The 102,500-nt window shown below is 46.5% G+C and overlaps 5 protein-coding genes, 1 long non-coding RNA gene and 1 pseudogene across 12 annotated transcripts in view; 5 read left to right on the top strand and 2 right to left on the bottom strand.

Annotated features, from left to right (window-relative positions):
- Positions 1-12,954: 12,954 nt before the first annotated feature.
- Positions 12,955-17,945, top strand: LOC121844639 (annotated as a pseudogene).
- Positions 15,993-16,388, bottom strand: LOC121844640. Its single transcript, XR_006082089.1, has 3 exons — positions 16,194-16,388; positions 16,123-16,152; positions 15,993-16,037 (listed from the first exon to the last, which is right to left on the bottom strand). It is a non-coding gene; the product is annotated as an uncharacterized LOC121844640 (long non-coding RNA).
- A 2,941-nt stretch (positions 17,946-20,886) lies between the features above and the next one.
- Positions 20,887-44,939, bottom strand: LOC112255855 (general transcription factor IIE, polypeptide 2, beta). Its single transcript, XM_042314947.1, has 9 exons — positions 44,589-44,939; positions 43,883-44,040; positions 27,278-27,369; positions 25,230-25,279; positions 25,093-25,150; positions 24,317-24,499; positions 24,149-24,242; positions 22,901-23,016; positions 20,887-22,163 (listed from the first exon to the last, which is right to left on the bottom strand). The coding sequence occupies exons 2-9, from the start codon at positions 44,037-44,039 to the stop codon at positions 22,047-22,049; spliced, it is 867 nt and encodes a 288-aa protein (XP_042170881.1). The 5' UTR covers position 44,040; positions 44,589-44,939; the 3' UTR covers positions 20,887-22,046.
- On the top strand, positions 31,322-41,315 carry LOC121844637 (small integral membrane protein 18-like). Its single transcript, XM_042314946.1, has 3 exons — positions 31,322-31,554; positions 39,470-39,689; positions 41,217-41,315. Exons 2-3 carry the CDS (start codon positions 39,480-39,482, stop codon positions 41,313-41,315), a joined length of 309 nt encoding a protein of 102 aa, XP_042170880.1. The 5' UTR covers positions 31,322-31,554; positions 39,470-39,479.
- A 1,175-nt stretch (positions 44,940-46,114) lies between the features above and the next one.
- Positions 46,115-58,958, top strand: LOC112256992 (heparan-alpha-glucosaminide N-acetyltransferase-like). Of its 6 annotated transcripts, none has more exons than XM_042314943.1 (17): positions 46,115-46,263; positions 48,232-48,347; positions 48,420-48,547; positions 49,198-49,316; positions 49,497-49,566; positions 49,671-49,740; positions 50,843-51,023; positions 51,167-51,197; positions 51,484-51,644; positions 51,839-51,954; positions 52,799-52,920; positions 53,819-53,945; positions 54,046-54,132; positions 54,740-54,817; positions 55,491-55,561; positions 57,298-57,410; positions 57,696-58,958. In XM_042314943.1, the coding sequence occupies exons 2-17, from the start codon at positions 48,267-48,269 to the stop codon at positions 57,875-57,877; spliced, it is 1,737 nt and encodes a 578-aa protein (XP_042170877.1). In that variant the 5' UTR covers positions 46,115-46,263; positions 48,232-48,266; the 3' UTR covers positions 57,878-58,958. The 6 variants fall into 6 exon arrangements, 5 of the variants coding, with proteins under 5 accessions (XP_042170877.1, XP_042170876.1, XP_042170875.1 ...); XR_006082088.1 differs by lacking the exon at positions 46,115-46,263 and adding an exon at positions 46,912-47,186 and having other exon boundaries at positions 57,224-57,410; positions 57,696-57,834; XM_042314941.1 differs by lacking the exon at positions 46,115-46,263 and adding an exon at positions 46,922-47,186.
- Positions 58,959-63,694: 4,736 nt separating this feature from the next.
- Positions 63,695-87,560, top strand: LOC121844638 (recombining binding protein suppressor of hairless-like). 2 transcript variants are annotated; one of them, XM_042314949.1, is made up of 12 exons: positions 63,695-63,807; positions 64,492-64,530; positions 66,376-66,471; positions 70,660-70,825; positions 71,910-72,084; positions 75,442-75,579; positions 78,244-78,356; positions 80,067-80,207; positions 81,928-82,083; positions 82,742-82,754; positions 82,859-82,949; positions 83,370-87,560. In XM_042314949.1, exons 1-12 carry the CDS (start codon positions 63,788-63,790, stop codon positions 83,746-83,748), a joined length of 1,527 nt encoding a protein of 508 aa, XP_042170883.1. In that variant the 5' UTR covers positions 63,695-63,787; the 3' UTR covers positions 83,749-87,560. The 2 variants fall into 2 exon arrangements, with proteins under 2 accessions (XP_042170883.1, XP_042170882.1); XM_042314948.1 differs by lacking the exon at positions 82,742-82,754 and having other exon boundaries at positions 82,846-82,949.
- A 2,117-nt stretch (positions 87,561-89,677) lies between these two features.
- LOC112240521 overlaps positions 89,678-102,500 on the top strand; it is a 22,905-nt gene continuing 10,082 nt past the window's right edge. The window contains 8 exon segments of the mRNA XM_042314950.1: positions 89,678-91,283; positions 94,778-94,908; positions 95,834-95,945; positions 97,490-97,601; positions 98,010-98,125; positions 98,815-98,992; positions 100,846-100,903; positions 100,906-101,062. Of these exon segments, the coding sequence (XP_042170884.1) occupies positions 91,127-91,283; positions 94,778-94,908; positions 95,834-95,945; positions 97,490-97,601; positions 98,010-98,125; positions 98,815-98,992; positions 100,846-100,903; positions 100,906-101,062 (1,021 nt within the window). The 5' untranslated portion in view covers positions 89,678-91,126.

Raw genomic sequence — 102,500 nt, 5'->3', positions numbered from 1 at the left:
GGATAAAGAATATGTACATAAAGATATATGAATGAGTGATGGTACAGAACGGCATAGGCAAGATGCAGTAGATGGTATAGAGTAGAGTATATACATATGAGATGAGTAATGTAGGGTATGTAAACATATATAAGTGGCTAGTGATACATTTATTACATACATTGTTCCATTATTAAAGTGAGCTGGAGTTGAATCAGTGTGTTGGCAGCAGCCACTCAATGTTAGTGGTGGCTGTTTAACAGTCTGATGGCCTTGAGATAGAAGCTGTTTTTCAGTCTCTCGGTCCCTGCTTTGATGCACCTGTACTGACCTCGCCTTCTGGATGATAGCGGGGTGAACAGGCAGTGGCTCGGGTGGTTGATGTCCTTGATGATCTTTATGGCCTTCCTGTGACATCGGGTGGTGTAGGTGTCCTGGAGGGCAGGTAGTTTTCCCTCGGTGATGCGTTGTGAAGACCTCACTACCCTCTGGAGAGCCTTACGGTTGTGGGAGGAGCAATTGCCATACCAGGCGGTGATACACCCCGACAGGATGCTCTCGATTGTGCATCTGTAGAAGTTTGTGAGTGCTTTTGGTGACAAGTCCAAATTTCTTCAGCCTCCTGAGGTTCCCTGCTGAGCCTTCTTCACGACGTTGTCTGTGTGGGTGGACCAATTCAGTTTGTCCGTGATGTGTACACCGAGGAACTTGAAACTTACTACCCTCTCCACTACTGCCAGCTGGTCTGCGCATGCTCTGAGTACGCGGCTGGGGATGCCGTCTGGGCCTGCAGCCTTGCGAGGGTTAACACGTTTAAATGTTTTACTCACGTCGGCTGCAGTGAAGGAGAGTTCGCAGGTTCGCTGGTTTTGGTAGCGGGTCGTGTCAGTGGCACTGTATTGTCCTCAAAGCGGGCAAAAAAAGTTATTTAGTCTGTCTGGGAGCAAGACATCCTGGTCCGTGACGGGGCTGGTTTTCTTTTTGTAATCCGTGATTGACTGTAGACCCTGCCACGTACCTCTTGTGTCTGAGCCGTTGAATTGCGATTCTACTTTGTCTCTTTACTGACACTTAGCTTGTTTGATTGCCTTGCGGAGGGAATAGCTACACTGTTTGTATTCAGTCATGTTTCCGGTCACCTTGCCCTGGTTAAAAGCAGTGGTTCGCACTTTCAGTTTCGCGCCAATGCTGCCATCAATCCACGGTTTCTGGTTTGGGAATGTTTTAATAGTTGCTGTGGGTACGACATCGCCGATGCACTTGCTAATGAACTCGCTCACCGAATCAGCGTATTCGGCAATGTTGTTGTTGGACGCAATGCGGAACATATCCCAATCCACGTGATCGAAGCAGTTTTGAAGCGTGGAATCAGATTGGTCGGACCAGCGTTGAACAGACCTGAGCGCGGGAGCTTCCTGTTTTAGTCTCTGTCTATAGGCTAGAAGCAACTAAATGGAGTCGTGGTCAGCTTTTCTGAAAGGAGGGCGGGGCAGGGCCTCATATGCGTGGCGGAAGTTAGAGTAACAATGATCCAGGGTTTTACCAGCCCTGGTAGCACAATCAATATGCTGATAGAATTTAGGGAGTCTTGTTTTCAGATTAGCCTTGTTAAAATCCCCAGCTACAATGAATGCAGCCTCAGGATATGTGGTTTCCAGTTTACATAGAGTCAAATGAAGTTCGTTCAGGGCCATCGATGTGTCTGCTTGAGGGGGATATATGCGGCTGTGATTATAATTGAAGAGAATTCTCTAGGTAGATAATGAGGTCGACATTTGGTTGTGAGGAATTCTAAGTCAGGTGAACAGAAGGACTTGAGTTCTTGTATGTTGTTATGATCACACCACGTCTCGTTAATCATAAGGCATACACCCCCGCCCCTCTTCTTACCAGAAAGATGCTTGTTTCTGTCGGCGTGATGCGTGAAGAAACCAGCTGGCTGTACCAACTCCGATAGCGTGTCTCGAGTGAGCCATGTTTCCGTGAAGCAAAGAACGTTACAGTCTGTGATGTCTCTCTGGAATGCTACCCTCTCTGTCTTTTACTGTCTGTCTGTAAACCTGTCTGTTACTGTCTGTCTGTAAACCTGTCTTTTACTGTCTGTCTGTAAACCTGTCTTTTACTGTCTGTCTGTAAACCTGTCTTTTACTGTCTGTCTGTAAACCTGACTTTTACTGTCTGTAAACCTGTCTTTTACTGTCTGTCTGTAAACCTGTCTTTTACTGTCTGTCTGTAAACCTGTCTGTCTGTAAACCTGTCTTTTACTGTCTGTAAACCTGTCTTTTTACTGTCTATCTGTAAACCTGTCTATTTACTGTCTGTCTGTAAACCTGTCTATTTACTGTCTGTCTGTAAACCTGTCTTTTACTGTCTGTCTGTAAACCTGTCTTTTACTGTCTGTAAACCTGTCTGTCTGTAAACCTGTCTTTTTACTGTCTGTCTGTAAACCTGTCTGTTACTGTCTGTCTGTAAACCTGTCTTTTACTGCCTGTCTGTAAACCTGTCTTTTACTGTCTGTCTGTAAACCTGTCTGTCTGTAAACCTGTCTTTTACTGTCTGTCTGTAAACCTGTCTTTTTACTGTCTGTAAACCTGTATTTTACTGTCTGTCTGTAAACCTGACTTTTACTGTCTGTAAACCTGTCTTTTACTGTCTGTCTGTAAACCTGTCTTTTACTGTCTGTCTCTAAACCTGTCTTTTACTGTCTGTCTGTAAACCTGTCTTTTACTGTCTCTAAACCTGTCTTTTACTGTCTGTCTGTAAACCTGTCTTTTTACTGTCTGTAAACCTGTATTTTACTGTCTGTCTGTAAACCTGACTTTTACTGTCTGTAAACCTGTCTTTTACTGTCTGTCTGTAAACCTGTCTTTTACTGTCTGTCTGTAAACCTGTCTTTTACTGTCTGTCTGTAAACCTGTCTTTTTACTGTCTGTCTGTAAACCTGTCTTTTACTGTCTGTTTGTAAACCTGTCTTTCACTGTCTCTAAGCGTTTCTCCCTGACCTAATCCCTGTCTGTTGTCTGTCTGTTTTCTCCCTGACCTAATCCCTGTCTGTTGTCTGTCTGTTTTCTCCCTGACCTAATCCCTGTCTGTTGTCTGTCTGTTTTCTCCCTGACCTAATCCCTGTCTGTTGTCTGTCTGTTTTCTCCCTGACCTAATCCTGTCTGTTGTCTGTCTGTTTTCTCCCTGACCTAATCCCTGTCTGTTGTCTGTCTGTTTTCTCCCTGACCTAATCCCTGTCTGTTGTCTGTCTGTTTTCTCCCTGACCTAATCCCTGTCTGTTGTCTGTCTGTTTTCTCCCTGACCTAATCCCTGTCTGTTGTCTGTCTGTTTTCTCCCTGACCTAATCCCTGTTTGTTGTCTGTCTGTTTTCTCCCTGACCTAATCCCTGTTTGTTGTCTGTCTGTTTTCTCCCTGACCTAATCCCTGTCTGTTGTCTGTCTGTTTTCTCCCTGACCTAATCCCTGTCTGTTGTCTGTCTGTTTTCTCCCTGACCTAATCCCTGTCTGTTGTCTGTCTGTTTTCTCCCTGACCTAATCCCTGTTTGTTGTCTGTCTGTTTTCTCCCTGACCTAATCCCTGTCTGTTGTCTGTCTGTTTTCTCCCTGACCTAATCCCTGTCTGTTGTCTGTCTGTTTTCTCCCTGACCTAATCCCTGTCTGTTGTCTGTCTGTTTTCTCCCTGACCTAATCTGTCTGTTGTCTGTCTGTTTTCCCTGACCTAATCCCTGTCTGTTGTCTGTCTGTTTTCTCCCTGACCTAATCCCTGTCTGTTGTCTGTCTGTTTTTTCTCCCTGACCTAATCCCTGTCTGTTGTCTGTCTGTTTTGTCCCTGACCTAATCCCTGTTTGTTGTCTGTCTGTTTTCTCCCTGACCTAATCCCTGTCTGTTGTCTGTCTGTTTTCCAGAGGAAAAGTAATCCCATGTTTGAGTTCTCTGTCTGATTTTCTCCTGACCTAAACCTGTCTGTTGTCTGTCTGTTTTCTCCTGACCTAATGAGTTAAGTCTGTTTGTCTGGTTAAGATAAGAGTCTGACCTAATTAGCTGTCTGTAATGTGGATGGATCTGTTACTTCTTATGATAATTACTGGATTGTTGTCTGTCTGTTTTCAACCTAAGCCCTGTTTGGTGTCTGCTGTTTTAATGCACCGACAATCCCTGTCTGTTGTCTGAACATAACCCTTTTCTCCCTGTCCAACCCTGACCTAATCCATGTCTGTTGTCTGTCTGTTTTCTCCTGACCTAATCCATGTCTTTGAAAACCCTCAAAATGTGTCTTCCAGTTTTTCCAGAGGAAAAGTACACTAAACAGATGGTACTTAATGAGTTCTTCTTATGATACTTAATGTCTGTAAAGCCTGTCTAATTGCCTGTCCAGAGGAAAATAAGTAACTTTACGTGTACTAATGAGTTAGCAGCTAGTTTGGCTGGTTAAGATAAGAGTCTGAAGGATTAGGGAGTACGTAATGGGGTGGATGGATGGTGTTAAATTCTTTCTGATAATTACTGTCTTTTAGTAGATCTGAGTGTAGTGGGTGAGGAGTCAAGCGCAGGAAGCAGAGAGTTCAGGTGAGTGCTATTTTAATGCACCGACAAACGGCGAACATAAGCCACACGACACAAATGCACACACACAACACACACACAATGAACAAACAAATGCCCCCAAACAGGGGACTTAAAACGGTCAGGGAAAACCCTCAAAATGGGAAAACCACAAAACCCATAGACGTGCACACAAGTACACTAAACAGATGGTCACACAATTAATCCCACACAAGGAACTCTGCGGGCCGACTGACTAATAAAGCCTACTACCTAATTCAAGACAGGTGCACTCAATCAACACATAAGGAGGGGGAGGAAATAATCAGTAGCAGCTAGTAGGCCGGCCACCAGGTGTCCGCCGAGCGCCACCCGAACGGGAAGGGGAGTGTCCAGTTTATCGGAGTCGTGACATGGATTTAAATTCTTTCTGTTTCTCTCATGTCTTTTTAGTAGAATTATTACACGCACAGGCTCACACACACACACACACACACACACACACACACACACACACACACACACACACACACACACACACACACACACACACACACACACACACACTCTTTCCTTTGAGGGTGTTAATATAGTGGACAACAGGGGAGAGACTCAGCGTGAGAAATGAACTGGGGCCAATGAGAGAGGTTGCAGAGTACTGTGCCAGAATCAATGGGGAGAGGAAGTATGTGTGTGTGTGTGTGTGTGTGTGTGTGTGTGTGTGTATGCCCGTATCTGTGTGTGAAATTATAGAAATAATGAATGTAAATTGCATGTATATTTCAGTTTTATATTCCATAGCATTCTGCATTTCCGATGATAAAATTATTTGTTGACACGCTGCCACAATCTTATGTAACACACACACACACACACACACACACACACACACACACACACACACACACACACACACACACACACACACATTTCTTGTTATTATCTCTCTCATCATCATCTCATCTCTACCATTTAACTGTTATGAGTTAAAGGGGAGGTTGTATCATCTCATCTCTACCATTTAACTGCTTTGAGTTAAAGGGGAGGTTGTATCATCTCATCTCTACCATTTAACTGCTTTGAGTTAAAGGGGAGGTTGTATCATCGCATCTCTACCATTTAACTGTTATGAGTTAAAGGGGAGGTTGAATCATTTCATCTCTACCATTTAACTGTTATGAGTTAAAGGGGAGGTTGTATCATTTCATCTCTACCATTTAACTGTTATGAGTTAAAGGGGAGGTTGTATCATTTCATCTCTACCATTTAACTGTTATGAGTTAAAGGGGAGGTTGTATCATTTCATCTCTACCATTTAACTGTTATGAGTTAAAGGGGAGGTTGTATCATCTCATCTCTACCATTTAACTGTTATGAGTTAAAGGGGAGGTTGTATCATCGCATCTCTACCATTTAACTGTTATGAGTTAAAGGGGAGGTTGTATCATTTCATCTCTACCATTTAACTGTTATGAGTTAAAGGGGAGGTTGTATCATTTCATCTCTACCATTTAACTGTTATGAGTTAAAGGGGAGGTTGTATCATTTTCCTAAAGGTTAATACTCGATAACTGATTAGGGTCATTATTAGGAAAATAGGCTAGTTGTTTTCTAGTTGCTACCAAATGGCACCATTTTCCCTATATAGTGCACTACTTTAGATCAGAGCCCTATTCCCTATGTAGTGCACTACCTTAGACCAGAGCCCTATTCCCTATGTAGTGCACTACTTTAGACCAGGGCCCTATTCCCTATATAGTGCACTACTTTAGACCAGGGCCCTATTCCCTATATAGTGCACTACTTTAGACCAGAGCCCTATTCCCTATATAGTGAACTACTAGTGACCAGGGCCCTATTCCCTATATAGTGAACTACTATAGACTATAGCCCTATTCCCTATATAGTGAACTGCTTTAGACCAGAGCCCTATTCCCTATATAGTGAACTGCTTTAGACCAGAGCCCTATCCCCTATATAGTGCACTACTTTAGACCAGAACCTAATGGACCCTAGTCAAAAGTAGTTGCCTAGCTACCAAAACCACCCAGCCCATGGACATTAGCTCCTTCTTCTCTCAATGAGTCAGGATCTGAGTACCTCCATGATGAGTTCCAGAACAGGAAAAACATTTTAACCTTTCTGATTGGTCCCTGAAACAGATGGGTGGGACCAGAGCCTCTGCGGGTCATGCAGAGGTTTGTACATTTTCATTGTCTTTACTTCTCTGATTGGATAGAAATGATCCAATCGCTGAATAGTCTACTTAGTTTAGTACAACATCCCTCATGAGGTCACCAGAAACCATTTGTTATTGTACCTTTATTTAACTAGGCAAGTCAGTTAAGATCAAATTCTTATTTGACTATGACGGCCTAACCCGGCCAAACCCTACCCTAACCCGGCCAAACCCTACCCTAACCAGGCCAAACCCTACCCTAACCTGGCCAAACCCTCCCTAACCCGGCCAAACCCTACCCTAACCAGGCCAAACCCTACCCTAACCCGGCCAAACCCTACCCTAACCCGGCCAAACCCTACCCTAACCCGGCCAAATCCTACCCTAACCCGGCCAAACCCTCCCTAACCCGGCCAAACCCTACCCTAACCCGGCCAAACCCTACCCTAACCAGGCCAAACCCTAACCTAACCCGGCCAAACCCTACCCTAACCAGGCCAAACCCTACCCTAACCCGGCCAAACCCTCCCTAACCCGGCCAAATCCTACCCTAACCCGGCCAAACCCTACCCTAACCCGGCCAAACCCTACCCTAACCCGGCCAAACCCTACCCTAACCCGGCCAAACCCTACCCTAACCCGGCCAAACCCTCCCCTAACCCGGCCAAACCCTACCCTAACCCGGCCAAACCCTACCCTAACCCGGCCAAACCCGGACGACGCTGGGCCAACTGTGTGCCGCACTATGGGACTCCCGATCACGGCCGGTTATGACACAGTGGTTATGACACAGTGGTTATGACACAGTGGTTGGAACACAGTGATTGGAACACAGTGATTGGAACACAGTGGTTGGAACACAGTGGTTGGAACACAGTGATTGGAACACAGTGATTGGAACACAGTGGTTATGACACAGTGGTTATGACACAGTGATTGGAACACAGTGATTAGAACACAGTGATTGGAACACAGTGGTTGGAACACAGTGATTGTGACACAGTGATTGGAACACAGTGATTGGAACACAGTGGTTATGACACAGTGGTTGGAACACAGTGATTGTGACACAGTGATTGTGACACAGTGATTGGAACACAGTGGTTATGACACAGTGGTTGGAACACAGTGGTTATGACACAGTGGTTGGAACACAGTGATTGTGACACAGTGATTGTGACACAGTGATTGGAACACAGTGGTTATGACACAGTGGTTGGAACACAGTGGTTATGACACAGTGGTTGGAACACAGTGATTGTGACACAGTGATTGTGACACAGTGATTGGAACACAGTGGTTATGACACAGTGATTGGAACACAGTGGTTATGACACAGTGGTTGGAACACAGTGATTGTGACACAGTGATTGTGACACAGTGATTGGAACACAGTGGTTATGACACAGTGATTGGAACACAGTGGTTATGACACAGTGGTTGGAACACAGTGATTGTGACACAGTGATTGGAACACAGTGGTTATGACACAGTGGTTGGAACACAGTGATTGACAGTCTCAGACTGAAGTATGTAACTGACCGATTGAGCAGCGGAAGAATTCAGTTTGAGTCGCTAAGGCAACAAAACTCCTTCCTAGGGAGTGTTTCCTAGCCACCGTGCTTCTACACCTGCATTGCTTGCTGTTTGGGGGTTTCAGGCTGGGTTTCTGTACAGCACTTTGAGATATTAGCTGATGTAAGAAGGGCTTTATAAATACATTTGATTTGATTTGAAAAGTAGTGCAATAAATAGCGAATAGGGTTTAATGTGAGACTGAGCCCCTGCAGTTATAATTTATGAATGACTGGTTGAATGCGAGTAGAGATAGTGGGGTTTTACTACCACCTAGTGGACTAAGTGAATACTGCAGCTAATTATTTTCCACTGAGGTTGGAGGCATTCGACATCACAGAAATGTTTTGACTCTTGGAGACAACTGGCAACAGTTCAAATAGATTCCCTGAGTTCGAAATAAAATGGTATGAGGTCAAATCCCCAAAACTTTTATTCAGTTTTGGTTTTGCAGAGTGTTGTCAACTTACTTTGACATTAAAATAGTTAATGAATCGGGAAACTCTCCAGTGAAGTCTTTTGAGAGAGAGACACACAGAGAGAGAGGATCAGTGTGTGTGTGTGTGTGTGTGTGTGTGTGTGTGTGTGTGTGTGTGTGTGTGTGTGTGTGTGTGTGTGTGTGTGTGTGTGTGTGTGTGTGTGTGAGTACTAATTTCAGATACAGTGACATTGAGCTGTTAGCTGTGTGTGTGTGAGAATGAATAGGTGATCCGTATTCATCATTACAGTCATTATTGAGTCAGAGGAAACAATGGAGATGACTGATGAACTCTGGGTAGTTGGGAGCTTCCTGTCTGACATCCAACAGGAGGCCATAACAGCAACACACACACACACACACACACACACACACACACACACTGATCCTCTCTCTCTGTGTGTCTCTCTCGATCTTAACAGGAAGTGGTGTAAGAGGGGATTGTTGTTCTGACATGATAGACTTCCTGTTTGGTTCTCAGAGTTCAGCAGCAGCCAGAGGAAAGGACACACCTGCTGTGTGTGTGTGTGTGTGTGTGTGTGTGTGTGTGTGTGTGTGTGTGTGTGTGTGTGTGTGTGTGTGTGTGTGTGTGTGTGTGTGTGTGTGTGTGTGTGTGTGTGTGTACGTGTGTGTGTGTGTACTTATTTCAGATACAGTGACATTGAGCTGTTAGCTGTGTGTGTGTGTGTGTGTGTGTGTGTGTGTGTGTGTGTGTGTGTGTGTGTGTGTGTGTGTGTGTGTGTGTGTGTGTCGTGTGTGTGTGTGTGTGTGTGTGTGTGTGTGTGTGTGTAATTTCAGATACAGTGACATTGAGCTGTCAGCAGTGACGGGTTGATGATTGACAGGTAACTTGTCCTCTGCGTGTGTGTGGTGGCATTTTGAGATACAGTGACATTGAGCTGTTAGCTGTAAACACTGGAGGTCGTGTGTGTGGTGGAGTGTGTGTGTTCAACTATCAGTCAAGTGCATGTGGTGGAGTGAGTTCAACTTATTTCAGATTCACAGTGACATTGAGCTGTTAGCTGTGTGTCAAGGACATGTGCGGTGCGTGTTCGTGGTCATGTTGGTCTGTTCGTTTTTGTGGAGTTTGGGGTGTGTGTGTTTCTGTCCATCTGTCTGTAATTTCATCATCTTGTTCTGGTTGAGCTGTCAGCAGTGACGTTCTGGTTGATGATTGACATATGAAATCTGTTCTGGTTTAACTCATATGAAATCTGTTCTGGTTTAACTCATATGAAATGGTTCTGGTTTAACTCATGATATGAAATCTGTTCTGGTAAACACTGGAGGTCTGTTCAACTCATCATGAAATCTGGACAAGGTGGAGGTCAGAGTTCAACTATCAGTCATCTGACAAGGTGGAGGTCAGTCTGTTCAACTATCATGCATACGGAAAGTTCTGTTTATCAGTCAAGGACAAGGTGAGGTCAGAGTTCAACTATCAGTCAAGGACAAGGTGAGGTCAGAGTTCAAAGGTAAAGGGAATGGTCATGTTGGTCTGTTCGTTTTTATGGAGTTTGGGGTGAGTGTCTTTCTGTCCATCTGTCTGTAACTTCTCATCATCTTGTTGTGTGTGTGTGGTTTAATGCCCCTGTGCCAGTCTGTTTAACTCATATGAAATCTGTTCTGGTTTAACTGTGTTCTGTGGTTAGTCTGTTTAACTCAAATGAAATCTGTTCTGGTTTAACTCATATGAAATCTGTTCTGGTTTAACTCATATGAAATCTGTTCTGGTTTAACTCATATGAAATCTGTTCTGGTTTAGCCAGTCTGTTTAACTCATATGAAATCTGTTCTGGTTTAACTCATATGAAATCTGTTCTGGTTTAACTCATATGAAATCTGTTCTGGTTTAGCCAGTCTGTTTAACTCATATGAAATCTGTTCTGGTTTAGCCAGTCTGTTTAACTCATATGTCATCTGTTCTGGTTTAACCAGTCTGTTTAACTCATATGAAATCTGTTCTGTTCACACCTCGTTATCACGTCACTTCCTCCAACATCTAAAAAGGGGAGAGTCTGGTTATGCTCTGTGTGTGTGTGCCCCTGTGTGTGTGTGTGTCCATGCCCCTGTGTGTGTGTGTGTGTGTGTCCATGCCCCTGTGTGTGTGTCCATGCCCCTGTGTGTGTGTGTGTGTGTGTGTCCATGCCCCTGTGTGTGTGTGTGTGTGTGTGTGTGTGTGTGCCCCTGTGTGTGTGTGTGTGTGTGTGTGTCCATGCCCCTGTGTGTGTGTGTGTCCATGCCCCTGTGTGTGTGTGTGTGTGTGTGTGTGTGTGTCATGCCCCTGTGTGTGTGTGTGTGTGTGTGTCCATGCCCCTGTGTGTGTGTGTGTGTGTGTGTCCATGCCCCTGTGTGTGTGTGTGTGTGTGTGTGTGTGTGTGTGTGTGTGTGCCCCTGTGTGTGTGTGTGTGTGTGTCCATGCCCCTGTGTGTGTGTGTGTGTGTGTGTGTGTGCATAATTCATATATTATGTACTACTTTCTAAATTAGGTTAGTGCATATTTAATCATTTATGTACTCTCTTCTTCTACAACCCATAATTAATAATTTATAGAGTTTTGAAAATGCTAATTTCCTTTCTGATCCATCTGAACGTTTGAGGGATTTGAAGCTCCGTGTTTTGAAGTTCGGACTCACTATCTAGAAAATGTTGGGTCATTTGTTGTTGATGATGCTTTTTTTAAATGATCAGGGAGTGGGATAGGTGGGAGAGGGTAATTGAAAAGTGTAAATGTAAGTGTGTGTGTGTGTGTGTGTGTGTGTATGTGTGTGTGTGTGTGTGTATGTGTGTGTGTGTGTACTAATTTCAGATACAGTGACATTGAGCTGGGTTGATGATTGACAGGTAACTCTGTCCTCTGTGTACACACCGGTCGGCATGACGATGAACGAATACAGTCAAAGACCTGGCTACAGTAAACACTGATCTGGGACCAGGATAAATGGTGATTGGAGACTAGTCAAGGACAAGGTGAAGGTTATCTATCAGATGACTTGTTGTTGACACTTCTTAAACTTTCAGATCTACACAGGCACATAGGGTCTATGGGCTAAGGTTAGGAGATAGGGGCTAGGGGATAAGGTTAGGAGATAGGGGCTAAGGTTAGGAGATAGGGGCTAGGGGATCAGGTTAGGAGATAGGGGCTAGGGGTTACGGTTAGGAGATAGGGGCTAGGGGATAAGGTTAGGAGATAGGGGCTAGGGGATAAGGGTATGAGATATGGGCTAGGGGATGAGGTTAGGAGATAGGGGCTAGGGGATAAGGTTAGGAGATATGGGCTAGGGGATAAGGTTAGGAGTTAGGGGCTAGGGGATGAGGTTAGGAGGTATGGGCTAGGGGATAAAGTTAGGAGATAGGGGCTAGGGGATAAGGTTAGGAGATAGGGGCTAAGGTTAGGAGATAGGGGCTAGGGGATAAGGTTAGGAGATATGGGCTAGGGGATACGGTTAGGAGATAGGGGCTAGGTTTGATTTGGGATTCAAATCAAATCAAGTTCATTTGTCATGTGCGCTGAATACAACAGGTAGACCTTACAGTGAAATGCTGAATACAACAGGTGTAGTAGACCTTACAGTGAAATGCTGAATACAATAGGTGTAGTAGACCTTACAGTGAAATGCTGAATACAACAGGTGTAGTAGACCTTACAGTGAAATGTTTACTTACAGGCTCTAACCAATAGTGCAAAAATAGTGCAAAAAAGGTATTAGGTGAACATAAGGTAGGCAAAGAAATAAAACAACAGTAAAAAGACAGGCTATAAACAGTAGCGAGGCTATAAAAGTAGCAAGGCTACATACAAACACCTGTTAGTCAGGCTGATTGAGGTAGTATGTACGTAGTATGTAGATATGGTTAAAGTGACTATGTATATATGATGAACAGAGTGTAGCAGTAGCGTAAAGAGGGGTTGGCGGGTGGTGGGACACAATGCAGATAGCCCGGTTAGCCAATGTGCGGGAGCACTGGTTGGTCGGGCCAATTGAGGTAGTATGTACATGAATGTATAGTTAAAGTGACTATTTATATATGATAAACAGAGAGTAGCATAAAAAGGAGGACAATTAATAATACTTTAACCATTTTCTCTGACTAAAAATATTATTAGGAGATTAGTTCAGCTGCAGTTTTGTAAACATTCGCTAGGTGACACTGAATCCCCATGAATGTCCCCACCCCCCTCCTCATCTTGTCTGCGTTCTACGCAAGCGCACAATGACGTCGTTTATGCTGCGAAGGATTCGAAATCGATTGTCGAAAAAAACTCAAGTCGCTCAACAAAATGTCGGATAAACAAAATGCTCAAAAAAGGTATTACGACTCCAACTTGAATTCGTTTTTAGTTCAGTATTGTGTCTCAAATAACACATTGTTACTGTTTCATACTGTTTTGTGATAGTTTGAATGTGTTGAATGTTTTAGGAAACCGCTAGCTAACGTGACTAGCTAAGTTAGCTAATTGCTACAGCTAAAATCGTAGCTAACTAACTTGTAGACATACAGATGATTCATAAATTGTACACTTTTTGTATTGCTGATTATTACCAACACTTGGTTTTCTGTTTTGTAGTGCTAAAATAGCAGCTGGCGCCGTGGTGTGCGTCGAAAGCGAGATCAGAGGGGAAGTCACTATTGGTAAGAAGACGTAAAATGTAGCATTTAGCTTAGCTAGTCAGGTAACGTCCGCTAACTATTTATTTAACAATGAGCAACAACAACATTCGTTTGTCTGTAGTAGCTCTAGTCTCTATATAGCTTGACATTATTACACGGTTCAGGTTACTGAGTACATATCCACTTTGGAGCCAGCTAAAAAAATGGTTGATGTGGTAGGCTAGCGTTACACATTTGACTGTTCATGTATGGTCTTTCCAGGTGCCAGAACGGTGGTCCATCCCAAAGCCCGCATCATTGCCGAGGCAGGACCCATAGTCATCGGAGAAGGCAACCTCATCGAGGAACAAGCTCTTATAATTAACAGGTGAACATAACAACAGTGAATCTTCTAGAAGTGGAAAAGGGTACAGTGGTGAGGTCTCTCCTGTGTTCTATTGCCGCTTCTCTTTCTGCCCCTCCCCCCGTTACATCCATCCATTCTCCCTACACTTTATTCCTTCCATGCTTTTATTCTGTCTTTTTTCCCCCCCACCTCTCGTTTGCACTTGTAACGGATGTGGAAACGGCTGGCTTAGTTAGCGGTGCGCGCTAAATAGCGTTTCAATCGGTGACGTCACTTGCTCTGAGACCTTGAAGTAGTAGTTCCCCCTTTGCTCTGCAAGGGCCGCGGCTTTTGTGGAGCGATGGGTTTACGATGCTTCGAGGGTGACTGTTGTTGATGTGTGCAGAGGGTCCCTGGTTCACGCCCGGGTATGGGCGAGGGGGACAGTCTAAAGTTATACTGTTACACACTCGTCTACCTCTTTTTCCTCTGTCATGGTCTCCTTTTCCTCTGTCATGTTATGGTCTCCTTTTCCTCTGTCATGTTATGGTCTACATTGTAGTGATTGAAGCTGGTTGTCCGATATGAAGCTGGTTGTCTGATTGAAGCTGGTTGTCTGATTGAAGCTGGTTGTCTGATTGAAGCTGTCTGTCTGATTGAAGCTGGTTGTCTGATATGAAGCTGGTTGTCTGATTGAAGCTGGTTGTCTGATATGAAGCTGGTTGTCTGATTAAAGCTGTCTGTCTGATTGAAGCCTGTTGTCTGATATGAAGCTGTTTTTCTGATTGAAGCTGGTTGTCTGATATGAAGCTGGTTGTCTGATATGAAGCTGGTTGTCTGATTGAAGCTGGTTGTCTGATTAAAGCTGTCTGTCTGATTGAAGCCTGTTGTCTGATATGAAGCTGTCTGTCTGATTGAAGCTGGCTGTCTGTCTTTGATCAGTTATCCAGAGAACATAGCGCCTGACTCTGAGGGGGTGGAGCCAAAGACGATGACCATCGGCATCAACAACGTGTTTGAAGTTGGGTGTAGTATCCTTTATATTGAAGTGGTACACTGACCTATAGGGTACACTGACCTGTAGGGTACACTGACCTGTAGGGTACAGCCACTGACCTATAGGGTACAGCCACTGACCTATAGGGTACAGCCACTGACCTATAGGGTACAGCCACTGACCTGTAGGGTACAGCCACTGACCTGTAGGGTACAGCCACTGACCTATAGGGTACAGCCACTGACCTGTAGGGTACAGCCACTGACCTATAGGGTAACAACGTGTTTGACCTTAGGGTGTAGTATCACTGACCTTATATTGACCTGTAGGGTACACTGACCTATAGGGTACACTGACCTACAGGGTACACTGACCTGACACTGACCTACAGGGTACACTGACCTACAGGGTACACTGACCTGTAGGGTACACTGACCTATAGGGTACACTGACCTATAGGGTACACTGACCTATAGGGTACACTGACCTGTACTGACCTATAGGGTACAGCCACTGACCTATAGGGTACAGCCACTGACCTATAGGGTACAGCCACTGACCTATAGGGTACACCACTGACCTATAGGGTACACTGACCTATAGGGTACACTGACCTATAGGGTACACTGACCTATAGGGTACACTGACCTACAGGGTACACTGACCTACAGGGTACACTGACCTACAGGGTACACTGACCTACAGGGTACACTGACCTACAGGGTACACTGACCTACAGGGTACACTGACCTACAGGGTACACTGACCTGTAGGGTACAACCACTGACCTACAGGGTACACTGACCTGTAGGGTACAACCACTGACCTATAGGGTACACTGACCTACGGGGTACACTGACCTGTAGGATAAACTGACCTATTGGGTACACTGACCTGTAGGGTACACTGACCTATAGGGTACAGCCACTGACCTATAGGGTACACTGACCTGTAGGGTACACTGACCTGTAGGGTACACTGACCTGTAGGGTACACTGACCTATAGGGTACACTGACCTATAGGGTACACTGACCTGTACACTGACCTGTAGGGTACACTGACCTGTAGGGTACACTGACCTATAGGGTACACTGACCTATAGGGTACACTGACCTGTAGGGTACACTGACCTGTAGGGTACACTGACCTACAGGGTACACTGACCTGTAGGGTACACTGACCTGTAGGGTACACTGACCAAGGGTACACTGACCTATAGGGTACAGCCACTGACCTATAGGGTACAGCCACTGACCTGTAGGGTACACCTGTACTGACCTATAGGGTACACTGACCTGTAGGGTACACTGACCTATAGGGTACACTGACCTGTAGGGTACACTGACCTATAGGGTACACTGACCTATAGGGTACACTGACCTATAGGGTACACTGACCTGTAGGGTACACTGACCTGTAGGGTACACTGACTTATAGGGTACAGCTATTTGGACATTTGACCTCTATCTGATATTCCATGTCTGTATGTGTTATTGTTTGACCTCTATCTGATATTCCATGTCTGTATGTGTTATTGTTTGACCTCTATCTGATATTCCATGTCTGTATGTGTTATTGTTTGACCTCTATCTGATATTCCATATCTGTATCTGTATATTGCTGCTCTGAAAGTCATTTTGTTGGTAAAGTATGAAACTCTCCTTAACCAATGATACTTGCAGTGTCTCAAGCTATGAAAATTGGGGACAACAATGTCATAGAATCCAAAGGTAAGAAAGGTTAAAATGCCACAAATTCAGAAATGACGGTCTTCGTCCCAATGATCTGTATGACTGTGTGTGTCTGTGTTGATTGGTTATTACATCACTATGGAGAGAACCCTTCCATCATCTAAACTGTTGATTGGTTATTACATCACTATGGAGAGAACCCTTCCATCATCTCAAACTGTTGATTGGTTATTACATCACAATGGAGAGAACCCTTCCATCTAAACTGTTGATTGGTTATTACATCACTATGGAGAGAACCCTTCCATCTAAACTGTTGATTGGTTATTACATCACTATGGAGAGAACCCTTCCATCATCTAAACTGTTGATTGGTTATTACATCACTATGGAGAGAACCCTTCCATCATCTAAACTGTTGATTGGTTATTACATCACTATGGAGAGAACCCTTCCATCATCTAAACTGTTGATTGGTTATTACATCACTATGGAGAGAACCCTTCCATCATCTAAACTGTTGATTGGTTATTACATCACTATGGAGAGAACCCTTCCATCATCTAAACTGTTGATTGGTTATTAAATCACTATGGAGAGAACCCTTCCATCATCTAAACTGTTGATTGGTTATTACATCACTATGGAGAGAACCCTTCCATCATCTAAACTGTTGATTGGTTATTACATCACTATGGAGAGAACCCTTCCATCTAAACTGTTGATTGGTTATTACATCACTATGGAGAGAACCCTTCCATCATCTAAACTGTTGATTGGTTATTACATCACTATGGAGAGAACCCTTCCATCTAAACTGTGTTCTCCCCTCTCCCCCTCCAGCTGACCTGGGCAGGAACATGATTCTAACTTCTGGTTGTATCATCGGCGCCTGTTGCCAGGTCAACACCTGTGAGGTCATACCTGAAAACACTGTCATCTTCGGCTCGGGGTGTCAGAGACGTGTGCAGACAGAGCGACCACAGGTACACACACACACACACACACACACTGAGATTAGTGATCTACGGGTCTATGTAGCTTTGTCTTTCTGCACTTGTTTTTAACCAAAGAACCAGTCCATCCACTGTTTCCCTGTTAGCAGTGAAGAACAACATGTGTTTGTGTTCTGCAGCCTCAGACTCTTCAGCTCGACTTCCTGATGAAGATCCTCCCCAACTACCACCACATGAAGAAGACTGTCAAAACCACCTCCGCTGTCACGCCGGCCAAAAACTAAACCCCACCAGCTCTCAGCCCCGGGCCCAAAAAAATGTACCTCTCAGGCAGACAGCGAACGAAGGAATCTCTTACCACTCAAAATGTACTGCCACTACTTTAACAAGAATCTGAAGAATGTCACTGAACTGTTCTCCTTGTCTCACCACACCGAGGTCCAGTTTCCCAGACCCAGCTGGATTTAAACAGTTTAGTCCATGATGAGGTGTGACCTGTGACTGGGAAACTGCCCCTTGGTAGTGGAAGTGCTATATGTTTCGTGTCTGACGGTTTACCACCAAATGCTTTATATCCAATTGTAATTAAAAAATGACTTATTTAAAAGTATTTAGTTTGCTGTTTGGAGACTGTAGGACAGTGTTGCTGTACTCTGACTAGAAAAACTCACTGGGTGTGTCCCAATCATCTCCCCTTTCTCCTAAAGTGTGCACTTGTTCCCTTCCCTACATGGATTTTAGGATCCCTCCCTGTTCCGACCTTCTCGTCCAATGGGTTTCGAGGAGGCGATGAGAGGAGATCCAATCCAATCTGTTTTGGTTTACTTTAGCCAGTCTGTTTAACTACATGGAAACTTGCTCCAAGTCATGCCTACACCACTCCGATGGTTTAAAATGTGTGTAGAGTAGTGAACGAATGCAAAGCTCAGGAGGATGGAGAGATTATTGGGATTCAGACACAATACCAAGTGTAGATGCGGCAAACTTTGAAACAGGTTTGGATTGGATCACTTCGATCAGATCAGGAGAAACCACATGTTAACGTGAGGTGTAACCAGGGCTATAAATATACCCTCTTTAATTTTTTATTTTTTTGTAACCTTTATTTAACTAGGCAAGTCAGTTAAGAACAAATTCTCATTTTCAATGACGGCCTAGGAACAGTGGGTTAACTGCCTGTTCAGGGGCAGAACGACAGATTTGTACCTTGTCAGCTCAGGGGTTTGAACTTGCAACCTTTCCAGTTATTAGTCCAACGCTCTAACCACTAGGCTACCCTGCCGCCTCTACACTCTAACCACTAGGCTACCCTGCCTCCTCTACACTCTAACCACTAGGCTACCCTGCCCCCTCTACACTCTAACCACTAGGCTACCCTGCCCCCTCTACACTCTAACCACTAGGCTACCCTGCCCCCTCTACACTCTAACCACTAGGCTACCCTGCCAGCCTCTTTACACTCTAACCACTAGGCTACCCTGCCGCCTCTACACTCTAACCACTAGGGTTACCCTGCCGCCTCTACACTCTAACCACTAGGCTACCCTGCCGCCTCTACACTCTAACCACTAGGCTACCCTGCCCCCTCTACCTCTAACCCTCCCTGTTCCGACGACTAGGCTACTAGGCTACCCTGCCGCCTCTACACTCTAACCACTAGGCTACCCTGCCGCCTCTACACTCTAACCACTAGGCTACCCTGCCGCCTCTACACTCTAACCACTAGGCTACCCTGCCGCCTCTACACTCTAACCACTAGGCTACCCTGCCGCCTCTACACTCTAACCACTAGGCTACCCTGCCGCCTCTACACTCTAACCACTAGGCTACCCTGCCACCTCTACACTCTAACCACTAGGCTACCCTGCCAGTCTACACTCTAACCACTAGGCTACCCTGCCCCCTCTACACTCTAACCACTAGGCTACCCTGCCGCCTCTACACTCTAACCACTAGGCTACCCTGCCGCCTCTACACTCTAACCACTAGGCTACCCTGCCCCCTCTACACTCTAACCACTAGGCTACCCTGCCGCATCTACACTCTAACCACTAGGCTACCCTGCTGCCTCTACACTCTAACCACTAGGCTACCCTGCCGCCTCTTTACACTCTAACCACTAGGCTACCCTGCCGCCTCTACACTCTAACCACTAGGCTACCCTGCCGCCTCTACACTCTAACCACTAGGCTACCCTGCCGCCTCTACACTCTAACCACTAGGCTACCCTGCCGCCTCAACACTCTAACCACTAGGCTACCCTGCCCCCTCTACACTCTAACCACTAGGCTATCCTGCCGCCTCTACACTCTAACCACTAGGCTACCCTGCCCCTCTACACTCTAACCACTAGGCTACCCTGCCATCCCTACACTCTAACCACTAGGCTACCCTGCCCCCTCTACACTCTAACCACTAGGCTACCCTGCCACCTCTACACTCTAACCACTAGGCTACCCTGCCACCTCTACACTCTAACCACTAGGCTACCCTGCCACCTCTACACTCTAACCACTAGGCTACCCTGCTGCCCCCTTGAACAAGTGACCTTTACATTTGAGTCATTTAGCAGACGCTCTTATCCAGAGAGACTGACAGCATTAATCTTAAAATATCCAGGTGGGACAACCACATATCTCAGGCATAGAAATAAAAAATATGTCCTGAACGTAGTCCGTATGTGACATGAGGTTGAAAACCAGGCGGGCTGCTGTGTTCTGGATCAGTTCCAGGGGTTTGATGACACAAGCAGGGAGCCCAGCCAACAGAGAGTTGCAGTGGTCCAGACGGGAGATGACAACTGCCTGGATTAGGACCTGCGCCGCTTCCTGTGTGAGGTAGAGTCGTACTCCACGGATGTTGTAGAGAGCATGAACCTGCAGGAGCGGGTCACTGCTTTGATGCTGGCAGAGAACGACGGGGTGTTGCACAGGGTCACGTCGACACAGTGGAGTTGGCGTCTGTGATGGAGAGGTCTTGGAGCGGGCAGGTCTTCCCCGGGAGGAAGAGCAGCTCTGTCTTGTCTAGGTTGAGCTTGAGGTGGTGGGCTGACATCAAAGCTGAGATGTCTGCCAGGCACATGTGTCACCATCTGGGTGTCAGAAGGCGGGAGGAGAAAAGCAGTTGAGTGTCATTTATCTCAGTGCTTAGTCCCCTCCGCCACCATCCTTGTTTTTGCACATATTTAAAGCTGTTCAGAGTTTGTAGATTAGAAATGTAATTAGTTATGTTGGGTAGAGTTGGGAAACTAGTCGCAACCGGGATTAGAACTGGCGACCTCGGCAGGTTGCAACCCGCGTTTAACCCCCCCATCCACCTGCAACCCTAAAAAGTTAATTTTATTTGTCTCTCAGATGTAAATTCCACTCACTGATCTGTCATTAAGCCTCGCCCACTGAGATTTCATCCAACCAGTCTTCATTTGTCTTTCCGTGGTTCCTCGCATCCTCTCTCTTTCTCCGAATCAGATATGACCTTTTAAAATGTCAGCGAGCAGCAACCATCAGATTGAATCCAGGCCTCTGTGTTATCAAGAAGACACAGTACAGTGTGTTTTCTAGGACTTTATTGTGCGTCAGAGGAAAGGCCTCAGGAGAAAGGTACTGTGGGTAACGTGCTCAGTAATGAAGAACGCTCCGAGACCAGCCAGGAAGTGGAGAGATACAGGGTGTCTCGGGCTTTTGTTCTAGCCTTGCACTATAACACAACCGATTCACCCAATCAAGGTCTTGATGAACAGTTTGAGTATATACTGAAGGGACAGTTTATTAGCTGAAGGGCTTCTATGGGAGTGGGGTGTTTGTCTAGCCTGATTTCAGCTCTGCTATGACTCGTTGTCATGCCGTTTGGAATGACAGCACAAAGACCCTGGGACCAGGCTAGTGTTTGTCTGAGTAAACCTGGTAGATTCTACGAGTCGTTTAGCTAAATCAGGAGTGTTTGTGCAGGTCTGTAGCATAACCCTGCACAACCTGTATTTCTCCAGGTTGCCATTGGTGACCACTGTTGTAAATGAATATAAGGAACAACTACAGCAGACAATACGACTGGTATTCTTTTTTTTAAAAACACTTTCACACACATCCTCTCTCCACTATCACACACACACACAGTGTCCATCGTGTGCCAGACATTTACACATACAGCCCCTTCTAAGGTTGCACATACCCAGTAACTTCCCCAGAATCCCCTATGTTTCCCAGACATCCCCATTTGAAGTGTTACCAGATTCCAGGGAATTTGTCAATACAGGAATATTCCAACTGGGATTTCTGGAAAACCTGGGATTTTTTGGGGAAAATTTAATGGGAATTTTTGCTTCTCTTAAGTCGTCCACCATTTTGTATTACTGCTTAGAACCAACCTGGTACAGTATTATCAAAAAGGACTGCGAGCACCTCTTTAGGTTGGTGTGTTTGGACTTCACTTCAGTCAATCAGTCAGCCATCTTGTGTCTCAACATTCCAAAATGGCTTCCTTTCCTCATCTCCTCTCCTTTATCGTCGGGGGAGGAAAGGACCCAAGAAAAGGAAGCAAGTTCACACTTTTGAGACAGGGCCATTGTCTCCTCTCATCTTCATTGTAGTTTTGGTGAGACAAATAAAATAAAAAAAAGTTTATTTCCGCCCAAAAACAACAACTCCCAGGTCACCCCTCTCTCACTGGGCCAGGGAAGAGGAAGTGGGAGGGGTATAACCAGGAAGTGACATCACTTCTTAGCGGGTACGCCCTCTGAGTAGTCCTCCAGTACTCCGGCCAGATGGTCGTTGTGAGTCTTGAAGCGTCTCTTCTTCTGTCCACCTGGCTTCTTCCTCTTGATTGGTAACTGTAGCAACACAACCAAAACAGCCAATCACAGACCGGGTTATTGTAGAAACAACCAATCACAGATAAGTCATGAGAAACATGGAGAGAAAGATAAAAGAGAGTGATAAGAGCTAGGAGATGTGGACGTAAATCCGTACCACCATAAATTGACTAAATGATCACAATGTCGATAAGTAGAACACGTTTATAACATGAATGTGCCCCAGAGTTACTCTTTTAAATGACCCTTCAACCTACTACTTCTACTTTGAATGTTGTAGCGATCAACTGTCTTGTTAACAAACAGCCCATATCAGTATATCAGACAACTCATTACATGTCAAACATCACATTCCTCTAGTAAAGGATCCGTATCATTATTATCCAAGCGTCAAATGTCCTCTCTCTGTCCTGTTTGGGTGTCAAGATCATTTTCGGTTTATTGTCCCAGCTATGTGACAGACCGGCAGGCCGGGGTAATTCCAGTCCTCGAGGGGGGGGGTCTGTCTTCCCCCCCCCCAGTCCCTAGCAGAACTCAGCTGATTTAAACTAACTGCATTCTAAACTGAAGATTATGATTAGTTGATTACTGGAGTTAGGTGTGTTAGCTGGGGGCAAAAGTGTAACACCAATCAGGCCCCCCGAGGAATGGAATTACCCAGGCCTGTGAGACAGAAATACAGACAGAAAGAGAAAAGAGGTAGAGAGAGATCTGGAGAGGTAGAGAAAGAGGTAGGGACAGAGAGAGAAACTCACAACTTTCTTGGGTCCAGTCTCCTGCATGGAGGAGATGCCCTGTCTCTTGAGGTAGTCCTCTATCTTCTCTTCGTCCATAGAGTCCACTGGGATACTCCTCCACAGCTTGGTGAACTCTGGGACGATAGACCAGGAAACACAGACAGGATACCATTAGCTCAGGTAGGACAATAGCAGTAGTAGTTTATTACATTTTTACAAGTAGGTCGTACTTGGCAGATAAAAGCTGACTTGCGGTACACAATACATACAAGTAAACAAATCAATGCATACAAGTAAACAAATCAAAACATACAAGTAAACAAATCAATACATACAAGTAAACAAATCAATGTATACAAGTAAACAAATCAAAACATACAAGTAAACAAATCAAAACATACAAGTAAACAAATCAAAACATACAAGTAAACAAATCAATACATTCAAGTAAACAAATCAAAACATACAAGTAAACAAATCAATACATTCAAGTAAACAAATCAAAACATACAAGTAAACAAACTAATTAAATTCAGTTAATATCCCGTATCGACTGAATGGATCCTGGTATGAAGGAACTGAAAGTTCTACACTTCTAAATGACGTCATAGTAAAAAAATAATTTAAAAATCTGACCACTGGGTGGAGCCATTGAAGTCATTACGTGAAAGAGAAACCAGACCAGTGCAAAGGGAGAGAAACCAGACCAGTGCTCACACCTTCTACAGAGAACTGAGTGACTTTATGCAGTTGTACTTTAGACGTCTTTAGACTTATAAAACATTTTTATATATATATATATTTTTTATTTTTAACCTTTGGCAATATTTACAGTTTTATATATATATTTATTTTATTTTTTAACCTTTGGCAATATTTACAGAATGTATTTAAGGTCAACAAAGCTCCCTTAACTGAAATAAGGAAGAGAGACCTTATCAACGCTCTTATCTGAATCTACTGCAAACTGATAATTAAGGGAGAAATTGTACCAACATTTTCACATTCTGCATTGGATGACATGGGAGAAACCCTACCAATGCTCAGCTTTTCAACAAATATTTAATGGGGAGAAACTATACACATGCTCTCATCTTCAACCACTGCAAACTAAATTAAGGGAGAGAACATAGTTCTAATTAACATTATATTCTCACCTTCTACAGAGAACTAAGCAAAAAGACACCATACCAATGCTCCCACTCATCTACCATGGAGGGCCCCAAAAAAGTAATTAAGGTAGAGAAACTACACCAACGCTCTCACCTTCGTCAACTGTAAACTGGCAGTGTTTATCATTGTAGAACAGAATCTTCTTCTTGTCTGGTCTTGTCACAAAGATGATCTGGTCTCCCAAAACCTGGGGAGGAACAGAGGCCGTTAATATGTCTGACTCATTAATACTCACACACACACACACACACACACACACACCTTCAGTGCCTTGGCAGAGTTGGGTAGCCCCTCCTCCACGTCATCTAGCAGTAATCCTCCCAGTCCCAGCTGGTCATGTTTATCCAACAGTCTGAGCAGGGCTTTCTTGTCCTTCAGGTGATATTTGGGCTTGAAGGCATATTTCCCATCCCTCACCTCTATCTTAGGGTTACTGGCCAGCGCCTGGGGGACGGGACAGAGACGGAGTCAAACATTTATTTCAACTTTATTTACATGGGTCTCAAAACACTAGTCTGTTTGGCCCGAGGAAGAGGAGGGTGGGAAGGAGGTAAATAAAAGAGAGAGGGAGAGCAAGAAGAGAGAGAGGTGGAAGATATTATATTTTTAGAAACTATGTTTTATGATCAGAATAATGAGGGGAGGTGGTTTTAAAGATTTAACAATTGATCCATATCAATTATCATTTAACACGTTGTTTCTGATACCTCTCTCTCTCTCAGGATTTCAGCTAGCTAAACGTTGCTAATAATAAGTTAGCTAGCTTGCTTAACCTTGGTAATAATTGTCAAACGATCTACATTATTCCCATTGATAAGTTTGCGATTGTCAAAAAACAGATTTGGCGTCATCTATTGAAAAGGTGAAAGGTCAAGCCCCAACACACACCTCAGTCATCAGCCATTGTTTCTGCTTCATGATAACTCTGATAACATGTGATCGCCCCAACACACACCATCTTATTGAAAAGGTGAAAGGTCAAGCCCCAACACACACCATCTTATTGAAAAGGTGAAAGGTCAAGCCCCAACACACACCTCAGTCATCAGCCATTGTTTCTGTTTCATGATAACTCTGATGTCAGTAGTTTGGTCTCATCTTATTGAAAAGGTCTCAAGCCCCACAGTCATCAGCCATTGTTTCTGTTTCATGCCATGTCTGGTGTTTGGTCTGGAGAATCTCCTCCACAGTCAAGTGGTGAGTATCACCACGCTGGTGTCTGGTCTGGAGGACAGGAAGGAACACAGAGGAACAGGAAGGAACACAGAGGAACAGGAAGGAACACAGAAGAACAGGAAGGAACACAGAAGAACAGGAAGGAACACAGAAGAACAGGAAGGAAAACATGATCAATTGTAACTCAATTGAAAGAAATGAAGCTAACCTGCTAGCCAAGGCTTTCAGTTTGGGCTTGAAAATATGAACAACTAGACCGCCAGTAAAATGTTGAATTTTCAAGTTTGGCCTTTAGGACCTGAATGCCACCCGGGCTAGTGTGGTCTAATAGCCAGATGGCCCGTTTCTACAATCCTTTACTTCAGTGTAGTAGTCTGAGTACCGGACGGAGAAGAACAGAACACAGAATCCAGGATGTTATTGGTTGGTCACATGATACATTGTTTAAAAGAAGTCCTCTGTGTAACGGCAGCCTGTCTGCATCGACTGGGTCCAGACGAGGTAGTATACAGTACTGGGAAAAGACAGAGCACACACACACACACACACACACACACACACACACACACACACACACACACACACACACAGGCGCGCACACACACACAGGCACACACACACACAGGCACACACACACACACACACAGGCACACACAGGCACACACACACACAGGCACACACTGGCACACACACACACACTGGCACACACACACACACTGGCACACACACACACACAGGCACACACACAGGCACACACAGGCACCCACTGGCACACACACACACACAGGCACACACACACCCACTGGCACACACACACACCACCCACTGGCACACACCCACTGGCACACACACACCCACTGGCACACACACACACACACACACACACTGGCACACACACTCTGCGAACGTTATGCAGATTGTTATGAGTCAACGTCTGGTGTGAAAAACCACCCAGGCTGTCAGAGTTACTGCACCAGAGCTGAACCATAAACATGTTGACAAACAAAAGTCTGTGTTGTTGTTGTTTACTTCCAAAATAAAGAGTGGAAAACCAAACAATAGAGGGTTCAGAGGTTAAAAGGGGAGTGGTTTAATTGAGATGACAGCTCAGACTGTTGGAAGGAGGAAGCTCACCAATCAGGACACCACTGAACCACCTCTCTGACAACATGTCATTACTACAGTGAACCACCTCTCTGACAACATGTCATTACTACAGCGAACCACCTCTCTGACAACATGTCATTACTACAGCGAACCACCTCTCTGACAACATGTCATTACTACAGCGAACCACCTCTCTGACAACATGTCATTACTACAGTGAACCACCTCTCTGACAACATGTCATTACTACAGCGAACCACCTCTCTGACAACATGTCATTACTACAGCGAACCACCTCTCTGACAACATGTCATTACTACAGCGAACCACCTCTCTGACAACATGTCATTACTACAGAGAACCACCTCTCTGACAACATGTCATTACTACAGTGAACCACCTCTCTGACAACATGTCATTACTACAGCGAACCACCTCTCTGACAACATGTCATTACTACAGCGAACCACCTCTCTGACAACATGTCATTACTACAGCGAACCACCTCTCTGACAACATGTCATTACTACAGCGAACCACCTCTCTGACAACATGTCATTACTACAGCGAACCACCTCTCTGACAACATGTCATTACTACAGCGAACCACCTCTCTGACAACATGTCATTACTGACAGTAGGATACCTAACATGTGTGGTCCTGTGTAGCTCAGTTGGTAGAGGGTGACTCTAGCAACACCAGGCTTGTGGGTTCCACCAGTAACGCACTCACTACTGTTAGTCACTACTACAGTGGGGATTTGACAGTAGGACAACTAACACTCACTACTGTTAGTCACTCTGGACAACAGCACCTGCTAAATGACTCAAACGTCATGGAAATAGCATCATCCACGTATTAGGTGTGTGTGTGTCTGTGTGTGTGTGTGTAATGTGTGTGTGTGTGTAAGTGTGTGTGTGTGTGTGTGTTCACCTTACCTTCATGTAGTTGACTATCTTAGCCAGGCAACCAAACTTGTAGCCAGAGCTGCCTGTCAGGGCCTTCAGGTTGAAGTTACCATTACTGGTGTCTGGAGAGAGAAAGAGAAAACTGGTAAGATATCCTAATTACCAGCTCAGATAAAGACCAGGTTCAGCATCTAGACATGTTGTCCTGCTCAGATACAGACCAGGTTCAGCATCTAGACATGTTGTCCTGCTCAGATAAAGACCAGGTTCAGCATCTAGACATGTTGTCCTGCTCAGATACAGACCAGGTTCAGCATCAGACATGTTGTCCTGCTCAAATAAAGACCAGGATCAGAATCTAGACATGTTGTCCTGCTCAGATAAAGACCAGGATCAGAATCTAAACATGTTGTCCTGCTCAGATAAAGACCAGGATCAGAATCTAGACATGTTGTCCTGCTCAGATAAAGACCAGGATCAGAATCTAAACATGTTGTCCTGCTCAAATAAAGACCAGGATCAGAATCTAGACATGTTGTCCTGCTCAAATACAGACCAGGATCAGCATCTAGACATGTTGTCCTGCTCTTAGTGGTGCCACAGCATAAGATGAGTCCTGTCAGGTAGCAGTTATTCAATAGAGACTCATATAGTTCCTGTCAATATCAGTTATTCAATAAAGACTTCAGCATCTAGGTCCTGTCAATATCAGTTATTCAATAGACTCATATAGGTCCTGCAATATCATGTTATTCAATAGACTCAGCATAGGTCCTGTCAGGTTCAGACCAGGTTATTCTAGACTTCATGTAGACTCCTGTCAATATCAGATATTCAATAGACTCATATAGGTCCTGTCAATATCAGTTAGGTTCAATAGACTCATGTTGTCCTGCTCAATATCAGTTATTCAATAGACTCATATAGGTCCTGTCAATCTCAGTTATTCAATAGACTCATGGTCCTGCTCAATAAAGTTATTCAGAATCTAGACATATTGTCCTGCTCAATATCACATTGTACCAATTCAATAACGTTGTGATTATATTGTCCTGCTGGAAAGATTTAAAAAACTATTAAAAAATAAATAAAAGCTGTAGTAGAAGCATCTAGACATGTTGTCCTTCTCTCTGTGTCTGATAAGATGAGTGGTTGTCAGGGCACTAGCAGGGGGTTCAGGGCACTAGCTAGGGGTCATCAGGTCCTGCTCAGGGGTAGCAGGGCATTCAATCAGGGCACTAGCTATATCAGGTCCTGCTCAGGGGTATTCAGGGCACTAGCTAGGGGTATCAGGTTATTCTAGCTATATCAGGTCCTGCTCAGGGGTATCAGTTACCAATCAGACTAGCATAGGTCCTGGCACTAGCAGGGGTATTCAGGCACTAGCTAGGGTCCTGTCATCATGGCACTAGCTAGGGGTCCATGGCACTAGCTAGGGGTATCAATAGACTCTTCTCACTAGACTAGGGGTATCAGGGCACTAGCTATATCAGGGCACTAGCTAGGGGGTATCAGGGCACTAGCTAGGGGTATAGGGCACTAGCTAGGGGTATCAGGACACTAGCTAGGGGGGTATCAGGGCACTAGCTAGGGGTATCAGGGCACTAGCTAGGGGTATCAGGGCACTAGCTAGGGGTATCAGACTAGCTAGGGGTATCATGGCACTAGCTAGGGGTATAGACACTAGCCTGGGGTATCAGGGCACTAGCTAGGGACCAGGGCACTAGCTAGGGGTATCATAGGCACTAGCTAGGGGTATCAGGCACTAGCTAGACCAGGTAGGGGCATCAGGGCACTAGCTAGGGGTATCAGGGCACTGCTCAGATACATCAGGGCACTTCTAGGGGTATCAGGGCACTAGCTAGGGGGTATTTGGCACTAGCTAGGGGTATCAGGGCACTAGCTAGGGGTATCAGGCACTAGCTAGGGGTATCAGGCACTAGCTAGGGGGTATCACACTAGCTAGGGGGTATCAGGCACTAGCTAGGGGTATCAGGACTAGCTAGGGGTATCAGGCACTAGCTAGGGGGTATCAGGCACTAGCTAGGGGTATCAGGGCACTAGCTAGGGGTATCAGGGCACTAGCTAGGGGTATCAGGGCACTAGCTAGGGGTATCAGGGCACTAGCTAGGGGTATCATGGCACTAGCTAGGGGTATCAGGGCACTAGCAGGGGTATCAGGACACTAGCTAGGGGTATCAGGGCACTAGCTAGGGGTATCAGGGCACTAGCTAGGGGTATCAGGGCACTAGCTAGGGGTATCAGGGCACTAGCAGGGGTATCAGGGCACTAGCTAGGGGTATCAGGGCACTAGCTAGGGGTATCAGGTCACTAGCTAGGGGTATCAGGCACTAGCTAGGGGTATCAGGGCACTAGCTAGGGGTATCAGGCACTAGCTAGGGGTATCAGGGCACTAGCTAGGGGTATCAGGGCACTAGCTAGGGGGTATCAGGGCACTAGCTAGGGGTATCAGGGCACTAGCTAGGGGTATCAGGACACTAGCTAGGGGTATCAGGGCACTAGCTAGGGGTATCATGGGCACTAGCTAGGGGGTATCAGGGCACTAGCTAGGGGGTATCAGGGCACTAGCTAGGGGTATCAGGCACTAGCTAGGGGTATCAGGGCACTAGCTAGGGGTATCAGGGCACTAGCTAGGGGGTATCAGGGCACTAGCTAGGGGTATCAGGGCACTAGCTAGGGGTATCAGGGCACTAGCTAGGGGTATCAGGGCACTAGCTAGGGGTATCAGGGCACTAGCTAGGGGGTATCAGGGCACTAGCTAGGGGTATCAGGGCACTAGCTAGGGGGTATCAGGGCACTAGCTAGGGGGTATCAGGGCACTAGCTAGGGGTATCAGGGCACTAGCTAGGGGTATCATGGCACTAGCTAGGGGTATCAGGGCACTAGCTAGGGGTATCAGGCACTAGCTAGGGGGTATCAGGGCACTAGCTAGGGGTATCAGGGCACTAGCTAGGGGGTATCAGGGCACTAGCTAGGGGTATCAGGGCACTAGCTAGGGGTATCAGGGCACTAGCTAGGGGTATCAGGGCACTAGCTAGGGGTATCAGGGCACTAGCTAGGGGTATCAGGGCACTAGCTAGGGGTATCAGGGCACTAGCTAGGGGTATCAGGGCACTAGCTAGGGGTATCAGGGCACTAGCTAGGGGTATCAGGGCACTAGCTAGGGGTATCATGGCACTAGCTAGGGGTATCAGGGCACTAGCTAGGGGTATCAGGGCACTAGCTAGGGGTATCATGGCACTAGCTAGGGGGTATCAGGGCACTAGCTAGGGGGTATCATGGCACTAGCTAGGGGTATCAGGGCACTAGCTAGGGGTATCAGGGCACTAGCTAGGGGTATCAGGGCACTAGCTAGGGGTATCATGACACTAGCTAGGGGGGTATCAGGGCACTAGCTAGGGGTATCAGGGCACTAGCTAGGGGTATCATGGGCACTAGCTAGGGGGTATCAGGGCACTAGCTAGGGGTATCAGGGCACTAGCTAGGGGTATCAGGGCACTAGCTAGGGGGTATCAGGGCACTAGACAGGGGGTATCATGACACTAGCTAGGGGTATAAGGGCACTAGCTAGGGGGTATATGACACTAGCTAGGGGTATAATGGCACTAGCTAGGGGGTATAAGGGCACTAGCTAGGGGTATCATGGCACTAGCTAGGGGGTATAAGGGCACTAGCTAGGGGTATCATGGGCACTAGCTAGGGGTATAAGGGCACTAGCTAGGGGTATCAGGGCACTAGCTAGGGGTATCAGGGCACTAGCTAGGGGTATCAGGGCACTAGCTAGGGGGTATCAGGGCACTAGCTAGGGGGTATCAGGGCACTAGCTAGGGGGTATCATGGCACTAGCTAGGGGGTATAAGGGCACAAGACAGCTACCTACTCTAGTGGCTCTGCGTCTGTGGCTTCAGCTGTGAGATCCTGTTTCTGGAGACCAGCCAATCAGAGCGGCCTGTTGGTGTGACTCACTAAATGATTCATCACGTGGGCGGGAGCTGCTGCTGGGTGCTAATGAGAAGGCGGGGCATTCATTTAATCTGAGAAGATTTGGCAAATAGAAGGGGGAGAAACGAGGGTGAGCTTAGCCATTGGTAGAGTGGTACGGTCTGAGCACAGGCTGTGCCTTGTGTGGGGAAGACGAGCAGAACTGCAAGGAGTGGCAGGGAGGAGAGAGAGAGGAAGAGAGAGAGGAAGAGAGAGAGGAAGAGAGAGAGACAGAGTGGGGGAAGGGAGAGCATCTTTTGCCTGAATCCTTTACAAGCATCCACCCCACAGTATAAGCTACACAGGTGAGTCTGCATATTTCTCTGGCACAACGACGGTTAGTGTGTGTGTGTGTGTGTGTGTGTGGACACACTGGCAGATCTGCAGTCTGTTCGCATGCTTGCCTGCTACAGCCATGTATCAGGGCAAGGCGCGTGTGTGTGGGGGGGGGTGTAGTGTGTGTGTAGTGTGTGTGTGTGTGTAGTGTGTGTGTGTGTAGTGTGTGTGTGTCTACTAGCCTAATCCATCCTATGAAGCCTACGTTGTATCTGTGATTGCTCTCATAAGAGGAGGGTTTACCTTCCATCCCTACAGCATTCTGGGTAACAGAACTACATTATAAACGGTAAAAGGTTTATCAACACCAGAGGACAGACAGACAGGAGCCCAGTCTATGGGTTATGCTGTGAGCAGACAGACAGGAGCCCAGTCTATGGGTTATGCTGTGAGCAGACAGACAGACAGGAGCCCAGTCTATGGGTTATGCTGTGAGCAGACAGACAGACAGGAGCCCAGTCTATGGGTTATGCTGTGAGCAGACAGACAGACAGACAGGAGCCCAGTCTATGGGTTATGCTGTGAGCAGACAGACAGACAGACAGGAGCCCAGTCTATGGGTTATGCTGTGAGCAGACAGACAGACAGACAGGAGCCCAGTCTATGGGTTATGCTGTGAGCAGACAGACAGACAGGAGCCCAGTCTATGGGTTACGCTGTGAGCAGACAGACAGACAGACAGGAGCCCAGTCTATGGGTTACGCTGTGAGCAGACAGACAGACAGACAGGAGCCCAGTCTATGGGTTACGCTGTGAGCAGACAGACAGGAGCCCAGTCTATGGGTTATGCTGTGAGCAGACAGACAGACAGACAGGAGCCCAGTCTATGGGTTATGCTGTGAGTAACAGACAGACAGGGAGCCCAGTCTATGGGTTATGCTGTGAGCAACAGACAGACAGGAGCCCAGTCTATGGGTTATGCTGTGAGCAGACAGACAGACAGACAGGAGCCCAGTCTATGGGTTATGCTGTGAGCAGACAGACAGACAGACAGGAGCCCAGTCTATGGGTTATGCTGTGAGCAGACAGACAGACAGACAGGAGCCCAGTCTATGGGTTATGCTGTGAGCAGACAGACAGACAGACAGGAGCCCAGTCTATGGGTTATGCTGTGAGCAGACAGACAGACAGGAGCCCAGTCTATGGGTTATGCTGTGAGCAGACAGACAGACAGACAGACAGGAGCCCAGTCTATGGGTTATGCTGTGAGCAGACAGACAGACAGGAGCCCAGTCTATGGGTTATGCTGTGAGCAGACAGACAGACAGACAGGAGCCCAGTCTATGGGTTATGCTGTGAGCAGACAGACAGGAGCCCAGTCTATGGGTTATGCTGTGAGCAGACAGACAGACAGACAGGAGCCCAGTCTATGGGTTATGCTGTGAGCAACAGACAGACAGACAGGAGCCCAGTCTATGGGTTATGCTGTGAGCAGACAGACAGACAGACAGGAGCCCAGTCTATGGGTTATGCTGTGAGTAACAGACAGACAGGAGCCCAGTCTATGGGTTATGCTGTGAGCAGACAGACAGACAGACAGGAGCCCAGTCTATGGGTTATGCTGTGAGCAGACAGACAGACAGACAGGAGCCCAGTCTATGGGTTATGCTGTGGAGCAGACAGACAGACAGACAGGAGCCCAGTCTATGGGTTATGCTGTGAGCAGACAGACAGACAGACAGGAGCCCAGTCTATGGGTTATGCTGTGAGCAGACAGACAGACAGGAGCCCAGTCTATGGGTTATGCTGTGAGCAGACAGACAGACAGACAGGAGCCCAGTCTATGGGTTATGCTGTGAGCAGACAGACAGACAGAGCCCAGTCTATGGGTTATGCTGTGAGTAACAGACAGACAGGAGCCCAGTCTATGGGTTATGCTGTGAGCAGACAGACAGACAGACAGGAGCCCAGTCTATGGGTTATGCTGTGAGCAGACAGACAGACAGACAGGAGCCCAGTCTATGGGTTATGCTGTGAGCAGACAGACAGACAGACAGGAGCCCAGTCTATGGGTTATGCTGTGAGCAGACAGACAGACAGACAGGAGCCCAGTCTATGGGTTATGCTGTGAGCAGACAGACAGACAGGAGCCCAGTCTATGGGTTATGCTGTGAGCAGACAGACAGACAGACAGGAGCCCAGTCTATGGGTTATGCTGTGAGCAGACAGACAGACAGGAGCCCAGTCTATGGGTTATGCTGTGAGCAGACAGACAGACAGACAGACAAAGGAGCCCAGTCTATGGGTTATGCTGTGAGCAGACAGACAGGAGCCCAGTCTATGGGTTACGCTGTGAGCAGACAGACAGACAGACAGGAGCCCAGTCTATGGGTTATGCTGTGAGCAACAGACAGACAGACTAAAGCCCAGTCTATGAGCTGTGAGCAGACAGACAGACAGACCCAGTCAGACTAAACAGACAGACAGGAGCCCAGTCTATGGGTTATGCTGTGAGCAGACAGACAGACAGACAGGAGCCCAGTCTATGGGTAAGCAGACAGACAGACAGACAGGAAGTCTATGGGTTACGCTAGCAGACAGACAGACTGTCAGACTAAAGCCCAGTCTATGATGCTGTGAGACAGACAGACAGACAGGAGCCCAGTCTATGGGTTATGCTGTGAGTAACAGACAGACAGGAGCCCAGTCTATGGGTTATGAATGAGTGTCTATATAACAGACTGTCAGACTAAAGGATGAGTGTCTATATAACAGACTGTCAGACTAAAGGATGAGTGTCTATATAACAGACTGTCAGACTAAAGGATGAGTGTCTATATAACAGACTGTCAGACTAAAGGATGAGTGTCTATATAACAGACTGTCAGACTAAAGGATGAGTGTCTATATAACAGACTGTCAGACTAAAGGATGAGTGTCTATATAACAGACTGTCAGACTAAAGGATGAGTGTCTATATAACAGACTGTCAGACTAAAGGATGAGTGTCTATATAACAGACTGTCAGACTAAAGGATGAGTGTCTATATAACAGACTGTCAGACTAAAGGATGAGTGTCTATATAACAGACTGTCAGACTAAAGGATGAGTGTCTATATAACAGACTGTCAGACTAAAGGATGAGTGTTAATATAACAGACTGTCAGACTAAAGGATGAGTGTCTATATAACAGACTGTCAGACTAAAGGATGAGTGTCTATATAACAGACTGTCAGACTAAAGGATGAGTGTCTATATAACAGACTGTCAGACTAAAGGATGAGTGTCTATATAACATACTGTCAGACTAAAGGATGAGTGTCTATATAACAGACTGTCAGACTAAAGGATGAGTGTCTATATAACAGACTGTCAGACTAAAGGATGAGTGTCTATATAACAGACTGTCAGACTAAAGGATGAGTGTCTATATAACAGACTGTCAGACTAAAGGATGAGTGTCTATATAACAGACTGTCAGACTAAAGGATGAGTGTCTATATAACAGACTGTCAGACTAAAGGATGAGTGTTTTTGTAGCAGAACAGAGAGACTAGACTGCTAGAGGATGGTCCCTGGGTCAAACTCCACAGGGAATAGGGTGCCAAGCAGGCAGTGAGGTTGTTGTGATTCAGACCGGCATACTGGATGGGACTAGACTTTAGGGAGGGGGGGAGCCCCTGCAGACAGAGGGGGTGGGGGAGAGAGGAGGGGGTAGGGGTGGAGAGGGGGGAGGGAGAGGGAGGGGGTAGGGGTGGAGAGGGAGGATGGGACTAGACATTAGGGAGGGGGTGGGGCAGTGGGAGCCCCTGCAGACAGTTACGGCAGGAGGCACCGCTCTGCCTCAGGAGGGGTAGGGGTGGATGGGGGAGGAGAGAGAAAGGGGGGTAGGGGTGGAGGGGGGTAAGGGTGGAGGGGGGTAGGGGGGAGAGAGAGGAGGGGGTAGGGGTGGAGGGGAGAGAGAGAGAGGAGGGGTAGGGGTGGAGGGGGAGAGGAGGAGGGGGTAGGGGTGGAGAGGGATGGAGGGAGGAATAGAGAGAGGTAGGGGGGGAGAGGGTAACGATAAGGAGGAACAGAGAGAGGTGTAGAGGAGGAGGGTAACGATAAGGAGGAACAGAGAGAGGTGTAGTGCTGGGGTACTAGGCTATGGTAGTGTGGTGTGGGTAGAGGAGGAGAGGGTAACGATAGGGAGGATCAGAGAGGAGGTAGAGGAGGAGAGGGTAACGGTAGAGAGGAACAGAGAGGAGGAAGAGGATGTATCGGTCTACATTCATAATAGATAATGATATCCCTCTCTTCCTTCACTTCTCTCCCTCCATCAACATCAGCCAACAGAACCTCCAATAACCCAATTAGACGACACTTTTATACAGGAAGTATTACAGTAGAATTACAGTATTTTCCCCAGAGAGAGAGACCTTCAGTTACCATGACAGTGTTACTAATGTGGACTATCAATAGCCTCTACTACATAGCAACATTAAAACAGTTGAAAGCCTATTGGCTACTTCCATAGCAACATGAAAACAGTTGATTAAAGTTGAAGGCCTATTGGCTACTTCCATAGCAACATGAAAACAGTTGAAGGCCTATTGGCTACTTCCATAGCAACATGAAAACAGTTGAAGGCCTATTGGCTACTTCCATAGCAACATGAAAACAGTTGAAGGCCTATTGGCTACTTCCATAGGAACATTAAAACAGTTGAAGGCCTAGGCTACTTCCATAGCAACATGAAAACAGTTGAGGCCTATTGGCTACTTCCATAGCAACATGAAAACAGTTGAAAGCCTATTGGCTACTTCCATAGCAACATTAAAACAGTTGAAGGCCTATTGGCTACTTCCATAGCAACATTAAAACAGTTGAAAGCCTATTGGCTACTTCCATAGCAACATGAAAACAGTTGAAGGCCTGACTTCCATAGCAACATGAAAACAGTTGAAGGCCTATTGGCTACTTCCATAGCAACATTAAAACAGTTGAAGGCCTATTGGCTACTTCCATAGCAACATTAAAACAGTTGAAGGCCTATTGGCTACTTCCATAGCAACATGAAAACAGTTGAAGGCCTATTGGCTACTTCCATAGCAACATGAAAACAGTTGAAGGCCTATTGGCTACTTCCATAGCAACATGAAAACAGTTGAAGGCCTATTGGCTACTTCCATAGCAACATGAAAACAGTTGAAGGCCTATTGGCTACTTCCATAGCAACATGAAAACAGTTGAAAGCCTATTGGCTACTTCCATAGCAACATTAAAACAGTTGAAGGCCTATTGGCTACTTCCATAGCAACATGAAAACAGTTGAAGGCCTATTGGCTACTTCCATAGCAACATGAAAACAGTTGAAGGCCTATTGGCTACTTCCATAGCAACATGAAAACAGTTGAAGGCCTATTGGCTACTTCCATAGCAACATGAAAACAGTTGAAGGCCTATTGGCTACTTCCATAGCAACATGAAAACAGTTGAAGGCCTATTGGCTACTTCCATAGCAACATGAAAACAGTTGAAGGCCTATTGGCTACTTCCATAGCAACATGAAAACAGTTGAAGGCCTATTGGCTACTTCCATAGCAACATGAAAACAGTTGAAGGCCTATTGGCTACTTCACATCTCATTAGATGACGACAGCTAATGGGGATCCTAATAAACACATGATCTCATTGACCTCATCAGAGACCGAGCCATTGTGTTCAGGGTAACTAGACTAACAGTCAGGAGATGACTGTGGTCTGCTAACACTATGTAACATAGAACTGTATATAATAGACATGCTGTCCTCTGACTAATGACAGGCCTGTATCAGGTTACACTAACAACACTATGTAACATAGAACTGTATATAATAGACATGCTGTCCTCTGACTAATGACAGGCCTGTATCAGGTTACACTAACAACACTATGTAACATAGAACTGTATATAATAGACATGCTGTCTGCTGTTCTCTGACTAATGACAGGCCTGTATCAGGTTACACTAACAGCACTATGTAACATAGAACTGTATATAATAGACATGCTGTCCTCTGACTAATGACAGGCCTGTATCAGGTTACACTAACAACACTATGTAACATAGAACTGTATATAATAGACATGCTGTCTGCTGTTCTCTGACTAATGACAGGCCTGTATCAGGTTACACTAACAGCACTATGTAACATAGAACTGTATATAATAGACATGCTGTCCTCTGACTAATGACAGGCCTGTATCAGGTTATACTAACAGCACTATGTAACATAGAACTGTATATAATAGACATGCTGTCCTCTGACTAATGACAGGCCTGTATCAGGTTACACTAACAGCACTATGTAACATACTGTGAGTCAGTCATCAGTCATCAGTCAACAGTCATCAGTAAAGCTACTCAGAGCAGATGATGACAGTGGGCTCTACCACAGGAGAGGAGAGGTGGAATGACTCACTGCTAAACACACACATCTGGTAACAATAGCCAAGTCAGTCACACACATATTTGACGAGTAAAGGTGGAATGCTGAACAGAACAGTGAAACTCATGCAGAACTCTGTGTACACATTCTATCTGAACTAGAGAAGGTTGAGACAGACAGACAGACAGACAGACAGACAGACAGACAGACAGACAGACAGACAGACAGACAGACAGACAGACAGACAGACAGACAGACAGACAGACCAGACACAGACAGACAGACAGACAGACAGACAGACAGACAGACCAGGTCACAGACAGACAGACAGACAGACAGACAGACCAGACAGACAGACAGACCAGACTCAGACAGAGACAGACAGACAGGTCACAGACAGACAGACAGACAGACAGACAGACAGACAGACAGACAGACCAGACAGACAGACAGACAGACAGACAGACAGACAGACAGACAGACAGACAGACTCTGACAGACAGACAGACAGACAGACAGACAGACCAGACAGACAGACAGACAGACAGACAGACAGACAGACAGACAGACAGACAGACAGACAGACAGACAGACAGACAGACAGACAGACAGACAGACAGACAGACAGACAGAGAGACAGAGAGACAGAGAGAGAGAGAGAGGAGTGTCTGTAGAGCAGTACTCAGGACAAGCCCCATTTCCCCTCAGTCTCTCTCTGGTTCACTCAGCCAAACTGGGTCAGTCTCACTGCTCCTGGCGTGCGTGTGTGTGTGTGTGTGTGTGCGTGTGTGTGTGTGTGCGTGTGTGTAAGCAGGAAGGCGCTATGCACCCCAGGAGGTTGTGTCCTGATGGAGTAAGAGGTTCTGTCTCTCTCCCTCCAGGTCACAGTACCAGAACTCTGTGTATAGAGGTTCTGTCTCTCTCCCTCCAGGTCACAGTACCAGAACTCTGTGTATAGAGGTTCTGTCTCTCTCTCCCTCCAGGTCACAGTACCAGAACTCTGTGTATAGAGGTTCTGTCTCTCTCTCCCTCCAGGTCACAGTACCAGAACTCTGTGTATAGAGGTTCTGTCTCTCTCTCCCTCCAGGTCACAGTACCAGAACTCTGTGTATAGAGGTTCTGTCTCTCTCCCTCCAGGTCACAGTACCAGAACTCTGTGTATAGAGGTTCTGTCTCTCTCCCTCCAGGTCACAGTACCAGAACTCTGTGTATAGAGGTTCTGTCTCTCTCCCTCCAGGTCACAGTACCAGAACTCTGTCTAGAGGTTCTGTCTCTCTCTCCCTCCAGGTCACAGTACCAGAACTCTTGAGTTGAGGCTCTATAAAGGCTGTCTTCATAGACAGCAGGTCTGACGGACAGAAGAACATCCTGAACACCAGCAGGACACTCAAACCTCTCCAGGAACAAAACAACACTATCATCTCTCTCTTTCTCCATCTCTCTACCGACCATTGGACTGTCAACACCAGCAGACCTCTCAAACCTCTCCAGGAACAAACCAACCATGACTTCCTCTATCATTTCTCTCCCAGGTGAAACAACATGGACCGTCTCAACACCACCTCTCTCCCGTGGCTCCCTGACGCCGCCCCGCTGTCCCAGGTCTCCCTGCAGGTTCAGGAGGTGTACCCGTTCCACGACGGCTGGAACATAGCGTGCTTCGTCATCCTCCTCCTCTTCATCATCACAGTAGTCTCCCTGGCAGCTCTGGCCTTCCTCTACGAGCTGCTGGACTGTGGCTGCTGTGTCAAGGTGAGACTAGGCCTGTTACTATACTGTAGCTGTCCCAGGGTTAGACCAGGCCTGTTACTATACTGTAGCTGTTCCAGGGTTAGACCAGGCCTGTTACTATACTGTAGCTGTTCCAGGGTTAGACCAGGCCTGTTACTATACTGTAGCTGTTCCAGGGTTAGACCAGGCCTGTTACTATACTGTAGCTGTTCCAGGGTTAGACCAGGCCTGTTACTATACTGTAGCTGTTCCAGGGTTAGACCAGGCCTGTTACTATACTGTAGCTGTTCCCAGGGTTAGACCAGGCCTGTTACTATACTGTAGCTGTTCCAGGGTTAGACCAGGCCTGTTACTATACTGTAGCTGTTCCAGGGTTAGACCAGGCCTGTTACTATACTGTAGCTGTCCCAGGGTTAGACCAGGCCTGTTACTATACTGTAGCTGTTCCAGGGTTAGACCAGGCCTGTTACTATACTGTAGCTGTTCCAGGGTTAGACCAGGCCTGTTACTATACTGTAGCTGTCCCAGGGTTAGACCAGGCCTGTTACTATACTGTAGCTGTTCCAGGGTTAGACCAGGCCTGTTACTATACTGTAGCTGTTCCAGGGTTAGACCAGGCCTGTTACTATACTGTAGCTGTTCCAGGGTTAGACCAGGCCTGTTACTATACTGTAGCTGTCCCAGGGTTAGACCAGGCCTGTTACTATACTGTAGCTGTCCCAGGGTTAGACCAGGCCTGTTACTATACTGTAGCTGTCCCAGGGTTAGACCAGGCCTGTTACTGTACTGTAGCTGTCCCAGGGTTAGACCAGGCCTGTTACTATACTGTAGCTGTCCCAGGGTTAGACCAGGCCTGTTACTATACTGTAGCTGTTCCAGGGTTAGACCAGGCCTGTTACTATACTGTAGCTGTCCCAGGGTTAGACCAGGCCTGTTACTATACTGTAGCTGTTCCCAGGGTTAGACCAGGCCTGTTACTATACTGTAGCTGTCCCAGGGTTAGACCAGGCCTGTTACTATACTGTAGCTGTCCCAGGGTTAGACCAGGCCTGTTACTATACTGTAGCTGTCCCAGGGTTAGACCAGGCCTGTTACTATACTGTAGCTGTCCCAGGGTTAGACCAGGCCTGTTACTATACTGTAGCTGTTCCAGGGTTAGACCAGGCCTGTTACTATACTGTAGCTGTTCCAGGGTTAGACCAGGCCTGTTACTATACTGTAGCTGTCCCAGGGTTAGACCAGGCCTGTTACTATACTGTAGCTGTTCCAGGGTTAGACCAGGCCTGTTACTATACTGTAGCTGTCCCAGGGTTAGACCAGGCCTGTTACCATACTGTAGCTGTTCCAGGGTTAGACCAGGCCTGTTACTATACTGTAGCTGTCCCAGGGTTAGACCAGGCCTGTTACTATACTGTAGCTGTCCCAGGGTTAGACCAGGCCTGTTACTATACTGTACCTGTTCCAGGGTTAGACCAGGCCTGTTAATATAACCTGGATCTAACCTAAACCCATTATATAACCTAAACTATGGTTTTCCTTCTCATGCAGGGGAAGACCCACCGTGACCTGATGGAGGAGGAAGGTCCCTTCCACAACATGGTGGAGAAGATCCACAGTCCCACGGGGTCACAAACCGAGGTGGTGTAAGGGGTTATTAAAGGGGTCGTTGCCACCAGTGACCAGGGCCAAGCAGGAAGTTAGGTCATGATCGTTGACCCTGAATCTGAACCCGAGACTGACTGTGCTGTGTGCTCACAGTTTGAGAACAGTGAGACTGCACCTTCGTATGTGTGAGATTGTGTGTGTGTGTGTCCCTGTTCCCGTGTGTGTGTGTGTCCCTGTTCCCGTGTGTGTGTGTGTGTGTCCCTGTTCCCGTGTGTGTGTGTGTGTGTGTGTCTGTTCCCGTGTGTGTGTGTGTGTGTCCCTGTTCCCGTGTGTGTGTGTGTGTGTCCCTGTTCCCGTGTGTGTGTGTGTGTGTCCCTGTTCCCGTGTGTGTGTGTGTGTCCCTGTTCCCGTGTGTGTGTGTGTGTGTGTGTCCCTGCTCCCATGTGTGTGTGTGTGTGTGTGTGTGTGTGTGTATATATGGTGGTGTTATCTAATCGAAGCACATCAGCAGGGAAGGCAGGAGAGAAGAAGAGCTCTCCTTTGCCAAGTCCAGGGTTTAACAAGTCTATTATTTGACGGATGTTTAGCATCTTCATCCATCACCACATTGTAAGTACAAGACATACCATTCGAGACAGCTTAAGACACAGAGGAGATCCACAATGATAGCCAACCCTCTAGGACCCTACAGAGCAAGGAAGTCCCCCAAAGTCAACGACCAAGATGATAAAGATGACCAAGATGACCAAAATATTAAAGTAACTGTCATAATGTTTCCAGATTTCTATGAAAGTTTTCCTTCCCCCCCAAAATATTAATTATGTTAAAAACCAGCTTTTGTGTGTTGGAATGGTGTGGGCATGTACTGGTTATTAAAAATATGAATGGAGCAGACCGCTGATTGGACCATCTCATCCTGCTCACGATGATGACCTCATCCTCTTTGAGGAAATAACAAGCATTTTTAAAATGGTCTGTTTGAGATCCAAGTTTGAGGTGGGGATTTTTGAAGTGTTTTTTTCTCTCAATTTATGATTTGACCACAAATACGAGTATGGGATTAATCAAAAACATTATGAGTTAAACTAACTTTTAAAGTTAATATTCTGTTATCACTGGACAGTTACTTTAAAATGTCACCAAAAAACCCAGCTACCACAGAAGACGTCCCACATTTTAATGTAATTTACAGATGGTTTTTATTCCCTAATGCTTTGACTGCCATTGTAGTGAAGTCCTCATCCATTTGACAAAAACTGTTCACAACTTGCTGTGTCGTAATGATGTAATCAACATGTTGCCTGTGATAATGTAACCACTCACCAACATATTTAAACCACAGCCAAGTGGCCATGATACTACTCTCTCTAGAGGGGGGGGGGCACCTGTACACACACATGATACTACTCTCTCTAGAAGGGGGGCACCTGTACACACACATGATACTACTCTCTCTAGAAGGGGGGCACCTGTACACACACATGATACTACTCTCTCTAGAAGGGGGGGGCACCTGTACACACACATGATACTACTCTCTCTAGAAGGGGGGCACCTGTACACACACATGATACTACTCTCTCTAGAAGGGGGGCACCTGTACACACACATGATACTACTCTCTCTAGAAGGGGGGCACCTGTACACTACAGAAGGGGGGCACCTGTACACACACATGATACTACTCTCTCTAGAAGGGGGGCACCTGTACACACACATGATACTACTCTCTCTAGAAGGGGGGCACCTGTACACACATTGATGTAAATAAAATAACCTACTTGCATTGAGCACAAGGTGTTTATTTCACTTGCCTAAAATGATGATGATGATGATGATGATGATGATGATGATGATGATGAATAAACAATTATCATGTAAGAAAAACAAACTGTCTCATTTCAAAAGTACTGACAGATGTTGATATGAAGCTTATTAAAACAAATGTACAAAGAGTGTTTTTGTGGTCAACGAAAATTTTTTTTTAAAAAATGAGCCATTTAAAACATGTTTGTAGAAAATAACTCTCATTGTGGAATGTAGAAGCAAGCAGGTACCCAGGCTACAGATGTGACACACAACCAGCAGTATAATAGATCTCAAGACTAGGGTCGTATTAAATCGGGGCCCACCGTAGCAAAAAATATTTTTACAGCTAAGTTTAGGTAATCCCTCCCCTGTTTCACAGTCAGATTTGTTCCATCTGGTGCCGAATGAACATGACCCAAATATTAAAGGTGTGTACTCACTAGTAGGAACCAGATGGATGCAAAAAAGGCTGAAATGGGGGAGGAAGGGACACACCTAAATCTGTCCAATAAGAAGTGCTTGTTTTCGTTTGTTGCAAAACCTTTTACTATATTTTACACTAATGAATACACCCCAGGTTGTAGAGCCCTTCTGGGTTGTATTCATTCTTGAAGAAACAGTTTACCATTTAGGAACTAAATGGAAGCAAACCGGGCAAACGAACCTACCTTAATTTGTCCAATTTAAAACTATTTTTCCCTTTGAATAATGTTTTCTATTTGGAGTAAATGGAAACCTTTTCGCAACAGACTAAATGTTTTGCAACAGGATCGGCGTGATGAATACACCCCTGGTCTTACCTGCCCCATGTTTGGACCCGGAGGCCTCCTTGTCAGCTTTGGACTTCTTCTTCTTGGAACCGCCTGACTCGGAGGCTGCAGGTCTCTTCTCAACCGTGGGCTGAGAGAGAGCCCTCTTCTTAAAGAGCTCCCGCTCTCTCAACAAGGCTGGGTCCATCCTGATACACCACAACGTTACAACGTTAGACGCTAGCTACAGAAAGACAAAAAATATATACCTCAAGGCAACACAATGTTAGGGTTGGGTCCATCCTCTAAGTCAACATATAGCGGCATTATTAGCTCCTCAAAGACATGCACAACGTTGTTACACTTCTCAGTATATATATGGGCTGAACAACGAGCAATCTAATTATGTATTTAAGTCAATGGTTTAGACCTAGTTAGGGTGTTCACATACCATATAGCTTTTTATGATGTTCACACATTTCACATACCGTTAGCCAGCTAGGTTTACGTAGCTAATAATGGTATCACACTTGTCAAGTTGCTACTCTGATACCTAACCAGCAAGTTGTCTGACACTTCTGCCAGTACATCTAAGTGACATATCATCTTATGAGTGACACAAAAAATAAAACTGAAAGATGTATATTAGCTTCCTAGTTGCTATACAAAATAAAAGCTAGTAACCTAGCTAGTTAGACAGGTTTTGGGGTTTGCTAGCATTTAAGCTAATTTAGCTAGCTTGATTATTTCTGGTTACCTTTTTTTTCTTCAAATGTCTAATCCCCTCTTTTGGATGAACAAATATGAAAACATTTACTAGAAACACACGTTCATTAATCGTTCTGTTGGAACACTTATGCGATAGCTAATTTTGGGGGCTTTTGTTTGTTTAAATATCAAGCTAGCTTCTTGTCGTCGTGCATTCTCCGACTTCCGCTCTGAGTTTCGACTTCCGCTCTGAGTGTCGACTTCCGCTCTGAGTTCGATTGATCGGTAATCGACAGCTAATCCTTGATTGTGTTGGTGCGTTCCATCCGGACTAGCGGAGCTACGAAAAGCAAGATTGCCGTGTCAGCGGGTTACCAGAAATGTAGCTACTTTGAGTACGATGTCGCGGGTGGAAATGTTTTGGTCGCGGGTTTTTGGGCTACTTCTATTTTACACATCCGCCGCAATGGCATTTCTCTTGATTTTTTTAAATATATATTTATATATTTATTTCACTGTGACCTGCCGCTGCTGACTATCAAGCAGTGAGGCAGGCTGTTGCTGAATGAGTGGTGGGGAGGTCGGTGTGTGTGTGTGTGTGTGTGTGGAGAGAGCGCTAGGCAGCTGAGTCACGTGAGTGAATAGCAGCATGCGCGCGCACATTGTTATAACTTCACACATATTTCTAACACATTTTTTCAATAAAACATATCAAAGTACCCGCTATAACTGATGCGTATCAACACTAGAAAACTACTTTAGAAAACTACTGTAGGCGCACTAGCACTAAAAGCGCATTAGTTACATTCGGTCGGAGGTGGTTTAAACTGCATTCTATAATGTCGACTTTACTTTGAAGGAAAACTGTATCAAGCGAAGGGTTTTACACATACTCGGTTATTGGGTCTGGAGCACTGCACAAGTGGACATTTGAAATGGAAGTTATGGAACGCCCTCTGAGCTTCTGTTTATGGGAGAAGGAAGAAAAAATCCACAATGAAACTAACATTACATGTGGAGAATGATACATTTGTATACGTTGTCATCAAGTAGCCTATTCATTTATATGCCATTGTAAGGCTACTGTAAGTATGTTGAAATGGTGATATCACTGGAGTCATTTACAAGTCAGTTTGCGCCCCTTAGTTTAACCTACCTGGAGCTGGCAAACCAATAAAACAAATGCCTTTGACGTCAGTTTATGGTTGTTGTAGCCTTGTGTTATTATGTCATTATTAACGGCCATGTTTAAGTCTGTCAATTTGAACTAACCATGCTGCTAAATCTTTCAGTTTACATCTAGCCTTGGCTACTATCTGAAATGAGATGTTAGGCATATCTGAGGCTACCTGCATCTAGCTAAGCAAACCATGGCAAAATTGAATTAGCCTACAATCCTAAACCAAGATTTCAGTCAGTAACATAAACCTATTGAAAAGAAAAGTCAATCTCACAAAATATACAATTTATAACAGTTTGTGTTCTTCACATCTGGCACATAGGCCTAATAACGCACAATTGCCAGAAGATATACTTTTTACAATTATTTTTAAATTCGTCCAAGTGTTTCTTGCTCAGAGATTTCGAGATCCTCTGTCCAATTTTCATCACTCAAACTCTCCTGTCGGATTGATCTGTAGTTATGCACATGCGCAAAGGGGATTTATTTACAATCATAGCAGTCAAAGGAGTTTAATCGACATCCATCGGTGGAAAATCATCTGGTGAGTTTAATAAAAGCAAATCTTATTTTCTCTTGCGACATATTCAAATTCTTTATTATGTCACATTTGCTGGTAATAAATTATTATTTTGATCGAAAACCGAATTTTGCTTCTCATTTCGTCATTACAAGCTACGTCGATATTCCTTCTTAGCTAATTCACTTGATAACATTATGGGAAAATGGTTTATTGGAAAATATGGCAACTCCTCTCTTGCTCAGATACAATTTGTATTTTTACTTAATTATCCATACTGGCTAATGATTATAACAACGATTCTGATCCAACCATTAATTCATACTTTGTTGTGCCCCTGGCCTGAGAGGATGGAAGTTAAATATGTAGATAAGATGTCGAAGGCTAATATTAAATAGCTAATGTTGACCATGAATGGAAGCGATGCTAGCGAGCAAGCATTTTAGCCAGGTAGCCTTGGACAACAAAAACATAAAAGCGGCTACTGTATGACAGAGTGATAGGGCATGTCATCAACATGAGAGAGAGGAGGATGACATTTGCTTTTTCTCTAAAAGTAGGTTGAGTCAACATGTGTTTCTACTTGCACGCACACACACACACACACACACACCAGGACTATGGACATGGCTTCCCAAGTGATTTTACACACGCACTGCTACTGGAAATCGCACAGATTCGCACTCATCACGAGTTGATTCCCGTGCAGCGCCGTTATGTACTTTGACCCTCCTCGCTCCCACTAGCATGTAAAACACAAGGTGGGATCGGAAGTGTTATGGAAAGAGGCAAATTAAAGAAAAAACACAAAGGCATATATTCGGGCGGTGGGCACCGGGAGGGAAGGGAGAAAAACATCAACATGGCACAGCCAGAAAAGCATTACAAGGTGTTTTTCCTAGCAGTGATTGCTTGGCTGGTTGCTATTTGCGTGGCAGAAATCCCCTGTAAGTAAAATGAGGAATAGTTCATTAAATCGATCTGTGTTAGTTTTTTTTTTTAAATCTCCCAGTGCTAACGTTAGTTATCGAGCTAAACAATATGGAAAACTCACTCTTTTGTCTGAAAGTTTATGCCACAAATGATTGAAATGACTTCAATTCGGTGGTTTTCATTTCCTCGTCTGGTCGTAAGAAGTGACAACAGTAGCTAATGCTAATGCTAACTTAGGGAATCTCCTATCGACTACAATGGTGTGTAGTTAATGTTACCTTTGGACAATGTCAGCCGGTTTAGCTAACAGCCCTGTGTATATATATATATATATATATATATATATATATATCACAGCACCGTTTAAACCTCCCGGCTCCTCGGGGAGAGTTATTTATTCCACTTGTAGGAGAAGCGGATTAATAAATCACATGATATCGGGAGAGTGTGATAGCCATAACGTCTTGCCTCCCTCCCCTCTTGTTGAGGTTCAGTAACTAGCGGCAGTCTGAAGGCTGACTTCCGGGTAAGTACTGTGCATGCCAAATTGAGGGCAGTGATATTTGAAGGATAGTCTATACAGCAGGAGTTTATTTTATTTTTTATTCGAGGTAAACGGTCGTCAACAACGAGGAGAGTAGTAGTCACTAAGCAGCTACTGCAGTGTAGGCCTGTACTGATAGACCGTGTACAATGGTCTATCTAGACTAGAAATGTGTGTGTGTGTCTCAGCGTAAATATGAGCCTCTATGTACGCCACTGCTCATCAAAGACTGTGTGTGACTATTCTTATCAGATCTGCGGTGTCTCACGAGCTTTCTCTCTCTCTCTCTCTCTCTCTCTCTCTCTCTGTGCTCTGTGTTTTTCTCTCTCTCACTCTGTGTGTCTTACTCTCACTCTCACTCTCTCTCTGTCTTTCTCACTCTCACTCTCTCTCTGTGTGTGTGTGTCTCTCTCTCTGTGTGTGTGTGTCTCTCTCTCACTCTGTGTGTGTCTTACTCTCACTCTCACTCTCTCTCTGTCTTTCTCTCTCTCTCTCTCTCTCTCTGTGTTCTCCAGCATGCCACCCCCGGCATAAGGCTGCAGTAGTAAAGATGGACGAGGCCTCTCTCACTGTGAACAATGAGCTGGACGCTGAGATGGTCGTGAGCTGGCTATCAGACCACTGCTATCAGGTAAGACTGACCTTTACTGCTGTATCTATTACACACACACACACTTGTCGTCATTTTCCCCCTGTGCTCCAGTGTGTGTACCAGCCCCTGGGTGTGGTGCCAGCGGGCCCTGGACCAGGCTTACCCAGCTCAGTGGACTTCACCGTGGGCACACAGCATGGCATCACCCTGCAGCTCAACAGCAGCCTGGAACTCTGCACGTAAGTACACACACACACACACCACCACCGTGAGCCTGGACCTATCAACCCTACCACTACTAACTAACCAACTACCACTCCTGGCCCTATGTCCAGACCCTATATAGTGAACTACTTTAGACCAAAGCCCGATTCCCTATATAGTGAACTACTTTAGACCAGAGCCCTATTCCCTATATAGTGAACTACTTTAGACCAGAGCCCGATTCCCTATATAGAGCACTACTTTAGACCAGGGCCCTATTCCCTATATAGTGAACTACTTTAGACCAGAGCCCTATTCCCTATATAGTGAACTACTTTAGACCAGAGCCCGATTCCCTATATAGTGCACTACTTTAGACCAGGGCCCGATTCCCTACTTTAGACCAGAGCCCGATTCCCTAGTGAACTACTTTAGACCAGGGCCCTATTCCCTATATAGTGCACTACTTTAGACCAGGGCCCTACTAAAGTAGTGCACTATATAGGGAGAAGGATACCGTTTGGGACTCACACTTTTATTATAGATCTGAAAGTATTGGGCCTCGGTGTCTACAGCTGGATTTTGGACTGTGGGGTATAATTAAATAAAATACAATATCTAGGAAGTATGTTGAATTTGTACAGAAAGAACACTCACTGGTAGTAGTTTCCTGTCTCCTCCCCAGGGTTCATTACCACTTTTGGGAGCATGGTAACTACTCTCTGTGGGTCAAGAACCTGAACGACTCCTCAGTGGTCAACTGTTCCATGATCACTGACACAGAAACAGTCAACAGCTACCTGCGTGAGTACATACACTCCACTCACTCCACTCACTCCACTCACTCACTCACTCACTCACTCACTCACTCACTCACTCACTCACTCACTCACTCACTCACTCACTCACTCACTCACTCACTTACTCATGTTTATGCTCTGAAACCATTATCTTGAACAATGAAATGCCTTTCTGTCCTTAAAGCCATCATGGTGGCCTTTCTGTTGTTCACGGGACTGGCTATACTGTCTGCTATTGGAGCTACTGTCATGGGGTAGGTCTGGATTACTTTAGATAACATTAACACACATTTCCATTTGTGTGGAGAGATGATCAGAGGCCTCTCCTAATCGATTGGTTATGTCTTGTGTGGTACAGGCTGGACGCGGTGAAGAATCTGATGTTCCGATTGGGCAACTCCATGGAAACTGAGAGGCTCATCAACTCAGTGAGTCTCTGTGGTGTTCATTCTCCAGACTTAGTTCTAGAACGGGGGGTCGCTACAGTTGATAGGGGAGGGGTCGCTAGAGTTGATAGGGGAGGGGTCGCTAGAGTTGATAGTTGATAGGGGAGGGGTCGCTAGAGTTGATAGGGGAGGGGTCGCTAGAGTTGATAGGGAGGGGTCGCTAGAGTTGATAGGGAGGGGTCGCTAGAGTTGATAGGGGAGGGGTCGCTAGAGTTGATAGGGGAGGGGTCGCTAGAGTTGATAGGGGAGGGGTCGCTAGAGTTGATAGGGGGGGTCGCTAGAGTTGATAGGAGGGGGTCGCTAGAGTTGATAGGAGTTGATAGGGGGGGTCGCTAGGGATAGGAGGGGGTCGCTAGAGTTGATAGGGGAGTTGAGGAGGGGGTCGCTAGAGTTGATAGGAGGGGGTCGCTAGAGTTGTTAGGAGGGGTCGCTAGTTGATAGGAGGGGGTGATAGGAGGGGGTCGCTAGCTGAGGAGGGGGTCGCTAGTTGATAGGAGGGGGCTAGAGTTGATAGGAGGGGGTCGCTAGAGTTGATAGGAGGGGGTCGCTAGAGTTGATAGGAGGGGGTCGCTAGAGTTGATAGAGTTGATAGGAGGGGGTCGCTAGAGTTGTTAGGAGGGGGTCGCTAGAGTTGAGTTGATAGGAGGGGGTCGCTAGAGTTGATAGGAGGGGGTCGCTAGAGTTGTTAGGAGGGGGTCGCTAGAGTTGTTAGGAGGGGGTCGCTAGAGTTGATAGGAGGGGGTCGCTAGAGTTGATAGGAGGGGGTCGCTAGAGTTGATAGGAGGGGGTCGCTAGAGTTGATAGGAGGGGGTCGCTAGAGTTGATAGGAGGGGGTCGCTAGAGTTGATATAGGAGGGGAGGAGTCGCTACAGTTGTTAGGAGGGGGTCGCTAGAGTTGAGGGGAGTTTTAGTGATCTTTTGTTGGGTTCAGAGTTATATTTTCTTCTCAACTTGGCTGAACTATGCTCCTAAAGCATTGTTCAATATCCTTGGTCCTGGAGAGCTAATACTATACAGGGTATGCAGGCTTTTGTTCCCGCCCAGTACTAACACCTTTTTGACATCCTCTCCCCTTTCCTCCTAGGACCTGGGGTTTCCATGCAGGACGGTGGAGACGGCCACAGACACCATCCTCCCCGGCCCCGCCACCCCCAGCCGGAGGCTCCGATCCCTGGACACCTTCAGAGGGCTGTCCCTGGTCATCATGGTGTTTGTGAACTACGGAGGAGGGAGGTACTGGTTCTTCAGACACGAGAGCTGGAACGGTGAGTCCCACCATTCTGAATCGGAAAAATGTTCCGTCCACACATCTAGTGGTTTTTAGCCCGGAGATCCGACAATATGTTCAGGAAAAATTAGACGACTGCGTTGTTAAAATGACAATATTTTTTTCCCCCTCTCTTCACAGGGCTCACAGTTGCTGATTTGGTCTTTCCCTGGTAATATCAGTTTTTATATTTTGTATTTAAGGACAAAATGTATCGTCTTTTTATTGAGGAAATCTAACTTTGCTCCATATGAGGAAACTGTGTGCCTCTAGTGAAGTGTGTGTCTCTCTGTGTGTCTCTCTGTGTGTCTCTCTGTGTCTCTCTCTCTGTGTCTCTCTGTGTGTCTCTCTGTGTGTCTCTCTGTGTCTCTCTCTGTGTCTCTCTCTGTGTCTCTCTCTGTGTCTCTCTCTCTGTGTCTCTCTGTGTCTCTCTGTGTCTCTCTGTGTGTCTCTCTCAGGTTTGTTTTCATCATGGGCACATCTATATCCCTGTCTGTCAGCTCAGCCCTGCGATGTGGTTTGTCACGTTTCTCTCTGTTCACCAAGGCAGTCTGGAGGAGTGTTCAGCTCTTCCTCATAGGACTCCTCATCATCAACCCCAACTACTGCCAGGGACCACGTCAGTACACACACACACATACACGTACAGACATACACGCACACGTACACACACTCGTACATACAGACACACACACTTACGTACAGACACACACACACACACGTGCTCACTCCTTTACAATGTTTCACTCTTCTAAAGTGTGTGTGTGTGTGTGTGTGTGTGTGTGTGTGTGTGTGTGTGTATATATACTACAGTATCATGGGACTCCCTGCGTATCCCTGGCGTGCTTCAGCGTCTGGCCTTCTCCTATCTCGTGGTGGTCTCTCTGGACCTCTGTGTGGCCTGGAACAGCCTGGACAACCTTCCTGTGGTCAGTCTCATTATATACTCATAGAATGAACAGGACCTCTGTAAATAAACTGTTATTATACTGTTATAACACACGTAACCATGTTATAACCATGGTTGGATCTGTGTGTGGTCAGACCAGCCTTATAACCCCGTGGTCAGACCAGCCTTATAGCCCCGTGGTAAGACCAGCCTTATAGCCCCGTGGTCAGACCAGCCTTATAACCCCGTGGTCAGACCAGCCTTATAACCCCGTGGTCAGACCAGCAGACCAGCCTTATATAACCCCGTGGTCAGACCAGCCTTATAACCCCGTGGTCAGACCAGCCTTACCCCGTGGTCAGACCAGCCCCAGGACCTCTGTAAATAAACCGTTATACTGTTATAACACACGAACCATGTTATAACCATGGTTGGATCTGTGTGTGGTCAGAAACCGCCTGGACAACCTACCCGAGACCAGCCTTATAACCCCGTGGTCAGACCAGCCTTATAACCCCGTGGTCAGACCAGCCTTATAACCCCGTGGTCCAGCCTTACCAGCCTTATAACAGGACCCGCCCCGTGGTCAGACCAGCCTTATAGCCCCGTGGTGGTCAGACCAGCCTTATAGCCCCGTGGTCAGACCAGCCTTATAGCCCCGTGGTCAGACCAGCCTTATAGCCCCGTGGTCAGACCAGCCTTATAGCCCCGTGGTCAGACCAGCCTTATAGCCCCGTGGTCAGACCAGCCTGATGACCCCGTGGTCAGACCAGCCTTCCATTTCACTTGGTGGTAATGTTGAGCTGTCTGCTGGTCGGTGTTGTTTCCATAGTGACCAAAATGCTTGTTTTGTTTTGGTGTTGTTGTTTTGTTTTTTTACCCAGGATGCTTGGTGGTACTCTGCTCGTGAGTTCCTGCTCTACTGGCCAGCCTGGCTGTGTGTGGTCGTCTTGGAAACCGTGTGGCTCTGTCTCACCTTCCTGCTCCCTGTTCCTGACTGCCCAAGGTGAGTTCAGAGGGAAGACTATGGCCGTGAATTGAGACAACACAGATTCAATGGGAGTCGTCTGTCGCAGGATGAATGACAACTGTTAGGTTGTTATTGTTCACAGTAAATAACTCACGGACACTAGACAAGCTTTAACCAGGTTTAATTCTCCCCAAATTACAGCTGTAATTCAGACAACCCAACATTTCTCACATCACAGATATTTATATCCCACCTAAGATACTCCTCCTTCTCTCCAATCCTTACATCTTATGGTTCTACAGGAAAAGAGAAACAGGATTCCAAACCCTTATTAATTACTCTCTTAAGAGTATCTGTCCTCACCTCCTGACCTCAACCCCTCCTTCATCTAATCCACAGATGTCCGTCTGTCTCACTGGTATCAACACGGTGCTCTGCTCCCATCCCACCCAACACATTCCACAGCCATCTGTCTTTCTACAGAGAACCATTCACTTCTGACATAAAACCCAGTCTCTTTCACTCCTAATATTCCATGCTTCTTCTCTATCAATATCGAATCGAATCAATATCGAATCGAATCAATATCGTATCGAATCAATATCGAAACGAATTAATATCAAATCAATATCAAATCGAATCAAATCGAATCAATTTAGAATCGAATCAATTTCGTATCGAATCGAATCAATATCGAATCAATTTCGAATCGAATAAATTTCGAATCGAATCAATATCGAATCCAACACAACGGAGATTTTCCGACCCCCTCAAAAAAACGGTCTGAGTTTTTACATATGCCTCGTCTGACAGTAGTTGCCTTCAGTTGTACTGTTGACGGACGATGATATAGTTCATATATGATTTAATCCATGGTCATGAGTCTGAGGGTGGAGATAAATCCTCTACTCACCATCATCTTCTCTCTTCTTAGTGGTTATTTGGGCCCAGGTGGTATTGGGGACATGGGCCAGTACCCAAACTGCACTGGGGGAGCAGCTGGATATGTAGACCGTTGGCTACTGGGAGAGAACCACATCTACCAAACACCTTCCTCACGGGCGAGTGAAACGCTGACTTGTTTCAGGCAACAAAGATTTAAAAAAAACACTTTCTGCAGGTGGGTGGTTTCTCTCGTAACGTGGCGTGTTCATCTTTCAGGTGATCTACAAGTCTCACCTGCCCTTTGACCCAGAGGGAGTCCTTGGCAGCATCAACTCTGTCCTCATGGCTTTCCTGGGACTACAGGTCACTGCAATTATCATTCACTATCTCGCTCTGTCTGTCTCTCTTGTCTCTTTCTTTTGCTGTCTCTGGTTCTCTCGCTGTCTGTCTGTCTCTGTCTGTCTCTTTCAACACTCCTTCTCTGCATCCAAACTAATATATGTCTGTCTGTATCGTCGTCTTTTGCTTCTCTTTTCTCTCTGCTGTCTGTCTCTGTTTCTCTCGCTGTCTGTCTGTCTCTGGTTCTCTCGCTGTCTGTCTGTCTCTGGTTCTCTCGCTGTCTGTCTGTCTCTGGTTCTCTCGCTGTCTGTCTGTCTCTGGTTCTCTCGCTGTCTGTCTGTCTCTGTTTCTCTCGCTGTCTGTCTGTATCGTCTCTTTCTTTTGCTGTCTCTGTTTCTCTCGCTGTCTGTCTGTCGGTCTCAACACTCCTTCTCTGCATCCAAACTAATCTGTGTTTCTCTCACATATTCCTTCCCTTGTTCCTTCTCTTTCTAGTGGTTCTGTTTCTACAGACCGATGTGTGTAATTGCGTGGAGTTGCATGTTTCAGCCTAACTGAACGGATCAGTCTAATGTAATAAATGGGATTAACTTTGAGGGTCCATTTTTTTGTCCCTGATATCTGAATCCAGGCAGGAAAGATTCTCCTCCACTACAAGGACCAGCATTCCAGTATAATGGCCCGATTCCTCATATGGAGCCTGGTTCTGGTGAGACGACCACATTGCTGTTTGTCATTACTGTATTAGCTATTTGGTATATAGCCTTGGTCTGTCGCGTCAGCCTTGGTCTGTCGCGTCAGCCTTGGTCTGTCGCGTCAGCCTTGGTCTGTCGCGTCAGCCTTGGTCTGTCGCGTCAGCCTTGGTCTGTCGCGTCAGCCTTGGTCTGTCGCGTCAGCCTTGGTCTGTCGCGTCAGCCTTGGTCTGTCGCGTCAGCCTTGGTACAGCCTTGGTCTGTCGCGCAGCCTTGGTCTATCGGGCAGCCTTGGTACAGCCTTGGTCTGTCAGCCTTGGTCTATCGGGCAGCCTTGGTAGCCTTGGTCTGTCACGCATCCTTGGTCTATTGGGCAGCCTTGGTACAGCCTTGGTCTATTGGGCAGCCTTGGTACAGCCTTGGTCTATTGGGCAGCCTTGGTACAGCCTTGGTCTATTGGGCAGCCTTGGTCTATTGGGCAGCCTTGGTACAGCCTTGGTCTATTGGGCAGCCTTGGTACAGCCTTGGTCTATCACGCAGCCTTGGTCTATTGCATCTTTTATCAGACTAAACCTCTCCATATGTCTCCATATGACAACACTGAGACATAGTAACATAGTATTTCCGTCTTCACCGTGCCTGTATGTCCCTTGTCAGCGTGATGATGTATCGAAATGTTTATCTCTCCAGGGAATCATATCAGCCGTTCTGACCAAATGTTCACTTAATGAAGGCTTTATCCCCATCAACAAGAATCTATGGTAAGGAGACCAGACCTCTTATAATGCAGTTTAACACTCTCAGGGCCAGTTTCCTGGACACTGGTTTAAATCTAGTCCTGGACTAAAGAGCACTTTGAATGGAGACTTTTCATTGAGCATGTTTCTTGGTCCAGGACTAGTTTTAGGCTAATCTGTGTGCGGGAAACTGGCCCTTGATATTTCCTGGTAGGGCCGGGACAATACTCGTTAGTGTCGTGGCAAGAACACAGAAAACAAAGCTGCTTTACCTTCTTTTGGAAAACAGCCCTGATGTTGGAAAACAGCCCTGGTGTTGGAAAACAGCCCTGGTGTTGGAAAACAGCCCTGATGTTGGAAAACAGCCCTGGTGTTGGAAAACAGCCCTGGTGTTGGAAAACAGCCCTGGTGTTGGAAAACAGCCCTGATGTTGGAAAACAGCCCTGGTGTTGGAAAACAGCCCTGATGTTGGAAAACAGCCCTGGTGTTGGAAAACAGCCCTGGTGTTGGAAAAAACAGCCCTGATGTTGGAAAACAGCCCTGGTGTTGGAAAACAGCCCTGGTGTTGGAAAAACATTATGTTGGAAAACAGCCCTGATGTTGGAAAACAGCCCTGATGTTGGAAAAAACAGCCCTGGTGTTGGAAAAAACAGCCCTGATGTTGGAAAAAACAGCCCTGGTGTTGGGAAACAAACAGCCCTGATGTTGGAAAAAACAGCCCTGATGTTGGAAAACAGCCCTGATGTTGGAAACAAACATCATTATGTTGTTGGAAAACAGCCCTGATGTTGGAAAACAGCCCTGATGTTGGAAACAAACATCCCTGGTGTTGGGAAACAAACAGCCCTGTTGGGAAAAAACAGCCCTGATGTTGGAATCAAACATCATTATGTTGGAAAACAGCCCTGATGTTGGAAAACAGCCCTGATGTTGGAAACAAACATCATTATGTTGGAAAACAGCCCTGGTGTTGGAAACAAACAGCCCTGGTGTTGGGACATCAAACAGCCCTGGTATGTTGGAAACAAACAGCCCTGATGGTTGGGAAACAAACAGCCCTGGTGTTGGGAAACAAACAGCCCTGATTGGAAACAAACAGCCCTGGTGTTGGGAAACAAACAGCCCTGGTGTATGTTGTTGGGAAACAAACAGCCCTGGTGTTGGGAAACAAACAGCCCTTTAAACAAACAGTTGTTGGAAACAAACAGCCCTGGTGTTGGGAAACAAACAGCCCTTATGTTGTTGGAAAAAACAGCCCTGGTGTTGGGAACAAACAGCCCTGGTGTTGGGAAACAAACAGCCCTGGTGTTGGGAAACAAACAGCCCTGGTGTTGGGAAACAAAACAAACAGCCCTGGTGTTGGGAAACAAACAGCCCTGGTGTTGGGAAACAAACAGCCCTGGTGTTGGGAAACAAACAGCCCTGGTGTTGGGAAACAAACAGCCCTGGTGTTGGGAAACAAACAGCCCCCTGGTGTTGGGAAACAAACAGCCCTGGTGTTGGGAAACAAACAGCCCTGGTGTTGGGAAACAAACAGCCCTGGTGTTGGGAAACAAACAGCCCTGGTGTTGGGAAACAAACAGCCCTGGTGTTGGGAAACAAACAGCATAATGTCATCCGGCGTCACATTGTATTTATTTTCCAAGCTAAAGCACCAAACAGTTTTGCTTTGTGTTTTTTATTTAGTTACCATGGAATAGTGATACTGGAATCATCCGTGTTAATAGTGTGGAATAATCGACCTCTGAGTTGTCTGTCAGGTCTCTCTCCTACGTGACCACCCTGGCGTGTTTTGCCTTGCTGCTCCTGGTGTTGATCTACTACACAGTAGATGTGAAGAGGTGGTGGTCTGGGGCGCCCTTCTACTACCCCGGTGAGAACTAGTTCTGTGTCAGCACCTCTGCTTTGTAAATTTTTTATATATTTCAATCTGCATATATAGAAATGTAACGCGTAGATCTGACAACGATCCCTATTCTGTGTGACGGGAGAATCACGTCTGTTCTAACTATACATTTCTATCTTTTAAAAAAACAACAGTTTACGCAACTCCCTGAACAATCCTTCTGACCCCTGTGCTCGAATCCTGACCTTTGACCCCTGTGCTCTAATCCTGACCTTTGACCCCTGTGCTCTAATCCTGACCTTTGACCCCCAGGTATGAACTCCATCCTGGTGTACGTGGGCCACGAGGTCCTGGAGGAGTACTTCCCGTTCCGCTGGCGCATGGCCGACAGCCAATCCCACGCAGAGCACCTGACCCAGAACCTATTGGCCACTTCCTGCTGGGTCCTCATCTCCTTCCTGCTGCACAGGAAGAACATCTTCTGGAAGATCTAGAGGGCCAGGACGCGTTTCAAATCGTCTTTCTTCAAGTCCTCTAAAGATTTAGGGGGAAGGTCTGAAGGGGCCGGGCTGCGTATTTTTTCAGGTCTTTCTGAAGGATCTACTCACCTCAATTCCTTGTGTCCTTTAACCAACGATCCACTCACTGGGAGATGTCGAGCTGGGCCGTATCTCAATAGTCTCCTCAATTCCTTGTGTCCTTTAACCAACGATCCACTGGGAGATGACGAGCAGGGCCGTATCTCAATAGTCTCCTCAATTCCTTGTGTCCTTTAACCAACGATCCACTCACTGGGAGATGTCGAGCTGGGCCGTATCTCAATAGTCTCCTCAATTCCTTGTGTCCTTTAACCAACGATCCACTCACTGGGAGATGTCGAGCTGGGCCGTATCTCAATAGTCTCCTCAATTCCTTGTGTCCTTTAACCAACGATCCACTGGGAGATGACGAGCAGGGCCGTATCTCAATAGTCTCCTCAATTCCTTGTGTCCTTTAACCAACGATCCACTCACTGGGAGATGTCGAGCTGGGCCGTATCTCAATAGTCTCCTCAATTCCTTGTGTCCTTTAACCAACGATCCACTCACTGGGAGATGTCGAGCTGGGCCGTATCTCAATAGTCTCCTCAATTCCTTGTATCCTTTCTCCAGCTTCCTTTTTAAAAAAGGGAATAGTGTAAAGCGTTTCCTCTCCTTGTTTCCTTTCCTCATGTGCTCTCCTTGCTTGACGCTGAAGTTTTTGAGAAGGGAACATAATCACTCAGGAAAAGGCTGGTCTGGGATTGTATACAAGACACACAGAAACTCTAGAAACCACGATTACCATTTTTTCTGCTCATCAAATCAAATGTTACTAGTCCCATGCGCCGAATACAACAGGCGTGGACCTTACCGTGAAATGTTTACTTACGAGCCCGTAACCAAAAATACAGTTCAAGAAAGTAGAGTTGCTGGAAACAATGCCTACAGGCTCTGGTCTACGCTACACTGTAACTACGGACACACAGGTCAGAGGTCACTGGGATGTGTGTGACATACATGTGGGATCAAACTGGACTTCGCAAAATAATAAAATGGAGTGTACAGCCAAACCGGTATGGAATAGTGTACCCATGGATAATACAAATGTGTTGATTCTCGTTTGTGCATGTACGAGCACCTGCTTTCTTGGGACTGAAACAACCAATGGCAGACAGTTGAAATCACTTGTACTAATTAATGACATTTGTCTTTTTGTATTTTTATTGCCAAAGTCATCGAGGAAATGAATGACGGCTGAACCAACCCGCAAACCTAACTGTATGTGTACATTTCATGGGTCATTCCACAAATTCAGTGCCTTTTTCAGAAGTGTAAAAAAAAAAAAAAATTTTGATTTCACCTCATTTTAATATTGTCATAAAGAGCACATATTCAACATCATCACATGTTTTCCCATCTCAAGAGTACTACAGTAGGTGCCTATTCAATGCCAACTAAAGTAACAGGGTTGATGATCTCATCTGTAAATCTGCCATAGATCCCATTTGTGACGGGAGAAGGAAAGCTTGTGTGCAACAGGGAGTGGCAATTTTTAAATGCAAGAATCACCCCAAAAAATGTTTAATTGTTAAAACATTTCTAGCCTGTCTTGTCTATGGGTAACAGGGTTGACTTGTTATTCTAGCCTGTCTATCTGTCTATGGGTAACAGGGTTGACTTGTTATTCTAGCCTGTCTGTCTGTCTATGGGTAACAGGGTTGACTTGTTATTCTAGCCTGTCTGTCTATCTATGGGTAACAGGGTTGACTTGTTATTCTAGCCTGTCTGTCTATCTATGGGTAACAGGGTTGACTTGTTATTCTAGCCTGTCTGTCTATCTATGGGTAACAGGGTTGACTTGTTATTCTAGCCTGTCTGTCTATGGGTAACAGGGTTGACTTGTTATTCTAGCCTGTCTGTCTATGGGTAACAGGGTTGACTTGTGATGCTCGACACGCTCAGTTTTCCACCACAAAACGCCAGAAAATGGCCATAAAAACTAAAACCAGCTCACCTGATTTTACATGATTTGACTATTAGATGTTCAATGTTCTCTTTTTGAAATAAAAATAAATAAAAATAATAATAATAAAAAATGAATAATTTTGCCCTATTAAAATGAGACTTCAGTTCACGTAAGAGGGGTTGACTTTAAAATGAGGGACAGTTCATTTTAATCCCTAAATAATCTTTAGAAAATGACTTTTTTTTTTGTCAAAATAACAAAAAATAACTAGGGCTTTACAATGATGGTGAAAACCTGGGAGACATTTTTTTGGGGGGGTTTTAAGACGGTTGAAATCTTCCTAGAAGAAGTCGCAGTGGGGGCAATGGGGGGGTGGCGTGTCATAATGCAGAATTGTCACTTTAAAAACTCTTTATTCATGTGAAAAAAAATAGTGTAATATTGTAGAAATAACTGAACATGTGTACAGCTGTCAAAATCAGAAGGTGGGGGGCGGGGCGCCACGCATTTAGTTTGTTTTACCCCCCCCCAAAAAAATCAGATTGATTGAATTTTCCATGTGGTCTATATTAAAAGGGAGCTTCATTTAATATAACAGGCTTTTTTTTCTACTTAAAATATAAAAGGGATGCAAAAGGACCTTATTTCGTGGAATGACCCTCCATATGAACATACAAGCATTGTGTCAACAACTCTACAGAAGGAAAAAAAAAAACAAGTTTAAGTCCCAAATAGCACCTTATTCTCTTTTTATAGTGCACTACTTTTAACCAGAGCCATGTGGGTCCCGGTCAGAAAGGAGTGCACTACAAAGGGTACCATTTTAGGATGTATTTTAGGACTTTGTTTTAGGTAATTGTACTGTATGATATGTAAATGAGCACAAAGAATGGCAGGGCACAACTATTCATGCAACGCTGATTGATTGATTTATACCAAATTCAGACGACTGTAAACTTCTGTTACTGAATCCTTCGCCCAAGTACTAGTATTTGTGTTTTTAACGGTGTGGTGAATTAAACTGTAAAAAAAAAAATAACATATTTATATATCGACCTAAGCTCATGCAAATAATGTTATATGTGTACTTTTCATCATTGTGAATAAATTGTATCGATATCTTTTAAATGCGACCAAAGACGACTAGCAGTGCTATTTAATAATACAGTACCAACAAACAAACAAACACGTATTAAATAAAGAGGAAAATGTATTCACTCACTGTTGTTATTCATTCAGGGTAAAACCCACTGGGCATACACTGGTTGAATCAATGTTGTTACCACGTCATTTCAATTCAATGACTTTGAACCAACGGGCAATAGACGGTTAGACGGTCTGTGCTCAGTGGGGAGAGTCTGCTAAATGACTCAAATGTAAATACAGCTTGTGCCAAATGGCACCCTATTCCGTATTTAGTGCACTACTTTAGACCAGAGCCCTATTCCCTATATATAGTGCACTACTTTAGACCAGAGCCCTATTCCCTATATATAGCGCACTACTTTAGACCAGAGCCCTATTCCCTATATATAGTGCACTACTTTAGACCAGAGACCTATGGCACCCTATTCCCTATATAGTGCACTACTTTAGACCAGAGACCTATGGCACCCTATTCCCTATTTAGTGCACTACTTTAGACCAGAGACCTATGGCACCCTATTCCCTATTTAGTGCACTACTTTAGACCAGAGACCTATGGCACCCTATTCCCTATTTAGTGCACTACTTTAGACCAGAGACCTATGGCACCCTATTCCCTATTTAGTGCACTACTTTAGACCAGAGCCCAATGGCACCATATTCCTTATATAGTGCACTACTTTAGACCAGAGCCCTATTGGTCCTGGTCAGAAGTAGCAGGCTACTCTATATAGTGAATAAAGCCCTATTGGTTAGAAGTAGCAGGTTACTCCATATAGTGAATATAGCCCTATTGGTCCTGGTCAGGCTACTCTATATAGTGAATACAGCCCTATTGGTCCTGGTCAGAAGTAGCAGGCTACTCCTATATAGTGAATAAAGCCCTATTGGTTCTGGTCAGGCTACTCTATATAGTGAATAAAGCCCTATTGGTCAGAAGTAGCAGGCAACTCTATATAGTGAATAAAGCCCTATTGGTTCTGGTCAGAAGTAGCAGGCTACTCTATATAGTGAATAAAGCCCTATTGGTCCTGGTCAGAAGTAGCAGGCTACTCTATATAGTGAATAAAGCCTGGTCTATTGAATACAGCCCTCCTGGTCAGGCTAATAGTAGCATAGTGGCTGGTCAGAAGTACTACTCTATATAGTGAATAAAGCCCTATTGGTTCTGGTCAGAAGTAGCAGGCTACTCTATATAGTGAATAAAGCCCTATTGGTCCTGGTCAGAAGTAGCAGGCTACTCTATATAGTGAATAAAGCCCTATTTGTCCTGGTCAGAAGTAGCAGGCTACTCTATATAGTGAATAAAGCCCTATTGGTCCTGGTCAGAAGTAGCAGGCTACTCTATATAGTGAATAAAGCCCTATTGGTCCTGGTCAGAAGTAGCAGGCTACTCTATATAGTGAATAAAGCCCTATTGGTTAGAAGTAGCAGGTTACTCCATATAGTGAATACAGCCCTATTGGTCCTGGTCAGAAGTAGCAGGCTACTCCTATATAGTGAATAAAGCCCTATTGGTTCTGGTCAGGCTACTCTATATAGTGAATAAAGCCCTATTGGTTCTGGTCAGAAGTAGCAGGCTACTCTATATAGTGAATAAAGCCCTATTGGTCCTGGTCAGAAGTAGCAGGCTACTCTATATAGTGAATAAAGCCCTATTGGTCCTGGTCAGAAGTAGTAGGCTACTCTATATAGTGAATAAAGCCCTATTGGTCCTGGTCAGAAGTAGCAGGCTACTCTATATAGTGAATAAAGCCCTATTGGTCCTGGTCAGAAGTAGCAGGCTACTCTATATAGTGAATAGAGCCCTATTGGTCCTGGTCAGAAGTAGCAGGCTACTCTATATAGTGAATAAAGTCCCATTTACATCCTGACATTCTGTCCCTTTTGTTATTGTTTTAGACATTTGAATATCCCATGTGATTCCGTTCAATTATTTTAATTTTAATAAAATATAATCTATTACATGTGATCTTTTTGCGTAAGGTCCTTGTGCCGTTTTGTTCTTACTTTACAACGTCGTTTCCATCAACTAGTGACAAAATCCGTTGTTTAGTTGAATCGGGTGTGTTTGTGCTGGGCTGGAACCAAAATGTGCACACCCAGTGAGATATATTGAGAAGCACTGGGTTTCTATGTTATATGAGTGCCATCTGGTGAACACAATTAATAAAATCATATTAATCTAGTTGGCTTGAATTGAAGTGAGGTATAGTTTTAACAGTGAGTTGTTTTTTTGTCATCTAGCCAATTGTATTCTCGGCTCACGGGGTTAACTAGCTCTGTGCACTCCAATCCCCCTTCACTGGTAAATGCAAACCAATATCATCTTCACTTTGTGAATAACATTTTAATCTACAGTTTAGGCTACAATTATGCTGTGAGGTGTAACTTCACTCCTAAAGCAACCACTCTACTGTAGTGTATGACTTTTTAAAAGCGTGGGAATCGAGTTACAGTTTCACCTTGTGGGAGAAAAAAAAAAAAAACGAGCATAATCTCGCGATAGACCAAGTCCAACCCCATTCTTGTCTATTGTGAGAGTTTTTCAATTCTCGCGCGATTTCGTAACTTTCCCACGGCTGTTGTGGCGTCTGCCCTCTGTCCGCCTCTCTCTCCCTCTCCCTTTTTTTTTTTTTTTTTTTTTTTCTACTCTCGTTTATATCTGTTCCCGTCGGGGGGGTTCTTCTGTTCGTTGTGTTTGTCCCAGCGGCGGTGGGAATGGATTTGAAATCTCGCGATTTTTGGGACTTTAGAAGTTCCAGTGGAAAATGGCGCCCGTTGTGACGGGGTAAGTGTTGAAATTCAGAGCAACAAAAAATAAATATATATATATATATATATATATATGAAGGAAAGAACCGTTTAAAAAGTTCATTTTCTTTGTTTTTGGGTAACTTAAGTTTCCTAATCACTTTGTTACACTCGTTTTTGTTTACCAGATAGCTTTGAAAGTGCTTTATTAAATTGGCGTCGCGCACTTATTGCTACTTTTGTGTCAATGTTAGTGCGGTGTTAGCTAGCCACAACGAAAAGCTAGCCAACTAAACTACCTCTTTTTTTTATCCGCCAGTCATAATATATCTAACTATATTTTATTTATTTTAGCTACATTTTATGTCCAGATCACCTAGTCATTATGTATTTGCTGAGTTCAATTAAACAATGTTTTTATATTTGTTCAATGTTGCCTATTTAATAATACTAATCATGTAAAGTAACAAAGACAGTATATTAGTCGCATTTGTCCGACAAAAAACGGGCAACAAAGTTAGTTTTTAACTTCACTGATTTGAATCGTTCACTTGCCACCTGCAGCATAAATCAAATATACTGTTTAGTTTTCATGGTAATACTCACCTGTTAATAGTCATGATGTTTTCAGATTGCTAGAATTGTGACAACTTTATGATTTAACTTTATCTAGTATAATGTGGAGCTGATAGAAAAGTACCTGTTTTGTTTACTTAAACAGGAAGTTTGGTGAGCAAGCTCCACCGCAGCGCCTGACGAGGTAAGGAAACGTTCCCACCACACGTTTCATAACTCATCAGTCTCATTTAAACGTGAGAAACGTCTAGCTTCCTCCTCCACAGCGTTTGTATTACTAAGGTGTAGAGCCACTTTGGGGCGGCAGCGTAGCCTAGTGGTTCGAGCATTGGACAAGTAACCGGAAGGTTGCGAGGTCAAACCCCCGAGCTGACAAGGTACAAATCTGTCATTCTGCCCCTGAACAGGCAGTTAACCCACTGTTCCTAGGCCGTCATTGAAAATAAGAATGTGTTCTTAACTGACTTGCCTAGTTAAATAAAGGTAAAATTAAAAATGATCCACATTCATTTCTTCCTCTTTGCCATAAGATTGATTTTACACCCGTTTCTATGTACACACCATTCATACTGCAAGTGTCTAAGAGCATGTATTTATTTTTATTTAACCAGGCAAGTCAGTTAAGAATAAATTCTAATTTACAATGACGGCCTACCGGGGTTAACTGCCTTGTTCAGGGGCAGAAGCACAGATTTTTTTTTACCTTGTCAGCTCGGGATTCGATCTAGCAACCTTTCGGTTACTGGCCCAACACTCTAACCCCAAATTCTCCGTCGTATTTGACCGATGGTGTATACACCCTTGTTATTTCACCCAGTTCTATGGATCTTTACATAGTTGTGATATTACCTTGAATAAGCGTTGTCTGAACGCTTATTATATATATTTTTATTTAAATGTAATCTTTAATTAACATTTTGCTCTATATAGCAGTGTACCCCGGTGGCTCTGTACCCAGGTTCATCTTCTGTACCCCGTGGCTCTGTACCCCGGTGCCTCTATGTGGCTCTGTACCCCGGTGCCTCTATGTGGCTCTGTACCCCCGGTGCCTCTGTGGCTCTGTACTCTGTACCCCGGTGCCTCTATGTGGCTCTGTACCCCGGTGCCTCTGTGGCTCTGTACCCCGGTGCCTCTATGTGGCTCTGTACCCCGGTGCCTCTGTGGCTCTGTACCCCCCTCTGGTGCCCCGGTGCCTCTGTGTGGCTCTGTACCCCGGTGCCTCTGTGGCTCTGTACCCCGGTGCCTCTGTGGCTCTGTACCCCGGTGCCTCTGTGGCTCTGTGGGCTCTGTACCCCGGTGCCTCTGTGGCTCTGTACGGTGCCTGCGCTGCCTCTGTGGGCTCTGTACCCCGGTGCCTGTGTGGCTGTGGTGCCTCTATGTGTCTCTGTACCCCGGTGCCTCTGTGTGTACCCCGGTGCCTCTGTGGCTCTGTACCCCGGGCTGCCGGTGCCTCTGTGTGCCTCTGTGTCTGTACCCCGGTGCCTCTGTGTGGCTCTGTGTGTCTCTATGTGCCTGTACCCCGGTCTCTGTGGCTCTGTACCCCGGTGCCTCTGTGGCTCTGTACCCCGGTGCCTCTCTGTGGCTCTGTACCCCGGTGCCTCTGCCTCTGTGGCTCTGTACCCCGGTGCCTCTGTGTGGCTCTGTACCCCGGTGCCTCTGTGTGCCTCTGTACCCCTTTGTGCCTGCCTCTGTGTCTCTTTGTGTCTCTATGTGTCTCTGTACCCCGGTGTCTCTGTACCCCGGTGCCTCTTTGTGTCTCTGTACCCCGGTGCCTCTATGTGTCTCTGTACCACCGGTGCCTCTTTGTGTCTCTGTGCCTCTATGTGGCTCTGTACCCCGGTGCCTCTGTGTCTCTGTACCCCGGTGCCTCTTTGTGCCTCTGTACCCCGGTGCCTCTATGTGGCTCTGTACCCCGGTGCCTCTATGTGGCTCTGTACCCCGGTGCTCTATGTGACGTTGTCGACAGAACGTTGTTGTTTGATTCTGTTCAATAAATGTTGTCTGTACGTTGTGTGTGTTTCCCCCATAGAGAGGCCATGAGAAACTACCTGAAGGAGAGGGGAGACCAGACCTTACTCATACTACACGCTAAAGTGGCACAGAAGTCTTACGGCAACGAGAAGAGGTCTGTATGAGAGAGAGAACGGTATTCATGGTGTCTCTGTATGAGAGAGAGAACGGTATTCATGGTGTCTCTGTATGAGAGAGAGAGAGAGAACGGTATTCAGGGTGTCTCTGTATGAGAGAGAGCGAGAGAACGGTATTCATGGTGTCTCTGTATGAGAGAGAGAACGGTATTCAGGGTGTCTCTGTATGAGAGAGAGAGAACGGTATTCATGGTGTCTCTGTATGAGAGAGAGAGAGAACGGTATTCATGGTGTCTCTGTATGAGAGAGAGAGAGAGAACGGTATTCATGGTGTCTCTGTATGAGAGAGAGAGAGAACAGTGTTCATGGTGTCTCTGTATGAGAGAGAGAACGATATTCATGGTGTCTCTGTATGAGAGAGAGAGAACAGTGTTCATGGTGTCTCTGTATGAGAGAGAGAACGGTGTTCATGGTGTCTCTGTATGAGAGAGAACGGTGTTCATGGTGTCTCTGTATGAGAGAGAGAGAACAGTGTTCATGGTGTCTCTGTATGAGAGAGAGAACGGTGTTCATGGTGTCTCTGTATGAGAGAGAGAACGGTGTTCATGGTGTCTCTGTATGAGAGAGAGAACGGTGTTCATGGTGTCTCTGTATGAGAGAGAGAGAACGGTGTTCATGGTGTCTCTGTATGAGAGAGAGAGAACGGTGTTCATGGTGTCTCTGTATGAGAGAGAGAGAACAGTATTCATGGTGTCTCTGTATGAGCGAGAGAACGGTATTCATGGTGTCTCTGTATGAGAGAGAGAACGGTATTCATGGTGTCTCTGTATGAGAGAGAACGGTGTTCATGGTGTCTCTGTATGAGAGAGAGAGAACAGTGTTCATGGTGTCTCTGTATGAGAGAGAGAACGGTGTTCATGGTGTCTCTGTATGAGAGAGAGAACGGTGTTCATGGTGTCTCTGTATGAGAGAGAGAACGGTGTTCATGGTGTCTCTGTATGAGAGAGAGAGAACGGTGTTCATGGTGTCTCTGTATGAGAGAGAGAGAACAGTATTCATGGTGTCTCTGTATGAGCGAGAGAACGGTATTCATGGTGTCTCTGTATGAGAGAGAGAACGGTATTCATGGTGTCTCTGTATGAGAGAGAGAGAGAGAACGGTATTCATTGTGTCTCTGTATGAGAGAGAGGGAGAACGGTATTCATGGTGTCTCTGTATGAGAGAGAGGGAGAACGGTATTCATGGTGTCTCTGTATGAGAGAGGGAGAACGGTATTCATGGTGTCTCTGTATGAGAGAGAGAGAACGGTATTCATGGTGTCTCTGTATGAGAGAGAGAGAACGGTATTCATGGTGTCTCTGTATGAGAGAGAGAACGGTATTCATGGTGTCTCTTTATGAGAGAGAGAGAGAGAACGGTATTCATGGTGTCTCTGTATGAGAGAGAACAGTATTCATGGTGTCTCTGTGTGAGAGAGAGAGAGAGAGAGAGAGAGAACGGTATTCATGGTGTCTCTTTATGAGAGTGAGAACGGTATTCATGGTGTCTCTGTATGAGAGAGAGAACGGTATTCATGGTGTCTCTGTATGAGAGAGAGAACGGTATTCATGGTGTCTCTGTATGAGAGAGAGAACGGTATTCATGGTGTCTCTGTATGAGAGAGAGAGAACGGTATTCATGGTGTCTCTGTATGAGAGAGAACGGTGTTCATGGTGTCTCTGTATGAGAGAGAGAGAACGGTGTTCATGGTGTCTCTGTATGAGAGAGAGAACGGTGTTCATGGTGTCTCTGTATGAGAGAGAGAACGGTGTTCATGGTGTCTCTGTATGAGAGAGAGAGAACGGTGTTCATGGTGTCTCTGTATGAGAGAGAGAGAACAGTATTCATGGTGTCTCTGTATGAGCGAGAGAACGGTATTCATGGTGTCTCTGTATGAGAGAGAACGGTATTCATGGTGTCTCTGTATGAGAGAGAACGGTGTTCATGGTGTCTCTGTATGAGAGAGAGAGAACAGTGTTCATGGTGTCTCTGTATGAGAGAGAGAACGGTGTTCATGGTGTCTCTGTATGAGAGAGAGAACGGTGTTCATGGTGTCTCTGTATGAGAGAGAGAACGGTGTTCATGGTGTCTCTGTATGAGAGAGAGAGAACGGTGTTCATGGTGTCTCTGTATGAGAGAGAGAACAGTATTCATGGTGTCTCTGTATGAGAGAGAGAACGGTATTCATGGTGTCTCTGTATGAGAGAGAGAACGGTATTCATGGTGTCTCTGTATGAGAGAGAGAGAGAACGGTATTCATTGTGTCTCTGTATGAGAGAGAGGGAGAACGGTATTCATGGTGTCTCTGTATGAGAGAGAGGGAGAACGGTATTCATGGTGTCTCTGTATGAGAGAGAGGGAGAACGGTATTCATGGTGTCTCTGTATGAGAGAGAGAGAACGGTATTCATGGTGTCTCTGTATGAGAGAGAGAGAACGGTATTCATGGTGTCTCTGTATGAGAGAGAGAACGGTATTCATGGTGTCTCTTTATGAGAGAGAGAGAGAGAGAGAGAACGGTATTCATGGTGTCTCTGTATGAGAGAGAACAGTATTCATGGTGTCTCTGTGTGAGAGAGAGAGAGAGAGAGAGAGAGAACGGTATTCATGGTGTCTCTTTATGAGAGTGAGAACGGTATTCATGGTGTCTCTGTATGAGAGAGAGAACGGTATTCATGGTGTCTCTGTATGAGAGAGAGAACGGTATTCATGGTGTCTCTGTATGAGAGAGAGAACGGTATTCATGGTGTCTCTGTATGAGAGAGAGAGAACGGTATTCATGGTGTCTCTGTATGAGAGAGAGAACAGTATTCATGGTGTCTCTGTATGAGAGAGAGAGAGAACGGTATTCATGGTGTCTCTGTATGAGAGAGAGAGAACGGTATTCATGGTGTCTCTGTGTGAGAGAGAGAACGGTATTCATGGTGTCTCTGTGTGAGAGAGAGAACGGTATTCATGGTGTCTGTGTGAGAGAGAGAACGGTATTCATGGTGTCTCTGTATGAGAGAGAGAACGGTATTCATGGTGTCTCTGTATGAGAGAGAGAGAGAACGGTATTCATGGTGTCTCTGTATGAGAGAGAGAGAACGGTATTCATGGTGTCTCTGTGTGAGAGAGAGAACGGTATTCATGGTGTCTCTGTGTGAGAGAGAGAACGGTATTCATGGTGTCTCTGTATGAGAGAGAGAACGGTATTCATGGTGTCTCTGTATGAGAGAGAGAACGGTATTCATGGTGTCTCTGTATGAGAGAGAGAGAGAACGGTATTCATGGTGTCTCTAGTTGATAGTGTGTGTGTGTGTTCATGGTGTCTCTCGTTGATAGTGTGTGTGTGTGTGTGTGTGTATTCATGGTGTCTGTAGTTGATAGTGTGTGTGTATTCATGGTGTCTCTGTAGTTGATAGTGTGTGTGTATTCATGGTGCCTCTATAGTTGATAGTGTGTGTGTGTACCTGAAGGACTGATCTGTCTGTCCTGTAGGTTCTTCTGCCCTCCTCCTTGTATCTATCTGATGGGCTGATCTGTCTGTCCTGTAGGTTCTTCTGCCCTCCTCCTTGTATCTATCTGATGGGCTGATCTGTCCTGTAGGTTCTTCTGCCCTCCTCCTTGTATCTATCTGATGGGCTGATCTGTCCTGTAGGTTCTTCTGCCCTCCTCCTTGTATCTATCTGATGGGCTGATCTGTCTGTCCTGTAGGTTCTTCTGCCCTCCTCCTTGTATCTATCTGATGGGCTGATCTGTCTGTCCTGTAGGTTCTTCTGCCCTCCTCCTTGTATCTATCTGATGGGCTGATCTGTCTGTCCTGTAGGTTCTTCTGCCCTCCTCCTTGTATCTATCTGATGGGCTGATCTGTCCTGTAGGTTCTTCTGCCCTCCTCCTTGTATCTATCTGATGGGCTGATCTATCTGTCCTGTAGGTTCTTCTGCCCTCCTCCTTGTATCTATCTGATGGGCTGATCTGTCTGTCCTGTAGGTTCTTCTGCCCTCCTCCTTGTATCTATCTGATGGGCTGATCTGTCTGTCCTGTAGGTTCTTCTGCCCTCCTCCTTGTATCTATCTGATGGGCTGATCTGTCTGTCCTGTAGGTTCTTCTGCCCTCCTCCTTGTATCTATCTGATGGGCTGATCTGTCCTGTAGGTTCTTCTGCCCTCCTCCTTGTATCTATCTGATGGGCTGATCTGTCCTGTAGGTTCTTCTGCCCTCCTCCTTGTATCTATCTGATGGGCTGTGGCTGGAAGAAGAAGACGGAGGAGATGGAGAGAGAGGGCTGTTCAGAGCAGGAGGCTCAGCCCTGTGCCTTTATAGGGATAGGAAACAGTGACCAGGAGATGCAGCAACTCAACATAGAGGGGAAGGTAAGGGACAACACACACACACACACACACAGAGGGAGAGTCACACTGACACACACACACACTGACACACACAGACACGCTGACTGAAACCCACAATTTCCTCATTTTCTCTCCCCAGAATGTCTGCAAGGGTAAAACCGTGTGTCTACACACACACACACACACACACACACACACACACACACACACACACACACACACACACAGAGAGGCAGAACAGTGAAACCCCTCCCTCAGTCTTTCCTCACAGAACTTCTGCATCCTGTTTCCTCAAATAACTTCTCTTCTCGCAAAATACCTCCTTCTCTCTCTCCTTCTCTCTCTCCTTCTCTCTCTCTCTTCTCTCTCTCCTTCTCTCTCTCTCCTCTCTCTCTCTCTTCTCTCTCTCTCCTTCTCTCTCTCTCTCTTCTCTCTCTCTCTCTCTCTCTCTCTCTCTCCTCTCTCTCTTCTCTCTCTCTCCTTCTCTCTCTCTCTCTTCTCTCTCTCTCCTTCTCTCTCTCTCCTTCTCTCTCTCTCCTTCTCTCTCTCTCCTTCTCTCTCTCCTCTCTCTCTCTCTCTTCTCTCTCTCTCTCCTTCTCTCTCTCTCCTTCTCTCTCTCCTCTCCTCCTCTCTCTCTCTCTCCTCCTTCTCTCTCCTCCTTCTCTCTCTCCTCTCCTCCTTCTCTCTCCTCCTCCTTCTCTCTCTCCTCTCCTCCTTCTCTCTCCTCTCTCCTCTCTCTCTCCTCCTCTCTCCTCTCCTCCTTCTCTCTCTCTCCTCTCCTCTCCTCTCCTCCTTCTCTCTCTCCTCTCTCCTCCTTCTCTCTCCTCCTCTCTCTCCTCCTTCTCTCTCCTCCTTCTCTCTCCTCCTTCTCCCTCTCCTTCTCTCTCCTCCTTCTCTCTCTCCTCCTCTCCTCTCCTTCTCTCTCCTCCTTCTCTCTCTCCTCCTTCTCTCTCCTCCTTCTCTCTCCTCCTTCCTCTCCTCCTTCTCTCTCCTCCTTCTCTCTCTCCTCTCCTCCTTCTCTCTCCTCCTTCTCTCTCTCCTCTCTCCCTCCTCTCCTTCTCTCTCTCCTTCTCCTCTCCTCTCCTCTCCTTCTCTCTCCCTCCAGGACTTCTGCACAGCTAAGACTCTATACATCAGTGACAGTGACAAGAGGAAACACTTCATGCTGTCAGTCAAGATGTTCTATGGTAACAGTACAGACATAGGAGTCTTCCTTAGTAAGAGGATCAAAGTTATCTCTAAACCGTCCAAGAAGAAACAGTCTCTGAAGAACGCTGACCGTGAGTATGGAGAGGAACACACACACACACACATTTCCACAGCAATGGATAATAAAAGTGTATTAGAGTATCAGATATTATAAAATAGTTTTTTCTAATTTTTTAATTTTTTTTATAGGGTTCTATGGGGCTCTGGTCTAAAGTAGTGCACTACATAGGGAAGGGTTCTAGGGCTCTGTTCTATAGGGAATAGAGCCTCTGGTCTAAAGTAGTGCACTATATATAGGGAATAGAGCTCTGGTCTAAAGTAGTGCACTATATAGGGAATAGGGTTCTATAGGGCTCTGGTCTAAAGTAGTGCACTATATATAGGGAATAGGGTTCTATAAGGCTCTGGTCTAAAGTAGTGCACTATATATAGGGAATAGAGCTCTGGTCTAAAGTAGTGCACTATATATAGGGAATAGAGCTCTGGTCTAAAGTAGTGCACTATATAGGGAATAGGGTTCTATAGGGCTCTGGTCTAAAGTAGTGCACTATATATAGGGAATAGGGTTCTATAGGGCTCTGGTCTAAAGTAGTGCACTATATATAGGGAATAGGGTTCTATAAGGCTCTGGTCTAAAGTAGTGCACTATATATAGGGAATAGAGCTCTGGTCTAAAGTAGTGCACTATATATAGGGAATAGAGCTCTGGTCTAAAGTAGTGCACTATATAGGGAATAGGGTTCTATAGGGCTCTGGTCTAAAGTAGTGCACTATATATAGGGAATAGGGTTCTATAGGGCTCTGGTCTAAAGTAGTGCACTATATATAGGGAATAGAGCTCTGGTCTAAAGTAGTGCACTATATATAGGGTTCTATAGGGCTCTGGTCTAAAGTAGTGCACTATATATAGGAATAGGGTTCTATAGGGCTCTGGTCTAAAGTAGTGCACTATATATAGGGAATAGGGTTCTATAGGGCTCTGGTCTAAAGTAGTGCACTACATACGGAATAGGGTTCTATAGGGCTCTGGTCTAAAGTAGTGCACTACATAGGGAATAGGGTTCTATAGGGCTCTGGTCTAAAGTAGTGCACTACATAGGGAATAGGTAACGGTTATTTGTAGAAGTCCAAATAGTCTACAAAATTGTATTTGAAAGGATTTTCAAATACCTGTGTTTGTTTTTTTTTAAATACATTAATATTCAACTACTTTTCATTTCAAATAAAAATATATCTGAATGCTTTAAGTGCATGTGGACGGGACTGAAAGGTTTTAAATAGTATTTGGACCCATCCGTCTCTCTCTCACACACAGGATGCTCTCACCACATTTAGAGAAGATTTGTGGTTACATAGAACACACACACACACACACACACAGACACACACACAGACACACAGACACACAGACACACACACAGACACACACACACACACACACACACGCGCTTGATGCGCAGTGGTACGGTTTTCCTGAGTGGTTTCGGGACAAAGGTCTTTTTTTACAAGCTCTGTCGTAACTCTGCCGGTTTTATTTGGCAATGATCAACTTCAAAGTGTGGTCTCTCTTTCATGATCTCTTTACGAATGCATATCTAACCTTCTCCCTCCCTACTTTCTCCCTCACTCCCTACTCTATCCTTCACTCCCTACCCTCTCCCTCACTCCCTACCCCTCCCTCACTCCCTACCCTCTCCTCACTCCCTACCCTCTCCCTCACTCCCTACCCTCTCCCTCACTCCCTACCCTCTCCCTCACTCCCTACCCTCTCCCTCACTCCCTACCCTCTCCCTCACTCCCTCCCCTCTCCCTCACTCCCTACCCTCTCCCTCACTCCCTACCCTCTCCCTCACTCCCTACTCTCTCCCTCACTCACTCACTACCCTCTCCCTCACTCACTCACTACCCTCTCCCTCACTCACTCACTACCCTCTCCCTCACTCCCACTACCCTCTCCCTCACTCCCACTACCCTCTCCCTCACTCACTCACTACCCTCTCCCTCACTCACTCACTCACTACCCTCTCCCTCACTCACTCACTACTTCTCCCTCACTCACTCACTACTACTCACTACCCTCTCCCTCACTCACTCACTACTACTCTCCCTCACTCACTCACTACTCTCTCCCTCACTCACTCCTCACTACCCTCTCACTCACTCACTCACTCACTACCCTCTCACTCACTCACTCACTACCCTCTCCCTCACTCACTCACTACCCTCTCCCTCACTCACTCCTACCCTCTCCCATCTCTCTCCCCCTACCCTCCCTCCTCTACTCTCTCCCTCACTCCCCTACTCTCTCCCTCACTCCCTACCCTCTCCCTCACTCCTCCCTACCCTCTCCCATCTCCTCTCCCTCTCTCTTTCTCCCTACTCCTCTCTCTCTCCCTACTCTCCCTCACTCCCTACCTCTCCCTCACTCCCTACCCTCTCCCTCACTCCCTACCCTCTCCCTCACTCCCTACCCTCTCCCTCACTCCCTACCCTCTCCCTCACTCCCTACCCTCTCCCTCACTCCCTACCCTCCCTACCCACTCCCTACCCACTCCCTACCCACTCCTACCCACTCCCTCCCTCTCCCTCACTCCCTACCCTCTCCCTCACTCCCTACCTCTCCCCTCACTCCCTACTCTCTCCCTCACTCCCTCTCTCTCTCCTTCACTACCTACTCTCTCCCTCACTCACTCCCTACTCTCTCCCTCACTCACTCCCTACTCTCTCCCTCCTCACTCACTACCCTCTCCCTCACTCACTCATTACCCTACTCACTCACTCACTCTCACTACCCTCTTCACTCACTCACTACCCTCTCCCTCACTCACTTTCCTCTCCCCACTCACTCACTACCCTCTCCCTCCTCACTCACTACCCTCTCCCTCACTCACTCACTACCCTCTCCCTCACTCACTCCCTACCCTCTCCCATCCCCCAGCCCCTCTCTCTCTCTCTCTCCCCCTACTCCTCCCTCTCTCCCTCACTCCCTACTCTCTCCCTCACTCCCTACCCTCTCCCTCACTCCCTACCCTCTCCCTCACTCACTCCCTACCCTCTCCCATCTCTCTCTCTCTCTCTCTCTCCCCTACTCACCCTCTCCTCACTCCCCCTACTCTCCTCACTCCCTACTCTCTCCCTCACTCCCTACCCTCTCCCTCACTCCCTACCCTCTCCCTCACTCCCTACTCCCTCACTCCCTACTCTCCCTCACTCCCTACCCTCTCCCTCACTCCCTACTCTCTCCCTCACTCACTACCCTCTCCCTCACTCACTCCCTACCCTCTCCCTCACTCACTCCCTACCCTCTCCCATCTCTCTCTCTCTCTCTCTCTCTCCCCCTACTCTCTCCCTCTCTCTCTTTCTCCCTACTCTCTCCCTCACTCCCTACCCTCTCTCTCTTTCTCCCTACTCTCTCCCTCTCTCTCTAGTGTGTATAGCGTCAGGGACCAAGGTTGCGTTGTTTAACCGGCTGCGTTCTCAGACCGTCAGTACCCGCTACCTACACGTGGAGGGAGGGAACTTCCATGCCAGTTCACAACAGTGGGGAGCCTTCTACATACACCTCTGTAGGTTACCCCTCCCTCCTCTCCTTCAGCCCCTCCCTTCCCTTCAGCGCCGCCCCTCTCTTCCCTTCAGCGCCGCCCCTCTCTTCCCTTCAGCGCCGCCCCTCTCTTCCCTTCAGCGCGCCCTCCCCTTCAGCGCCGCCCCTCTCTTCCCTTCAGCCCCGCCCCTCTCTTCCCTTCAGCCCCGCCCCTCTCTTCCTTCAGCCCCGCCCCTCTTTCCCTTCAGCCCCGCCCCTCTCTTCCCTTCAGCCCCGCCCTCTCTTCCCTTCAGCCCCGCCCCTCTCTTCCTTCAGCCCCCCTCTCTTCCCTTCAGCCCCGCCCCTCTCTTCCCTTCAGCCCCGCCCCTCTCTTCCCTTCAGCCCCGCCCCTCTCTTCCTTCAGCCCCGCCCCTCTCTTCCCTTCAGCCCCGCCCCTGTCTTCCCTTCAGCCCCGCCCCTCTCTTCTCTTCCCTCTCTCTTCTCTTCTTCCCTTCGCCCAGCCCCTCTCTTCTCTTCCCATCTCTCTTCTCTTCCCTTCAGCCCCTCTCTTCTCTTCCCATCGGCCCAGCCCTCTCTTCTCTTCCCATCGGCCCAGCCCCTCTCTTCTCTTCCCATCGGCCCCGCCCCTCTCTTCTCTTCCTTCAGCCCAGCCCCTCTCTTCTCTTCTCTTCCCTTCGGCCCCGCCCCTCTCTTCCCTTCCCTTCTCTCTCTTCTCTTCCCTTCGGCCCCGCCCCTCTCTTCTCTTCCTTCTCTCTTCTCTTCCCTTCGGCCCAGCCCCTCTCTTCTCTTCCTTCGGCCCCCTCTCTCTTCTTTCCCTTCGGCCCAGCCCCTCTCTTCTCTTCCTTCGGCCTTCTCTTCCTTCGGCCCAGCCCCTCTCTTCTCTTCCTTCGGCCCCGCCCCTCTCTTCTCTTCCCTTCGGCCCAGCCCCCTCTCTTCTCTTCCTTCATAGAGGGCCCCTCTCTTCCCTTCCCCTTCCCTTCTTTCTCTTCCCTTCGGCCCCGCCCCTCTCTTCTCTTCCCTTCGGGCCAGCCCTCTCTTCTCTTCCTTCGCCCCAGCCCCTCTCTTCTCTTCCCTCATAGCCCAGCCCTCTCTTCTCTTCTCTTCCTTCGGGTTGCCCTCTCTTCTCTTCCCTTCGGCCCCTACGCCCCTCTCTTCTCTTCCTTCGGCCCAGCCCTCTCTTCTCTTCCCTTCGGCCCCGCCCCTCTCTTCTCTTCCTTCGTTATAGCCCCTCTCTTCTCTTCCCTTCGGCCCCGCCCTCTCTTCTCTTCCCTTCGGCCCAGCCCCTCTCTTCTCTTCCCTTCGCCCAGCCCCGCCCCTCTCTTCCTTCGGCCCTTCCCTTCGGCCCATCTCTTCCCTTCCTTCGCCCCGCCCCTCTCTTCTCTTCCCTTCGTAACAGCCCTCTCTTCTCTTCCCTTCGGCCCAGCCCCTCTCTTCTCTTCCCATTCCCAGCCCTCTTCTCTTCCTTAAGCCCCGCCCCTCTCTTCCCTTCGGCCCAGCCCCGCCCCTCTTCCCTTCGGCCCTTCCCTTCGGCCCATCTCTTCCCTTCCCTTCGGCCCCGCCCCTCTCCTCATTCTCCATTTCCTTAATATCTTCACTTTCCTCTAATAGCTTCCTCTGTCTTCCGTCTGAACTCTCTCTCCTCCTCTGTTTCAGCCAATCATGTTTCCCTGTTAATTATGCTGCATTGCCATGGTGATGTTGAAGTCAATGCCACCAAGACAAGACTTCAGATAAAGATGTATAGCATAGAGGGTCGTTACAGTAACTACATAGAGGGTCGTTACAGTAACTACATAGAGGGTCGTTACAGTAACTACATAGAGGGTACAGTAACTACATAGAGGGTCGTTACAGTAACTACATAGAGGGTCGTTACAGTAACTACATAGAGGGTCGTTACAGTAACTACATAGAGGGGTCGTTACAGTAACTACATAGAGGGCGTTACAGTAACTACATAGAGGGTCGTTACAGTAACTACATAGAGGGGCGTTACAGTAACTACATAGAGGGGCGTTACAGTAACTACATAGAGGGGCGTTACAGTAACTATATGTAGATGTATAGCATCATAGTGGGTTGTTATAGTAACTATATATAGTGGGTTGTTATAGTAACTATATAGAGGGTCGTTATAGTAACTATATAGAGGGTTGTTATAGTAACTATATAGAGGGTCGTTATAGTAACTATATATAGAGGGTCGTTATAGTAACTATATATAGAGGGTCGTTATAGTAACTATATATAGAGGGGTCGTTATAGTAACTATATATAGAGGGTCGTTATAGTAACTATATATAGGGGTCGTTATAGTAACTATATAGAGGGTCGTTATAGTAACTATATATAGAGGGTCGTTATAGTAACTATATATAGAGGGTCGTTATAGTAACTATATATAGAGGGTCGTTATAGTAACTATATATAGAGGGTCGTTATAGTAACTATATATAGAGGGTCGTTATAGTAACTATATATAGAGGGTCGTTATAGTAACTATATATAGAGGGTCGTTATAGTAACTATATATAGAGGGTCGTTATAGTAACTATATATAGAGGGTTGTTATAGTAACTATATATCGACTCCATTATGGTAGGGCTGATTTCTGTTATTAACTGTGTTTCCTACAGTAATAACTATATAGAGGGTCGTAACTATAGTAACTATGACTCTCTCCCTATAGTGGAGGAGGAAGAGCCGGAAGGGGAGGAGTTTGCGGTGAGGGATGGATACATCCACTATGGTCAGACTGTCAAACTGGTCTGTTCTGTCACTGGTATGGCGCTGCCTAGACTGGTACGTACCAACGTGTCTCACCTCTCTACCTACAGGTCTGTCTGTCTCCTGTTCCTACATATTCACCTCTCTACCTACAGGTCTGTCTGTCTCCTGTTCCTACATATTCACCTCTCTACCTACAGGTCTGTCTGTCTCCTGTTCCTACATATTCACCTCTCTACCTACAGGTCTGTCTGTCTCCTGTTCCTACATATTCACCTCTCTACCTACAGGTCTGTCTGTCTGTCTCCTGTTCCTACATATTCACCTCTCTACCTACAGGTTGTCTGTCTGTCTCCTGTTCCTACATATTCACCTCTCTACCTACAGGTCTGTCTGTCTGTCTCTGTTCCTACATATTCACCTCTCTACCTACAGGTCTGTCTGTCTCCTGTTCCTACATATTCACCTCTCTACCTACAGGTCTGTCTGTCTCCTGTTCCTACATATTCACCTCTCTACCTACAGGTCTGTCTGTCTCCTGTTCCTACATATTCACCTCTCTACCTACAGGTCTGTCTGTCTCCTGTTCCTACATATTCACCTCTCTACCTACAGGTCTGTCTGTCTCCTGTTCCTACATATTCACCTCTCTACCTACAGGTCTGTCTGTCTGTCTCCTGTTCCTACATATTCACCTCTCTACCTACAGGTCTGTCTGTCTCCTGTTCCTACATATTCACCTCTCTACCTACAGGTCTGTCTGTCTCCTGTTCCTACATATTCACCTCTCTACCTACAGGTCTGTCTGTCTCCTGTTCCTACATATTCACCTCTCTACCTACAGGTCTGTCTGTCTCCTGTTCCTACATATTCTCAGGTGATGTGTGATAGATAAGCAGGGTGTGTCCTCTCTCACCTCCTCTCCAGGTGATGTGTGATAGATAAGCAGGGTGTGTCATCTCTCACCTCCTCCCCAGGTGATGTGAGATAGATAAGCAGGGTGTGTCATCACTCACCTCCTCCCCAGGTGATGTGTGATAAGCAGGGTGTCTCTCACCTCCTCCCCAGGTGATGTGTGATAAGCAGGGTGTCTCACCTCCTCCCCAGGTGATGTGTGATAAGCAGGGTGTCTCTCACCTCCTCCCCAGGTGATGTGTGATAAGCAGGGTGTCTCTCACCTCCTCCCCAGGTGATGTGTGATAAGCAGGGTGTCTCATCACCTCCTCCCCAGGTGATGTGTGATAAGCAGAGGTATATGTGATAAGCAGGGTGTCTCTCACCTCCTCCCCAGGTGATGTGTGATAAGCAGGGTGTCTCTCACCTCCTCCCCAGGTGATGTGTGATAAGCAGGGTGTCTCTCACCTCCTCCCCAGGTGATGTGTGATAAGCAGGGTGTCTCTCACCTCCTCCCCAGGTGATGTGTGATAAGCAGGGTGTCTCTCATCTCCTCCCCAGGTGATGTGTGATAAGCAGGGTGTCTCTCACCTCCTCCCCAGGTGATGTGTGATAAGCAGGGTGTCTCTCACCTCCTCCCCAGGTGATGTGTGATAAGCAGGGTGTCTCTCACCTCCTCCCCAGGTGATGTGAGATAGATAAGCAGGGTGTCTCTCACCTCCTCCCCAGGTGATGTGTGATAAGCAGGGTGTCTCTGACCTCCTCCCCAGATGATGTGTGATAAGCAGGGTGTCCTCACCTCCCCCCAGGTGATGTGTGATAAGCAGGGTGTCTCTCACCTCCTCCCCAGGTGATATGTGATAAGCAGGGTGTCTCTCACCTCCTCCCCAGGTGATCCGTAAGGTGGACAAGCAGACAGCGTTGATGGATGCAGACGACCCAGTGTCTCAGCTCCACAAGTGTTCCTTCTACCTGAAAGACACCGAGAGAATGTACCTCTGTCTCTCACAGGAGAGAATCATTCAGTTCCAGGTACACACACACACACACACACACACAGACTGATGGACCCACACTCATACACACACACACACACAGACTGATGGACCCACACTCATACACACACACACACACACAGACTGATGGACGCACACTCATACACACACAAACACACACACACACTCCTAGCCCCTTGTAGATCGTAGCCAGGTTTGTGGTATCTGGTAATAGCTCTTCCCAGCCGTCTGTTCAGCTAAAATCAGAGTTTCTTATTGGATCACTAGTTCATCTAGTCCCTCCCTGTTTAATGAGGGTTTCTTATTGGCCCACTAGTTCATCTAGTCCCTCCCTGTTTAATGAGGGTTTCTTATTGGACCACTAGTTCATCTAGTCCCTCCCTGTTTAACCATTGGTTTCGGTCGTTGTCTTCTGGTTGGTTTCTGGTTAATTCCACCCTGCTCAGATGGCATTGTTATGTGCATCTCATTTGCATACACCCACACCCTGCCCCCCAAATAAGACCAGTAAGGAGATGATAAATGACAGATTTGCATATCTCCTTCCCCAGGCCACGCCCTTTCTCAGGCCACACCCTTCCCCAGGCCACGCCCTTCCCCAAAGAGACCAGGTCTGTGTTCGGTGTGGGGACGTTGTGGGACGCTCGCTCGTACGTTGTGGGACGCTCGGTACGTTGTGGGGACGCTCGGTACGTTGTGGGACGCTCGGTACGTTGTGGGACGCTCGGTACGTTGTGGGGTACGCTGGGACGCGGTACGTTGTGGGACGCCGGTGCGTTGTGGGACGCTCGGTACGTTGTGGGACGCTCGGTAGGTTGTGGGACGTTGTGGGGACGCCGGTACGTTGTGGGACGCTTGTGGGGCGTTGTGGGGCGCTTCGGGACGTTGTGGGACGTTGTGGGACGTTCGGGACGTTGTGGGACGGTTGTGGGACGTTCGGTACGTTGTGGGACGTTCAGCGTTGAACTGAAGCGGTGTTGTACTGAACGACCAGTCTGTTTGTTTAAACAGGGAGGGGTTGTGGGTTGGGGAATGCTGTCCGCATGGCCACTCCCCTTTTTAAAAATTACTCCACTCATTTCTTCAAGCAACACCTCACCACAGTTCAAACCCCTGAGCTGACAAGGTACAAATCTGTCGTTCTTTCCCTGAACAGGCAGTTAACCCACTGTTCCTAGGCCATCATTGAAAATAAGAATTTGTTCTTAACTGACTTGCCTAGTTAAATAAAGGTTATATATATTTTAAAAACACCCACCAAGCAGGAGCGAAGTGTGTTCAAGGACGTTTTGGGGAAACATGTTGATCAGTACAAACGGTTCCGCATCTTAGCCAACGTTAACTCCAACTGAAGGCACCTCAGTAATGCGATAATAAACTACTAATTAGCTTATCTCCTCCCCCAGGCCATGCCGTACCCCAAAAAGACCTGTACGGAGGTACATGACTAATTAGCATATCTCCTCCCCCAGGCCACGCCTTTCCCCAAAAAGACCACTATGGATGTAAATGACTAATTAACATACCTCCTCCCCCAGGCCACGCCCTGCCCCAAAAAGACCACTATGGATGTAAATGACTAATTAACATACCTCCTCCCCCAGGCCACGCCTTTCCCCAAAAAGACCACTATGGATGTAAATGACTAATTAACATATCTCCTCCCCCAGGCCACGCCTTTCCCCAAAAAGACCACTATGGATGTAAATGACTAATTAACATATCTCCTCCCCCAGGCCACGCCCTGCCCCAAAGAGCCCAGTAAAGAGATGATAAACGATGGAGCCTCCTGGACCATCATCAGTACAGACAAGGCAGAGTACACCTTCTACCAGGGGATGGGTCCTGTACCCTGTCCTGTTACACCGGTCCCTGTGGTGGAGAGTCTGCAGGTACACACACACCTACACACACACACCTACACCTTCTATCAGGGGATGGGTCCTGTACCCTGTCCTGTTACACCGGTCCCTGTGGTGGAGAGTCTGCAGGTACACACACACCTAAACACACACACACCTACACCTTGTTGTCTCTAGGAATGGATGGGTCCTGTAACCCTGTCCTGTTAATGGTGGAGGGGACACCCACACTAACCCCTCCCTGTGGTGGAGAGTCTGACAGGACCCACACAACCCCTCTGTTGTCTCTAAACACAGGACCCACACACCTCTGTTGTCTCAATGGTGGAGGGGACAGGACCCACACTAACCCCTCTGTTGTCTCTAGTTGAATGGTGGAGGGGACAGGACCCACACTAACCCCTCTGTTGTTGTCTCTCTGTTGTCTCTAGTTGAATGGTGGAGGGGACAGGACCCACACTAACCCCTCTGTTGTCTCTCTAGTTGAATGGTGGAGGGGACAGGACCCACACTAACCCCTCTGTTGTCTCTCTAGTTGAATGGTGGAGGGGACAGGACCCACACTAACCCCTCTGTTGTCTCTCTAGTTGAATGGTGGAGGGACAGGACCCACACTAACCCCTCTGTTGTCTCTCTAGTTGAATGGTGGAGGGGACAGGACCCACACTAACCCCTCTGTTGTCTCTAGTTGAATGGTGGAGGTGACAGGACCCACACTAACCCCTCTGTTGTCTCTCTAGTTGAATGGTGGAGGTGACAGGACCCACACTAACCCCTCTGTTGTCTCTCTAGTTGAATGGTGGAGGTGATGTGGCCATGTTGGAGCTGACGGGACAGAACTTTGCTCCAGATCTCCGAGTCTGGTTTGGAGATATCGAGGCTGACACCATGTACAGGTAAACTGTTGTGTGAGTGACAGAGAGATGGCTGGCATGGTAACACAGGTATCGTGTTACCGTGGTAACTGTATAATCGCGTAATTGAAGATTATGGATGAAGACTGTCATGAAAATACAATTATTAAAACGGTTATTTTATTTGTTTGTTTTTCTATGAACTCAATTTTTGAGAGGACAGACTTGACCCAAAAGCAGTAAAAATGTAAAAGTGAGGTACCAACCACAGTCACAACTGATATCCGGAGAGACCAGAGGAGGCTAACCTGACCCGTTTTTAAAATTGTTGTTAAGTTAACAAACGACTGACTGAAGACGGATGACATGCGGTCGAGTCTTGAGTTTCCGTGGTAACGCGGACTCCACAACGTGGCGGATCTCGTGGTGAATCTGTCTTTTGTCTAACCCCTTCTGTCCCAGGTGTGGAGAGAGCGTGCTCTGTGTGGTGCCTGACATCTCCGCCTTCAGAGAGGGGTGGCGCTGGGTCCGTCAGCCCGTCCAGGTGCCCGTCACCTTGGTCCGCAACGACGGAGTCATCTACTCCACGGCCCTCACCTTCACCTATACCCCAGAACCAGGCCCTCGGCTTCACTGCAGCGCTGCCGGAGCCATCCTCCAGACCCACAGTCACAGTATCTCCTCTTCGTCCTCATCCTCGCCTTCCTCAGGGAGTCTGGGGATGGGAGGTTTAGGGGGGTTGGCGGAAGGACAGACGGGCTACGGGATTGGCCAAGGGGGAGGGTCAACCAATAGCGTTGGGTTGTTGTCGGGTTCATCGGTGATGTCAGTATCGTCATAGCAGCGGGGAAGTGTGTGTGGGGGGGAGGTGAGAGGCTCATGGACCTGCTTTGAAACCACCCTCGCTCGCTCAAGGACTCTTTGGAAAGAGAGCGATTTGAGTTGAAGAGGAGAAGAGAAGAAGAGAGATGAGGTTCTGATGAAAGACGGACCTGGAAGGAGGGGGATCCCCTCTCTCTGGCGCCCCCGTGTGGTCAGTTGTGGACATGACACTGCAGCCTGGGAGAGGTTTCACCTCCAGGATGACACAATAACTAGGAGCCCTTTTTATACATTTGTTGGAGAACAACTTTTATTATTTTCAACACTCACAATTTCTACAAAGTTTGGATAATTATTTTTTTTTTACCCACAACAAAGGGCTTTGGTAATGATGGAGATATCACTCATGTGCAGAGAAATGTCATTATTGTTTTATGGGTGAAACAGTTATAATAGTAACAATTTTTACGGACCAAGGAATATTATTATTTTATTCTTTATGATATTTTATAAGCTTTAGCCGAGGTACATTTTCAAATGTTGTTTTTTGTACTATAACGTTTTAGGGAGTACACTTTTTTTGTTACCAAATAGTTTTTTTTTCTCCATTTGAGAGAGAGAGAGAACTCTGAGGAGATTGAGTAACATGATTCAGGCTGCGTCTCAATCGGCTAAAAAACTGGATTCCTCCCTTTATTAGTGTGAAAGAGTGACGCGACCTCGTGGTGCTTTGTGCAAGTCTTAAAGTCTGGAAAAGGTCAGGGTTGTAGTTATCTGAATAGGGCAAGAGTTGAACAAGTGAAAGCAAACTCGAAAGTAGGTTCTCTCTCTCTCTCTCTACCCCATCTCTTCCACCTTCTCTGTCCTGTCCGGATTAAGGAGAGGAAATTAGGAGGAAGGGAGGAAGGAAGCCATTTTGAGACGGTTAACATGCACCCCGTAATCTCAGCCAGTTTCTATAGCAACCTTAAATCTTCCTGGCCAATCGCCTTAAATTGATCAGTCTCTCACCAGACCTTTTCAGAAGAAACGAAAGAAAGATATCTTTTTTCTTTTATTTTTATGTGTGTGTGTATATATAAGGTTGTCGTTTTCCGAAACTGTTCTAAGAGTGTTTGGTCGACACTCGTCAAGCCAAGGCCTGGGAATGTCTCATCATGTCGTTGGTCTCTGTCTCTCAAATGACACCTGATTTCATAAATAGTGCACTACTTTAGACCAGGGCTCTCCTATGGGGGATCCTAAAAAAGGGAATTGGAGTACCGTTTGGGATGCAGAAGTTGGTTTTTACACTACCGTTCGGCCTCATTCCCAATTCGGCTCCTAGCATCTTGCCCCTAGTAGACGTTTGTGTAAATCTGAGAGGATTGTACAGGTATTACCAATATGGTAATCACCCCTGTGGCCTTCTAGGCTTCGGGTAATTCATGCCATTTTTGATGACTTAGTGCATACTATCTAGGGGTCATTTGCTTACCTAGTGCACGCTATCTAGGGGCTAGGGATTGGTTTGGGACTGGACACTTTCAAGCAGCTCCCCCTCTTATCTATCTAATGAAGCCGTAGCATCAAACAGAAAATCACTTGCGTCGCTAAGCTGATAGCCCCACTACACTGTAAATGTCATTCGCTAAAGCTTCATTGGAATTCAATTGGCTAAGCTAATGGCTAATGCTACAATGTAATTCTATGAGTGAAGCTAAGCTGAAGCTAATGCTACTGTGTCGTTCTATTTTAGTGAAGCTAAGCTAACGCTAAGCTAAGCTACAATGTAAGTCTGGTAGTGAAGCTAATGCTAATATGTAATTAATGTCACTTGGCTCTACGGCTAAACTTAATTATTGAAATCACGATGCCTTTAAAAAACAATAAAAAACACTCCCTAGCAAGAGACTGTTTTCTGTCTCACCACTGTCTGTTTTCTCACAAAGTAGTCTCTCTCACGTCACATTTTTAGGTAGCCTACCAGTCGGTGTGTTTTTTTTTTTTAATTTTCATTTTTGTTCATCACGAGGGAATCATTTTTCCCTATGTTCAGCATACAACTACAATGTTTTCCCTCCACTGTAGAAAAAAAAAAAAACGGTTATTGAAACGATTGCCAAAAATATGTGTGTCCCATCTTTGTTGTGGGTCAACAGGTGGACCTGTTCACCTGTTGCTTACCTGTCATTGGTGCTGTACGACGTCGAAGGGGATGGTTACTCTGTTACTATGGGAACGGCTTATGATAACATGTACTGTAACTGGCTCTAACTGATTTTGATTTGAGTTGTAACTTTTTTTTATCGGTTTTCATCTTGGATCAATGCTCGTATGGCTGTTTTGTTTTTTGGTGTTATTCATTGATTTAAAAAAAAAAAAAAAACCTGTGGAAGTTATTTAGTTGGCAATCGGTTCTCAAATACAGGTCACCAGTTTTTGGACTTTCTTTTGAGGAAATTCTCTTTTGTTCTGCTCTGTTTTTAAATTGTGGTGCCTTGCCTCTTAACAAGTACGAGGAACAATATAACTGTTCTCAAATCTGTGGTCCCCACTCAAACCCTAACCAGTATAAGCTAACACAACTATGAAACTGGCCTGGGATCATTTCTTACGTGATGATTTTTCCTCCCTTCATATTGGTGTTGTCTCCTGGGTCGTTATTCACTAGGAAACTCAAACGGAATCAAACTCTGCAGGCAACGACCTGAACTTGTCTCAATAAGAAACGCTTGTTTTTCCCCATTGCAAAACATTCTGCGTGATTTGCACTAATGAATACAACCCTGGCTCCCCATCCCAAAAAAAACAGTTTTCCTCCGTTCCCTGTTACAGCTAAACCACTCGTATTGCCTTAGCGCAGCCTATGGAGTGAGCCATCACTGGTTCTGGTGTGTGAAGGCAGGATTTTTGTTCCAGCTCTTAACATACCTCATTTAATCTAGCCTAATCGTGGTCAACAAATCAATTCAAGACCAGGAGTAGTGGATTCATTTTCTTTTAAACTTTATTTAACTAGGCAAGTCAGTTAAGAACAAATTCTTATTTTCAATGACAACCCACTGTTCCTAGACCAACTGCCTGTTCAGGGGCAGAACGACAGATTTGTACCTTGTCAGCTTGGGGGTTTGAACTTGCAACCTTCCGGTTACTAATCCAACGCTCTAACCACTAGGCTATCCTGCCGTGTTTGAGCTGGGTCGGGACAAATACCTGCACACACACAACTCTTTTAAGACGAGAGTTTTGTTTCCCCCGGCCTTATCTATAGTGTAGATGAACCTAACGCAGAAATAGCCACCACTCTGTGGTTGTCTGGGTGGAAGACCCTGATCTGATGCCCTAATTCACACTAAATGGAGGCTTGACCAGTTCAGTACAGCTCGGGTTTGTCCCTATAGTTGTGAATCAAGTGTTTGTTTGTTTATTTTTGCTTTCCTGAGAACTGAAACGATAATACTCTTAACATGCCAAATGAATCAACTTTCCCCCCCGTTTTTAACTTTGTGTCTGCAATCTGAACTGGGACCCTAGTCCATATACAGGTCATTACCTACAGAGTCTAAAGTATCACTATGGTAGGGAATAGGTTGCCAGTTCAGACAAAGTCTGTGTTTTTTCCTGCTTTTGGACCTCTTGAAAGCCAGCTTTTTTTTCTTTTTTTTTACACCACATAAAGAAGGCAGAACAAAATAAATCAAATGCATTGAGTTTGTTTTTTAAAAAATGTCTCTGAATAAAATGTCTTTGTCTTCAGGCTCTCTTGGTTGAGCGCGTCACTCTAAAAAAAAGGGCAGGTCTGACAGCATTGGAGAAAGGAAAGGTCAAGAAATAAAAGTTGGGAGTTGGCTTCTTGTCTCTCTGTTTTCTTTCCTGTACTTGGTTTGATCCATCAATTCATCATGTTCATTCCTCCTCCACCCGGCCATGTGGACACGAGGGTTGGGGTCCAGTCCTCTTCAATTCAAGGCCAGACAGTGGTTAGAGTGTAGAGGCGGCAGGGTAGCCTAGTGGTTAGAGCGTAGGGGCGGCAGGTTAGCCTAGTGGTTAGAGCGTAGAGGCGGCAGGGTAGCCTAGTGGTTAGAGCGTAGAGGCGGCAGGGTAGCCTAGTGGTTAGAGCGTAGGGGCGGCAGGTTAGCCTAGTGGTTAGAGCGGAGGCGGCAGGGTAGCCTAGTGGTTAGAGCGTAGAGGCGGCAGGGTAGCCTAGTGGTTAGAGCGTAGAGGCGGCAGGGTAGCCTAGTGGTTAGCGTAGAGGCGGCAGGGTAACCTAGTGGTTAGAGCGTAGAGGCGACAGGGTAGCCTAGTGGTTAGAGCGTAGCGGCAGGGTAGCCTAGTGGTTAGAGCGTAGGGGCGGCAGGGTAGCCTAGTGGTTAGAGCGTAGAGGCGGCAGGGTAGCCTAGTGGTTAGAGCGTAGAGGCGGCAGGGTAGCCTAGTGGTTAGAGCGTAGGGGCGGCAGGTTAGCCTAGTGGTTAGAGCGTAGAGGCGGCAGGGTAGCCTAGTGGTTAGAGCGTAGGGGCGGCAGGGTAGCCTAGTGGTTAGAGCGTAGAGGCGGCAGGGTAGCCTAGTGGTTAGAGCGTAGAGGCGGCAGGGTAGCCTAGTGGTTAGAGCGTAGAGGCGGCAGGGTAGCCTAGTGGTTAGTTAGAGCGTAGAGGCGGCAGGGTAGCCTAGTGGTTAGAGCGTAGGGGCGGCAGGGTAGCCTAGTGGTTAGAGCGTAGAGGCGGCAGGGTAGCCTAGTGGTTAGAGTGTAGAGGAGGCAGGGTAGCCTAGTGGTTAGAGCGTAGAGGCGGCAGGGTAGCCTAGTGGTTAGAGCGTAGAGGCGGCAGGGTAGACTAGTGGTTAGAGGGTAGGGGCAGCACAGCGTTCAATTACATTTTTATTATTTTATTATTACTTTTTTAATTTGAACTATTTTAATATGAATATTTTCTTTAATAAAAATGTGGAAGTTGATAATTTGTATTTGTTCGTTAGTTTATCCTGCTACTATCATCAACACGTCATGAATTGTTACCACTTTAAGTGGACATGCGTCCATCATTTCAATGCTCTTTGAAGCGCAATTCAAAGCCGATTTCATACATAATGTTAACTGGACTAGATGTAGAAAGTTACTTTGAAGAGATGGTGATTGGGTCTCGGTATATTCAGTGTACTTGTCTACAACTGTTCGCTGTTCGCGGGGCGACAGGGTAGCCTAGTGGTTCGAGCGGTAACAGGAAGGTTGCAAGTTCAAATCCCCGAGCTGACAAGGTACAAATCTGTTGTTCTGGCCCTGAACAGGCAGTTAACCCACTGTTCCTAGGCCGTGATTGAAAATAAGAATTTGTTCTTAACTGACTTGCCTAGTTAAATAAAGGTGAAATAAATATATATATATATATATAAGCCTAGTATTAGTATTTTACAGATCGAAAGATCACTAATACATTTATCCACAATCTGCTATGAATAAATCCGGTTCGAGAGTTTCGTTAGCCTAACTAAATATGTTTGATTTAAAGGTGTGACTTCCAGTGTACAGAATTAGATATTCGTGATTGTGGGGTGGCAGGAGCCTAGCGGTTAAACGCGTTAGAAAACCGTTACAGCGTCTGACTTCAGATGGTCGAAGATGCACCTCCCCCCTGACTGCTATCGTTGACTTCCATCTGAAATCATCTGCTTTTGTAAATCAACTCAAATACGCTCAAGGTCTTTTATATACTTTACAATGGTTATGCACATGTCTGTGATGTTTACTGTCTGTGGTAACACCCTACATGATATTTTATAATCACCCACCCTGCTCCCTGATAGTCTCAAACACACACTAGACTCCCAGGGATGGACAACTGTCACCTGCACATGCTCACAGGGTAAAGGTCAGCTCCAAAGCCGGCCCCCTTTTTATTTTTAGGTTCTCAGGGGGGTTGCCGGGGCGAAAGACGACACCCTGTTTCTCTAATCAGAGAGAGAGAGAGACGTCCTCGTCCGCTTGCTCTGTTCACCAGTGTCTCCACGTCCGTGCGCGCGTGTGTAGAATGCAGCCATTTACAAGTATTTCTAACTCCATCGAATAGCCTACTGTGTCTGATATAGACGTCATCAGAGAAGGCCTTTTAACAGGTGTCCAAACACTGGTTAATCCCATCCACATGACATGACCCTCGGGTCTGGGAAACATGAATAAACAGTCGGGAATTAGCCTTGACGCACGCATACACGCGTGCACAAACAGATCCAACGGACACGCAGTCAAGTGTTGACCGGAAAAATTGTGTTCCGGAGTATTTGTGCAAGTTGCTGGGACAGCTACCCTGTCATTTAATCTCTCTCTGTGTGTGTGACAGTTTCGCACAAGATCGTCACGACAAGAGAGAGAGAGAAAATATATATTTACATGGAAAACTCTGGAGAGAGTTGCCATCTCTATAACGTGGAATTGTAAATGACTGCCGTATTTGACAGGATATTGAACTGTGTGATCAAAAAACGTTCAGTGCACACTGGAACTGGATTTAGAGCGTTGGAACTGGATTTAGAACTTTGGAACTGGATTTAGAACTTTGGAACTGGATTTAGAGCTTTTGAACTGGATTTAGAACTTTGGAACTGGATTTAGAACTTTGGAACTGGATTTAGAACTTTGGAACTGGATTTAGAGCTTTTGAACTGGATTTACAACTTTGGAACTGGATTTAGAACTTTGGAACTGGATTTAGAACTTTGGAACTGGATTTATAGCTTTGGAACTGGATTTACAACTTTGGAACTGGATTTTAGAGCTTTGGAACTGGATTTAAAACGTTGGAACTGGATTTAGAGCTTTGGAACTGGATTTAGAATTTTGGAACGCTCGATTTTTTTTATCTCCATAATCCCGATCAAATTCAACCGGTGGATTTATGTTGCGGAGAGAGAGTTTCGGTCTCACTCTCTCAGATTTCCTTGCTGTCGAAGTTTCTATTGGAATTTCTTATAGGATATAATAATCTTGGATTCAAACCATTCTTGTTGTAACCCATGATAAGGGTTAAAATAATGATTTAACTTGAACAACCCATAGGCCTAGGTTATTTAGGGACAATTCCATTTTCTTTTTTTTGGAACAAAACTTGTTGGCAGCCGTTGGAATTGTAACCCTTTCTGGAGTTTTAATGTAACGGTTGAGTTGTTTTATAATGTTATCGAATATTTCACCATATCCCCTTGGCTAGTTTCTCAACCCGAACCCAATCATTAGCCTCACATCTCTGATTAACGGTTCTGTTAATAGCTCAATCTGATCGCCTAACACTTGCGCACGGTGGTGCATGTGAGTGTTGGCAGTTGAGTCGTTAACCAACCGGGTCTCGGTTTGTGTAGCCGACATCTGTTTTTGTGGATCTTCTCCCGGTGCTCTCGCTCCCACCGGGGTGAGAGTTTCTCTAAACCCCATGATGTTGCTCCTTTCCCCGGTTCTCATCCTTCTGCTCCGCGGGGTTTTATTCGAGGCTTCGCAGGGCATCATCCAGGACAGCGGCTACTATCACCACAATGACCCGGAACTCGGACTCACATTTGCCGGACAAAGAACGGTGTTCGACTCGACAGGTAAAAATGACCCCCGAATGACTGACGGTGACAGTAAGCGTGGACAGCGGTAGCCTAAAAATGCGTCCATACACCCTCATTACCCTGAAGTAAACCTTGCTCCAACATGGATCTAGCAACGAGTGGATAGGTGAAAATCAATGAGTCCACACATGTAGTTGAAACACAACCACTTGAGTCAGATCAGTGCAGATCTGGGTCAAATAGCATCAACACTTTATAATCCTTGAGCTGTGCGTAGTTTGCCCGGTGTAATGGAACCTGTGGAATATCCCCAGAAGTAAATCAAGACGCAACTAAACTAGCTACATTTGTTTGGCCCAGGTCTGCAGATATTTGATTAATCAAGATAAATTATTCCAACCACAGGGTCCTGAAGCAGGATCTCGCGGAGACAGGGGAGTGACAACCGTTAACTGCACGTGTTTTGCGCACTCAGCGGTTATCTGAGCTCGGTGTTTAGGAGGAGTCATCAATGTTGAGAAACAAACTGGCATGGTGGAAATGTACCGTTTTAACAACACCTCTTCGGTGACTGGTCCTATCATTCTATAGTCGCTGGGACACATGGAGTTGGGACACATGGAGTTGCAGGACATTGGGCATTGGAGATGGGCGCTGGTGTTGCGTGGCATGGTACTCTTGCAGCTGCTTGTAGCCAAACATAGTTCAGATGCGGGATGGTTCATCGTAATTGACACATTCAGACGCAGGGAACCACTGGGCGTTGAGAATTGGAGATGAGCACTTCGGCAGGGCAAGGACCAGAGGTGTGGTTTGGAGTGGGGCGTGATGATGATGACGGAATTCCGTTGCGACTTAGATGTGTCACTTTAGAATTTAACAAACCATGTAACTCTATCAAGTGTCTTTTTTTCGTGCGCACTACACGATTATGTATACAGGGAATTTCAATCACAGATAAAAGACACAGTAGGTTACTTAAGACAAACGATCAAGAGGAGAGTACAGTACATTAGAGGAGAGTACAGTACATTAGAGGAGAGTACAGTACATTAGAGGAGAGTACAGTACATTAGAGGAGAGTACAGTACATTAGAGGAGAGTACAGTACAGAGTAGAGTAGAATACAGTACAGTAGAATAGAGTAGAATATAATAGAGTAGAGTAGAATACATTACAGTACAGTAGAGCACAATACAGTAGAATACTGTACTGTGCAGGAGAGTACTGTAGAGGAGAGTACTGTGGAGGAGAGTACTGTGCAGGAGAGTACTGTGCAGGAGAGTACTGTGCAGGAGAGTACTGTAGAGGAGAGTACTGTGCAGGAGAGTACTGTGCAGGAGAGTACTGTAGAGGAGAGTACTGTGCAGGAGAGTACTGTGCAGGAGAGTACTGTAGAGTACTGTGCAGGAGAGTACTGTAGAGGAGAGTACTGTGCAGGAGAGTACTGTGCAGGAGAGTACTGTGCAGGAGAGTACTGTGCAGGAGAGTACTGTGCAGGAGAGTACTGTGCAGGAGAGTACTGTAGAGGAGAGTACTGTAGAGTACAGGAGTACTGTAGAGGAGAGTACTGTAGAGGAGAGTACTGTAGAGGAGAGTACTGTGCAGGAGAGTACTGTAGAGGAGAGTACTGTAGAGGAGAGTACTGTAGAGGAGAGTACTGTAGAGGAGAGTACTGTAGAGGAGAGTACTGTACGGGAGAGTACTGTGCAGGAGAGTACTGTAGAGGAGAGTACTGTAGAGTACAGGAGAGTACTGTGCAGGAGAGTACTTTAGAGTACTGTGCAGGAGAGTACTGTAGAGTACTGTGCAGGAGAGTACTGTAGAGTACTGTGCAGGAGAGTACTGTAGAGTACTGTGCAGGAGAGTACTGTAGAGTACTGTGCAGGAGAGTACTGTAGAGGAGAGTACTGTATACTACAGTTTGGTTCATTACAGTACAGTAACTCTAGTGTGTATTATACTCAAGTGTACAGTACAGTGCAGGACTGAACCAATCACGGACGTCTATGTTTGGGCCAAATCAAGTCTGGACCAAATCTAAAAAAATGGACATCTGTGGATGTTGAAATATATATCTGGTCGAGACCGTACCAAAAAACAACAACAATTCTGTGGACAAGGCAGACTGGCCACATTTCAACTACTTTTCAACTTCCATGGTCATCTGGTGCCGGTCGGTGCTCAGTGACTAAGAACGTAGGAGCAACAACGGCTCAGCCGCAAAGTGGTAGGCCACACAAGCTCACAGAGCGGGTTGTCAAGAGCGCCGAAGCACGTAAAGCGTAAAAAATCCTCCGTCCTCGGTTGCAGCACTTATTAATACTGAATTCCAAACAGCCTCTGGAAGCAACAATCAGCACAAGAACTGTTCATTGGGAGTTTATTCATGAAATGGGTTTCCATGGCCGAGCAGCCGCACACAAGCCTAAGATCACCATGGGAAATGCCAAGCGTTGTCTGGCGTGGTGTAAAGCTCTCTTACATTGGACTCTGGAGCAGTGGAAACTCGTATTCTGGCAGTCTGATGGTCCAATCTGGGTTTGGCGGATGCCAGGAGAACGCTACCTACCCACAATGCGTAGTGCCAACTGTAAAGTTTGGTGGAGGAGGAATACTGGTCTGGGGCTGTTCTTCATGGTTTGGGCCCCTTAGTTCCAGTGAAGGGAAACTACAGCATACAATGACATTCTAGACGATTCTGTCCTGTTTCTGCATGATAATGCCTCTGTGCAAAAAGCGAGATCCATACAGAAATGGTTTGTCGAGAGCGGTGTGGAAGAACTTGACTGGCCTGCACAAAGCCCTGACCTCAACCCCGTCTAACATCTTTGGGATTGTATTGGAACACCGACTGCGAGCCAGGCCTAATCATCCAGCATCAGTACCCGACCTCACTAATGCTATTGTGGCTGAATGGAAGCAAGTCCCCACAGAAATGTTCCAACATCTAGTGGAAAACCTTCCCAGAAGAGTGGAGGCTGTTATAGCAGCAAAGGGGGGGACCAACTCCATATTAATACCCACGATTTTGGAATGAGATGTTAGACGAGCAGATGTCCACATACCTTTGGTCATGTAGTGTGTATTGATAAACCTTATACTGCAGTGAGCTAAATCAGGGTCACACAGAGTGATTCTTGGTTTTCTAAAACAAATCTACTTTGAATTAAAAGTATCCACCTCACACACATGGTTCTGAGCTTAAAAATAGTCAGACACCTGTACCATGTCAGATATACAGTTGAAATGTATTACATTTTGAGTTTGCATCACAATATTACACTTTATTTAGACTGAAATATAAGAAGACCAAACTGTTAGACATAGAAACACCAGATTTACACTTTATATACATCACAGAAGACTGAAATATAACCAAACTGTTAGACATAGAAACACCAGATTTTTTGTCAGTTAAATATGAATAACATTCCACCATGAGGCCACTAGAGGGCGCTTTTGGTCATTGACTGCAGGAAAGGGCTACCTGACATATTGATACATGTGTTGATTGACCATCTCTATAGACCCATGCCTGGTGGTGTCACCTCCCTGTATGAACGAGGCAGACCGATACAGTCTGGAGGGTCTGAGGAACATCCACAGAGAGATGGATGACGACCAGGATGGCGGGATAGAGGTGGAGGAGAGCGTGGAGGTACGTAACCACGGAGAAGGGATTCAGGTGTGTTTTGATTGGACAACCGATGGTAGGGGTCTTTATTCAGTTTATTCAGTTACATGCTGTGTGTATATCCTCGTCGACCAGTCAGTCAGTCTGTCTGTCTCGTGATTCCTGTCCTGTTAGTTTGTTTAAGCCACAGACACTAGAACCCCTTTAAGTGAGTCCAGATTAGAAGTGTAGAATGTTGGACTGTTTGTCCCAGAACTCCAGAACTCATCAGAATGTCATCCAGGGCTAGATGATCCATGGGATTGGGTTGCTGTTACTGTGGAGACGGGAGGGGAGGGTGGCTGACATTCCTGTTCCCATCACATGAAGAATCCAATTACAGCCAAGGATAGATTCCAAGATGGTGGAACACACACACACACACACACACACACACACACACACACACACACCCCACACACACACACACACACACACACACACACACACATGACACACACACGACACACACACAGACACACACACACGACACACAGACACACAGACACACGCACACACACACGACACACAGACACACACACTCACACACACACACACACGACACACAGACACCCAGACACACAGACACCCAGTCTATTTTATCTCTAAACCAAAACGTCTTGGTCCTTATCATCGGTGCAGTTGACAGTCGTCAAACTAATGTGGAAACTTCGAAAGGTTAAGGATGTGTGGACTGTTTATTAGACATGCATGGTTGTGTGTAGTTGGTTAAGTGTGTGTATCCCTCTGTGTGTGTTAGACGTTTATCTTTTGACATTAAGCTGCAAACTTTTCATAATCCTGTGTGTGTGTGTCATGTGTCTTGTGTGTGTGTGTGTGTGTGTGTCGTGTGTCGTGTGTTGTGTGTGTGTGTGTGTGTGTGTGTGTGTGCGTGTGTGTGTGTGTGTAGTTCATCATCGAGGACATGAAACAGCAGCCGACCAACAAACACAGCCGTCTTCACAGAGAGGACCAGCACATCACCATAGAGGAACTGTGGAGGGGCTGGAAGTTCTCAGAAGGTATGCTGTCTGTGTGTGATTATACCTGTTATATCTGTTATTATACCAATCTGTTATTATACCAATCTGTTATTATACCAATCTGTTATTATACCAATCTGTTATTATACCAATCTGTTATTATACCAATCTGTTATTATACCAATCTGTTATTATACCAATCTGTTATTATACCAATCTGTTATTATACCAATCTGTTATTATACCAATCTGTTATTATACCAATCTGTTATTATACCAATCTGTTATTATACCAATCTGTTATTATGCCAATCTGTTATTATACCAATCTGTTATTATACCATACTGTTATTACATTCACAGTTCTTCGTTACAAAACCCTCCCACCTCTATCTCTCTATCCCTCTCTCTCTATCCCCTCCCCTCTCTCTATCCCCTCCCCTCTCTCTATCCCCTCCCACTCTCTCTATCCCCTCCCACTCTCTCTATCCCCATCTGACCTCCCCCTCTCTCTCTCTCCCTTCCTCCCCCTCCTCCTCTCTCTATCCCCTCCCCCTCTCTCCCTTCCTCTCCCTCCTCTCTTTATCCCCATCTGACCTCCCCTCTCTCTCCCTTCCTCCCCCTCCCCCTCTCTCTATCCCCTCCTCCTCTCTCTATCCCCATCTGACCTCCCCCTCTCTCCCTTACTCCCCCTCCTCCTCTCTCCATCCCCATCTGACCTCCCCTCTCTCTCTCCCTTCCTCTCCCTTCCTCCCCCTTCTCTCCCTTCCTCCCCTCTCTCTCCCCCCCCTCCTCTCTCTATCCCCATCTGACCTCCCCCTCTCTCCCTTACTCCCCTTATCTCTCCCTTCCTACCCTCTCTCTCCCCTTCCTCTCCTTCTCCCTCCCTTCATCCCCCCTCCTCCTCTCTTTCTCCCCTCCCCCTCTCTCCCTTCCTCCACCTCTCTTCCTTCCTCCCCTCTCTCCCCTTCCTCCTCCTCCTCCTCCTATCTCTATCCCCATCTGACCTCCCCCTCTCTCCCCCTTCTCTCCCTTCCTACCCTCTCTCTCCCTTCCTCCCCCTCTCTCTCCCTTCCTCCCCCTCCTCCTCCTATCTCTATCCCCATCTGACCTCCCCCTCTCTCTCCCTTCCTCCCCCTCTCTCTCCCTTCCTCCTCCTCCTATCTCTATCCCCATCTGACCCCCCTCTCTCTCCCTTCCTCCCCCTCTTCCTCTCTCTATCCCCATCTGACCTCCCCCCTCTCTCCCTTCCTCCCCATCCTCCTCTCTCTCTTCCTCCCCCTCCTCCTCTCTCTATCCCCTCCCCCTCTCTCCCTTCCTCCCCCTCCTCCTCTCTCTATCCCCATCTGACCTCCCCTCTCTCTCCCTTCCTACCCTCTCTCTCCCTTCCTCCCCCCTCCTCCTCTCTCTATCCCCATCTGACCTCCCCCTTCTCTCCCTTCCTACTCTCTCTCTCCCTTCCTCCCCCTCCTCCTCTCTCTATCCCCATCTGACCTCCCCCTCTCCCATCTTCCCCCTCCCTCCCTCTCCCCCTCTCTCCCTCCTCCCCCCTCCCTCTCTCCCCCTCCTCCTCTCTCTATCAGTCCATAACTGGACTCAGGATGAGGTGTTGAGGTGGCTCAGGGAGTTTGTAGAGCTGCCTCAGTACGAGAAGAACTTTAAAGACTTCAGAGTCAACGGCAACACCCTCCCCAGGTGAGAACGGCCAATCAGAAACCTCAGAGAGGAACTTCCTGGTGGGCACAGCCAATCAGAAAGCTTCTTACTGAAAGTTACTGGCCAATCAGGTAACACACCCTAGTTAAAATGTCCATTTGGTAGATTTTGAGTCATTACTATACAATTACAAACAAATCCGTAGCAGCTCAATTTGTCTAATTCAAACGCTTAATAATATCAGAACAGAAAGAGAAACACCGAAAGAGAAACACCCAATCAGAACACTCAGAGCTGGTGTTATTGTGATGCGTGCAGGATAGCAGCCAATGATTAATAATATCAGAACAGAAAGAGAAACACCGTCCAATCAGATGGAGAAAGATCCAATCAGAACACTTTATTCCTCTCGTCTAATCAGAGCTGGTGTTATTGTGATGCGTGCAGGATAGCAGCCAATGAGCCGTCGTTCCTGAGTGGCCAGCTGAAGATCGTGGACCAGAGAGACAAACAGAAACTCAACATCAAGGCTCTGGACGCGGTGCTGTTTGGTGCTCCTATACGTGTGTAGACAGTACACACACACACACACACACACACGCACGCACACACGCACGCACACACACACACACACTTTGTGCATTTGCTCATGTCCACTGATTATATTGAAAAGCGCTAAACAAATGAAATCATTTTTCTCCTCCTCCTCTTCCTCCTCCACTTTCATCATGACTGTCATCATCATTATCCTCATCCTCCTCCTTCCTCTTCTCTCTCCTTCCTCTCTTCCTTCTCTCTCCACCTCCCCTCTCCTGCTCTTTTCTCTCCTCTTCCTCTCTCCTCCTCCTCTCTCCTGCTCCTTCCTCTCCTCCTCCTCTCTTCTGCTCCTTCCTCTCATCCTTCTCTCTCCTCCTCCTCTCTTCTACTCCTTCCTCTCCTCCTCCTCTCTTCTGCTCCTTCCTCTCCTCCTCCTCTCTCTGCTCCTTCCTCTCCTCCTTCTCTCTCCTGCTCCTTCCTCTCCTCCTCCTCTCTCCTGCTCCTTCCTCTCCTCCTCCTCTCTCCTCCTCCTTCTCTCTCCTGCTCCTTCCTCTCCTCCTCCTCTCTCCTGCTCCTTCCTCTCCTCCTTCTCTCTCCTGCTCCTTCCTTTCCTCCTTCTCACTCCTCTCTCCTCCTCCTTCTCTCTCCTGCTCCTTCCTCTCCTCCTTCTCTCTCCTCCTTCTCTCCTCGTCCTCCTCCTCCTCTCCTCCTTCAGGCCCACCCCATAACTACATGAAGGACTTGTTGCTGATAGTTTCTGTGATGATGGGTGTAGGAGGCTGCTGGTTCTCCCAGGTCCAGAACAAAGCTTCCAAAGTCCACATCTCCAAGATGATGAAGGACCTGGAGAGTCTGCAGAGTGCTGAGCTCAGCCTCAGAGAACTACAGGAACAGTGAGTGTCTATGACTGTGTGTGTATTGGGGGGGGAGGAGTACTGTTATGTGTGTTTCCTGTGTGTGTGTGTTTAAATGTTTCCTGATAATGTATGTATTTGTCCTGCTTACCTCCATGTGTGTGTATGTGTGTTTGTTGCTAACCTGTGTGTGTGTTTGTTGCTAACCTGTATGTGTGTTTGTTGCTAACCTGTGTGTGTTGTTGTGTTGGTTGTTGCTAACCTGTGTGTGTGTTTGTTGCTAACCTGTGTGTGTGTTTGTTGCTAACCTGTATGTGTGTTTGTTGCTAACCTGTGTGTGTGTTGTTGTTGTGTGTTTGTTGCTAACCTGTGTGTGTGTTTGTTGCTAACCTGTGTGTGTGTTTGTTGCTAACCTGTGTGTGTGTTTGTTGCTAACCTGTGTGTGTGTGTTTGTGTGTGTGTGTTTGTTGCTAACCTGTGTGTGTGGTTGTTGCTAACCTGTGTGTGTGTTTGTTGCTAACCTGTGTGTAGTGTGTGTGTTTGTTGCTAACCTGTAGGTGTGTGTTTGTTGCTAACCTGTGTGTGTGTTGTGTTGCTAACTGGAACTGTGTGTGTGTTTGTTGATAGGCTGGAACCTGTATGTGTGGTTGTTGCGTGCCCTGTCCTGATAGGCTGGAACAGGCCCAGTATGTGTTTGTTGCTAACCTGTCCCGTGATAGGCTGGAACAGGCCCAGTATGTGTTTGTTGCTAACCTGTCCCCGTGATAGGCTGGAACAGGCCCAGTATGTGTTTGTTGCTAACCTGCCCCGTCCTGATAGGCTGGAACAGGCCCAGTATGTGTTTGTTGCTAACGCGTGTGATAGGCTGGAACAGGCCCAGTATGTGTTTGTTGCTAACGCGTGTCCCGTGATAGGCTGGAACAGGCCCAGTATGTGTTTGTTGCTAACCTGTCCCGTCCTGATAGGCTGGAACAGGCCCAGTATGTGTTTGTTGCTAACGCGTGCTCCTGATAGGCTGGAACAGGCCCAGTATGTGTTTGTTGCTAACGCGTGCCCCGTCCTGATAGGCTGGAACAGGCCCAGTATGTGTTTGTTGCTAACGCGTGCCCCGTCCTGATAGGCTGGAACAGGCCCAGTATGTGTTTGTTGCTAACGCGTGCCCCGTCCTGATAGGCTGGAACAGGCCCAGTATGTGTTTGTTGCTAACGCGTGGCCTGATAGGCTGGAACAGGCCCAGTATGTGTTTGTTGCTAACGCGTGCCCCGTCCTGATAGGCTGGAACAGGCCCAGTATGTGTTTGTTGCTAACGCGTGCCCCGTCCTGATAGGCTGGAACAGGCCCAGTATGTGTTTGTTGCGTGCCCCGTCCTGATAGGCTGGAACAGGCCCAGTATGTGTTTGTTGCCCCCGTCCTGATAGGCTGGAACAGGCCCAGTATGTGTTTGTTGCTAACGCGTGCCCCGTCCTGATAGGCTGGAACAGGCCCAGTATGTGTTTGTTGCTAACGCGTGCCCCGTCCTGATAGGCTGGAACAGGCCCAGTATGTGTTTGTTAACGCGTGTCCCCGCCTGATAGGCTGGAACAGGCCCAGTATGTGTTTGTTGCTAACGCGTGTCCCGTCCTGATAGGCTGGAACAGGCCCAGTATGTGTTTGTTGCTAACGCGTGCCCCGTCCTGATAGGCTGGAACAGGCCCAGTATGTGTTTGTTGCTAACGCGTGCCCCGTCCTGATAGGCTGGAACAGGCCCAGTATGTGTTTGTTGCTAACGCGTGTCCCGTCCTGATAGGCTGGAACAGGCCCAGTATGTGTTTGTTGCTAACGCGTGTCCCGTCCTGATAGGCTGGAACAGGCCCAGTATGTGTTTGTTGCTAACGCGTGCCCCGTCCTGATAGGCTGGAACAGGCCCAGTATGTGTTTGTTGCTAACGTGACAGAGGAGAAACAGAACCTGATAGGCTGAAGATGCCCAGGGATGAGATCATGGGAGCCCAGGAGGCGCACAGACTCCATCGGCTGGAACAGGCCCAGTATGGTTTGCCGTCAGTCATAGGCTGGAGGCCCAGACTGAGATACGCAGAGGAGGAGGCTGGAACAGGCCCAGTAGAACCGTGTACCCGTCCTGACCTGGAACAGGCCTACCTAACCATGCCCTACCTGAACTGGAACAGGCCCAGTATGTGTTTGTTTACTGTAACCCTGATAGGCTGGAACAGGCCCAGTATGTTTTTTACCTAACCTGTACCCTATCTTGATAGGCTGGAACAGGCCCAGTATGTGTTTGTTGCCACCTGCCCTCCTGATAGGCTGGAACAGGCCCAGTATGTTTTGTTGCCCTGTCCCGTCCTGAAGGCTGGAACAGGCCCAGTATGTGTTTGTTTACCTAACCTTGACCTGGAACAGGCCCAGTATGTGTTTGTTGCTACCTGCCCCGTCCTGAAGGCTGGAACAGGCCCAGTATGTGTTTGTTGCTAACGCGTGTCCCGTAGGCTGGAACTTATGTGTTTGTTGCTAACCTGTACCCTCCTGATCTTATGTGTTACCTAACCTTGCCCCGTCCTGATAGGCTGGAACAGGCCCAGGAGGAGAAGCGTCTTACAGAGGAGAAACAGAACCTGGAGGAGAAGATACCTAACCTCCATAGGCTGGAACAGGCCCAGTACCTAACAGACTTACCCCTACCTAACCTAACCATACCCTATCTTACTTTACCTAACCTTACCCTATCTTACCCTACCTAACCTTACCCTATCTTACTTTACCTAACCTTACTTTACCTAACCTTACCCTATCTTACTTTACCTAACCTTACCCTACCTAACCTCTGCCCTAAGGCTGAGGCCCAGTACCCTACTTAAACTTACCCTATCTTACTTTACCTAACCTTACCCTATCTTACTTTACCTAACCTTACCCTATCTTACTTTACCTAACCTTACCCTATCTTACTTTACCTAACCTTACCCTACCTAACCTTAGCCTATCTTACTTTACCTAACCTTACCCTGTCTTACTTTACCTAACCTTACCCTATCTTACTTTACCTAACCTTACCCTACCTAACCTTACCCTATCTTACTTTACCTAACCTTACCCTGTCTTACTTTACCTAACCTTACCCTATCTTACTTTTTCTAACCTTACCCTGTCTTACTTTACCTAACCTTACCCTATCTTACTTTACCTAACCTTACCCTGTCTTACTTTACCTAACCTTACCCTATCTTACTTTACCTAACGCTACCCTTATCCTTACTTTACCTAATCTTACCCCCGTACCTAACCTTACCCTATCTTACTTTATCTAACCTTACCCTGTCTTACTTTATCTAATCCTACTTACTTTACCTAACCTAACCCTATCTTACCCTACCTAACCTTACCCTTACTTTACCTAACCATACCCTATCTTACTTTACCTAACCTTACCCTATCTTACTTTAACTAACCTTACCTTACCCTACCTAACCTTACCCTATCTTACTTTACCTAACCTTACCCTATCTTACTTTATCTAACTAGTCTTACTTTATCTAATCCTACCCCCTACC

Source organism: Oncorhynchus tshawytscha, unplaced genomic scaffold (assembly GCF_018296145.1).
Source record: "Oncorhynchus tshawytscha isolate Ot180627B unplaced genomic scaffold, Otsh_v2.0 Un_contig_16445_pilon_pilon, whole genome shotgun sequence".
NCBI lineage: Eukaryota > Metazoa > Chordata > Actinopteri > Salmoniformes > Salmonidae > Oncorhynchus > Oncorhynchus tshawytscha.
The sequence above is the reverse complement of the archived record's forward strand: the minus strand, read 5'-3'. Positions and strand labels throughout refer to the sequence as shown.

What these genes read in the sequence shown, in the direction of transcription:
- LOC112255855 (XM_042314947.1), bottom strand. Translation starts at nt 44,039, where the DNA reads ATGGACCCAGCCTTGTTGAGAGAGCGGGAGCTCTTTAAGAAGAGGGCT. An exon ending in TTGACTGTGGAGGAGATTCT is followed by an intron (nt 25,151 to 25,229) that starts CCAGACCAAACA and finishes TTCAATAAGATG; the next exon opens with AGACCAAACTACTGACATCA. An exon ending in AACAATGGCTGATGACTGAG is followed by an intron (nt 24,500 to 25,092) that starts GTGTGTGTTGGG and finishes CCCGTCCCCCAG; the next exon opens with GCGCTGGCCAGTAACCCTAA.
- LOC121844637 (XM_042314946.1), top strand. Translation starts at nt 39,480, where the DNA reads ATGGACCGTCTCAACACCACCTCTCTCCCGTGGCTCCCTGACGCCGCC. An exon ending in ACTGTGGCTGCTGTGTCAAG is followed by an intron (nt 39,690 to 41,216) that starts GTGAGACTAGGC and finishes CTTCTCATGCAG; the next exon opens with GGGAAGACCCACCGTGACCT.
- LOC112256992 (XM_042314941.1), top strand. Translation starts at nt 47,018, where the DNA reads ATGGAAAGAGGCAAATTAAAGAAAAAACACAAAGGCATATATTCGGGC. An exon ending in ATTGGAGCTACTGTCATGGG is followed by an intron (nt 49,567 to 49,670) that starts GTAGGTCTGGAT and finishes TGTGTGGTACAG; the next exon opens with GCTGGACGCGGTGAAGAATC. An exon ending in CAGACACGAGAGCTGGAACG is followed by an intron (nt 51,024 to 51,166) that starts GTGAGTCCCACC and finishes CTCTCTTCACAG; the next exon opens with GGCTCACAGTTGCTGATTTG.
- LOC121844638 (XM_042314948.1), top strand. Translation starts at nt 63,788, where the DNA reads ATGGCGCCCGTTGTGACGGG. An exon ending in TCTTACGGCAACGAGAAGAG is followed by an intron (nt 66,472 to 70,659) that starts GTCTGTATGAGA and finishes TCTGTCCTGTAG; the next exon opens with GTTCTTCTGCCCTCCTCCTT. An exon ending in AGAGAATCATTCAGTTCCAG is followed by an intron (nt 80,208 to 81,927) that starts GTACACACACAC and finishes CTCCTCCCCCAG; the next exon opens with GCCACGCCCTGCCCCAAAGA.